General features: G+C 40.4%; 1 long non-coding RNA gene across 1 annotated transcript; it reads left to right on the top strand.

Annotated features, from left to right (window-relative positions):
* The first annotated feature begins 29,097 nt into the window (after window positions 1-29,097).
* LOC140466880 (uncharacterized) lies at window positions 29,098-116,502 on the top strand. The gene is made up of 3 exons (XR_011955302.1): window positions 29,098-31,729; window positions 33,105-33,237; window positions 115,976-116,502. It is a non-coding gene; the product is annotated as an uncharacterized lncRNA (long non-coding RNA).
* The last annotated feature ends 27,677 nt before the right edge of the window (window positions 116,503-144,179 follow it).

Genomic DNA, 144,179 nt, shown 5'->3' with positions numbered 1-144,179 from the left:
AGAGGGAGTCGAAGGGTGAGTCAGTACATTTGCAGACGATACGAAGATTGGTGGAATTGTGGATAGTGAGGAGGGCTGTTGTTGGCTGCGAAGGGACTTAGATATGATGCAGAGCTGGGCTGAGGAGTGGCAGATGGAGTTCAACCCTGTCAAGTGTGAGGTTGTCCATTTTGGAAGGACAAATAAGAATGCGGAATACAGGGTTAACGGCAGGGTTCTTAGTAAGGTGGAGGAGCAAAGGGATCTTGGGGTCTATGTTCATAGCTCTTTGAAAGTTGCCACTCAGGTGGATAGAGCTTGTAAGAAGGCCTATAATGTATTAGCGTTCATTAACAGAGGGATTGAATTCAAGAGTCGTGAAGTGATGTTGCAGCTGTACAGGACCTTGGTAAGGCCACATTTGGAGTACTGTGTGCAGTTCTGGTCGCCTCACTTTAAGAAAGATGTGGAAGCTTTGGAGAGGGTGCAGAGGAGATTTACCAGGATGTTGCCTGGAATGGAGAATAGGTTGTACGAGGATAGGTTGAGAGTGCTAGGCCTTTTCTCATTGGAATGGCGAAGGATGAGGGGTGACTTGATAGAGGTTTATAAGATGATCAGGGGAATAGATAGAATAGACAGTCAGAGACTTTTTCCCCGGATACAACAGAGTGTTACAAGAGGACATAAATTTAAGGTGAAGGGTGGAAGGTATATGGGGGATGTCAGGGGTGGGTTCTTTACCCAGAGAGTGGTGGGGGCATGGAATGCGCTGCCTGTGGGAGTGGCAGAGTCAGAATTATTGGTGACCTTTAAGCGGCAATTGGATAGGTACATGGATAGTTGCTTAAGCTAGGACAAATGTTCGGCACAACATCATGGGCCGAAGGGCCTGTTCTGTGCTGTATTGTTCTATGTTCAATGTTCTAACTGCCGCTGTGACCGCTACAAGATCCACCAAAACCAAAGTGAGGCCGAACCAGAATGTCACTTCCCTGTTGTTGCACCGCCGCAGTCCCTTCCACCCCCACTGACCCCACTGATACCACTCATCTGAACACCGCTGTCAGAATTGCCTCTAACATGCGTTTCACCCCTACGGATCCCACACTCACCACTTCCGACACCCGGGGTGAGGGTCACGTTCATAAATGATGTCACCCTTGGTCTCTCTCCTACCACGCCCACTCCAGTTACAGTCTCTCTACCCCCACACCTAGCTCCAGCCCTACACCGGGTCCTAGCTCCCAACCTTGTGGAGTTCAACCCCCCCCCCCCCCCCCCCCGCCCCATCCTCCGGCCTCCCCCTCACTGAAGACAAACGATCAGTCCTCAGTAAAGGCCTCACCTTCATCCCCTTCTGCTCCCGGATCAACAAATTCAACACATGTTGCAACATCGAATGCTTCTTCTGCTGCCTCTGCCCCCAAGCTTACTTTTGCCACCAAGAATCCTGCCCACCCTTAGAGGACCCCTTCTCCCACCTCCAACACACCCCATCCACCTGGACACCCTGTGCTGGTCTGTTACCCGCCCTTGATCTCTTTATTTCGAACTGCTGCTGGAACATTGACCTCCTCAAAGTGTCTACGCACTTCAACCTCTCACCCTCGCTAAGCACAGCCCTCCGCTGCAACCCCAGCCTCACCATCAACCAACAGACAATGGTAGTTTGGCGCACTGACCTCTACACCGCTGAAGCCAGGCACCAACTTGAAGACACCTCCTCCTCCTGCCCCCTTGACCATGACCTCACTTCCCATCACCAAACAATCATCTCCCAGACTGTACACAACCTCGTCACCTCAGGGGATCTCTCACCGATAGCTTCCAACTTCATAGTTTGGGAACCCCGCATCGCCCAGTTCTATCTTCTACCCAAGATCCACAAGCCTGACTACCCCGGACGACCTATCATCTTGGCCTGCCCCTGCCCCACTGGACATATCTCCACATACCTTGACACTGTTCTATCCCCCAGTCCAGGAACTCCCCACATGCATTCAGGATACCACCCACGCCCTTCACCTCCTCCAAGTCTTTTGTTTCCCTGACCAACGCCTCATCTTCACCATGGATATCCAGACCCGGTACACGTCTAGCCACCATAACGAAAGTCTCTAAGCCCTCTGTTTCTTCCTCTCCTGGCGTCCCGACCAGGACACCTCCGATGACACTGTCATTCATTTGGCTGAACAGGGCCTCACCCTCAATAATTTCTCCTTTGAATCCTCCCACTTCCTCCAGACCAAAGGGGTAGCCATGGGCACTGCATGGGCCCAGCTATGCTTGTCTCTTTGTCGATTATGTGGAACAGTCCATCTTCCACAGTTACACCGGCACCATTCCCCACCTTTTCCTCCACTACATTGATGACTGTATTGGCACCACTTCATGCTCCCACAAGGAGGTTGAACAGTTCATCAACTTCGCCAACACATTTCACCCCAATCTTAAGTTCACCTGGACCATATCGGACACCTCGCTCCCCTTCCTGGACCTTTCCATCAATGGTGACCGACACAACAGGACATCTTCTACAAACCCACCACTCTCACAGCTACCTGGACTATACCTCCTCCCACCCTGACTCCTGTAAAAATGCTATCCTTTATTCTCAATTCCTCCACCTCCGCCGCATCTTCTCCCTGGAGGACCAGTTCCACCACAAAACACACACGATGGCCTCCTTCTTCAAAAACCACAATTTCCCTTCCCATGTGGCCGATGATGCCCTCCAGCGCATTTCATCCACTTCCCGCACCTCCACCATCAAACCTCACCCCTCCAACCGCAACAAGGACAGAACCCCCCGGTCCTCACCTTCCACCCAACCAACCTTACATCATCCTCTGCCATTTCCGCCACCTACAAATGGACCCCACCAGAGATATGTTTCCCTCCTCACCCCTTTATTCCGTAAAGACCATTCCCTCTTCTACTCTCTTGGCAGGTCTACGCCCCCTACCAACCCTCATTTCTCCTCCTCCCACTTTATTCCAGATCCAACCTTCCAACCCAGCACCACCCTCATGACCTGTTTTATTTGTCCATCTTCCTTCCCACCTATCCACCCACCCTCCTCTCCGAGCTGTCACCTTCACCCCCACTTCCATCCACCTATTGCATTCTCAGTTACCTTCCCCCCCAGCCCCACCTCGCTCCCATTTATCTCTTCACTCCCTTGGCTCACAAGCATCATTCTTGATGAAGGGCCTTTGCCTGAAATGTCAATTCTCCTGCTCCTTGGACATTGCCTGACCGGCTGTGCTTTACTAGCAGTACACTCTCAACTCTGATCTCCAGCATTTTCAGTCCTCACTTTCTCCTATTTTTGATTTAGCTAAGGCTTTTGTTTCTCTCTGAGCTTAGATTTGACAGAACTTCAGATGTTTTGGTGGTGTTGTGCCCGGATAGTGATGCCTTATTATTGAAGTAAACCTACAGAGCCAATGTTTCTCTTCCAATTATTTCTGGCCTATATGTTTTAATAGAAAAAAAACTCAATAATTTTGATAGAGAGAGCCAAGAGTTGGTACACTATATCTTTGAAGTTCCCTTATTATCCACAATCCAGTGACATCACTTTTTTTCTGTACGAAGGTGACTCTTACGTTTCTTTGAGAGAGACTTATTCATGATTGCCTGTTTGAACCTTGAGATGTTGAGATGCTTCTTGAGAGGCATGGCCCGGCAAGGTCAAAGGAGATCAATCGGTCAGCACCACATTTTATTTATTTTTTCTTTTTTTTTTAACCCCCACACTACCGCCTAACTGCGGTAGTGCTTATTTTCCCCCCGAGCACCCATGGTGTGTGTGTGCAGGTGTGAGACACAGTGAAAGACACAAGGTGCACGAATCTTTATTCATATTTAGCCCCACATTTTATTTTTGTTCTCAATGATTAGAACCAAGTGGACTTTGTTGACTATGAGGTCCTTGATTGGGCCAGGTTAACAACACCAATCAGGAAAGCCCTGGCTGACCAATATAATCATGAGATTTAGAATCTCCTCTGTTCAAAGGACTGGCTCCTAGCTAGCTGGCTGGCCATAGCCAGTGTACCATGCACAGGTAAATAAAGTGTGACCAAGTATCTGGATACCAACCGCTGTGAAGTTATTTCATAAACACACTCTCCTTGTTCCTCTGTTTATTAATGATGTGGTCAATTTGATGCCACTTACAAAGAACTGGAGTGCCTTCAAGATATTTTGCTGCAATTTGGGATACAGCAATCGATGTTGGTGCTTAAGAGCTCATGTTCAGCACAGGTCTTCAGCAAGAGGAAGCCAATGCTATTAAAACTGCCAACTTCAGTTGTTCCAATGACCTCCTTCCAGTAGCAGCCAAGTTCAGTGAGTAATAGAAAAGGCAATTAGAATGTTGGCTTTTACTTAGAAGGGATTGGATTGTAAAAGTATGGTGGTTTTGCTTAAACTATGCAAGGCATTAACCAGATCACAGCTGGAATACTGTGAACAGTTTTGGTCTCTTATTTCAAGAAAGATAAACTTGTACTGGCGGTAGTCTAGAGAAGGGCAACTAGGCTGATATGAGGCATGGAGAAACAATCTTATGAGGAGAGATTAATAAGTTGTGCATATGTTCACTGGAATTGAGAAGAATGAACAGTGACTTTATTGAAACATACCAGACCTTTAGTGGATTTGACATGGAAGGTGTGGAAAAGTTATTTCTCCTTGGAGTGTCCAGAATCAAAAGGCATAATCTCAAAATAAAGGGTTGCACATTAAAGTCAGAGATGAAGAGGAATTTCTTTCTCTCAGAGGATAGCAAATCTGTGGCGGACTATTGACATTGGGTCACTAAGTGCATTCATGACAGAGACAGAGATTTTTAGACAGTAAAGGAGTCAAGAGTGATAGGGAAAAGGTTGAAAAGTGAGTTTGAGGATTATCTGACCAGCAATGACTTCATTGAAATGTAGAGCAGACACTATGGACTGCTACTGCTCCTACATCTCATGGTCTTATGATCCTGACCTACCTGAATCCAGTGTCAAGCCAAATGTAAATGGTTGAAGGTAGATCCAGGTGCAACGGGTAGCCAGAACATCATCTGGGTCTTGCTAGGTTCTACATTTTCCATATTACAGGGTTGACATGCCCCTGAGCCAGTCTTAAGATTGGTCCCATCCACCCAATTCATTGGAAATAATCTTCATATGCTAGGATAGACCAATCCACCAGTCAGATGTTAAGAGACTCAATGATTACTTTCATTCTGTCAGGTTCTCTGGTATAAGTGATTTGCTGGGTCTGGTCACTGCTAGCAATTACTCAGAGTTACATTTATGTAGGTGAAGTTCGGTGAAATTGAAGCCCACTACATGGTGAACCACTGTCAATGAGAGTTCCCACCCTTTCCTCATTCACATCCCTATTTTTGGGAACACAAATCAAACGTATCCTTCATCAACACTCCCTCTCTTTTAGTGTACTGCATGTTATGACACGAGGCAAATGCCCCTGCTATTTTAAAGCAACAACACAGAAAAGATTTAAACTATGTGGTAATCTGTGAAAATTCAAGAGGCCAGGAACTATCCAAAAGGTCACAATTTAAAGTAAAAATTAACTTTATTTCTTAAAGTATAACAGAATAATTAACTAACAACTATCTACTACTCCTTTCTCTTTTACCTTCCCCTTCTACAATACTAGTCCAATAAAATGCCCGATTAAGATTTACCAAAAATTCAAAGTTCAAAACCAGCCAGCTGTTTATAGCTTCCTCTGTCTTCTTTTCTTCTTTGGGATTTCTGTTTCACAGGGCATTGATAGATAAAGGTACCTTTGAGAGCTATTCTATGGGCAGTCTGCATCCGTTAGTGGTTTGGCAGTTCTCCCCCAACTGTTCAATTTCTCCTGGTTTTAAACCCCAAAGCATTAGATGGTGTCTTTGGTTTTTAATATGGCCAATATACTAAATTCAAACTTGATTGGAGTTTGGATTTTTGGGGTGGTAGTATAATTTAAATTGATTGGCCTAATTCAAATTTGTTTTTGTTATCTCCAGGCAACCAGCCACACTAGCTGCTGGACCAAAAGGTTACATTGTACCATGTTGAGAACACTTGGTGCTGTCAGGTAGTTCTGCTAGCTTTTAACTTTCTTAAAGGTACAGTACACCCACATCTTCATAACACCTCCCCCTTAAGAAAAAAATGAACCATCATAATGAAAAGATGGCTTCCTGTTTTTCTATTCTTTAAACGCATTACCCTAACATACAGATAACTTTAACATAAGTTCATATAAAAAATGCAAATCTCATCTAAACTTTATCAGTTAAAATCTGCAATAACACATCTGCAATTATATTCTTACGACCCGCAACATGCGCAATTTTTAAATTAAAAATCTGTGACATAAGACTCCAACGAAATAGTCTCATAACCTTGTCTTTAAAATGTTCTAAGAATGTAAGAGAATATTGATCCATGTACACCACTGTTTCCGACACATTGTTCGTGACATACACATTAAAATGTTGTAAGGCCAGTGTCAAACTCAATAGTTTTTTGTTCAGTCATGAAGTATACCCTCTGGTGGATGTTGACCTTCTTTGAAAAGTAACCAACTGGCAGTTCAACCTCATCCTCATCTTCCTGTCGGAGTACAGCTGTAACTCTTATGTCACTAGCATCGATGGCAACTTTAAAAGGTTTTGAAAAGTTTGGTGTAGGTGAAACTGGTTTGGTGGTTAATATTGATTTCAAATGGGTGTAGGTGAAACTGGTTTGGTAGTTAATATTGATTTCTAAATAGATTAAAAAATGAAGAAGTCCTTGAGGAGTGGGATAAGTTAGTAAGCTATCTGTCTCAGGAGCGTAGAATGCAGTTCTGTCCACCAAAACTTTGTGTTGTACTTCAGCAAATCGGTTAACAGTGCCACTACACAGCTGAGGTTTGGAACAAACTTCCAATAGAATCCGCTGAGTCCAAAGAATTGAAGCACCTCTTTCTTCAAGGTTGGTCATGGAAATTCCTCAATGGCCTTAGTTTTTGCATTCCGTGGGGTCAACCTTCCATGACCGATGTTATGTCCCAAGAACGTTACCGCTGCTTTTGTGAATTCACTTTTATTTAAGTTGATCACCAGTTTTGCTTCTCGTAGTCATTCAAAGAGCTCTGCCAACTGTACCAGTTCCACCGCTGAAAACATCAGATGGCCTCCTTCTTTAAAGGCCACAATTTCCCCTCCCACGTGGTGGAAGATGCCCTCCAAAGCATCTCATCTACACCCCGCACCTCCGACCTCAAACCCCACCCCTCCAACCACAACAAGGACAGAACCCCCTGGTCCACACCTTCCACCCCAACAACCTCCGTATACATCGTGTTATCCTCTGCCATTTCTGCCACCTATAAATGGACCCCACCACCAGAGTTATCTTTCCTGCCCCACTCCAACTGCTTTCCATAAAGACTGTTCCCTCTGCAACTATCTGGTCAGGTCCACGCCCCTTAACCCTCCCCTCCCAGCACCCTCCTCTGCCACCACAGGAATTGCAAAACCTACGCCCACACCTCCCCCTCACCTCTGTCCATCAAAGCTTCATCTGCACTTACACATGTCATTTACTGTATCCATTGCTCCCGATGTGGTCTCCTCTACACTGGGGAGATGGGCCACCTATTTGCAGAGTGCTTCAGAGAACATCTCTGGGACACCTGCACCAGTCAACTCCACCGCCCTGTGGCCAAACATTTCACCTCCCCCTCCCACTCTGCTGAGGACATGCAGGTCCTGGGCCTCTTCCACCGCCACTCTCTCACCACCCGACGGCTGAAGGAAGAACGCCTCATCTTCCGCCTCAGAAAACTTAAACCCCAGGGCATCAATGTGTACTTCACCAGCTTCCTCATCTTCCCTCCCCACATCTTACCCCAATTCCAACCTGCCAGCTTAGCACTGGCCTCATGACCCATGCCACCTGTCAATCTTCCTTCCCACCTATCCACTCCACCCTCCTCTCTGAACTATCAACTTCACCCCCACCTCCATCCACCTATTGTACTTTCAGCTACCTTCCCCCCTCTCCAGTCCCATGTCCCTCCCATTTATCTCTCCATCCCCAAGGGTCCCAGCCTCATTCCTGATGAAGGGTTTTTGCCCGAAACATCGATTTTACTGGTCTTCGGATGCTGCCTGACCTGCTGTACTTTTCCAGTACCACTCTAATCTTGACTCTAATCGCTAGCATCTGCAGTACCCACTTTCACCTTTGTTTAGCAAAAGTTAACCACATCTTTGTGCATTCCAGGTCAATAAAAATGTTTTTGTACCTTAGCCTGAGTCTTTCATTCCCCTAGGTGACCTCCTACAGGTAGTTCATGTGCTACCCATAACATTTCCTGTCTGTATGCTACCGGCAACACAATCTGGTGCACTTTAACCCATTTCACCTCTGCACTAACCTGCCGTGGTCTCCATTTCCATCTTAGGATTCTATCTTTCAGACAATAACCCTCTGGAATATTCTCTGCCTCCTTTTCGGAGTTCGCATCAACATATATATCTTTTATCATCTTGTCTTGCTGTTCAAGTCTCTTAGTCTTTCAGGAATATATATCACTACCTTCTCTTTTAATCTCCATCATGTTAATTTGACTTTGCTGACTAAGTGGCAACTTCTCAAGTTCAAACTCTCTTTGTCTGCCTGTTCAGGTTTTTCCTGCACCATTACATCAAACAGGGTGTCCGCTAACTGAACCTCAACTCCTTCACCTTTCTCTTTACTTTTTGTTTCATGCTATGAGTTATGATAGTGGGATCTGGTTTCTACACAGTCTGGGAAGATACCAGGATATTTCGGTTTTAACTCCTCAGTTTCTTGGTCTTCTTTGGGCTTCTCCATAACAAGGGATGTCACTCTGACTTGGATCCTGTTAAATTATTCCCAAGAACAAACTGAATTCCTGGAACTGACAGTCAATCACTCCCACTGTAACTTCCCCACTCCAACCTGATCTTATATAGGGTAATGCTAAATTTCTGTCCATCTATCCCACAAATTACCACACTCTCAGGTAACAGATCAGAAAGAGTGCATATTCGCTCATCCCTTACTATCAGTGACTAGCTAGATGCTGTATATCTCAAAATTATAACTTTTGTCATTCTCCCCCTGTTCTTTCTGTGTAAACTTTACTCAGAGGCGAATTCTTTGTTGAGATTAGGTACTAACTCCATACCCAGACCCTGCTTAGGCTGTGCACTCTCCTGCAACTCTTCATGGGGTCTCCTTTACTACTTTCACTAATGCCACTGGCTTAACTCCTTTTACCACATCTTTTCCCACAGTGCCTTTCTTTAACGACCAGCACTGTGACTTTACGTGTCCCACTTTGCCACAGTGGAAAAACCTGAGGCCTTTCACCTCCTTTCCATCCTCTTGGGCTTCTTTTTTATCCTGTTGTAAATTTTTACCAGTGTTCTCTACTCTTGGTTTCGGAGTTTAGGATCTTCCCTTCTCCCAACTCCTATCCCTCACAGGACAAAATTCTAGCCGGAAGTTTGTCTTATGCACCAACATGGATTCATCTGCTAATTTTGCTGCCCTTCTCAATTCCTGAACTTTCTCTTCCCCCATGTGTATTCTTACCATCTCTGGAAGTGAGTTTTTAAACTCCTCCAGTAGAATAATCTCTTGTAGGACCTCAAAGGTCCCACCTATTTTCAAAGCACGCACTCATCGATCAAAATGACTATGTCTAATTCTTTCGAACTCAGCATAAGTCTGATCTGGTTCCTTCTTTGTGTTTCTGAACCGCTGTCTATATGCTCCTGGTACCAATACATAAGCACTTAAAATCGCTTGTCTAACCTCTTCATAAATCTTGACCCCTCATCTGACAGCGCAGCAAATAACTCACTAGCTCTACCTACCAGTTTAGTCTGAACTAGCATTACCTATAAATCCTCAGACCACTCCATCTGCCTAGACAATCTTTCAAATGAAATAATGATGGCTTCAACATCTTTTTCATCAAAATGTGACAGTGTTTTGACGTATTTGTATATATCGCTACCTTTTCTTTTCATCTCCATCCTGTTAACTTGATTTTGCTGACTAAGTCACAACTTCTCAAGTACAAATTCTCTCTTTTTGCTCAACTAAGAACCTTCTCCATTTTTTTCCTCACTCCCCCTCTCTTCTCTCTTTGTCTTTCTTTCTCCCTTTGTTTACCTTCTAACTCCATTTTCCTCAATTGTAATTTCTACCTTTACTGCACTTGTCTGTTTCTCTGACACACCTAAGTGTTTGAGTAATTCCCTTACAATTTCAGTTTTACATTTGACCCTGGTTAAACCCAAATCTAATTTCTTTGCTAATTGTAAAAGTATGGCCTTTTTCTTTCGTTCTAAACTTTCTTGGTAAATTTGCGAATCATCTTCAAAACCCAGAATCTCTTGTGCAATTTTGAGAGCCATTTCTCTCACTTTCAATCAACCACAAGTCACTGTAATTAAACAAATTGTCTCACCTACATTTTATTTAAAAATCTAGGACACTAACTTACAAGTGTTTAAATCTGCTGAGATTTTTCATATCCCAAACCTATTCAAATCTGTTCGGAGAAAGTGAGGACTGCAGATGCTGGAGTACCAGAGTTGAAAAATGTGATGCTGGAAAAACACAACAGGCCAGGCAGCATCCAAGGAGCAGGAGAATTGACATTTTGGGCATAAGCCCTTCTTTTATGCCCGATACGTTGATTCTCCTGTTCCTCAGATGCTGCCTGGCCTGCTGTGTTTTTCCAGCACCACATTTTTCAACTCTATTCAAATCTGTCTAAACCAGTTCAAATCCCAACAACAAACCCCCAAAGTGTTACGATATGAGGTAAACCCCCCTGCAATTTTAAACCAGCAACACAGAAAGGATTTACCTTGTGCAGTAATCTGTGAAAATTCAAGAGGCCAAGAACTATCCAAAAGATCACTATTTAAAATAAAATCTAACATTATTTCTTAAAGTATAACAGAGAATAATTAACTAACAACTATCTAAAACTCCTTCCTCTAACCTATCTTTTACCTTCCCCTTCTACAATACTAGTCCAATAAAAAACCCCAATTAAGGTTTACCAAAAATTCAAATTTGAAAACCAGCCAACTGACAAATCTTCTCTTTATATTTTCCTGTCTTTTTTTCTTCTTCTTCTTCAGGATTTCTGTTTCACAGACCACTGATTGATAAAGATGCTTTTAAGAGGCAGTTTACATGTATTGGTGGCTTAGCAGTTCTCCCCTAGCTGTTCAATTTCTCCTGGTCTTATACTCCGACAGCATCAGACCGTGGTCATTGGCTTTTAGTATTGTCAATATACTAAATTCAAACTTGATTGTTGTTTGTTTTATGGTGGGTGGGGGGTGGGGGGTGCAGGGGGATACTTTAAACTGATTGGCCCAATTTGAACTTGTTTTTGTTGTCTCCAGGCAACCAGCTACCCTATCTGCTGGACCAAAAGGTTACATTGTATCTTGTTCAGAACACTTGGTGCTGTCAGGTAGTTCTGCTAGCTTTTAACTTTCTTAGAGGTACAGTACACCCACATCTGCAAACATTTTTGTTAGCAATGCCATACACAAGGAGTGCTCTAAGGGATAGGGAGAGATGTGAGAAAGATGCCCAAAACGTTGAAGAGTTTTGGTAGATCACACAAGGAGAAACTCATTTTATATGCAGGTTTGTGACTAATTAAAGGACATAGATTGACAAAATTTACAAAATAACAAAGGGGAGCTAAGCATAAATATTTTAATTATAATGAGTTGTTATGTTCTGAAATGCACTGCCTGAAAAGATATCAGAAACTTTAAAAAGGGGATTTGATGTATAATTGAAAGAAAAGTGATGGGGCAAGACTTCAGGAGTAAGATTAACTGTAGAATTCTTTCAATAAATTGGAACACTGCGAGTGAAATGGCCTAGCGTTCAATTCCCGCCTCAGGCGACTGACTGTGTGGAGTTTGCACATTCTCCCCGTGTCTGCGTGGGTTTCCTCCGGGTGCTCCGATTTCCTCCCACAGTCCAAAAATGTGCAGGTTAGGTAAATTGGCCATGCTAAATTGCCCATAGTGTTAGCTAAGGGGTAATTTAGGGGTATGGGTGGGTTGCGCTTCGGCGGGTTGGTGTGGACTTGTTGGGCTGAAGGGCCTGTTTCCACACTGTAAGTAATCTAATATTGTAAGGTTCTGATGTCACTTATCATCCCATAATCCCTTAATAGTACAATAATGCTTGAACATGCAAAGTTGTTTCTAGGAGATACATATTTTAGCACCACTATCTCATAATATCCCCAATGATTGCTAAGTCATTCAGGATAGTGAAGACAAAAATCATTTATACAATGAGGCTGGACTAGTTACAGTGTTCAAGATTCACTAAGACCCTTCCAAGTCTGTAAGAAAACAGAACCAAGTAATTATATAAAATGAATATAAATGCCTTAAAATTCTGAGAATTGAATAGAAATTGAATGTGACCTTGTTCTCTTCTATTATTGAGCACTATTTTAATATAGTCCCATAGTCAGCATGTCTAATACTGATTTTGGTCGTTCACTGCCAATATTCCTCCTTTCTCTGTGGAGTCTAGGTCATGTCTAATTAGAGTAGTAGAGGATAAACCACTGATAACTCTACTCAGTGGAGATATTTGTCTGACAAAACAAGGTAGTGTATCGCATAATGTTAAATAAATAGTTTGCATTAACTTGCTTGGCATAATTACTAAATATTCTTGGAAGATGTACAAAATGTCCTAGATACCCTTCAGGTCTAATGTGACTTCTGGGCAAATTACCTTTGCCAAGAACATATGGTCTGAGTCTTTCCTATATATTAGCTCTTGTAACATATATTACAGATTCTGAGATTTTGTTGGAACAGTTGTCTTGAAGTTTAACAGCACAAAGATCTTAAACTTACATATTGTCTGGGTTTTGTGCTTACTGATTACATAGATAAAAATCACACAACACCAGGTTATAGTTCAACAGGTTTATTTGGAAGCACTAGCTTTCAGAGCACTACTCCTTCATCAGGTAGCTACCCCAGTGTAACACCAGCCTCTCCACATCATGATTACATAGAGTAAGTATACAATAAATTTTGCAAGGAAGCTGTTAATATGTTTACTGTACCTGCTGCTCCTGAAGATAAGGTGGGTACCATACATTGGAACATCAAATGTGTGATGCCACCTATTTGTGTGAGAAGTACAGTGTTTGTTGAACTGGAATCGATAATACACGATTCCCCCCTTTTATCCTGTTAAACATTGGAATTCCTTTCCAATAAATATGTGTAAGGATGCATATGAATAATTCCCCTTGATTTCCAGATGGCCATATAGTCATTTCTGCCACATAAGTAGGAGTTTCATATTGGATCCCTCCCTGCAGAATTCCTGATGTAGCATACTCTGAGAGAATCATCCAGGAATTTGAAGATCCTGATGGCTAATTCCCATGTCTGGAGCCATCTGGAAGAATAAATTTACATTGGAGAAACTGGAGGATTTGCTGCAGATAAATGAATAGTTACCCAAGAAAAGTTAGAGAATCAAAAACCTAGCCTAACTGACACCACAACGTACTACACACATGCCCACCTACACTTCCCTGGATGTCTTACACCCCAGATCCTGTCACAACAACATTACCCTGAGATCTGATACCTCATCACTCACCATTGGATGACCGCACCATCTACACTGAGATCTTGGGAAGAAAAGATCATGACTCCGGCTACCCTGAGTAGCTAACTGAATGAGTCAAAACCCATGAACAGGTACTGGAGGCCACCCTTGATGTACTATGTTGGAATTTCCTGACTGAATCTATCTCCCTTGATGTTACTGAGTACTGCTGGCAACCATGACTGAGTTCCTGGCTATGTGTCTGCACTAAATGGCACAGTAACCCAGCAGTATTTTAAGCCTGGCATCTGTGGCTGAGGGACCAGATGCAAAAAGGCAGGGCAGGGATAGTTTCAGCATTGGGTTAGCATCAAAATGAGTGAGGGCTAGGAGGGCTAAGAGAGCAAATGAAAAGCCCAAGGATGCAGCCTGGTCTGGTTCATGAGCTGAAAGTATATTCCTGAGCACGCAGTGTTCTTTCTGCGACATTGCAATGGTAATTACTATTGTACTTTAAGGTGCAGCATTGAAGTGTAGAAGCATTTTGTCAGTGGTTCAGAGATGTGCATGTGGTCTCTGAGGAGCTGGTGCACATCAAATACCAATGTTTGTGAACATGGGGTGCATGTGGTCAGTGCAGTGGAATGTACCTTCAGTGTTGTGCCTGGTGTCCAACTTGGAGATCCTTTGAAGCAAGTGGCAAGCTGAGGTCACCAGATACCAGCTACGACTCCATGTTGAGAATTACCAGTGTTTAGTTTGCTCAGCAAGGTAGGTAAGATAGGAAGCTGCATATTAATGAGGTGAGATTTGCCAATAATAAGGTTATTAAGAAGCAATAATGCCTCATAATAGGCAACTTTCTACTGCCTTGTGATAATCTCACATGGATGATTGTCAGTTGCATAAAAGAGACAGTAAGTTGCTCCCAACAGTGAGACAGGCCTCACTGGACTTCATGCACAATTCTGCCACATTTCCTAGCATAGCCACATAGGTCAGGCCCTTAAAAGATTCCACCCCTTTTCTTATTTCAGTATGAAAGATACTATTAATTGAATTGTACTTTGCTTTAAAATTTCTTTCATCTTGACGTTTTGCTGAATGGTGTGTAGAATAACCTAGTTAATACTGATAACTCACCATATGATATTAAATTTCAACTCAGGTGCAAAACTTAAACCTGGTCTCCTTGTCTGTGATATAATACATCAGGTTACCTGCATATTTAATGATAAGTTTCTTCTTCTCATTATATTTTGGCACCAGCTAACCTATCAGGTATCTGAAGTGTAATAATAATGTGCCAATCAAAGAAACAAATGATGATTTACATATTACCCATAAGATTTCAAATGTACTTAACTATCAAAAAAGGCAGTTTAAAAAAAAATCCATATTGATCTTAGCATTGTATATAAGACATGAGGTGTATGCAGTGAGCTTGGCTTTATATAAATAAATAAATGCTTAACAGTTCAAATGTGTCAGGAGATTTTTGCTAGAAAAGATATGTTTTGTTGAAGCTTTTTGTCTTGGACTCATTGGGACAGTTTGTAAAATGTACCAAAATGATATACTGCATGAGAGCAGAGTTATGATTGATTGGAAAGGGAACTCTGATTGGTAGAGATGTTGCCATGGAGAATAAATCAGTTAATGGTGACTGATAATTAGCTGACAATATTTGTACAAATTTAAACTAGGCAGTTTGATTCTGGTTGATCAAGGCACCAGTTTGTGTAATGAACCAGAGAATGGCTATTACCTACTTTGTTGCATTTCAGACATAAAGAACATACACAGACATTGTGGCTGTTCCACTACAGTCAAAGAGATTACAGCCACCTTTTGGTTTATTATTCAGGGCAATGACTTGAGCAATCGAGTCAATCTGCCTTTTTTCCAACTTAAACAAATCTTGATTGTTAACTACAAGTCATCAGTAACTCGTGTATTCTCCATGACAATGTCTCTATCAATCAAAGTCCACTCACCAAACAATCAACACAAATGTTGCTTTCTTTTATATTGCCTTTTTTGAAATTCTCCCACCAAGTGCAAGATGAAAAGCTTCAACAAAATGTGTCTTTTTACAGCACTACTCAAGATCTGTACTATCAAACGATTATTTGTCAGCAGATTGTTCTGAATTTCTGGAATCTGAATGTCAATAGATTTGTTTTATATGTTTTGTAAAATATTAAACCTGCTCACTTTTAATCATTTATTATATAAGACAAATTGTTTACTCCTCCTATGTGAATTATTTCCATATGGAAATGAAATGTTACCTAGCACACATCTTATAATTATGAACATACAGCCTGAACGTTTATTTAATTTATTCCTAAGGTAAACGTGTTTAATTCCACTCTCACTTTTCTTTTGATATTCATAGAGTCAGGTAATAAAACTCGTATCGAATGTAATGCAATTTGGAATTAAAGGTGTTTTCTGATATTTGAAAAAATACAACAAGCAAAAAAAAATTTTAATTGTTTTCAGTCATTGTGGTTGAAATTTTCAACTCACAATTTTTACAATAGTATCCACTATTGTGCCAAGGAAAAATTAGCTGCCAAATCACTCCATCAGCCAGAGTGTTGCAATGGAAGGTCATGCTGCTACCATCATGTTCTGCTTCCCAGTGTTGAAGGGTTTACCAGGGGATCCCAGCTGGCCAACAAACTGTTTTCCAACAAATTACAGTGATTGCTGAGGAATATTGCAAATATTGAAGTCAGCGACAAGTGTGGAGAGGGAATTAGATTTGAAGATTTTGTTGCTATAAATCTTGATGTGGAGGCCCAGTGTGGATTTTGAGATGTTTGGAAGTGCATTGGCTGTAATGGCAATATTTCTGGCACTTCACCCAAAGAAGAAGCAGCGCTCCAAAAGTTTGTGATTTCAAATAAATCTGTTGGACTGGAACCTGGTGTCATGTGACTTCTGACTTTGTCCACCCCAATCCAACACCGACGTCCCACTTCATTTCTGGCTGTGGTCAACTAAGAGGCCACCGCTAGGAACATCGATCAATTAAGGACAATAGTTTGCATCTTCCAGTTTCTGACCTATCAGATGAAGAACAGCCAGTTCTTGGAAGTGTGACTAGCAAAGGGGCCCACTACTGAAGCTTCAAGGGAAAAGAAAGAGTCCTTTTATTCAGACAATAGACAGGAAAATAGAAAGGTTTCTTGTGCCTCATGGCCAATCAGAGGTGTAACCCCTCTAGCAAAAGCAATGCTGTCAGGACCCTGGGATATGGAGCCTATTGGATCCCCAGTAGAAAACTGCTCACAAAGTCATGAACCATGTAATCAGCAGGTAGCCCATGTCACCCAGTAACCACTTATCAGTTTGTAGTAGTTGAAACATAGCTGGCACGGAGAAGACTGAAGAATGATTGCATGGAGGCAGCTTGTTAATCTCTAAATCTTATGTTAGTTTAAACATCAACTAACAAACATGTAGAGGACTGCCAGCAGAATGGTGATCTATTCTTCAATCATTTCCAACTGGAAATAATTAATTTTGGCTGAAGTTTTCAGTGAATAAATATATTAAAGTTCAATTAGTACTGGAAAGTTATTAATTTTCAGAAAGGAATTGCGTTGTCAAAAAGATAAATATGTTGTTGCTTCACTGTTTAATTCTGTTTTGTCATTGTGGTGCATTTTAAACTCAGAACAGACAGGCGTCCACTTTTACCCATTACACGACCAATTATTGTTCAATGTAATTTCTTTTAGGGTGTAGTTTTGCTGGCTGAGCTGTAAGTTTGATATCCAGATAGTTCATTTCCTGGCTAGGTAACATCATCAGTGGTGACCTCCAAGTGAAGCGAAGCTGTTGTCTCCTGCTTGCTATTTATATCTTTCTCCTGGATGGGGTTCCTGGGGTTTGTGGTAATGTCATTTCCTGTTCGTTTTCTGAGGGGTTGATAGATAGCATCTAGATCTATGTGTTTGTTTATGGTGTTGTGGTTGGAGTGCCAGGCCTCTAGGAATTCTCTGGCAATTCAAATTCTTTGGAAATTCAAAGAGAAATTTCGCTTAATATGGTCAAGGATACGCGTCAACTATCCAAACACTCTATTCTCATTACCATACATAGACAAATCCTTGTAACAGTAATATTCATTTATTTACCATTGCCTGGAACAATCTTACAATCCTGATAACAGCTAATTCTGTTAATCTATTTAGTAGATTCCTTTATGATTAAACTAACATTGCGAATATGTCTTGTCATAAATTTGAGGTTGAAATCCAAATTCAACAACTCTAAGCATGATGTTTTTGAGTAATTTACATTGTGTCATAATTCAATGTGTTTTATAAAGCTTCATTAGTAGTTATTGCATTTCAATATAAAATACTTTAGCCGTACTTCCAAAATTCCTTCATACTTTTCCACTGAATTAGTGGATAAGTTTCTGGGACTTAAAACACCCTGGACATGATGATTGACATCTGAAATGTTGAATGAGGTGCCTCTAGGTAGTTATCTTACAAAATTTTGTAAGATCTGAAATGTAACCATGCTATTTAAGAAAAGAGAGAAAGAGAGTAAGCAGAAAATTACAGACCTGTCAATCTAACATCAGTAAAAGCAAAAGTATGGGAATTTATAATAAGGGATGTGATAACAGGACTTAGAACATAATCACAAACAGAAATTACTGGAAAAACTCAGCAGGTCTGGCAGCATCTGTGTAGAGAAAGCAGAATTAATGTTTCAACCCCAAACGTCATAAACAGACCACATTATGTCTTTCTCCATTATTCTTACATTATCACCTCCTCTTCTCCCTACAGCCTTGACTTGTTTCTGCCTCAATAACATTGTACTTAGTAAGGAGGACCATTTCTCTCCCTTTCATATGTTCATTAATATCCATTTTACATCTTTTTTTTACTGCTCCACCAATAACAACCCCTTTGCTTTTAATCCTAGGCCTCTGCCTCTTTCAAAAGTATATTAAAACAAAATTTCCAACATCTTTCAGTTCTGAAGAAGAGTCACACCAGACTCAAAATATCAACATTGTTTTCCTTTCCACAGATGCTGCCAGACCCGCTGAGTTTCTTCAACATTTTCTGTGTTTGTTCCTTTATTTTGTGAACTCATGTTGTAATGTGTTCAGTTTAAGATCAAATAGCACCATTACTGACTTCACAAACATTACATTGATTAAGTATGGTAACTTTATTATTTCCCTAGACAGAGCAGATCACTACCATGCTGAGGTTGTCATAGTGTGTAAAATCCTTAAGTTTATTGGAAGCAATCTACAAGCTGATGAGAATTTATTGACTACATTTAGGAAAATTGAAAAGCAAATGGAACATTATTCAGTCTATTCAAATTGATAAGTATTTGAATAAAATGAAACAGGTTTGTGGGTGGAATTGCAAGATTCAGTTCTTGTGCGAATGGATGAAATTGGAAGCTGACCATGTAAAAATGGGATGAGACATTGTACCCACACACATACACTGACTTAGTTGATATTAAGTTAAAAATTATTTATATGCTATTTTATGATTTAATACACACATTTTAATATGAAATATTACTTGGCATACAGCAAAATTTCACCAAATCTGATTGAAATTTTTATTCTGTTAGAGTATATTTGTACAATTTGTGTTTTAATCTTTCTCTATAGCATCAAATGAAAATTGTTGATGAGAAGTTTTTGAACCTGACCTACAAAAGAACATTGTCCAATTAATTAGGAGTTAAATATAAAATTTCAATAAAACTTGTAAAAACCATAGCACATCATAGCGAGGTCTTTTATATATACAAAAGGTGATGAGAAATGTTTCATTTATTGTACGGTGCTATTACCCTCATTTACCTCAGGCACTTAGTTTTACTTTATGCTGCCTATTGGAAGAAATTATCTTTTACATTAACTGTGATCTCCCTCACTACCAACTCAGTAAAGACTTGTTAATCTGGGCCATGCGAATGGAGGAATAGAATATGGTGTAATAGAATTTGGAGAACTAAAGTGAATAAGCAACAGTATAACTGCAACCTATTTATGGTGTTATCACTTTAAGTATTCCCCAAAGGGTAACTTCTCTTGCTCATAATAAATTGCATTTGATTGCATCTTTGAAGCTGAAAATGAAATGTTATGACAGCAACATACCAAATTGTACCAAATGTACACCTCTTGATAGTATGTTAATCAATATCTACTTCAATCAGTACACATTGATGAATTAATACATCACTTACATTCTTCACCTGTTCATTGAAATGAAGAATCAACATTTAGTTTAATCCAAACAACTAAGCCTTGCTTCTAAACCATGGTGAAATATCAAATCAAGTAATTTTTTTTCAAATTACACTTAGAATATTATCACTTGTGATTCCACATCCATTTAATTTTCTTCCTATTTGATATGCAAGCTTATATATAGCTACCTAATAAATGTATTTTTAAATTAATATTCTAGTAATGTATTTCTAACAATTCGAGATAAGAATTGTTCTATAAATGTAGATACAGCTAGAGTATTGTTGCATATGCTTGCCTAATATTATTTTGAATAAAATGAATATGTACACAAGAGGTTTTCAAGAGAAACTGTGTCAAACAATTTTGCTAACAACAGTATCAAGATTCTTTAGAACATACATATCAGGATTCTGCGCTGTTGGGAAGATTTGAATACATGGGTATTCACCCTTTGCTTGAGTTGCCAAATCCATTGTTATTAATTTAACACAACTGCGACTCTAGCTGATACAGAATTCTGACAGATGCTCTGAACTTGTTTGAAATTAAGTGTGATCTTCAATCAGATTCTCACCTGAGAACAAGCATTAATATAGTTGATTTAACTATGCTTAAAATAAGTCAGTGGATAATTATTTTTGCTAATTAATTAACTATATCATGAAGGATGAATGAGATAAAAATGCCTAGCTGTCTGGATATGTGGGTGATTACTCTTCATTGAAAGTTATCTGTTATTTCTTCAAGTCGCAAAAATGTAACCGTGTTCATGGAAGACTTCTTCAGAAATAAAATTCTGTTTATGAAGTAAATTACACAAGTATGGAGTACTTAAGTGCTCTCAGGATTTGAAAATCATAGACTACTGACGCTGTGTTTTGTAAATTATGTGTAACTTAGCTCACTAGAACACATTTACTTACCATAGTATTTTAAGTCCCAAAGAAAATAAATAAATAACATTACTTTTCCAAGCAAAGTTTCTGCAAGCTACTGTCTGAAAATCAAAAGTAACTTGTTCTGTGATGTACCTGTCTCAGAGATCTTGTTTTGCTGTTTATATTAACAGGGATGGTGGTGGCACTGTCAAGATTGAGTTTGAAGTGGAAGCTTTGCCAAATGTTGATCGCATAATTTGCCCTCATGGAGAGAATTTTTGTGAAACTTTTATGGGGATATATTCGGATCATTTGCCCGAAACATCCCAAAAATGAATTTTAAGAACAAACTAACTTTACCTGTGATACTCAAAGTGAATATTTGAACCACATTTTAAAATTGAAATTACATATTTCATAACTGCATAAATTTATCTGCTGAATTTTCTTACGTGTGTTAAAGCTGTCACTTTAAAACTAATGTGTGTTGTCCAAAAGATAGTTCTGGAATTTAAGTTTTGCTAGGCCAATGCTTTAGAGTTGAATTTGAAATGTACAGTTTGAGTGTGTGCATATACTTAATTTTCCAAACTATTTAGTTAGAAAGCCACTTTCAGGAGAAGAAATAGCTTTAAGCATTCTCAGGATTTTTTGATACCAGATTTTGATGATAGATTACTTATTATCTAGAGGAATTGAAGGTGCATGATAAAATTAATTTTAAGAGAAATCTGTCATGAGCATCTCTGATCCTAATTTCCTGTCTCCTACTGTTCTTTTTTACTGTGTCGTCTCATGAGTTATAGGGATTCCTCCGAATTAGGTGAGAAACTCTAGGCTGCTGTGTTCCCCATCTTTAGCTCTTTTCTGATATTCACTGTAGCACTCCTCTTCCTTATGAAGGAAGCATGTAGTTTTGTGCCTACCATCTGAAATATCTCCACAGGGGCTGGCATCCTGTCACTAAGTCATCCTTTATTTACATGTGAAGAGTCCTTGATACTGATACAGCTCCCTCAGAGCCAGCTGTCAGAATGAACAGGATGTCTGACACTCCTGTCCTTATTTGTCAGCCAGAGCTCCCTGATTGGACAAAATTAACAGACCTAATCAGGGAACCCAGATTCTTGTGAGGTCCATCTTGCTGACCTCATTACAATCACTACAACATTATGTGGCACACAGTCCATATGTCTGTAATTCTTCTTCAGAGGATTAATAGTAGGTGTAGGAAATCAGCAAATATGGATCATATAAGGTCTTTATTGCTTGCCTTCATGCAAAACTGAGAGAGGAAAATAATTTCAAGAAAAGAAAGGGAGCCTGTAGGATATAATCATATTTCAGCCTCATTTCCAGTACATTGTAACTAATAATCAGCACATTGATGGTGATATTGTACTGAAACTAAGTGGTTATGCTGGTGAGGCTATGTCCTCCTACTGTGCGTGGAGGATTTCTTTATTTGGTTTCTCTCCCTCCGTCCCAAAATAATACACCCTTCTTTTCTCAAAAATGGTCCAACAAAAGGACTAAGGAGGAGTCTGTAAGCTTGAGCATTCAATAGGCTCTCTGTCAGCATCTGCAGACAAAACCTTGTAGGTACTCTTTGGTCCTAATCTTATAATGTTTCCTTGTAGTTTATGGGGCACAATGGTTGTGTCCCTAATCTTAGACATGGTTTCAAGTCCCATCTGCTCTAGATGTTCACCATCAAAGATTGATTAGAAAGATCTATTATGTTTCCCTTTGCATTTGAGTTACTATAACCAGTTAAAACCTGCCACAGTGCAGTTTTCCTAATCTTCATATGATTGTGTCCCTTTTGGGAGTATTAATAGCATAGCAAGCATATCATTTTAATAATGTTAACCGAGGAGATTTGTGTGATGTAAATGAAATAAAAACAAATATGCACACGAGTTACTTGAATCTAAGCCCGAGTACCATATTTTGAAGATGTCCCTAAGATCTACATTCAGTTTATTATATAATTTCTCATTGTGCGTTGGAGTGCTTTTATCCTGGATCTGTTCTTTCACAACAAAACTAAGTTTTTGCTGCTGTACAAATATAGATAATTTTGTATCGTTGCTTGGTGCAACTTGTATATCATTCTTGAAATAACTCCACAGAGGCTGGTCACCGAATCACCCTTTTTTTACACATGGAGCTTCCTTGACACTCATCCAGTTCCCATACAGTCAGATCTCTGAGTGAACAGGATGTCTGTTACTCCTGTTTATGCCTCGAAGATTGTGATGCTGGAAAAGCACAGTCACTCAGGCAGCATCCGACGAGCAGGAAAATCGATGTTTCATTTAAGCTCTTTATTATGCTCGAAATATCAATTCTCCTGCTCCTCAGATGCTGCCTGACTGCCTGTGCTTTTCCAACACCCACCCTTTGACTCTAATCTCTGGCATCTGCAGTCCTCACTTTCTCTTGTTTATGCAGCTGTCAGCCAAGGCTCCCTGACTGGACCAGATTAACAGCCCTAACCAGGGAACTCATATTCTATGAAGTCCTCTTAAGTGACCTCTTTATAATCACTACAATTCTTATTTTGTGTTTTCTGCAAGCTCTTTATATCCATAGAGAAGATGGTTTCAAAAGCACATCTAGAAACAAATGAAAAGATGGAGTACCAGTGTTTCAGAGCATTTCAAATCAGTTATTTGCACAAAGGACTTGTTCTGACTGTCTTAACCTGTATATGAAGAATCAATAACTCTACTGCATAATAATATATTTCAACTGCATCAAGTTAAAAGCAAATGCAAGCTTGAAAACTACAGCTCAGACGGAGGCCTTTTGGACCATCATGTTCACACCTTCTGAAAGATCCATCCATCTTAATCTCACCTTTCCAGATCTTGGTTCAAACTCTTGTAGATTATGGTACTTGAAATGCAACTGGAAATATCTTTAAAATGTTTAGGAGTTTCTGTTTTCACCATCCTTGAGGTAGTGCATTCTGGAAAAAAAGGTTCCCCTCTACCTCTGGATTCAAATAAATTCTAAACTCATTCCTTTTCTAGAGCTGTGTCCCTGTATGGAACCCTCACTGAAGGATAACATGGGCTTGATAGCTTTGGTATCTAGACCTTTTGTAATTTTATATACTTTCACTATGTTTTCACTCAGCTTCTTCTGTTCTAGAGAAAACAACTTTAGCCTATCCAATATCCTGAAGTTTAAACAGGAACCACAGTGGCACTATGTTGATGGCTGGGAAACTCAGTATGATTTGCTAATAGTAAAACCCTGCACTGTTCTCTTTAGCGTTGTTCATGTCACAAGGTATTTATGCTGTTGTTGAAGTTGCAAGGAATAGTGTTTTCACCTACACGAACAATCTGCAGCTGTTGAAGACTGCACATATAAATGTCTTGAAAAGCAACTGTCATCAAATCACTGCAGCTGCTGATCTAGAAATGGTGCTAGCAGTAGACATCACCATAGTTCCAGATGACCATTAGGCTGCTCTCTCTTTAGAATGAGTTTAACCACACCCCAGGTGAGGGGTGAGGTCAAGAAGGTGGGACCTTCACGTTGACCTCAGTCAATGTGGGAACTGAACTCCACATTTGGCATAATTCTGCATTACAAACCAAATGTCCAGCTAACTGAGTTAACTGACACCCAAAGCTGTTGGTCACCGTGTTATCGAGAGGCTGACGCTTCCATTCTACCAACAGTGTGTCTAATTTTGATACCTAGGCCTGAGTCTCCGAGATCTACTTTCTAGCGAACATTCATTTTCTGCTTTCTCAATTGCTTACAATTTATTGAAATGTATATTGTATAACATTTCTGTATAACTCAAGTCCATGATAAATAGCTTTCATTTTCATAAAGGAAAACTTGAAGAGTTGTTTGAAGAATGCTGATCTGATCATAATATGACACAGAAACATTCCATAGATCTACTAGGCACTTCAAAGTAGCTGAAGTGAGTGCAATTTAGTTTTTTATAGAGATGAAATATGTTACAATTAACTGCACGTTGGATTGTCTTTTGTCAAGTTTCTGATTATTCTTGTAGGTTCAATTCTGTAAAGATATGGTCCAAGGTTAGATGTTAGTAGCATTACAATACAACCAGCAGGCATAATACCAAATAATATTAGCACATCTATTGTTTACATATATTACCTCATTTTGATACTTGTGCTACTTCAGGATCTTGTTTAATATCAGCGCATTTTTCTGCCACTATTTTCGAAAAGGTCTCTTTCATGACCCTCTGTAATTTGATATGAAATGATAAAATCTTATCTATATCTTGATCAATATTTGACATATCAGTATATAAATTACTTTGATTAATTGCATTTTAATTTATGCCTGTAGGGTGAATGCAGCTTAGTTCTGAGCCTACAGTAACTCCAAGTGGCTTAGTTAATCGAATAGTTACAACTCAAAAAGAGGCTCTTTTACCCATTCTGTCACTGCTAGCCTTCTGTAAAAGCAATGTAGCTATTCCCAGTCCCCTTCTTTTCTCTTCATGTATTAAACTATTTGGATAAATGGGTTATTCTTCAAATTTGGCAGAAATTAGGTCACTGTGAATTAAGATGTACTTGTTCATATTTATAATGTTTCTTTTGTCACTTAGGATAGCAAACACAGCATTAAAACTGTTTTGAGCTAACTTTTTTCTAAAAGCCACAAACACAATATGATCTGATATACAACACAAGAGCATAGGGTCCAGTAGCAGAAGTAGGCATTGTGTCCTTGAACCTGCTTTGCCAATCAGTAAGGTCCTGGCAGATCTTGTACCTCAACATCACTAATTGCGTATCTCTGATTTCCTTAGTATGCAAAACATTATTGATCTCAATTTTGAATATACTGGAGAACTAAACATCGTCAGCCCTTTAGGGTTGAAAATTCCAAAGATTTACAACTCTCTGAATGAAGAAATCTATCCTAATTTCAGACCAAAATGGTTGACATATTAATCTGAGACCATGAGCCTTACTTCTAGACTCTGTTTTCTAACTGTTAACCAATCCTCATTGCAAGCTGATTTAGTACTCCAATCCAATAAGCCCCAATTTTGTGTAAAACTTCTTGTACAAATGTTTTTTGAAACTTCAAATGCATTACGTTCACTGGTCTCACTTTATCCACCTGTTAGCTATAAGCACATAAAACCATACCAAATTTTTTAATCCATGTTGACTTCTTCTAATAATGTTGGAATTTTGTAAGTGCTGTATTACCTTGTATCTAATAATATGTGCTGGCATTTTCCCCAGTAATGTTGTCAGGCTACTTGGCACATAGTAACTATTTCCTTTCTCCCTTCTTTCTTGCCTTGTGGAATTACATTTGTTTCCTTCCAATTCATTCAGACCATTCTAAAGTCTAGGGAATTCTAGAAAATGACAGAATACATTATTAGGAATGTAATAACAGGGTACTTACAAAATCATAATATTTTAAAAGAGATTGTTTAAGAAGATAATATCTGTTGAATGCAAAACATAAGTATCAATCTGTTTCGCAGTATTCTGAAAGCTACCAGTAAAATTTTCATATTTTGAACTCAGTACATGATCAAACTAGTTAAAAACTACTTATTTGGTCACACAACATTTAGTACAATCTCCTTAGTAGGACACTGATGTATTCTTATTGAGGTCACAGTGATATCACAGTTTTCCACATTCATTAAACCCTAACATTGCAAGCAGTCTGTACGGGTTATTTAAAAACTCAGCAGGGCTCTTGAGATGCAATGGTGTGGTAGTGTCCCTACCAGTGACCTAGGAAAACCCAGGTTCAAGTATGCTCCTGCTGCAGAGGTGCATCATAACATGCCCAAATAGACTGATTAAAAATATTTACCCTTGGTCAGGTCCTGAGTGTTACATGATTTGGTCACTGAATTCTTTAGGGTACTTGTGGTAAAGTGATAGTGTCCCTACCGCTGACCATGACACCTGGGTTCAAGAATCCACCTGCTCCAGGTGTGTATCATAACATCACTGAATATGTTGATTTAAAAAAATAAAATAAACATCTCCAGTAGGGACCTCGTATGTAAGGCAGCACAACCACCAACAGAACGATCATGGACAGCTTTTTTCTAACATTTTATGATTTATTATGTTAAAAATCACACAGCACCAGGTTACAGTCCAGCAACTTTATTTTGAAGCACTAGCTTTTTGAGTGCTGCTTCTTCATCAGGTGAAGGAGCAGCGCTCCGAAAGCTAGTGCTTCCAAATAAACCTGTTGGTCTATAGCCTGGTGTTGTGAGATTTTTAGCATTGTCCACCCCAGTCCAACAGCGGCACCTCCAAATCATAATTTATTATGTTACTGGTTTTTTTTGTGTAGAATGGAAAATCTGAATAGCACAAAAAACTCCCTCTCCCTTCACATTATTGAACAGATGGAGCCTTGCTGTGCCAACCAGTTTCTGGCTGAAGAGCGGAAAAATTGTTTCTACTTGATGCATCTTTTGGGAGAATCTAAAAATATGACCTTTGGTGCCAACTACTTACATCCAATGTAAACATTGTCATCTTAAATCTCTTATGGAATAATTACAAGTATTTTTGGATAACAATTTGCAATTCTTTATAACTGGAGTTTGAAAAGAATGCTGTGTCCTTTCTGTCTATGTTGTGTGGGTATGCAGCTGTAAACAAGTGTCACACTAATTCCACTGTAATGTATTTTGGAAAATTGTTCTTTACATCATAGGACCGACGCTGTCATAACTTATTAGGCATATGTTGAAATTCAATCAAACAGCTCACTCTTTTTTTTTCCTGGGGGTTTGTCAGGATATTAATAATGGGCATACTGTGTTACCAGCTAATATTGTCATTTAGTTTATCCTCCTCCCGCATACCAGATGAGTTTTGCTTCTGCACAGAAACTGAATAGAGAAATTACATGGTGTCTAAAGTCCTTTCTTTAATGAAAATTCAGGCAATCCTGTTTTTCTGACTTATCAATGACTCATTATATTGATCACAACATTGCTATGTGGCGATTCATTAATTGAGACATTATTAATCATCATGTAATCATGTAAACACTGCTGTGTTTTCAAATGATGATCTGCATTAGTTTACACAATTAATCTGGAATATTAACTGCAAATTAGTTAACATTCACAACTTTAATATTGAGCAGTAATTTTGCATGATTGGTATGTGAATTGAAATTGGAAGCACATGCTTCTTATTTGTACTTACAACGTTACTACTAGTTAGAAATAGAAGCAATACTTTACTGCAACTTCTTATTAAGTTGCCCATTTCCAGTTTGGTATAATTCTGACGCCTGGAAAATATTTCTTAAAATCCCACAAAAACGTGTCTCCACATTTTAAAACGTCAAAAAGGTGTTAAGGCAGTAGCAGGTTTTCACCTACAAGATTATTAACTTCAGTCTATTGAAAGATTTAGTGACTTACACAGTGCTGGGATTTAATTGCCATTCTGCTTAGCTCTGAAATCTCTTCTTAGAATCATACATTACAGAAGTGGCTCTTCAGCCCATCAAGTCTGCACTGATATTATGAACCTATATTATGAACAGTTTAGGTTGACAAATCTTGTACTGACCTCACAGAATACTAACTGTAATTCATTAGGTTCTAAAGTGGACAGACCAGTACTCAGTCAAAATTAAACTGGCATTTATTCTCTTATGACAAAATCTTCACCTTGTATCTATTTTGTACATTGCAAGCCAGAAATCTGTGAATATTGTATCATTTAGGGGATAGGGAGTAGAAAGGAGTTGTTACATTCCACTATTCCAAAATAGTACTCTTATTCTATACAAGCTAGAACAAGGAAAAGCTTGTTGTGAGGTTTTTAATGGTTCACTCAGAACAGTTCAAAGGTAACTGAACAGCTCATTTGGTCAGTTGGATGGAAGCAATAGAAGCAAGGGTTACTATGTTCAGGCTATTAGTCAGATGCTCAGGAGCAGGGAGAAGAGACTACACCCTGACAAAAAGTGTTGCTGTAGAAGACTGTGATATGTTGGAAGTCAGGGGTATTCTGGAGAGCCAGGAGGTGCAGCTAAGTGTTGGAAAAGCCATGGGATCTGAATGCTCATGTACCTTAACAGTTCAGTTAGCTGAGAGTGAGGTAAAGGGAGCTATAAATAGTATTTGCTTTGTGTAGCTGAGAAAGATATGGAGCTCAGATCAATGTGGAGAGAGACGTGAAGAAGGGTTAAACCTGAAGTATCGACTTCTCCACCTCTGATGCTGCCTGGCTTTCTGTGTTCTTTCAGCCTCCTGCCTGTCTACTTCAGAACAATGTGGAGACAGGATGAGCTTGGTGAAACTAGCTGCCTGTGAAAAGCTGAAATTGTGCCTCTGAGTAGGTGCTGAGTGCAAATTCCAGAATCCAGGTGAGTGCAGTCATGAACGGAAGAATTAACTATCAGAATATGATCAATCCTTGAGTGTGGATGAAGTTTTTTTTGAGGAAGTTTTAAAGCTGGAAAAAATTGGAATTCCTATTAATGTTTAATGAAATTTGGTGACCCAAGGTATCATTAATAACTACAGGTTTGCTGAGAAAACTGGGATCTATTTTGATTGCAAATGTTATTTGATGTGTTCTGAGGATGTTTGACTACAGGTTGTCTGTTACACATAGTTTTCTTGGGCTAATTCCAATTGAATGTTAGAATAGAAGTTGGAAAAATATTGTAAATTGTATTATGCTTTTAGTTTATATAGTGAAGTTTAGTATTGTTTATTCAAAACCTTGGAATGTGGGTTTATTCTGTTAGACCCAACCACCTTGGGTCTCACACTTGGTCCATCCTAAAAAAAACTGTCTATAGCCAGAGTGTAATGTAAATTTGGTCCATGAACATAACATTCTGCACTGACTGTGCACGCTTAAAGAAAAAAGCAAAAATTATTTTTCAGTACTTATTGGATGACACAGTGCACTTGGTTTCCTTCCAAGTGACAAAACAGGGCTGTGATACATTTTCTTACCTCAAGTGACATGCAATTAATGTTCAGTTAGTATCAAACAATAATAATATTCAAAGATTTTGGGCCAATAATCTGAAAGTAACAATGCTGTCCTGAACATCTGGCTTACAATTTATGGAAGTCCTAATAAAAATAACTTATTGATATCAGTTTTCAATATTTACTGTAGGATACAGGTCAAATATCCTTTATCTGTATGTTCAAAAACTGAAAAGATCTAAAACAAAGGTCTCTTTAGAATCAGACATGAATGGACATGTAAACACATAATTTGGACCCTTTTGGAAAAAAATACTTTGCTTGGTCCCAAAAGGGCCTAAATGGATCTAAAAGCGAGGTTTATTTTTTACTCAAAGGGCTGAACTCAGCATGTCTGCAGGTCAGTTTGGAACCTTTGGAAAAAAGTCTTCACTTTTCAGTCCTTTCAGGACTATTAAGGTGAAGCAAAATATTTTTCCAAAGGGTCCAAATGGACACGAACAGATCCCAATGGTTTGCAGTGGACCCGAAAACCGAGAACATCCTACAACTAAAAACCAGTTCGCTCTAATGTTTTCAACCTAAAAAGGATTCCCGACCTCTACTGCAGTCATCTCGCTGCAATTTTCAAAACTAAACTATTTGACAATCAGGTAAATATTTCTATACTGAGGTATTTCATTTCCCAGAGATAAAGAGGATAATTCAGAGTATTCTAAAATGTAATTGTAATCTTTGAAATATTCAGTTTTCTCACAAAGTTGAACAATGTTTCTATTTCACTGTACCTTTGCCTACAAATTATTAGAATAACCCCAAAGCATGTTTTTTTTCTGAGAATTTCCAGTCCAACATATAATTAAAACAATTATTAATAGACTGCATGATTGATTGCTTCCTGAGACAGCCAGTATGGACACGATTGGCTGAAAGTCCTTCTTCTGTATTATTAAAATTCTGTGATTCTTAAATCAGTGATTCTGTTTTCCCAATTATGCAAAGATCCTTGTTAACAAAAACATCTTCATTCAATTATGTGCAACAATCATTGTTACAAAACAAGGATCTTTCAGCTCTCCCAGCTGACAGTATTGTTTTGACAACAGCCAATTCATTTATTTTTTATTTGATACAGAGTGAACATTTTGCAGTACTTGCTGTTTGCTGGCGCAAATAGTAACTGATTGTTTTCAATTTAGTCACTGAATTCTGACTCTATGTTGGCGTTTATTCGAAGAGAATGTGACTGATTCTGTGGGACCCTGTCCAGCATTCCTTTTTCAACTAATATGATGAAAGTTTATGATCTTTTTATTCTAATGCTGTTAAAAAGTAAGGAGATTATCTTAAATTGAAAATTGTCATACCATTTTGTTTTCTCCAGTGTTGAAGTTACCGCTCCAAATGATTGCTTTCTGTCTACACAGTTTACAATGAATGTGTGGATTATGCTTGGTCTACAAGGAAAGTTAAAGAGAATAATAAAATCAAGATCAATGGAGTGGGTGATAAGCAGATATGAACAGCAGAAAACGTTACTTTGATTTTCAGATATAAGTTCTGTTTAGTTTTCTTGGAGCTGCATGCTGAGCTAGAAACCATTGTTTATGAAAAACTCTTGCTTTGAACTTTGGGACAAGACAACGAGGGTTGGTGTTAGAGCATTACAGTTGGATGTACATTTATAGTTGTAGTTGGTGTAAGGGCAACTGTCCATAGTTTCAGTCAGGTATATTGCATAAATGGTACATCTCTATATAAATAGTGGATTTCAACTGTACACATACAATACTGTAAGTACCTGGCATCTGACCTTCAATTTTGTTTTACTACATGCCATGCCATGAGTCTCTTTACGTTGCAAAGTTCAAGTAGACTGCGGCAAGCCCTCTGCTCCTTCTGAGATTCCAGGCTGTGGCTTGGGTTGTGTGTCTGCATAGAGGTAAGATTCAAATAAGATTTTAATGTTTTGATGTTTCTCATTCCTTTTGGCTTTGTTTCCTTCCTTCCTGTTTTTTCTTCATTCCAGTTTTTAAATAAAGTATACTTGAGTACATGTGACAATAAAAATCTAATTCTAATTCATAAACCCTAAACTAATTTATTGAAACATAAAAGGAGAATCTTGCGCAGAGTTAGCCACATTGCAAATCAGACCACTTTCCATGCTGGAAGCAATTTTGCCAATACAGAAAACTAAGCTTGAAGCAGCAGCCTCTGCTAGGATATAATGAGCCAAATAAAGACTTCTGCTTCCTTGCACTATTGCACATGTTATGGAAGCTACAAAATCATGAACCTGAAACACACACAGCTGGATCCTCTCAGGGCTCAGAATCATAAAAATTAAGGTTATTTTTCTTTATTTAGGCAGTAAGAGGATGTGAATGTCGTTGTCAAAGCAAGTATTTATTGCCCATCCCGACGGGCCTTTGAGAAGATAGTGAATTATCCTTTTGAAGTTCTGCATTTTGAAGGCTAAATCTTCCCATATTTAGCTGTGCCATTTAACTAAGTTTCGTGGAGGGTTTCTCTCCATGATGTCCAGCAAACTTTCTGGCATGATCATTCCAAACTAGCCTCATTAACTACCTACCACGCCCATATAATGTCCCAATTCTCCCAGATGCTTGGCTGCCTTGGCTGCCTGTGTTGTAACAGTCCAACAATCTTTGTGTTGTCCAGAAGCACTCACCACTGCTAGGATATCACAGGATGTACTGGCATGCCTTGTACTGTCATGGTTCTTAAAAGGCTTTTGTGCATCCAGTCAGGTGCTGTCAGTCCTGCACAGTTGCAGACAATCACTGCAGACTTGGCAGACAAGAGGAAATAAGCAGCAGGCTTAGTAGACTTAGCAGGTTTAGTTGAAGATGTGGTGGGGAGGAAGGGACAATTTGTTCCCTCAGCACCAACAGAGCAGGCAACAATGAAAGATCCTGCCAGCCTATCCGTGATTGGTACCTGGGTCACTGTGGTCTACATGGACTGATGAAATGCCCAACAATGTAGGTAGAATGTCAATGACCTTCTTTATCTATGAGGGTAAATGCCACCATTTGTGATGCCACAGTCAATCTCTGCTACTGCACACACCTCCCACCAAGGTTTATGCTTTAACACTCTATTCCATGCAACATCTTCCCTCACTTATTCTCACCCACTCCAACATCCTCCAGCACAACTAACTCTGCTTGCCCTTTGCACTGCCTTCTCACTCACTCGGGACACCTCACCATCTTTCCTCTCACCTGCAACAACATGCCATAACCTCTAATCCCTGATCACAATGCATTCTCTCTTTTTGCCTCCTGCAGGCACCAGCAGGATGTTCACAGTGGCCGGGTTTGAGACATGCCTCACCAAATCAGGCGTTCCTCCAACTCTGAGCCATGGATGCTTCGGGGGTGTTCCAGCAAAGCTGCCTGCTGCACCTTCCCACCTCCTCAGGTACCGGCACCTCGGGAGATATTTTAACCATATTAGATTTGGGAACTTCTGCATGTGAGTACATCACTACTACATCTGAGCAGCTATTCAAGAAAGGTATGACCCAGTTGGGAGAGGAGCCGATGGTGTTGATAATTAGTGACTTCATATGTATGCACTCGCAGACGTTTGGGGGGGAGGGGTGGAATATTGGGCAACCTCTTACAATGGTTGCTGGACTGTTACACTGCAGCTGGAATCCTGCTGCCCCATGCATCCTCGATCTTTGTGGACAGATTGGTGGCTGCCAGGTATAGCAGTTTCAGAGTCTGCTGGATGTATGCACAGACCATAATTCCATCTCTCTAGCCATGGGTGCTCAGCAGGTAACAAGAGATGATGCACTTTGAGGCTCATAAGGAGATGGGCCAGTAAGCACCAAGCCAGATGAGGAAAGACACACAAGCTCTCATAAATCTCAGGACCCTCCCTAAGTGACTGGGGTTTCCACCCAGAGTGAGGCCTGAGACATTGGTGCTGGTTGTCCAAGATGGAGGTCTGGAGGAGCAAGGTGGAGATGCCAGATCTGACTTTCATTTTAGGAATTCTCAGCATTTAGTTTGTATTTAGTAGGTGGGAGAAGGGAAGCTTGCATGTTCACAAAGTGAAATTAAGAAGCAATGAGGGTGATAATGGGCATGATAACATCCGAAAATAAGTTTCTAACCATTTATAAGTGTGACTTTTGTCTCAATTTCTGACACTTGGTTGGAAAATGCAGTTTGCTTGTCTTGATATTGAGAAAGGCCTCGTTTGATATGTCACACAATTCTCCCAAATTCATTACCATAGCCTAACATTTATCAAGGCCTGGGAACATTCCACCCTTTTCTTTCCTGGGATATGGGTGTCATTGGTAATATGAGCATTTGGTGTTCATCCATAATTGACATTTATCTGAGGGGCTTGCTTAAGGGCTCCCATTTTAGGGGACAATTAAGAATTATAATGCTGTGGCTGAAAGGCAAATGGAGGTCAGACTAGGTAAGAATGGTTGATTTCTCATGAGTAAGGGTACTGTCACAATACCCAATAATGCATTCCATGATTTAACCAAATGGCTATGAAGCAATGTCAAGTTGTTATCTGACTTGAAGAAGAACTTACGGAAACTTGTTGAATTTCAACTGCTTAAAATATTGGAATTCATGTGGTGTAACTAGAGTCACAGTATCATTAGGGAGGGACTCAGGATTTTGACACAGTGACACTGAAGTTACTGTGGTCAGAATGTACTTGGAGGAACTTGCAGATCGTGGTGTTCTCATGCATCTGTTACTCTACTTCTAAATAGTACAGGTAAATGTTTGGGAGGTTCTGTCAAAGGAGTCTTGGCCAGTTGCTGCACTGTAATTTGTAGATGGTATACATTGAAATATGTTTTCCTGCTCATCAAAACAGTGAACATTTAAGATCATGCATGTGGTGGTACTGATCAAGATGGCTGCTTTGTTGTATGTGGCAGGGAACTTCCCAGAAAATAGACAGTATTTCATCTCACTCGTGTCTGTCACGTGGTAAAAAGAAGTTTTGGGGAAATAGGAAGTGAGTTACTTTCCATATAACACCCAGTTTGTGACCTGTTCTTGGAGCCACCACATTTACATGGCGAGCCCAGTTAAGCTTCTGGTCATTAGTCATAGATTTCCTACAGCACAGAGAGAGAACCTTCAGTCCATCATGTCTACCTGGTCATCAAGCATTTATCAATTCCAATCCCATTTTCCAGCACTTTGCTGGCATGCTATATGTCAAGTGTTCATCGAAACAGTTCTTAAATCTTTTGAGAATTTCCACCTCTACCATCTTTCAACCAAGGGGTTCCATATACTCACAACTCTGGGTGAACATTTATTTTCCTTCAGGCCCCTCTGAAGCACCTCCTCCTTTTCTTAAACCTACATCCTTAGTTTTTAACTGTATCCATTTGGATACAGAACTGGCTCAAAGGTAGAAGACAGAGGGTGGTGGAGGAGGGTTGTTTTTCAGACTGGAGGCTGTGACCAGTGGAGTGCCATAAGGATCGGTGCTGGGTCCTCTACTTTTTGTCATTTACATAAATGATTTGGATACGAGCATAAGAGGTACAGTTGGTAAGTTTGGAGATGACACCAAAATTGGAGGGCAGTGGACAGCGAAGAGGGTTACCTTAGATTACAACAGGATCTGGACCAGATGGGCCAATGGGCTGAGAAGTGGCAGATGGAGTTTAATTCAGATAAATGCGAGGTGCTGCATTTCTGGAAAGCAAATCTTAGCGGGACTTGTACATTTAATGGTAAGGTCCTAGGGAGTATTTCTGAACAAAGAGACTTTGGAGTGCAGGTTCATAGCTCCTTGAAAGTGGAGTCGCAAGTAGATAGGATAGTGAAGAAGGCGTTTGGTATGCTTTCCTTTATTGGTCAGAGTATGGAGTACAGGAGTTGGGAGGTCATGTTGAGGCTGTACAGGACATTGGTTAGGCCACTGTTGGAATATTGCGTGCAATTCTGGTCTCCTTCCTATTGGAAAGATGTTATGAAACTTGAAAGGGTTCAGAAAAGATTTACAAGGATGTTGCCAGGGTTGGAGGATCTGAGCTATAGGGAGAGACTGAACAGGCTGGGGCTGTTTTCCCTGGAGTGTCAGAGGCTGAGGGGTGACCTTATAGAGGTTTACAAAATTATGAGGTGCATGGATAGGATGAATAGACAAAGTCTTTTCCCTGGAATCGGGGAGTCCAGAACTAGAGGGCATAGGTTTAGGGTGAAAGGGGAAAGATATAAAAGAGACCTAAGGGGCAACCTTTTCACACAGAGGGTGGTACGTGTATGGAATGAGCTGCCAGAGGATGTGGTGGAGGCTGGTACAATTGCAACATTTAAGAGGCATTTAGACGGGTACACGAATAGGAAGGGTTTGGAGGGATATGGGCCAGGTGCTGGCAGGTGGGACTAGATTGGGTTCGGATATCTAGTCGGCGCGGACAGGTTGGACCGAAGGGTCTGTTTACATTCTGTACATCTCTATGACTCTATGAACTCCTCTATTGAGGGGAAATGTTTCTTCCTATCTCACCTATCTGTGCCCTCAGAACTTTGTACCTGAGTCATATCCCCCCTCAGCCTTCTCTGCTATAAAATAAACTCAGTCTGTATGGCCTTTCTTTCTAGTTGAATTACTCCAAATTAAGCAACATTCTGGTGATTCTCTTCTGCACATTCTGGAGTGCAATCGCATCTTTTCTAGAGTGCAGTGACCAGAACTACTCACAGTACTCCAGCTATTGCTTAACAATGTTACATACAGCTCCATCATAACCTGTTTGCTCTTATTTTCAATGCATTGACTAAAGAAGGCAAGTGTCTATCTGCCTTCTTCAACCACTTGTCCTGATTCCTTCAAGGATTTATGGACATGCACACTGAAATAACTCCATGGAGACCAATATGTATCACTAATTCACCCTTCATTTACATATGTACAGTCCTTCACTATAATACTGCCTCATCCTGACACTCATCCTTTTTCTACGTCAGCCAGTGTTCCCTTATTGGATCGGATATACAGGCCCAACCAGGGACCTCGTATAGTATGAAGTCCAGCTGGCTGACCTTATTACAATCATTACATACACCAAGATCCCTCTGACTTTCTGTACTTTCTGGGGCCCGACAATTTAACATGAACACCTTTGCCATGTTGATCCTCCCAAAATACATCACCTCACATTTCTTAGGATTAAATCTCATTTGCCACTGTGTAGTTCATCCGACCAGCCTGTCTACGTCATTCCGTAGTCTAAAGCTTTTCTCTATGCCATATACACCCCAAGAATTACCCCCAGACTGTTGAATGGGACCCATTGCCTTCTTCCTTCTTCCAATTAGTATCCAATGTGGAGATTTTAAAAAATTCACAGAAGGTGCTCAGTGAAAATCATCAGGAGATTTTTTTCACGGTATGTTTGATTTGATGCCATAAGACTTGATTTCAGATTCAGAGTGAGAACTCCCAGAATCATTCTCTTTTGCCTTTACATGTCTCTCCATCTATTTCTGCCATTTAGTAAAAGCACTAAAATAGAGTCCAGGACTTTATCTAATGTGTATATAATTATGTTCAGATGTGACTTGCTCACAGGATATTTCCCTCAAATTCTCAATGTTAGAAAAGAGGGCATTGCAAGGTCAACTAAGCTGAAGATGAATTTGTTAGATCCATTTGTTTTTTTTATCGCACTTCTTTTGTTATCAGTTACTCGCTTGCCAGGTAATCAAACAGATTACTATGTTTCTGGGGCTTACATAGGCCAGTGTGGATAAGGATGATTGTTACCTTTCATACAGGACATCCATAAACTATTTGTGTTTTTGCAACAACTCACTAATTTCAAGGTCATTCACACTGAGATTAACATTTTTTCCCCAGATTTTTCAGTTTAATTCAAACTGTTGTTGTGTGATTTAAACTCTGATTATTGGTCAAGTAATATAACTATTATCCTATGCACATAATGACGTAATCATTTATTACGCCTTAAACATACTCTGGTCTGGCATTTCTGTTGGAATTTTAATTGGACTATAATTGGGACAGCATTATGCTGAGCCATGTGCCAAATCTTGCTTGTCAAATTTGTGGATTAAGCATTCCCACAGTCACATGAATGAAGCTTCAGTTGATGAATATTTGTGTCAACAAGAGAGTCTTGGATGTCACAACAACCTTATTTTTGCAATGCAGCCAGATTAAGTATATTTTGCAAAGTTACTTGCTTTGCATGATTCTTTCAATTCTAATAATTTGTAATTATAGCTGTGCTCATAAACTTGTGCATCAGATTATTGATACAGCTCGTACTGCTAAAATGTGGCAGTGTTGTTCCTCTGCTATGGAAAATTGCTATAGAAAATCAGGCTGTGAAAGATCGCTACACCCGTTCAGTAGTAAGTTCACATTAATGAACACTGTCCACAATTTGTCAATCAAATTATAGACAGTTTACGTAGACGAAATGTACATAATACCAGAATGCCCTGTATCTGTAAATATTCATCAATTCCAAAATATAGCTGCATGGAATTTCTGAGTTTGTTCACCAGCAAGAGGATTGGTGGATGTATTGTGATGATGCTGTCACTTTAACAGATCATTTTGTCCTTTTTTTGATGGGAGATTGTAAGGTTGAGGCACTGAACTGCCTCTGAAGATGGCTTAAGTAAACAGTGTGTAAGTTCTTTAGGTTTTTTAAAGAAGTTGCAACAATGGAAGTAGCTTGAACAGGAGTAGCCAGCACTTACCGACCAGATTTTCTAGTTTTGTTTAGCTTTAGCATCAGAACCTGTTGGAGTCTCAGAAGAGTTGGAAGCTTTAATGAAGGATTCCTAACTGCTACTTTCTCTGAAATCTCTTTTGATGTAGTTTCCTCCTGGATTGGGGAACTTCATGTAAGAATGTGTGTGTGAATTTGCCTTTTCTCAAGGGGTGTGCCTATTTGGTATTATTATATTGGAGCAGTTAATTAGTGATGGGTACTGTGTCTATTACTTGGTTAAGTTTTCCAGCTGTTCAGCTATTCTAAATTCCTCTTTCTTTTGTTTGCATTTAACTATAGTTTTTAAAAAATTGTGTTTTGCTTGATATCAAGTAGTTTGATCAGTCACATCACATCTGGAACATGGCACTTCACATCCAGTTTTAAAATAAGTAAAAGTTAGGGTCTGAGCTACCCTTTTAACACATTTTGAGGGGGCCTGGTCTGGTCCATAACAGTGTGCTGGGAAATGTCATTCCATCCAAACATGGAGGTACAGGAGTATTTTTTTCTGTAATGGTTTGTGATGACATGGATTGTGAATGTGGAAACCAAGTTAGTACTAATGGAATTTCAAAGCTATGATATCGCAGAAGAACAGGTCAAAGAGGCTACTGAGTGGATAGAAGGATTATTTGAACAGTTTCTGGAGTAAGTGGGATCTGCACAAGCTGGACAGGTTGCACCTGAACTGGAATGGGTTCAATATCCTCGCTGGGAGGTTTGCTTTGGGAGCTTTAAAATTAATTTGGCTGGGGGATGGGGCATGGAGTTGATATAAAGTTGGGAGCAAGGTCCAATCAGATACAGAGAGAATGCAATGTCAGTTCAGTAAGTGAAGAAGACTGGACCGGATAAGATGCATACGGGGTCCAGAAAGCTAAATTTAATCTGTGTCAGTGCTTGGAACTTGACTCTGGTAGGTTGATAAACTTAGAGCATTGATCAGCATGTGGGAATATGATATTGTTATGATCACTGAGACATGGCTCAGTGAAGGACTGGATTGGCTGTTCAACATTCTAGGGTATAGACATTTCTGGCATGACATTATAAATAAAAGAGGCAGTTACATAGCTAGGGTTATACTATGGACCTCCCAACAGTCAAAGTGAGACAGAGGAGTAGATATGTAGGCAAATCACAGAAAGGTGTGAAAGAAACAGGGTTATAGTTGTAGGGAATTTCAGTTTTGCAAACATCAACTGGGATCATTTTAGTGCGAAAGGATTAGATAGAGAGATTTTTTACGTGTATTTAGGAAAGCATTTTGTACCAATAAGTAAGCAGCCTTACTAGAGGTGGAACAGTGCTAGACTTAATCCGAGGGAATGAAGCCAGTCAAGTGCTTGAAGTTTCACTGGGTGAGCATTTTGGGGATAGTGGCCATAACTCTACAAGTTTCAAAGTTATTATGGAAAGGGATAGGATAGTGCAGGGCCTATGTAGCTATTTTGGATGAAGGCAATTTCAATATCATTCAATAGGATCGAGAAACATTCATTGGGAGCAGCCACTTGCAGTTAAGTCTAAATTTGGAAAGGAGTATTGTGCGAGTTCAGGGCCAGTATGTCTTTCTAAGAGTGAAGTGCAAGGCAGAAGTCCAGGGAACCCTGGATTTTGAGGGTTTTTGTGATTGAAAAAGAAGGAAGCATATGTCAAATACAGCGCATTAAAAATAATGAAGAATCTTCAAAAATATAGAGTGTGGAGGCTTGCTTAAGAAAGAAATTAGGAGGACAAAGAGGGACCGTGCAATACCTTTGATAGATAGGATCAAGGAAACCCCAAGGCTCTTAAAAAGAATACTAAGAGTAAGAGGATTACCAGGGAAAGAGTGGGATCTATTAGAGGCCAAAGGGGCAAGCTATGCATGGAGCCTGAGGATATGGGTGAGGTCTTAAATGAATGTTTCTCACCTGTATTCACACAAGAGAAAGACATTGTAACAGGGTATTTAAATTGGGATGGTGAGGTTCTAGAGTGTATGAAAGATTAATAAGCAGGATGTATGGATGTTTTAGTAGGCATAAATGTGCAAAATTCCCAGGGCCTGCGAAGATGTATTCCAGGCTGTTGTGGAAGGAAGGGGAGGAGATTACTGGTGGAGCTATTAATATTTCACTGGCCACAGAAGTGTCAGATGACTAGAAGATAGCTGATATGGTTCCTTTGTTCAAGAAGGTAACAGGGATAGATAATTACAGACCAGTAGTCTGATATTAGTGATGTGGAAATGATTGGAAACAATTCTGAGGGACAGGATTAATCAACACTTGGTAAGGCAGTTATTGTTCATGGATAGTTAGCACAGATTTATTAAAGGGAGATCGTGTCTGACAAATTTAATTGAGATATTTGAAAAGGCACCTAAATATATTGATGAGGGTAGTGAAGTTAATGTGCCCTACATGGAAAGCTGGTCCAAAAGGTTCCATGAGGACCGTAGCATTGTATCAAGGAAGACAATGAAAACATTTTTCAGAAGGAACAATCCCTTCAAGCATCTGACAGCATAGCTGTCTCAGCCAAAGCAGTGCATACAGGACATCTTTGTGAATCTCGTTCAATGGAACCAAGTTGCATTCACTGATTGTAAATGTTTTGATGCTGCTGAGGCCAGCATCCATTGTGTAATTCCAACACCACAACTGTAGCTTAACACTTTGATCCTTCTATGCTTTTCCTGTTGTTTAATTGCAGCTAAGGTCACACACTGATGGAAACCTTCAAAACATCTGATGTTTCTTCACTTAATCATGGCAAATCTCATGCTAGGTTGGGTGTTATTGAAAGGATAACTATTGTTCGGACCGTGTTGGAGCATTGTGTGATGATGAGGATGACTAGTTTTTCCAGCTTTATTTAATAATGTTGGCAGCCTTTCTGCAACAATGAGATTGTAGATGGAGTCTATGGATGGAAGGTTTAGTTGCAGTTAAAATGAAATTGCTCACAGAGCCGATAATGAAAAGTGATCATATATGTACACATTGGATAATGTAACTACAATGAATTTTCACCCATGTGATTGTAGGATGCTTTCTTTTCTTTCCAACTATATCTAGTAGTACCAAGGCTCACAGCTGTGGTGGGGAATACTGCCCTATAGTGAAGCTTATTGACCTTGGAATTTTGGATGATCAACCATGAAGTCAGTTGCACATGGAGGGCCCATGTTGAGAATTTCCTGCTAAATGTAGGCACATGCTGCACATCTTGAACGTCCACAGGGTTGGACATTGAAGAGAGGGTGGATGTGGAGAGGCCTGGCACCTCTGAGTGCGCTAACAGCAGACTCCTTGGTGGGAGTGGAAGGCTTGTATGTGTTTCCACCACTCACTGAGTGCCTTCAGGCACCACCTGGTCGCCATATGAGGAAGGGGCACTTGGAGTAAAGTCACGGTTGGAGTGAGAATAGAATAACGCAGCATGCAAGGTTGTCATTCACTCCATGAAATATATTCCAAAGAGAAATCCAGTCAGTTCTACTATCTTCAACTTACACCCACCCTTACAGTTCTTGCTTTTTATTCAAATGAATACTAATATAATTTGAAACTGTAAGGAGTTCTGTGCCTCACTAGTTTTACAGATGCATCAGAGAAAGCATTTTATCTGATGGTTAATGACTTGGTATGGACTCCTCTGCCCACAACCATACGAAACTACAGAAAGCTGTGAACACAGCCCAGGCCATCATGCAAGACAGCCTTCCATCCATGGTCTCCATCTACACTCTCGTTGCTGCAGAAAGGCTGCCAACATCATTAAAGACCCCTCCCACCACAGTAATACACCCTCCCAACCTCTGCTATCAGGCAGAAGATACAGAAACTTAAGACCAAAAGGTTCAAGAACATTTTCGTTCCTGCTGTTATTAGACTGCAAAATGGACCTCACTAATTTCAAATCTAATGCTGATCTTGCTTTTGTGCACCTCCTGTGCAGCCATAACCCTGTATGCCTTGCTCTGTCTAAACACTGTATGATCTGTATGACCTTATATGTATGATCTGCCTGTGCTGCAAGCAACACAAAGCTTTTCACTGTACTCAGATACATGTGACAACAATAAATCAAATCAAATCAGGTGACCATTATGACTATCAAATATCTATCTATTCTAATCCCACTTTCACACTTGACCTGTAGCCTTGTATGTTATAGTGATTCAAGTACTCGGATAAAGAGTTCTTACATTTTTTGAGAGATTCTACCTCTGCCATCCTTTCAAGCAACAAGCTTGAGATACCCACAACCGTCCGGATGAATTCAATTTTTCACAAATCTGCTCTAAACCACTTGCTTCTTACCCTAAATCTGTACCACCTGGATACTAACCCCTATACTAAGGGGAAATGTTTCTTCTATCTCCGCTATCTGTGTCCCTGTGGTGGAGCCCTTCAACATTTAAGTCAGTTACCTGAGTGCTTCTGACAAACCTGTCTGCTGTTTCTGTGTTGGCTTGTGCATTTAGACAATGTTATGAGGTTCTCTCCTGCTTGTGGCTGACTAAGTACTTGGTTTCTGGCAGTCCAAAGAGTGCCAGCAACCTGGGATATTTTTTCCTTGGTCAGTTGTAGAGATGGGGCAATGATGTGCTCACCAGAACATGCTAAACATTCTAATCTAGCTATCATACCCAGAGACGTAACTGTATCTGAGCTTGTGGAGGGTTCAGGAATCAGTCTTGCAACTGGTCTTCTGAGGGATGAATTGCCCTTACACACTAGTGTTTGAGAAATGTATTTTCAACTACCATGTATGCCAGCACTGCACCAGTTAATATCTGGTTCAAAAGCTCAGCAGAAGGCCCTTGGGGCTAAGCTAACAGAATGACTTCTATTGAATGCCAAACAAAGGAATAGAAAGTCTAAATATCAACTCCAAAGCAGAGATGTAAAGGCCCTACACAACTTTGAGTGGATCTTCAAACTCACGCGTCAAGCTGAAGGTCATACTTACCAAGGTCATGTTCCTTCCAGATAGCAGCAGAAATTGACAGCCTCGGTGTACCAGGCAAGACCAGAGAGAGTATACATGGGCCCTCATCTGACTGGGCTTTTTATTAAATGCTCTCTCCCCACTCCCTACTCCACTTTTAACCTTTGACAGTTTCTGATGACTGCTTTGGCAATGTGCTTTAGAACAGAATAATGCAGCATGTAAGGTTGTCATTCAGTCCATCAAATATGTTCCAAAGAGAAATCCAGTCAGACCTACTACCTTCAACTTTCACCCACCCTTACAGTTCTTGCTTTTTATTCAAATGAATTTGAATATAATTTGAAACTGTATGCACCACAATATCAGGAAGGGAGGGCATTCCAAATCCCAATACACTTTACTAGTCAAATGAAGATTAAATGAAGTTAAATCTGGGACATTTACTTATTGATCCTTCAGTCACGGCAAATGATTTCTATTTATTTTGTTGAAGTCCTTCATCATTTTATATCGATCTATCAAATTGCCTCAGGCTGTTTTGGATCAAAGGAGAATCATCCCAGTTTCTCTGTATTCATCAGCCCTCGAGCCATTCCAGTTAATCTCATTTGAGCACTCTACAAAGCCTTCACATCCTTCTGATATCAGGATTGAAAACCATTGTCACAATGTGTTTAACTTTGTTATAACAGTTCAGTAAAACTTCTTCACTTTAAATCTCTGTGCCCCTATTTATAAATGCCTCTATCAAAAGTTCAAGTCTCAGTTTGAACCATTTTGCAATCAAAGCTTTGTCAGACAATAGCACGCAACTTGGGTGTTCATATTGTGAAAACAGCTCTGGTTCTTGAATCTAATCCTATTTTAAAATAATTTTCTCAAGGGTTCTTCATAAAATTTGTTTCAGAGCAAATATTGATTTTTAGAGGTTACGTTTTGGTTTCTGGGACTTCTATTTCATTTGCACTAATTCATTTATTAGGTGATGCAGTCACATAGTAATACTAAGTATTTAAACTTATACAGAAAAGAGAATTGGAAGAATTCATCAGTATCCTCAATTATGAACCCTCCGTTAAAAATAAGGCCACAATATTCAATAACATAATTGAATTCCTACATAATACAGTATTTAAAGTGGCACAAGACAACAGGCATAAGTTAGCAAAAAAAAAAATTCCAGGCACTTCGATGCAAAAAAATCCTGAATTCTGAACATATCTTAGACAGACTGGTGAAGACCCCACAACAAATGCTTTTCTATCACATATGCATAAGTCTGGAAAATTATAACCTACATATTTAATACATCTCAGATCTCATTCACTGATATAAATTTAACAGTTGACTGTGTTTATTTCAATAGAATCCATTACATTTTCCCCATTTAGCAGCTCCTTAGCTAGCCTTAAGCTTGAGATTCCATATTCATTTTCAAGGAATTTATTACCTCAGTATCTTCAGTTTTTCCTGCCTACTGATTATTTGAATAATCTCTTATTGACAGGATTAAAATTGTTTTCTTTCCCTTTCAACCTCCTCCTTCTACGCTCCCTCCCTGGGCTTGCAGCCTCTTTTTTTTCTCCTTCCACCCCAGCCTTGTAATCCTCTCCTTTCCCACCCCACCCCCATCCTTGGAGCATTCTCCTTTTACTCAACCCACCCCACCAGCTTCACAAAGGCAGGTGACACACCCTAGATCCAGGCAGCAGCAATCCAGAGATTTGGAAAGGGTATCCTTGAGGCCTGGGTTTGATTCTCAGTAATCTTCCCCAAGGCTGAAACATGGCCAACAACAATCCCTGTAACTCTGTCACTGTATTCAGGATCCAGGACAGGGAAGAACAGTTTCCAAGAACAGGGGCCTAAGGCTAGGAGCAGCAACAGGCCCTCGGTTAAACATAAAGTTTGCAAATGTCATGGTTCTAAGACTATAATTAATACAAGGAAGCTACATTTTCTTCTGTTCACTTTAACAGCTAGGAAACCATGAAAATGAAGAAACAATTGACTAATGTGCTGATCTTAGAACAGAGCTCCAGAATTCCTCTTTCCCATTTCATACTTTTCATCATATGAAGCTAAACAGTATAAAAGAAAATCAGAATAGGAAATTGTGCAAGATTGCGTAATTAGAACATGCAGCATAATTTCTTGGCTTTTAAATTTTATTCCTCTTTTTATAAATCTAAGTCATTCATTTTTAAACCCTTTTTCAACCTGCCATGGTACACTTAAGCATATGTCTGTGTAGGGAACAAGGCCACTCTGCTAATCTAGATTTTTCAAATGTTCCCATAACTCGTATCTGACTATCTGTATTCATCCTCTTAAAGTGCATTATTTCAAGTTTCTCAACATTAAGCTCCATCTGCCAAACTTCTATTTCAACATCCTACTAAAGTCATCCTGAAACCCATGATTAATCTCATTACTATTGACTACCTTGTCAGATATTCCATTATCTGAGGACCGTTCCATGGACAGGTCATTCTCGACAAACTATACGATCATGATAAAAGAATCAGTGACTATGTTAAATGCAGAAACATGTAAATTTCCCAAAAAATAAGTGCTAGGTGCAGACTTTCAATCTAACAGCTCCAAGTCAATTGTCAAAACTTCTGCACAGGCATACTGAGAAAAAAAAGCGTTCAGATCTCTGGAGTCTGATTGTCATACTTCCATTCATATTGAAACAGGAGGAGATCAACAAAAATTACGGTGAACAGATCTGATTCTGGTTTCCTGCCTCCATTATTGTTGTTGGCAATTTTCAAGGATTCTGCTAGGGTGTCCACCTATCAACCTCTTTGCTGGATTAGCCATTCTGATGCACGACAGTATTGAAGGAATTGGACCAGGTTCTGAAGGTGATGAGATTCGTACTAGCTCAGGTGTCGTGAACAATGGGGAACTCTGGTCTGGTGTCAGAAACTTTTGACAGTTCAGTTCAAAAGGTGTTGCAATGAAGTCCTTGTATAATAAAAACATAAAAACTAAGAGCTCGTATAGGTAACTCAGTCACTCGAGCCTGCTCTGCTATTTAATATAATTATAGCTGATATAATCTTGGCCTCAACTCCTTTTTCCTGCCCATTCTCCATAACCCTGTAACCCATTGTTAATTAATATCTATTTGTCTTTCTTACATTTATTCAATGTCTTGGCATCCACCGCACTCTGGAATAATGAATTCCACAGATTCCTGGCCGTTTGAGTAAAGTAATTCCTCCTCATTTCTATTTTAAATTTGACACCCCTGACCCTAAAATTATAACCCCTCATTCTAGATTGTTCCACAGGAGGAATGATCCTTTCTGCATCTACTTTGTCAATTGCTTTTAAGATTTTATATACCTCAATTAGATGTCCTCTCAGCCTCCCAAATTCTAGTGGGTCTAGGCCTAAATTGCTCAATCTCTGCTCATAAGACAAACCTTTTGTGTCTGGAGTTCATCTAGTGAATTTTCATGGAACTGCCTGCAATGCAATTGCATCTATCCTCAGGTAAAGGGAGAAAAACTATTTCATAAAAGTCCCGATCAGTCTCACAATTGCAACAACACTTCCCTACGTTTATACTCCATACTAATAAGTTAATAGAATCATAGAGTCATAGAGATGTACAGCACAGTAACAGACCCTTCGGTCCAACTCGTCCATGCTGACCAGTTATGCCAACCCAATCTAGTTCCACCTGCCAGCACCCAGTCCATATCCCTCCAAACCCTTCCTATTCATTTACCCATCCAACTGCCTTTTAAATGTTACAATTGTACCAGCCTCTATCACTTCCTCTGGCAGCTCATTCCATACACGTACCACCCTCTGCATGAAAAAGCTGCCCCTTAGGTCCCTTTTATATCTTTCCCCTCTCACCTTAAACCTATGCCCTCTACTTCTGGACTCTCCCAACCCAGGGAAAAGACTTTGTCTATTTACCCTATCCATGCCCCTCATAATTTTGTAAACCTCTATAAGGTCACCCCTCAGTCTCCAATGCTCCAGGGAAAACAGCCCCAGCCTGTTCAGCCTCTCTCTATAGCTCAAATCCTCCAACCCTGGCAACATCCTTGTAAATCTTTTCTGAACCCTTTCAAGTTTCACAACATCTTTCTGATAGGAAGGAGACCAGAATTGCTCGCAATATTCCAACAGTGGCCTAACCAATGTCCTGTGCAGCTGCAACATGACCTCCCAACTCCTGTACTCAATACTCTGACCAATAAAGGAAAACATACCCAATGCCTTCTTCACTATCCTATCGACCTGCGACTCCACTTTCAAGAAGCTATCAATCTGTACTCCAAAGTCTTTTTGTTCAGTAACATTCCCTAGGACCTTACCATTAAGTGTGTAAGTCCTGCTAAGGTTTGCTTTCCCAAAGTGCAGCACCTCACATTTATCTGAATTAAACTCCATCTGCCACTTCTCAGCCCATTGGCCCATCTGATCAAGATCCTGTTGTAATCTGAGGTAACCTTCTTTGCTGTCCACTACACCTCCAATTTTGGTGTCATCTGCAAACTTACTAATTCTATCTCTTATGCTCACATCCAAATCATTTATATAAATGACGAAAAGTAGACGACCCAGCACTGATCCTTGTGGTACTCCACTGGTCACAGGCCTCCAGTCTGAAAAATAACCCTCCAACACCACACTCTGTCTTGTACCTTTGAGCCAGTTCTGTATCCAATTGGCTAGTTCTCCCTGTATTCTGTGAGATCTAACCGTGCTGACCAGTCTCCCATGGGGAACATTGACGAATGCCTTACTGAAGTCCATACAGATCATATCTCCTGCTCTGCAATCATCAGTCCTCTTTGTTACTTCTTCAAAATATTGTGATTAAAGATAGGGCTTTGTAGTTAATTGCCAAAGGACCAATAATTGACCAGCGTTGTGAAAGTGGAAAAGCCTTCAGATGGCTGAGAGTACGTGTTCTTTGATAAAGTATTCTTCTATACAGGTAGTTCTCCTTTAACAGGAGAAAGTGAGGACTGCAGATGCTGGAGATCAGAGCTGAAAATGTGTTGCTGGAAAAGCGCAGCAGGTCAGGCAGCATCCAAGGAGCAGGCGAATTGACATTTCGGGCATGAGCCCTTCTTCAGGAATGAGGAAGGGCTGAAGAAGGGCTCATGCCCGAAACGTCGGTTCTCCTGCTCCTTGGATGCTGCCTGACCTGCTGTGCTTTTCCAGCAACACATTTTCAGTTCTCCTTTAACACCATAGTTGTGATCCAGCGAAACCTCGCTTAAATTGCTTAATACAAATAATGCGGCCTATGGAAAAAGGAGTTTGGGGGAGCTCCAGCAAAAACTATCACTCACAATCGCTCAAAAATCACCTAGAATTGTAACACAAAGTATAGTACAGCCTGAATGAAGGTATAAATCACATTTATCAATAAAACAACAGTAAATTTAACACAGTATATTTAAAAGTTATTGTTAATGCAAGGACGGATGGTCATCATGGTGTGAAAGGTAGACTCCCTTATTCCTGTTAAGAGAGCTATATCACACATTCTCTCCCGACACTCAAAATGCATTATAATATCTAGTTTCTCTTCCAGTGTTATAGCCTTTCTTTTGCATTCACCACCTGCAATATTAGTTTCTTGCTAACATTCCTGAGACTAGGTCCTTCCATTTTTTCAGAAAAAGGATAACCGAAGAGTAGTGTACCTTTCACAGGAAGCTGCTCAATGTATCTCTCTCAGTACAGTACTTATCACAGAGAGCTGCTCCGTTGGCAGGCTGATATCAGTGCATGCACAGAACAACACAAAGACTGGCACACACGTAGAATGAAGCGCGTGTGAACTGATCACAGCTGGAATTGCGCTATTGTGAACAGAGGTAAGCATTCTCGAAACTCCCGTTCCTTTATTCCTCAATGATGTTATAAGTAAATTGTGCTGCCGGAATGCGTGTTATCTGAGAAGTATCTGTGCTCAATAATATTGACATTCAGATTTACCAGCCAGCAATTACAGGATTTTCCTCAGTGAAGTAAAAATATCATTAGTTACTACTAACCCCGAGAAAAGAAAATTATTAAGATGTGATGTCAGGTATACAAACTCAAGTACAAAGATAAAAAGAAATAATATCCAATACAAAAGAAGATGAAAGAAGTATACAGGTTAAAGTCCTTCTGGTGGATTTGAGATTCTAGGTTTTAACTTAAGACCATGGTTGTTTAGTTGGTGTCTTGAATCATTAAAAATAATGAACCTTTCAGTTATGCTTTGAGTTCTTGGTATCCCAAAGTTTTCCTTTCAATCAGTATTGTCACTAGATGGTTTTACTCCTTAAGACAGAGAGAGAAAGCTTTGACCAGCTGGTTTCAGTTTTATAGTTAAAAATCCTTCTTTTCCCTTTTACCACAAACAGATCCATGTTTGTGTACTTCTGTGTTTGACTTTACTGTCTCCAAGTTTAGTAATTGCAGATGACAATTACACTTGAACATTTGAAAACTTTCATACAGGTGTAAATACAGTAGGACAGGAGGGCCTTTTATTTGGGCAGGGTGCAGGGGAAGCCTTGTTAGCTGGTTTCAGTGCCTTTAGATGAAATGATTTGTCTCATCCATGATGAAATGAGGCCAACCTATCATCAAGAAATACATGTGGCCATTCAAGTCAGTGGTTAATACCCTTGTCAAACGCCCATATCAAAATCCACCCCCCCCTTTCCTCCTTCACTCTCTCCATACATTACATTTGATCAAGAAATGTTTGTTCATTAACGTGGTTAAGAGGTGCATTTCCAGTTTGACAGAGAGTGAAAAAAAATTGAGCTTTGTAAAATGTTCTACTTACAAGAATAGCATTCTCATTAGATCCCTAATGGCCAACATTTGGACTATTAATGTATCATAATTTCATAACCTTTTACATCCAATAATGGTAAATGAAAATTTGGTTCCTTTTAAAAACCATTTCAATCCAAGTAAGTCTCAGATGTTAACTTGATTGATGTATAATGTACATTTTAAATCATCATGGCAAATGATAGTTTAGGTTTGTGTTTCTATGCTTCAATGCTTGAACAGATGGCTGGTCTGTCTTAATAATTTCAAATGCCTTATTGTATTCAGCTCTGGAGGTTTTGTTGATATGGCCATTCAATCTCATTTAGCAAGGTTTGTCTAAGCTCCAAACCCCACTAATGATTTCAGCTTTGAGGATTTTTGAAATACCTAACAAGGGATCTGTGATTTTTAAAAATTTTGATAGTTAAATGATCATTTAATAAAACAATGTTGTTCGACGTGGTCTTTGTGACCGCTTGTTTATCTTTACAGTTTTATAAAGACTTCCCAATGTTATTATAGGATGCAACTGTTTGTACAGTGAGTGGGCAAAGGGTTGGGGCAAGGAGTAGGTGATTGTGCGTGGGTGAGTTAGGAATCTAGGATATGTAATGTATGGAGACAGTGAGGGAGAATAAGGGGCCACGTTGGTATGGGCATTTGACAAAGATATTGACAGCATGGAGAGATGAGAGAGGTTAGGGTACATGAGAATGTACAGGGAATGAGAGTGAGGGGATAGCTATGAGGGTTAAGGGGCCTCACACTGACCTACAGCACCCAGGATGGTGCCAGACCTTCTAAGTTGCCCGCCTCTACATTCATTTGCCTCTGTCTCCATCATGGACTTACTTCTAGAAACTCCAACACACCTTGTCAGCCCTCTATGAAGTAAATAGTGTGGGTGGGCCCTGCAGGCAGTGACAGAATCATGCAACAAAATTGGCTCTACTTATTTTTCTCACATTGAGGACAAAATCCAGCCCAAGCCATCAATGTCCCAACAGCGTAAGATTCAGGGTCATTTCTATGTCAAGGCAGAAGAGTTTAAGCAGCAAACCTTATTTACATTTGCCAGACAATTTGGCGAGCAATCTTGTACTGAGATCTCTTTCAAGTTATCTGATTGCAATCAGTAGCGACTAATGAGCGAAGTCTAAATCACTGAAACTTAAAAGTATTTAAGAATGAGCTACATTTTCTGACAATCTGTATCTCACATAAGTTATTCAAGAAGCTTAATAATCAGAATATGAAAATAGCTTCAAGGATGAATCCTGAGGTCACAGTGGAGTGTAATATTGCAGCCATTTTTATTGCTCTGATAATATAATGTCCTGAAATTAAACAATTTTATGTCAAAATTAATGTTCTTAAATTTTCATTTACCATTATTAGATGTAAAAGGTTAAGAAATTATGATACTTTAATAGTCCTGATGTTGGTCATTAGGGATCTGATGAGAATATTATTCTTGTAAGGAGAACATTTTACAAAGCTCCGTCTTTTTTCATTCTGTCAATCTGCAAATGTACCTCTTAATCACATGAATGAATAAACATTTCTTGATCAAATATAATGTATGGAGAGAGTGAGGGAGGATGGGGGGCATGTTGGTTTGGGCGTTTGACAAGGATATTGACAACATGGAGAGATGAGAGAAGTTAGGGTACATGAGAATGTACAGGGAATGAGGGTGAGGGGATAGGTATGAGGGTTAAGGGGCCTCACACTGATCTACAGCACCCAGGATGGTGCCAGACCTTTTAAGTTGCCCGCCTCTGCATATGCAAGACTCTGCCTTCAGAGTCAAGATTGAAAAAAAAACTTTTCAAAGAACACAGCTTCTCTGACATCAAGGTGTTTATTATTGTGAAAGAGTTGGCAATTAAGAAGGCCAAATATAAATTTGGGTGGCAAACTCCTAAATCACATGAATAGTTGAGTGGCGAATTTTGGAGAGTATGATTGAGATATGGAAACACTGAGGTTCAAGTGGCTGAAGTGGGCATGAGTGTGAAGACTCCATATGAGTTTAAGGGGATATTAGCATAGATCTAACTATTGTGAGTAATGGTGACATTGTACTGCCAGAGTGGAGAGGGGGAGCTGATCCCACTATAGACAGCAATGGAACCCAGAATATTGCCTTTAGTGACCAATTGAGGACTGCTGCTGGAACCAATGTCTAAATAAGGATGCTGGTCCATCACTAATAGCAAAAAGGTATAAGGCAAGAAGACATCCCGACACCTGCCCTGGCCATTTTGCCAGACCTGCAATCTTCTCTCACGTGGTGAACTTGGAGTTGGGAAGGTGGAATATCTGAACCTCATGCTGTCCTGTCTCTGGATTTATGGCCTATTAATGGGCCAATTAATAACCATTTAAGGGCCTCCTCCTGCCACTGCTGGGATTAGTTTTTTTGCAAGAAAGTCACCGATTGGCCTGAATGCCACTTCTGACAGCTGAGGTGGTGGAGACTGTTCCTTGTTAAAGAGAGGGGCAGGACAATGGGAAAGGGGGGGGGGGGGCACTGAAAACAAATCCCTGCTTTTGCTATCGACACCTCTGTCCCTCTCTCTACTTGACCCCCACCCTGCACGACACCATTACACATGTGAGTTGTGGGTCCCTTGTGAACCTGGAACTCTGCTAGTTGTCCACCTGACAGCAGCCACAGTCTATCTTGTGGCATAGTTCAGACCAACAGTGAGGAAGAAATAGTTAAAACCAGTAGTACTTGCAGTGGTCATACTGGACCTACATTTTGAGTTATACCAGTTGAACCAGTTTATGTCATTCACAAGTTTTACTGTCACGGAGGTGCTGGCGTTTGACTGCAAACTCAGTAGGTACAACTTCCATCTTTAGGCTATTGTTTCCCAGTGAAAACCTGACACTGATGGGCTGATAGTTTGATGGGCTTTCTGTAAAGAGACAGCATGTATTTCTCACCAGCTCTGCAGCTGCCAGACAAGACCCCCGGGGCCTGAGCAAGGTTCTGCTCACTGCTTTTGTTCTTTTTCTGGAAAACATTACACTTGAAAGCAAGTTCATGTGAGAGAAATGGTGCAAATGTAGCAAAAAGAAGGAAGCTTTAGGGCTGCTAACTTGTGTTCAACATCCACATTTATAAAATGGTAGCTTTCATGATTATATTATGACAAACTTGAAAAAAATAGTGGTATTATATCGCATCTTTTACAAACTCAGGATGTTTCAAAGCACTTTACAGTGAATTAAGTCCTTCTGAAGTTGTAGGCATCGTTGTGACATTATTACAAATTTATGTCTGTGAAGGTGTGGGTGGAACTTCCTGATTCCAAACATGACGCCAAACCTTCCTTCTCTATCTGGGCATATTTACACTCTACATTAGCGAAAGTCTTGGATGCATACATTACTCATCATTCCTCTCATATGAACTAATACTACCCCAATGACATTCCATGTCAACAGCAGACCTTGCTTGGGATCAAAGTGTGCCAACACCTTAGAGGATGATAACTGTTTCTTCACTTCCCTGAAAGCTATGGCTTGGCTATGTGACCATTTTCAAGGCCCAATACAGCGTATGCATTCAGGACTTGGCTAATGCAAAGCATGAATATACCCAAGTAGAGATGGAAGGTTTGGCGATCATCGAACATAAAATATTACAGCGCGGTACGGGCCCTTCAGCCCTCGATGTTATGCCAACCTGTGAAAACAATCTGAAGCCCATCTAACCGACACTATTCCATTATCATCCATATATTTATCCAATGACCATTTAAAACCCCTTAAAGTTGGCGAGTCTACCACTGTTGCAGGCAAGGTATTCCACGCCCTTTCTACTCTCTGAGTAAACAATCTACTTCTGACATCTGTCCTATGCCTATTACCCCTCAATTTAAAACTATGTCCCCTCATACTAGCCATCACCATCGATATAGAGTCATAGAAATGTACAGCATGGAGACAGACCCTTCGGTCCAACTCGTCCATGCCGACCAGTTATCCCAACCTAATCTAATCCCACCTGCCAACACCCGGCCCATATCCCTCAAACCCTTCGTATTCATATACCCATCCAAATGCTTCTTAACTGTTGCAATTGTACCAGCCTCCACTACTTCCTCTGGCAGCTCATTCCCTACACGTACCACCCTCTGCATGAAAACGTTGCCCCTTAGGTCTCTTTTATATCTTTCCCCTCTCACCCAAAACCTATGCCCTCTAGTTCTGAACTCCCCGACCCCAGGGAAAAGACTTTGCCTATTTACCCTATCCATGCCCCTCTTAATTTTGTAAACCTCTATAAGGTCACCCCTCAGCCTCCGAAGCTCCAGGGAACACAGTCCCAGCCTGTTCAGCCTCTCCCTATAGCTCAAATCTTCCAACCCTGGCAATATCCTTGTAAATCTTTTCTGAACCTTTTCAAGTTTCACAACATCTTTCCGATAGGAAGGAGACCAGAATTGCATGCAATATTCCAACAGTGGAGGCTCTTACTGTCCACCCTATCTAATCCTCTGATCATCTTGCATGTCTCTATTAAGTCATCTCTTAACCTTCTTCGATCTAATGAAAACAGCCTCAAGTCCCTCAACCTTTCCTCATGAGACCTTCCCTCCACGAAGGCAACATCTCCTCTGCACCCTTTCCAATGCTTCTACATCCTCCCTATAATGCGGCAACCAGACTGTATGCAATATCCCGAATGCGGTAGCACCAGGGTTTTGTACAGCTGCAACATGATCTCATGGCTCCAAAACTCAATCTCTCCACCAATAAAAGCTAACACAACATACTCTTTCTTAACAACCCTATCAGCCTGGGTGGCAACTTTCAGGGATCTGTGCACATGGAGACCGAGATCTCTTTGCTCATCTACACTACCAAGAATCTTACCATTAGCCCAGTGCTCTGTATTCCTGTTACTCCTTCCAAAGTGAATCACCTCACACTTTCCCACATTAAACTCCATTTGCCACCTCTCAGCCCAGCTCTGCAGCTTATCTATGTCCCTCTGTAACCTGCAACGTTGTCCACAACTCCACCAACTTTTAATGTCATCCTCAAATTTACTAATTCATCCTTCTATGCCCTCATCCAGGTCATTTATAAAAATGACAAACAGCTGTGGACCCAAAACAGATCCTTGCATACACCACTAGTAACTGAACTCCCGGGTGTTTCCAGCATCTGCAGTCATTGTTCTTACCTCGTTGATTTTAACCCTACTGCGAATCCTCTTGCAAGGATGCCTGCCTTGAAGAAGTTTTCCTCCTCTCTCTACAAGAATTTCAGGGAGTCCCTCTCCCACTGCAACTCCCAGGTATGCTACTTTCTCCCCACCCCCACCCTCCTCTAGCTTATCTCTCCACGCTTCAGGCTCACTGCCTTTATTCCTGATGAAGGGCTTTTGCCCGAAACGTCGATTTCAAAGCTACTTGGATGCTGCCTGAACTGCTGTGCTCTCCCAGCACCACTAATCCAGAATCTGGTTTCCAGCATCTGCAGTTATTGTTTTTACCTCCTTATTTCACATCAACCACCACCCTCTGCTTTTTTCAGCTAGCCAATTTCTGATCTAGACTGCTGAATCACGCTCAATCCCATGCCTCAGTATTTTCTGCAATAGCCTACTATGGGGAACCTGATCAAATGGTTTACTGAAATCCATATACACCATATCAATGGCTTTACTCTCATCCACCTGTTTGGTCATCTTCTCAAAGAACTCAATAAGGTTTGTGAGGCATGACCACCTTTACAAACCGTGTTGACTATTCCTAATCAAATTATTCCTTTCTTGGTGATTAAAAATGCTATCTCTTATAATCCTTTCCAACACTTTGCCGATAACCAATGTAAGGCTCACTGGTCTATAATTACCAGGGTTGTCTTTACTCCCCTTCTTGAACAAGGGGACAACATTGACTATCCTCCAGTTGTCTGGCACTATTCCTACAGACAACGACAATCAGAGCCAAAGGTTCTGCAATCTCCTCCCTAGCCTCCCAGTGGATCCTAGGATAAATCCCATCCGGCTCAGGGAACTTATCTATTTTCACACTTTCCAGAATTGCTAACACCTCCTCCTTATGGACCTCAATCCTGTCTAGTCTAATAGCCTGTATCTCAGTATTCTCCTTGACAACATTGTCCTTTCCTGTGTGAATACTGATGAAAAATATTCATTTAGCACCTCTTTTATCTCTTCGGATTCTATGCACAACTTCCTACTACTGTCCTTGACAGGGCCTACTCTTACTCTAGTAATTCTTTTATTCCTGACATACAGAAAGCTTCAGGTTTTCCTTGATTCTACCTGCCAAAGACTTTTCATGACCCCTCCTGGTTCTTCTTAGCTCTCCCTTTAGGTCCTTCCTGGCACTCAAGCGTGCTAACTGAGCCTTCACGTCTCATCTTTACATAAGTCTCCTTCTTCCTCTTGACAAGAGATTCAACATTTTCAGTAAACCACGGTCCCCTCCCTCGACCACTTTCTCCCTGCCTGACAGGTACATACTTATCAAGGACACACAGTAGCTGTTCCATGGATAAGCTCCACATTTCAAGTGTGCCCATCCCCTGCAGTTTCTTTTCCCATCCTATGCATCCTAAATCTTGCCTAATCACACCATAATTGCCTTTCTGCCAGCTATAGCTCTTGCCTTGCAGTATATACCTATCCATTTCCATCACTAAAATAAATGTAACTGAATTATGGTCACTATCACCAAAGTGCTCACCTACCTCCAAATCTAATACCTAGCCTGGTTCATTACTCAGTACCACATCCATTGTGGCCTCATCCCTTGTTGGCCTGTCTACATACAGTGTCAGGAAACCCTCCTGGGCATACTGGACAAAAACCAACCAACCTAAGGTACTCAAACTATAGCATTTCCAGACAATATTTGTAAAGTTAAAGTCTCCCATAACAACCACCCTGTTACTCCTATCCAGAATCATCTTTGCAATCCTTTCCTCTACATGTCTGGAACTTTTCGGAGGCCTATAGAAAACTCCCAATAGGGGGACCTCTCCTTTCCCGTTTCTAACCTCAGGCCATACTATCTCAGTAAATGAGTCCTCACCAATTGTCCTTTCTGCCACCATAATACTATCCTTGACTAACAATGCCACCTTCCCCCCTCTTTTACCAACTTCCCTGTTCTTACTGAAACATCTAAACTCTGGAACCTGCAACAACCATTCCTGTCCCTGATCTATCCATATCTCCGAAATGGCCACAACATTGAAGTCCCAGGTCCCAACCCATGCTGTAAGTGCAACCACCTTATTCTGGATGCTTCTGGCATTGAAGTTGACACACTTCAAACCATCTTCCTGCCTGCTGGTACACGTCTGCCATCTTGAAACCTTACTCATGACCTTACTACTGTCAACCTCCTCTACACTGGAGCTACAGTTTAGGTTTCCATCCCCTTCCAAATTAGTTTAAATCCTCCTGAAGAGCATTAGCAAACCTCCCCTCAGGATATTAGTACCCCTCTAGCTCAGGTGTTGACCATCCCGTTTCTAGAGGCCTATCTTCCCCAGAATGAGCCCCAATTATCCAGATATCCAAATTCCTCCCTCTTGCACCATCCCAGTAGTCACATGTTCAACTGCTCTCTCTCCATATTCCTTGCCTCGCTAGCATGTGGCATGGGTAACAAACCAGGGATAACAACTCTGTTTGTTCTAGCTCTAAGCTTCCATCTTAGTTCCTTGAATTTCTGTCTTATATCACCATCCCATTTCCTACTTATTTCGTTGGTGCCTGTGTGGACCACAACTTGAGGCTGCTCCCCCTCCCCCTTGAGGATCCTGAAAACACGATCCATAATATCACGGACCCTGGGCCTGGGAGGCAACATACCAACTGTAAGTCTCTCTCATTCCCACAGAATCTCCCATTTGTCCCCTAACTATGGAGTCCCCAATGACTAATGCTTTTCTCCTCTCCCCACCTCCCTTGTGAGCAACAGGGACAGACTCTGTGCCAGAGACCTGTACGCCATGACTTACCCCTGGTAAGTCGTCCCCCTCAACAGTATCCAAAATGGCATACTTGTTATTGAGGGGAATGGCCACAGGGGATCCTTGCACTGTCTGCCTGTTCCCTTTCTGTCCTCTGACTGTAACCCATTTACCTTTCTCCTGGACCTGAGGTGTGACTACCTCCTTGTAATTCATCTCAATTACCCCCTCAGCCTCCCGAATAATGCAAAGTCCATCCAACTCCAGATCCAGCTCCCCAACGCAGTTTCTAAGGAATTGCAGTTGGGTGCACTTCCCACAGATGAAGTCACTGGGGACATTAGTGGTGACCGTTACCTCCCACATTCTACAGGAGGAGTATTCAACTGCTCTAACATCCATACCCACTGTTCCGAATTCCCAAAGAGACTACTGAAAAAAAAAGTAACCTTACTGAACTGGTGCACAGAATTTTTTGGTTTTGTTTGAAAGAGGAGGGATGTGGGAGACACTACCTAATTAGTTTTTCAGTTAAAGCAACCACCCAAATATATTTCTTCACTTACCCAGCTGTCCCGTATCTGTTCCTGCTCAGTGTGCAGTCTGCCTATTCACTATGTAAGTTTTTATCGGATTAATTTACCTTCCCAGCTGCTCCCTGATCCTTGTTCTCACCGCTTCCACTGCAAAAATGGAGGCCGCTGACTCACAAGATCCCTGAAAGATATGGCTTGGCTATATCGCCATTTCCAAGGCTGATCCTTTTCTTAAAGAGTTAATGCAAAGGTGCCAGGATGGAGGCCAAGTTATTTATGAACTTTGCATAATAATTCACCAGACCAAGGAAAGACCTGAGCTCCAGTACAGACGTGGAAACCTGAGCACCTTTGGTTCCCTCACTTTACCATCCAAAGGGTATAAACCAGTCTTGTCGACTCTGCAGCCCGAGTAGATCATTTGCCTGGAATATACATTTTTTCCTTCTTAGGCGTACACCCAAATGGGAGAAACATCTGAGGACTATGTGTAAGTTCTCTAAGTGCTCCTTATTGGTCTTCCCTGTTATTTGCATGTTATCTAGATAAATGGTGACCCGAGTAGACCTTGTAAAATGTTCTCCACCATCCACTGAAAAATTGCACAAGCTGATGATACCCCAAATAGCAGTCTCATATATTTGTACAAATGAGATATTAATAGCAGCATACTTCTGGTATCTAATTGCAATTGCAAATACATATGGCTATGTCCACTTTTGTGAAGGATAGCCCCCCTGTCAGCTTTGTCTATAAATCTTCTGTGTAAGGAATTGGGTATTTATCCAGCTGTGAAAAATAATTTAGCATTTGTTTAAAATCCCCACAAAGGCAAACTGACCCATCCTGCTTCCCCGATCAGGGTGACCTCATTACAATCACCACAATACTGTAGGAAGGATTTTCTTACACTTGAAGAGGTTCAGAAAAGATTTACAAGGATGTTGTCAGAACTGGAGGATTGGAATTATAGGGAGAAGCTGAATAGGCAGGGGCTATCTTCCCTAGAGTGTTGGAGGCTAAGAGGTGACCTTATCAAGGCTGAAAAATCATGAGGGGCATAGATAGGGCAGATAGCCAGGGTCTTTTTACCAGGGTAGGCGAGTCCAAACCAGAGGGATAGGCTAAGGTGAGAGGAGAACGATTTAAAAGGGACTTGAGGGGCACCTTTTTCACACAGAGGGTGGTGTGTGTATGGGACAAGCTGCCAGAGGAAGTGGTGGAGGCTGATACAGTTACAACATTTAAAAGACATCCAGATGGGGCCATGAATAGGAGGGGTTCAGACAGATATGGGCCAAGTGCTGGCAAATGGGAATAGATTTGGACACCTGATCGCCACGGATGAGTTGGATCAGTGGTTCTGTTTCTGTGCTGTATAACTGTATGACTGTGAGCTTGCTTGTACTCTGGGCATCTCTTTGATGATTCGGAATGAGCAGCAAATGTGGAGGATTGTTTCTGACTTGTAGCATTTGGAGCGGTGAGCAGCTGGGCATTAAGTATGGCATGTGAGCTGTTTAAGCTGAGATCCCTGTAGCAATGAGATTCCCTGAGATGAGATTCCACGTCTGCATAATTAATGAGGTGGAAAATGAAAGTTAAGATAAGAGAATTCACCCTGAACCCGACGGAAGAGTAGATATCATGAACTCATTCAGCATCATGTCTTACAGTGAGTGTGAAAACTGACCAAAATATTTTTTCTTACTTACTGCTTAACGTTGATCATTACTGAATGTGTAAACAGGATCTGTTTGATGGCTCAGGCTTACAAAACTGAAAAACTTCTCTTAGTTGTTTTGTATTTATTCTGCAATGTTTGTGTAATGAGAAAATATACACTGCGACCTACGAAAATAAATGCAGTGTCAAAGTATTCACAAGGGTCAAAAGATTAGACCTGCAAGAAACGTTAGTCTATTATAGCTCTGAACAAAATCAAATTGTTTATGCTCCCTGCTTCAAAGCAGGATCCCAGGATCATGCCCCTTTTAAAGTAAGTGATTATTACCTGCTATTTTTTTGACACGTCTGACTGTGTAACATTGAAAAATGCTTGTCCATTTTTGCTGAGTTGAGGTCAAATTTGCAACAGTGATACTATATCAGCCCAGGTTTCTATTATTAATCAGACTATTCTTTTTGGAGCTAAGTGGGAAATTAGAGACCTAGTTTTCTGTCTGTGCCATGCAGTTATTATCTGTCTTCATTTCATTAGGCCCTACTGATGTTACTGGCATAATATTGTTGTAACAACATGTGATATACTAAACCAGCTTGATTTTATGGGATGGAAATGGAGCTAGTAAATCAGGTAGAAGCCTGCAAAACTGGCTAAAATAAAAGAATCTCTATTTATGTCAGGATAATAGATTGACAACCTCAGTCAATAACAAGAGCTGGGAGTGAAATCTATGTGGACCTATGACAACGGGGCTTGGGTGTGGGGATGTTGGAGTGGTGCAGCAGGAAAACAGGAGAAAGTGTATTGGGATGGCTCATAGACGGATTCCCATAGGGTTATTTTCCATGGATGGGCTAGGAAGTGAATTGACTGTCCATCAAGGTGGACTGTCAACTTGCAAGTTCTGGGCCTCCTCCACTGCTAAATCCAAGACACCTAACAAGTGGAGGAAGAACACCTCATCTTTAGCCTTGGGATCTTTCAACCAAACGGCATCAGCATCGACTTCACTAGTTTCCAAATCTCCCCTCCCCCACCTCATCCCAGACCCAACCCTCCAACTCGGCATCGTCCTCTTGACCTACCCTACTTGTCCATCTTCCTTCCCACCTATCTGTTCCACCCTCCTAACAATTACCTCTTGTCTATCACCTATCACCTTCTCAGCTCATCACACTTTTTAAATCTTTTTTGGGAGGTTACATAATAAAAAAATTTAAACTGTTTTACTGAAATAAACACTAATTAAATATCATATTTTGTTTCTAATTTTCATGCTTACAAACTGAGACCATCATATTGATATTTTGTGATCCATTATACTTAATGTTCATTCTTTAACCTCTACACCTCCCCCACCTGATAACAGAGTAACTGGTTAGAAGGATATGCCAATTTATTTTCTGCCTTCATCTTGCCAGTTGTACTTTTAAATTACAGGCAACAAAAAGACTCACCCAAGCTGATAGGTTCCTCTGTACAAATACAGATTGGATTCTGATATTATCATTGGAGCTCAATCTGCTGCTTTTAATTTGTGTCCTCCGTTAGGGAACAATGGAATAGTAGGAGGAAGGTAGAACCATAGAGTCATAGAGATGTACAGCACAGAAGACGATCCTTTGGTCCAAGTTGTCCATGCCGACCAGATATCTTAAATTAATCTAGTCCCATTTGCCAGCATTTGATCCACATCCCTCAAAACCTTTCCTAGTCACATACCAATCCAGATGTCTTTTAAATATTGTTATCGTACTAGCCTCCATCTAGCAGCTCATTCCATACACATATTACCCTCTGCATGAAAAAAAAAGTTGCCTCATAGGTCACTTTCACCCTAAACCTATGTCCACTAGTTCTGGACTCCTCCACCCCAGGTAAAGACTTTGTCTATTTACCCTATCCATGGCCCTCATGATTTTATTAACCTCTATAAGGTTATCCCTCAGCCTCCGACTCTCCAGGCAAAACAGCCCCAGCCTATTCAGCCTCCCCCTATAGTTAAGACCCTCCAACCCTGGCAACACCCTTGTAAATCATTTCTGAACCCTTTCAGGTTTAACAAAATCCTTCCGATAGGAGGGAGAACAGAATTGCACTCAATACTCCAAAAGTGGCTGAAACAGTGTCCTGCACAGCCATAACATGACTTCCCAACTCCTATACTCAATGCACTCACTAATAAAGGCAAGCATGCCAAACACCTTCTTCACTATCCTATCTACCTGCGACACCATTTCCAAGGAAATATGAGCCTGCATTCCAAGGTCTCTTTATTCAGCAACACTCCCCAGGACCTTACTGTGTATACATGTACAAGTGTATATGTCCTGCCTTGATTTGCCTTTCCAAAATGCAGCACCTCATGTTTATCTAAATTAAACTCCACCTGCACTCCTCAACCCCTTGGCCCATCTAATCAAGATCCTGTTGTACTCTGAGACAGCCTTCACTGTCCACTACACCTCCAATTTTAGTGCCATCTGCAAACTCCTTATACCTTCTGTGTTCACAGCCAAATCATTTTTATAAATGACAAAAAGCAGTGGACCCAGCACCAACCCTTCTAAACCCTTCCTGTTCATATATTAATCCAGATGCCTTTTAAATGTTGTAATTGTACCAGACTCCACCACTTTCTCTTCCTCTGGCAGCTCATTCCATGCATGAAAAAGTTGCCCCTTAGGTCCGTTTTAAGTCTTTCCCCTCTCACTTTAAACCTATGACATCTGGTTTTGGAATCCTCGACCCTGGAGAAAAGACTTTGTTTACCCTATCCATGCCCCTCATGATTTTATAAACCTCTATTAGGTCACCCATTAACCTTCGAAGCTCCAGGGAAAACAGCCTCAGTGAATTCATCCTCTTCCTAAAGGTCAAACCTTCCAATCCTGGCAACATCGTTCTAAATCTTTTCTGAACCCTTTTAAGTTTCACAACGTCCTTCCTATAGCAGGGAGACCAGAAGTGCGCTTTAAAAAGCCGCTTAGCTGCTCCCGACTGTGAGCTCCCACACATAGCTTTCTCCAAGGTCAGCTGTGAATTTCACTGTTCATTTATTTTTCTTAGAACAAGCTCTGATGTCCACAGATATTTGCAACCAGGCAGGAAAGGCAGCAGTTGTGCAGGTTACTGCTGAGTCAGACAGCAGAGTAAGTTTCTTTCTCATTTTGAATCACTGCCCATGTGGTCACTGCCTTTGTCTGATTTTTTTTAAAGTGCCATTGTTTTGATTTCTTTCCCCTAAAGTTCCAGAACAATGCAACTTATGAAACAGTAATTACTGCTTCTGGAATTTGACAAAATCACCTCCAGCCCTGAAAATTTATCTCCAACTTTTTCCTGTCGTCCATCTTGCACTACCCAGAATCCTTTGCAAAATCTTTCTGTTTATTATGTATTCACTAGCTTTGTTTACCTTCCCCAAATGCATAACCTTTTACTTCTCCAGCTTAAAAACCATTTGCCACTTTTCCACCCACTCATCCAATCCATTGATTCAACTCTGCAATTGAAAGCCATCCTCTTCACTAATAATGCTGGAAAAAAGCCTTTTAATAATGGTTTTGCAGAATATTGTTTTGCAGCAACAAACGTATTTCTAATGCATATTTCAATAATTGTCCCTTTGTTGTTAAATCACACAGGACATATCAGAACTCCACCATGACATATAAGGATATAATGTAAAATGATTCTTGATTTTGTAAGGATTTGGTATGACGCTTTCTTTTAAAGAAAATTGATGTTGCATTCATTGGATAATGGAATGTGTTGACTGTTTAGTGTTTAGCCATTAAGTTTTAAGGATTTTTGAAAACAAATCCATAAATTATGCATTATATTTGACATGCAGAAAGTGGTTGATCATATTTAAATAATGTCAACAAAATAATGTGAATTATTCACTGAACTAGACCAGCTTTTGCTTGAGGCATACAACAGTTTTTCTAACTGCACATAAAGTACTGGAAATTAAAAGTAATTATAGATCTGTTGGAAACTGGTGACAGAGCTTTTGTAAGCACAAGCTGGGTATGAATATGTAACATGATGTTTTATTTTTCCCTGTTGACTCCATTGAGAATACTTAACAGGGAGCATAAATTGCGTTGTACATATTTCGAGTCACAAAGCCAAGGTGAATTATGGTCAATAGCATAAGAGGATATTGTTTATGACCAATGTGTTTATTTAGATCTTAAGTGAATTAAGTGCTTCAAAATAAAATGTTGATAAAAAGATTTAAGTTAAACCAATGGATCTCTTCATGCGATGTCTGTCTTAAACAGTGCTGTCAAAATATAGAAGATGACTTGGAATGCATTTATGGTGATTAACAAAGAAACAAATGTCATTGAAGATCTGTAAATGAGGCATGGTAAAGTAATATTATGCACAGTTCTAATCCATATTGAAGCTGTTGGAAATTAGAATTGTTCTCTTCAAGATTTTTTTGTGATAGATTGCTTTAAATGTTTTAATGGTGTTTATTCTCTCTATATAAATATCTTTTACCTGTAGTTGTGCTATTACTGTATTTTTAGCTGTGATCAAACCATGTTGTTGCTAAGTCTGCTGAAAAATTGGGACCAACAATTCTAATGGGTTGAAATCAGAACCCTGCTCGGGGGGCTCTCCTCTCAGCAAATCTCAATCTTAAAAAAAAAAGATTTGCTGAAGGATGTGGACTTTGCTGGCTGGGCCAGCATTTATTGCCTATCCCTGACTGTTCTTGAAAAGCTGGTGGTGAGTTGCCTTCTTGAACTGCTTCTGTCCCTTTGGTGTAGGTAGATGCACAATGCTGTCAGGGAACGAGTTCCACAATTTTAACCTCGCGAGGCCGAAGTCAGTTTGGTGAGTGGCTTGCAAGGGAATTTGCAGGTAATGGTATTTCTGTGTATTTACTGTCCTTGTCTCTCCAAATAGAATTGCTTATGAGTTTGGAAGTTGTTACTTAAGGATCCTTTGTGAATGTTTGCAGTGCATAATATAGATGGTCCAAATACTGTAACTGAGTATTGGTGATGAAGGGAATCAACCTTTGTGGATGTGGTGCTAATGAAGCAGTCTGCTTTGTCCTGGATGATGTCTAACTTCTTGAGTGCTTTTGGAGCAGCACTCGTTCAGGTAAATAAGGAATATTCCATTGCACTCCTGATTTGTGTCTTGTAGATAGTGGGTACACTTTGTGGAATTAAGACCTAAGTTATACACTGCAGGATTTTCATGGCTATGTCCAGTTCAATTTCTGATCAATGGTAACCTACAGGATGCTGATAGTTGAGGATTCTGCAATGCAAGTGCCATGCATTCCAAGGAATGATGGTTTGACTCCCTTGTTGGTCATGATTTGACACTTGTATGGTATGAACGTTACCTGACATTTGTCAATTCAGACAATCACTTTACTGGTGATTGTGAGTAGATTGACAAGGCAGAAATTGGCCAGGTTGGATTTTTATCTCCTTTTATATACAACACAACATTTTTGGGCAATTTTCCACATTTGTGGCTAGCTGCCAGTATTGCAGCTGCATTGAAACAGTTTGGCTAGAGGTGTAGTAAATTCTGGAGACATGTGTTCAGTACTATTGGTGGAATGTTATCAAGTCCATAGCCTTTACATTATTTCTTAATATCACATGGAGTGAATCGAATTGCCTGAAGACTGACATCTGTGATACTAGGGACTTCTGGAGGAAGCCAAGTATGGAAATTGTTGGCTTTTATTAGCTATTGCCAACTTTGTTTCCATATGAATCTTTTTATTTCCTTTTTCTTGGGGGTTCTTTATGTTCAAACAGTGACTACATTTAAGTAGCAATTTATTGATCATAAAATGGCTTGGAACATGCTGAGGCAATGAAAGGTTCTATTCAAATGCAAGTTATTTCTTTCTTCTTTCTTTGACCATCTTCCATCGTTTATTCACATCAACCTGTCTCTCCACACTGTAAAATTTCTGTTCAAATTATTGGCTTTTGCTATGAAGATCAGTAAGCATTAAGTCAAATGAGAAATTCTTAACTGTTTCTATTATTTGGTTGTATTCCCAAATGCTTGTATATGTTTTGTAAATCATATTTATTTACCAGAACTTTACCAGAACTGGTAGTGTGGAGATACAACAGGAATATATAATCTAATAAGATACTTTGAGGTCTTTGTAAATGTTACAGATTAAGTAGAAGCTCTTCTTGCACAATTTATCTCGAATTTTTGGAAACTTTTAATGATTTATCACATGAAAGACTGGTCTTTCAAAACAAGATAATTGTAAAATAAAATAGTCAACTGGACCAAACATTAGTTACTAAAAAGAAAAGGAAATATTCATTTTTGGAGTATTGCCAGAATAGCAAAGATGTAAGGGTAGGCCCATCAGGAGTTTCTTCAATCCCGGATTTTTCACTCCTTAATCTGTCGTGTAAGAAACCTAGGTCCTGAAAGGGTTAAGTGACATCATGAAATAAGCTCTCTTCATCAGGATATCAAGAACTTTTTCGTGTCCCTACCTTTGAATCAGGAAGGCAGGGTCCAAATCTTACCTGGTCTGGAAGTGCAAATAACATCTCTGAGAGTGTTGTTTGGAAAACACCTGTCAAGAACTCTCCTTGGGAGGACCTACCCAGTACTGGGACAGATTTATGTTTGTTTCCAAAGCTGTACGAGAACGTTTCAATCATAGTAACAGCAAATTATTCTAAGTTAAGTCTGATACAAGAGACTATCATATTCAGATGCAGTATAACTAGCTATGAAGTAATATATGATAAATTTGTTTACTGTTTCTCAAGGTAGAGCCTCCATCTGTTGAAGATGTCTTGTGTGCTCTCTTCCCCACTTCCATATATCAAAATGAATGTAAGCTTGCCAACTTTATTAACCATTATATCATAAGGGAAAGTGGTATGGAAATAAGAAATAGCAATCGATTTGAGTAATGAGGTTAAAATGAAATTGAAACTGTACAGCTCAGAAGGGAGGATAAGAAGGGAACAAACCTTATTAAAGGTCTTTTTCTGTATTTTTTTGCTCTCATGTGATACTACTGTCACTGAGAAGGCCTGCGTATCTTATCTATTCATAGCTGTCTTTAAAAAGGAAGTGGTAAGCCAACTTCTTAGAATCATAGATTCCCTACAGTGTGGAAACAAGCCATTTTGCCCATCAACTCCACATCAACTGTCTGAGGAGCATCCCACCCCATAAGCCTGCATTGCCCATGGCTAACCCATCTAGCCTGCACATCCCTGGACACTATGGGCAATTTAACATGGCCAATTCACCCAACCCTGCACATCTTTGGACAGTGGGAGGAAAATCATGCAGATACAGGGAGAATGTGCAAACTCCATAAAGACAACAACCCAAGGGTGCAATCAATCCTGGGTCAAGATAACGAGAGTCCAAATGATAGGTATAGAGAATGTTGGATGACTAAAGAAATTGAGTGTTTGGTTAAGAAAAAGTAGGAAGAATATGTCAGGTATAGGCAGGATAGATTGAGTGTATCTTTAGAAGAGTATAAAGGCAGTAGAATGGACTTAAGGGAAATCAGGAGGGCAAAAAGTGGACATAAGATATCTTTGGCAAATAGAGTTAAGGAGAATCCAAATGGTTTTTACAAATACATGAAGGACAAAAGGGTAACGAGGGGAGAATAGGGCCCGTCAAAGATCAGCAAGGCAGCCCTTGTGTGGAGCCGCAGGAGATACTAAACAAGTATTTTGCATCAGTGTTTACTGTGGAAAACGACATGGAAGATATAGAATGTAGGGAAAGTAGGGAATGTAGGGATTAGATTAGATTAGATTCCCTACAGTGTGGAAACAGGCACTTCGGCCCAACACATCCACACTGACCCTCTGAAGAGTAACCCACCCTGACCCATTTCCCTCTGACTAATGCACCTAACACTATGGGCAATTTAGCATGGCCAATTCACCTGACCTGCACATCTTTGGGAGGAAACAGGAGCACCCAGAGGAGCACCCATACAGACATGGGGAGAATGTGCAAACTTCACACAGACAGTTGCCCAAGGCTGGAATCAAACCTGGGTTCCTGGCACTGTGAGGCAGCAATGCTAACCACTGAGCCACCATGCCACCCATGAATAGATCATAGAATCTCTACAGTATGGAAGCAGGCCACTTGACCCAACAAGTCCACACTAACCCCCCCGAAGAGTAACTCACCCAGACCCATTCCCCTACATTTCCCCCTGATTAATGCACCAAACCTACACATCCTGAACACTGTGGGCAATTCACCTAACCTGCACATCTTTGGACTGTGGGAGGAAAGTGGACCACCCAGAAGAAACCCCCTCACACATGGGGAGATGAGGCTGGAATCAAACCCAGGTCCCTGCCATTGTAAGGCAGCAGTGTGAACCACTGAGCCACCGTGCTACCCCAATGTGTAGTGGTTATGTTGCTTGACTAACAATTTAATTAATGGTATTTCATACCCCACTGCAGTCAATTTAAGAACCTGAATTCTGTTTAGTTCTGAAAACAGATTTGGGACAAGTTAATATTACCACGAAGTTGTTAACTGTCAGAAATAATCCAGCTGCTTCATTAAAGTCCCTTAGCAAAGGAAGCCATCTTTACTCAGCATGGACAGACTAAATGCACACTGTAACTCCATTTGTTTGACTCATTTGTCTCCATAGCAAATACCACCACTTCATAGTTATGAAGTAGGCTGAAATATTAAAGAGACAATAATTGCGCTACACTGCATATGTGCACAATCTTCCAGAGCTATAAAATCTACTACAGACATGAAGGTTTAATTACAGCATGACCTGTTTACACAGGTATTTACATTGCACAAGGAAACAGAGAGATTCCATACAAAGAGTTGGAAGTACTCGCAGGTTTCAACAAATAAAGATTAAAATGAGATGCACCCTGGACATGTTCGATGGGTGAGAGTTAAGTTCATTCAAAAGCACCACCCTTCAAAAACACACAGACACAAACAAGATATTAACTTGAGGATCTTTATAAACATAGAAATACTTTTCATTTGTAAGTTTAAGCAAAACGTATTACCAACATCAGAGATTATAGTGATTTTACCGTTCAACTATTTAACAGCAGAAACAATGTAGAGAGCTTGGGGTAAGGAGTCTACAGCAGAAGAAAAGGGCAAGGCACTCAGACCCCACGGGGAAGCACCCAGACCCGGGGGAAGGTGGGGGAGAGTGCCCAGATTCCAGGCCTCAGGCTGAGACCTGGCGGTGAGGAGTGGCCGGCGCTTAAGATGGTGGTGGTGCTGATGTGGGTAGGGGTGAGTGGGGTGTGGAGGCAGGGTTATGGGCCCTGGTACCTGGTCAGCGATGTCCTTCACCACGTCCATGATATTGCTATGACCCATTTTGCCTTCCCGCCGCCCAGTCGCCAGAACTGTGGGCCACATGCCTGCTCACACCGTTTTGAGAAATATCCATATTACAGAGGAGGAAGTGCTAAATGTCTTGAAATGCATCAAAGTGGATAACTCCCCACGACCTGATCAGGTGTACTCTAGAACTCTGTGGGAAGCTAGGAAAGTGATTGCTGGGCCCCTTACTGAGATATTTGCATCATCAATAGTCGCAGGTGAAATGCCGGAAGACTGGAGGTTGGCTGACGTGGTGCCACTGTTTAAGAAAAGTGGTAAGGACAAGCCAGGGAACTATAAACCAGTGAGCCTGACTTCAGTGGTGGGCAAGTTGTTGGATGGAATCCTGAGAGACAGGATGTACATGTATTTGGAAAGGCAAGGACTGATTAGGTATAGTCACCATGACTTTGTGCATGGGAAATCATGTCTCACAAACTTGATTGAGTTTTTTGAAGAAGAAACAAAGAGGATTGATGAGGTCAGGGCGGTAGACGTGATCGATATGGACTTCAGTAAGGCGTTCGACAAGGTTCCCCGTGAGAATCTGGTTAGTCAGGTTAGATCTCATGGAATCCAGGGAGAACTTGCCATTTGGATACAGAACTGGCTCAAAGGTAGAAGATAGAGGGTGGTGGTGGAGGGTTGTTTTTCAGATTGGAGGCCTGTGACCAGTGGAGTGCCACAAAGTTCGATGCTGGGTCCACTACTTTTCATTATTTATATAAATGATTTGAATGTGAGCATAAGAGGTATAGTTAGTAGGTTTGCAGATGACACCAAAATTGGAGGCTTAGTGGACAGCAAAGAAGGTTACATCAGATTTCAATGGGATCTTGATCAGATGAGCCAATAGGCTGAAGAGTGGCAGATGGAGGTTAGTTTAGATAAAAGTGAGGTGCTGCATTTTGGGAAAGCAAATCTTAGCAAGACTTATACACTTAATGGTAAGGTCCTAGGGAGTGTTGCTGAACAAAGAATTTTCGGAGTGCAGGTTCATAGCTCCTTGAAAGTAGAGTTGCAGGTTGATAGGATAGTGAAGAAGGCATTTAGTAGGCTTGCCTTTATTGGTCAGATTATTAAGCACAGGATTTTGGAGGTCATGTTGCAGCTGTATAGGAAATTGGTTAGGTCACTGTTGGACTATTGCGTGCAATTCTGCTCTCCTTCCTATCGGAAAGATGTTGTGAAACTTGAAAGGGTTCAGAAAAGGTTTACAAGGATGTTGCCAGGGTTGGAGGATTTGAGCTATAGGGAGAGGTTGAATAGGTTAGGGCTGTTTTCTCTGGAAGCTGAGGGGTGACCTTATAGAGGTTTATAAAATCATGAGGAGCATGGATAGGGTAAATAGACAAGGCCTTTTCCCTGACATGGGGGAGTCCAGAACTCGAGGGCATAGGTTTAGGGTGAGAGAGGAAAGATATAAAAGAGACCTAAGGGGCAACGTTTTTTACACAGAGGGTGGTGCATGTGTGAAATGGGCTGCCAGAGGAAGTGGTGGGGCCTGGTACAATTGCAACATTTAAAAGGCATTTGGATGAGTATATAAATAGGAAGGGTTTGGAGGGATATGGGCCAGGTGCTGGCGGGTGGGACTAGATTAAGTTGGGATACCTGGTCTGCATGGACGAGTTGGACCGAAGGGTCTGTTTCCATGCTGTACATCTCTATGATTCTATGACTCTGGCACTGTGAGGCAGCAGTGCTAACCACTGAGCCACTGTGTTGCCTGTGAACTGCTATAAGGTGTCTAATGTAGGTACAGACATAATGATGTTCAGGAGAGGATTCTGGGATTTTGACACAACAGGATTAAAGGATTACAGTTCGAAATCAGGATGGTGTTTGGATTGGAGAAGAACTTGCTGCTGCTTTGCTGCCTTTGTCTAGGCTGTAGATGTTGTAGGCTTGGAAGGCACTGTTAATCGAGGGCTAGCTCGATCATTTATCTGCAGTAGCAAAGGCAGAAGCATTGGGGCACTTCAAAAAGATAAATGCAATAATGGAAGAAGTACAGTACCATAGTAATTAGCTCCTATAGTTAATTAGTTTATACTCTTGCTGGAGTATTTTGTCTGTGCCATGTCACGATGGTCATAATTTCAGTCTGCTGAAAATATGGATTTATTTGAATATGCGTCCATCTGTGGAGAGCAGGTTAAGGTAGATTAATACAAATTTCTTTCCACATAAACGAAGCACGCATTTGCCAACAAACTGCTGACTTTGGAGAATCTGGCAGGAAAATGAATTATAGCTAACGAGGAAGATGTATTGCTGGATAAATCATTACTGTGCAGGATATGCATCGGCCTACAGCTTTTTTTAAAAAGAAAGTCTAAGTGGGATTATTGACTTTAAATTGATTTGTCAAGTCAAATTTCTTCAAAGTGAAATAAAGTACAAGACTGTCAAACTCAATTTTCCCATCTTAGCACTGAAGGCGAAAGGGATTTGACTGAGAAATTGTGTTATGAAATTAAATTGAAACATTTGTGATGATATATTTTGATACATGTACAATCATATGAATTGTAAAGCAAACCAAATTCTAATTATTAAATTTTGCTGCATTCAAAATAAAACTATGCCCTGAATTCTCCTTAATTGTTTATAATTTTGACTGTCCTTAAATGCAAATAGGTTTTTAAAGGCTCTGGATGCAGAATTTGGCTTTGTAGCATCCGGGGTTTGGTACTACAGATGCTGGTTTACCTGTAAAATGGCATCTGTACCATTTCCATGTACACCCAGTATTGCTTGTGCTGAATACCATCTTGACTAAAGCAATAACATGATCATTATGTGTGTATACTGTAAGTATACAGAAAAGGCAGTGTCATCAATCTGTGTTTAATATTGATTTGACACTAGACCTGCCATTTTGGATGTTGCTTCTGCAGTTCCACATGCATAGACAGATGCGTGCAGCACAAAGGATCTTGTGTCAGCCCTATTTGGAGATGACAAAACAAATTACTTTTTACTGGCTGTGTTTGAGTCTGTGAAAGGGCTGTGCAGTTGCAGGAATTGATAGCAGTTGTAAAGTGCATAGGGCATGGCGCTGCAGTGGGGGGAGATGATGCTTGTGACTTCAAAGGCTCTCAGTTCGCCGCTAACTCCTCTAGTCTGAGGCTATAACAGTTGTCTCCATCATCTGAGGGAGGTGAAGAATCAGAGGAAAGTAGAGGAGAGGGAAAGTGATTAGATTAGATTCCCTACAGTGTGGAAACAGGCCCTTTGGCCCAACAAGTCCACACCGACCCTCCGAAGAGCAACCCACCCATTCCCCTACATTTACCCATGACTAATCCACCTAACACTATGAACAATTTAGCATGGCCAATGCACCTGACCTACACATCTTTGGACTGTGGGAGGAAACCGGAGCACCTGGAGGAAACCCACGCAGATGTGGGGAGAATGGTGGACAGTGTCATCCAGCTCAGATCTCCCAGTAGACCTTTCTGACTTCCTCCTATGCCAGAGTTAGCATAATTAACATTCCTGTTCAAGAACTCTGCCACCTTAGAACCAGGCCTATACCCTCAGAATAGGGTGATACTGGCACTGTCAGTCACTGTGAAGTTGACCGCGGTTCCTGATTTCGGAAAGTGGCCTTTGTTATGGACTAGACCAGATCACTCAAAACATTCTTAAACAGGAGCTCAGACCATAACTTTGCCATTTGCTTTGGCAAGTGTACAGTGAAAATTACCCGGAATACGTTAGCTAGGTTGACTATCAGGTTTTAAAACAGACAGAAGTTTATTCACAATGAAACACAAAGAACAGAATGAAGAAACCCTACAGAACTCAGTCTATCCAAACTAGACTTGATTATGCTGTTCCAAATATACACAACAGTTCTAATAAACAAACCCATTAAACACAGTAAAAATGAAATAAGTACTTACAGATCGAAGTTAGAAGGGCAGAAAGAGAGAGAGTTTAGCAGCCTGTTTTCACATAGCTCCACTGATGAACTCCCACTAGCTCTGGACTAAGCTACTCAGCTAGAGAGCTGGCCATGCCCCCTTGACTTATACAGCTTACCTCTGAAAACATAACAGCTTTGGCCTAAAGACTCATTTGTTTGCATATAAACAAAAAGGCATCTCTGTACCTTCAAAACCCAGCCATTTTGAAGCCCAGCCTGTTTACAACCTTCTGGAAAAAAAACAAGGACACAGTATCCTTAAGGAAAGGAACAGCTTTTAGAGAAAAAGGACTAGCTTTGTGACAACTTTTCCAGGTTGGTTTAAGTGGCACAACTAATATCTCACAGTCAACCACTTGTTACTGCCAAGAGCTGATGGAGGCTCTATATGCTAGAATAGCATACCTTCTTCTGAACAGAGAGAAGCAGAACGGACTTGGCTTTGTCAGTTATTGTACTTCCTCATGGTGCAGGGTGCTATCATGGCTTTGTGATCATTACATTTCAATGGCAAGGTATATTGAAACTGCAAAGATTGTTGCTTACTCAGTATTTAGATGATACATGACCAGGTCTAGTTCCACATACTGGAAAATGCCAGTTATCCTGACAACAATCATATTGGTATATCCACTACCAGCTTTTGTTTCAGAGATCTTTCAACCACCTTTTCAAACCAGAGAGTAGTTGCTGAGAGACAAGCACCTTACACTTGATGAAGGTGAAGAATGAGTAATGGCAATTGACATTGTTAATGGATGATTAAAGAAGGTGAGGTGAATAGAGCAGTGTGTGTGGCTGGTGTGCAGTTGATAAGGCATGGCATCTGAGAATTACTGAACCTTGTCTGTGTTAGGTAATTAAACAATTTTTGGCACTGCATCCAAGGCCTCGGAGATAGACTGCTGGCATTGCCTGTAAAGCTAACAACTCCCACTGCTTTCTTGGCATGTGTCTTGAGGCTGCCCTAAACCCCAGGAGAAGAAAACCTCTCTCCACCTGCTTCAATCAGAATGCACCTAGTTTTAAGCAATACTGGCTGACTTTATAAGTGGAGCTATCCTCAAGGCCCCTGCTGGGACGTGCAGTCATTCTCAATGCATTCAGAGCAGTCTACACACCACAATCATTATAATTAGTTGACAGCACACATTTGAATGTGCAGATTAATTGTGCAATGTAATTTTCATGCCTGATTTTTCCTTGATCAACCTAAAATCTGTCGCTATAAAACTGCACTGGAATAATTCGGTCAAGAAAAAACAAATCCCTTCATATGTCTGCTCTGTTGTATTGGGCATAAGGTTAGTCTCCAACATTTGGCTTCTTAAATAATGACAGGCACCATATCAGCTGCATTTTGAGCAGTGGAATATTCTTGAGAATATTCAGTGATCATTTCATTTTATTGGCCCTGATGGGTTAACTGCACAGATCATGCATGTTACTGCTCAGTTTGAAGGGATGGAGCAAGCCAGCAGTTTAAACAGGGACGCTATATTTCACAATTCAGTTTGACCAAACACTGATTATTGTGCTATTGTGAGCCTGATTAAATATATGCAAATAAGAATTCATTGCTGCACATGAGACTCTTGCTGAATTTGGAAATAGTTCCTACAAACAACAGTTCATTGTTGCTGTCTTTTTCCAGTGCCAGTGGGGATTTCCATGCAAACTTTTCATCATTACTAACTCCAGAAACAGACAAGCATGAATCAACAATTCTGTGCCACTAATGGGAAGGCCAGATTTTAGGCCCTTTTGGAAGCAGGATGAGAGGTTGACAGAAGGTACAACCTAAGCGAAAGTGATGACTGCAGACACTGGAGATCAGAGACAAGATTAGATTGGTGCTGGAAAAGCACAGTAGGTCAGACAGCATCTGAGGAGCAGGAAAATTGAAGTTTCAGGCAGGAGCCTTTCATCAGGAAGGAGGCTGGGAGCCTCTGGGGTGGAGAAATAAATGGGAAGGGATGATGAGGCTCGGGAGAAGGTAGCTAAGAGTGCAATTGGTGGATTCGGGGGGGATTAGAGATGATAGATCGGAGAGGATGGTGGAGCGGATAGGTAGGAAGGAAGATTGGCAGGTAGGACAGGTTATGAGGGTGGTGCTGAGCTGGAAGGTTGGAACTGAGGTAAGGTGGGAGGAGGGGAAATGAGGAAACTGGTAAGGTGCACATCGATGCCCAGGGATTGAAGCGTTCTGAGGCGGAAGGTGAAGCGTTCTACCTTCAGGCGTCAGGTGGTGAGGGAGTGGTGATGGAAGAGCCCCAGGACCTGCATGTACTTGGCAGAGTGGGAGGGGGAGTTGAAATGTTCAGCCACGGGATGGTGGGGTTGATTGGTGCGGGTGTCCTGGAGATGTTCCCTGAAGCTTTCTGCAAGAAGGCGTCCAGTCTCCCCAATGTAAAGGAGAATACATCGGGAGCAACGGATACAATAAATGACATTTGTGGAAGTGCAGGTGAAACTTTCATGGATGTGGAAGGCTCCTTTAGGGCCTTAGATGGAGGTGAGGGGGGAGGTGAGGGTGCAGGTTTTGCAATTCCTGCCGTGGCAGGGGAAGGTGCCAGGAGGAGATGGTGGTTTGTTAGGAGGCTTGGACCTGACCAGGTAGTCACGGAGGGAACGGTCTTTGCAGAAAGTGGACAGGGGTGGGGAGGAAAATATATCCCTGGTGGTGGGATCCGTTTGTAGGTGGCAGAAATGTTGGCGGATGATGCGGTTTATACGGAGGTTGTTGGGGTAGAAGGTGAGGACCGGCGGGTTCTGTCCTTGTTGTGGTTGGAGGGGTGGGGTTTGAAGGCGGAGGTGCAGGATGTAGATTAGATGCGTTGGAGGGCATCTTCAACCACGTGGGAGGGAAAATTATGGTCTTTAAAGAAGGAGGCCATCTGGTGTGTTCTGTGGTGGAACTGGTCCTCCTAGGAGCAGATACGGTGGAGGTGGAGGAATTGGGAATATGGGACAGCATTTTTGCAAGAGTTAGGGTGGGAAGAGGTGTAATCTGGGTAGCCGTGGGAGTTGGTGGATTTGTAAAAAATGTCAGTGTTAAGTTGGTCGTCATTGATGGAGATGGAGAGGTCCAGGAAGGGGAGGGAGGAGTCAGAGATAGTCCATGTGAATTTAAGGTCAGAGTGGAACGTGTTGGTGAAGTTGATGAACTGCTCAACCTCCTTGTGGGAGCACGAGATGGTACCGATGCAGTCATCAATGTAGCGGCGGAAAAAGTGGGGAGTGGTGCCAGTGTAACTATGGAAGATAGACTGTTCTATGTAGCCAACAAAGAGTTAGGCATAGCTGGGGTCCATGCGGGCACTCATGGCTACCCCTATTGTCTGGAGGGAGTGGGAGGATTCGAAGGAGAAGTTGTTGGGGGTGAGGACCAGCTCAGCCAAACAAATGAGAGTGTCAGTGGAAGGGTACTGGTGGGGACATCGGGAGAGGAAGAAACGGAGGGCTTGGAGGCCCTGGTCATGGTGAATTGAGGTGTAGAGGGACTGGATGTCCATGGTCAAGATGAGGCATTGGGGGCCGGGGGAATCTGCCAACTACAACCTGTCTGCTGGTTTCCCAGCTCCAACCCACTTTGGGATCAGTGTCTTGGGCTGTTGGTACCCCATCAGACTCCAATAAAAACAGAAAAGTGTTGGAGAAACTCTGTGGAGAGAGAAATAGATACTGCCAGACCTGCCAAATTTCTCCAACACTTTCTGATTTTAATTTTGGCCCCGAGCATCTGTAATAATTTGGTTTTATAGCTCAATCAAAGGAGGTCAACTAGAAAATTCCTATTACCCTCCAGAGGTAAGGCACTTTAAGAATGAGTTGCCATCTCTCCAATTTAACAATAAATCCAACATGAGTGAGTGGTTTTTGGCCACTAATTTGAGTGGGTGAGTGGGGAACACCTCTAAGCATGGCCTGCATAGCTCCTACAGCATCTGTAGGCTCGCAGGGATCTGATCTTCCCTGAGCATTACTTGCCTTCCATTGCAGCCTTCTGTTCCTCATAAAGCTGTAAGACCTTAATGCTAATTGGTTCTAAGTGGATCTCCAGTTATGAAAGCCCACGCACTGTTCTTAAACAGATGATAAACTGAGTTCCAGTTTAATTAATCCCAGTGTATGACTATTGGAGGCAAGTTTGCAACCAGGAACAACACGGTCCTCTGTTTTCCAGCCCCACAGAAAGAAAAACATCCAGAAATTGCTCGAAAACCTCAGCAGGTCTGGCAGCATTTGTGGAGGGAGATCAGGTTAATGTTTCTGGTCCAGTGACCCTTCTTCAGAAATTCTTCAGAACTAGTTCTGAAGATGAGTCACTGGACCCAAAACATCAATTCTGATTTCTCTCCGTAGATGCAGCCAGATCTGCTGAGATTTTCGAGTGATTTCTGTTTTTATTTCTGATTTCCAGTATCCGCAGTTCTTTCAGTTCTGTATTTGAAAAAAAAATCCAGACTGAGAATGCTGCTTATTGCTGCCAGCCTTCCTCCTGGATTTAAAACACAATTGTTAACCTGTCTGCAAAATTGGATACATCATTCTGCAGTTTCAGAATTATAGTAATTTAGAGAAAAATTGCTTCTAATTGGTCTGAACCAATTTTCCTTTAACACAATCTCATGTCTCTTTGAAGTTGCAGAAACATTAGTAACTCTTCTGTAACAATATTTCCTTTTATTTTTGCAGAACTCATCTGTTGTTGCTAAGCGTCAATTATAAAATCCTGATAACATACACAAATTGTGAAAAAAGCTTTAGGTGGCTTTATTTGACATTTCATGCTTAGTACAATCATGCAGATCAGAACATTTTAAAATATTCTTGTTGAATTATGCTTTATTCCCACATCATCTAGATAGGAGTTTAGATATCAAATGTAAAATAAGATTGTATTTGCCAAGGTGTCCATGGAAGAGTTCCATAAGGGACAGTTTCTGTATGCTAGTTGTAGCATATCATAGAATCTATACAGTGTGGAAGCAGACCATTTGGCTCATTGAGTTCACACTGACCCTCCAAAGAGCATCCCAGACAGACCCACCCACCCTCTCCCTGCAACCCTGCATTTCCCATGGCGAATCTACCTAGCCTGCACTTTCCTAGATACTATGGGCAATGTAGCATGGCCAATTCACCTAATTTACACACCTTTGGACTGTGGGAGGAAAAATGTGGTGCTGGAAAAACACAGCCAGTCAGGCAGCATCTGAGGAGCGGGAGGATCAACATTTCGAGCATAAGCTCTTCATGGGATGAATCGAAACGTCGATTCTCCTGCTCCTCGGATACTGCCTGACCTGCTGTGCTTTTCCAACACCACACTTTTTGACTCTGATCTCCCGCATCAGCAGTCCTCACTTTCTTCACTGAAGGAGGAAACCAGAGCACCTGGAGGAAACCCACACAGATATAAAGAAAACGGGCAAACTGCACACAAACAGTTGCCCAAGGCTGGAATCGAACCTGGTCCTTGACACTGTGAGGTGACAATGCTAACCACTGAGACACCATTCTGCTCCATCATGCATAGATTCTTAATTAATCTGTGAACCAAGTGCATTGACCAAGCTTTTAAAAATTTATTTGGGGGATGTGGGCTTTGCCAACTAACCTAACATTCACTGTCCATCCTAGTTGCTGTTGAGAATATGGTGGTGAGCTGCCTTCTTGAATCACTACAGTCCATTTATAGCTAGACCCACAATGCTGCTGGGGAGGATTTTCCAGGATTTTAGAACATAGAACAGAACTGTACAGCACTGGAATGGGCCTTTCAGTACACAATGTTGTGCCAAATATGATGCCAAATTAAACCAACGCTCTGCTTGCCCTTGTTTTGTATCCCTCTATTCCTTGCATATTCATGTGTTTATCAAAAGTCTCTTAAATGCCCCTATCATATCTGCCTCCAGTACTACCTCTGGCAATGCATATACACACTCCTATCACTCTCTGTGTAAAACATTTGTCCCTTACATCCCCTTTGAACTTGCCCCCTTTCGCCTTAAATGTTGAACTTGCCCCTTTGTTTTAGACATTTCAACTCTGGGAAAAAGATTCCGACTGTTAACCATATCTATGCATCTAAAATTTTAAAGACTTCGAGTCTCCCCTCAGCTTCCACTGCTCCAGAGAATACAACCTGAGTTTTTCTAGCCTCTCCTTAAAGCTCATACCCTCTAATCCAGCAGCAACCTCTTCTGCACTCTCTCCAAAACCTCCACATACATCTTGTAATGTGATGACTAGAACTGAACACAATGCTCTAACTGTGTCCTAACTAAAGTCTTATAAAGCTGCAACATGACGTCCTGACTCTTGTACTCAGTTCCCTGACCAATAAAGGTAAACATGCCATATGCCTTCTTTACCACCCTATCTATTTGTGTGGCCACTTTTAGGGAGCTTTGGATTTGAACCCCAAGATCCCTCTGTACACCAATGTTGTTCAGGGTCATTCCGTTAACTGTATACTTTTCCTTAACACTTGATCTCCTGAAGTGCAGCACCTCACACTTACACAGATTAACTTCCATCTGTCATTTCTCCGCCCATATCTGCTACTGATCTATTTACTGCTGTATCCTTTGATAACCTTCTACACTATCCACAACTTCACCGATCTTTCTATCATCTGTAAGCTTATTAACCCACCCATCTACATTTTCATCCAAGTCATTTAGAGGTCCCAGTACAGATCCCTATGGAACATCACTAGACATAGACCTCCAGCCTGAAAAACAACCTTCCACCACTACCCACTGCCTTCTTTGGGCAAGCCAGTTCAGAAGTCACCATGGAACCCATGCATCTCAATCTTCTGGATAAGCCTACCATGAGGGACCTTGTATAAAGCCTTACTGAAATCCATGTAGACAACATCCAATACTCTACCCTCATTGATCACCTTCATCACTTCCTTGAAAAATTCAATCAAGTTAATAAGACATGTCCTGCCCTGCACAAAGCCATACTGACTGTCCCTAATTAGGCCATGCTTTTCCAAATGTGCATAAATCCTATCCCTAAGAATTTTGTCCAATAGCTTCCCAACCAACATTGTGAGACTCACCAGTCTACAGTTTCTTGGATTATCCCTATTTCCCTTCCTGAACAGAGGAACAACATTAGCTACTCACTAGTCCTCCAGGATCTCTCCAGTGGCTAGCAAGGATACACAAATCTTGGTCAAGGCCTTGGTCAATCTCCTCTCTCGCCTTGCTCAATAACCTGGGGTAGATACCATCAGGCCCTGGGCACATCCACCATAAAAGACCTAACACCACTTCTTTTTTGATCTCAAAATGCCCTAGCATATTAGTATGCTCCACACAAATCTCACTATCCTCCATATCCTTCTCCTTGACTCAAACTACTCATTTAGGATTTCATCCACATCCTTAGCCTCCAAGCACAAGTTCACTTCTTTATACTTGAGTTGTCGGGCTTATGTCCTAAAAGTAGACTGTCCTGCTCCTTGGATGCTGCCTGACCTGCTGTGCTTTTCCAGCGCCACACTTTTCAACTCTGGTCCTACCTTCTCTCTCATTGTCCTACTATTTTTAATATATGTATAGAATGCCTTGGGATTCTCTTTAACCCTACTTGCCAAGGTCATTGAATGCCCCTTCTTACTCACCTAATTCTCTGCTTGAATTCTTTCCTGATTTCTTTATATTCCTCATGGACATTGCCCGATTTTAGCTTCCTAAACCTTACATGTGTTTCCTTTTACCTTCTGACTGAATTCATAACCTCCCTCATTATTCAAGGGTCCCTTACCTTGCCATCCTTGTCCTTCCTCCCTACTAGAACTCGCCGGTCCTGAACTTTCATCAGTAGGCCTTGAAACAACTCCCACATTCCAAATGTGGACTTGCCTGATAACAGCTCCTCTCAATTAACACTTCCTAGCTGCTGCAAATACTGATGTAATTTGCCTTCCCCCAACTTAGTACCTTATAACTTATTCCTATTCATAGCTATCTTAAAACGTAAGGAGCTGTGATCACTGTTTCCAAAATGGTCTATCACTGGAAGGTCAGTCACTTGGCCAAACTCATTAGCCAGTACAAGATCCAGTACGACCCATCCTAAGAAACCCTCTTGGGTGCACTTAACAAATTCTGCCGCATCTAAGCTTCTTTCTCTAAATGAAGCCCAGGCAATTTTGGAGAAGTTAAAGCCATCCCCTATGATGATTTAGATCCAGCAACACTGAAGGAATGACAATATATTTCCAAAAAGAGGTGATAAATGGCATGAAGGGGAACTTGCATGTGGTGGTGTTCTTATATATCTGCTCCCCTTATCCTTCCAGATGGTAGTTGTTGTGGGTATGGAAGATGGTGTGTAAGGAGCTTTGATGAATTTCTGCAATGAATCTTGAAAATGATACACACTGATGTTATTGTGTGTTTCTGGTGGAGGAAATAAATATTTGTTGATGTGATGCTGATCAAATAGATTGCTTTGCCTTGGTTGGTATCAAGTTGTTTAGTATAGTTGGAGCTGCATACATTCAGGCAAGTGAGAAATATTCCATTGTGCTCCTGATTTGTGCTTTCCAGATGGTGCACATACTTAGTGGAATAAGAAGGTGAGTTACTCACTGCAGGATTCTTAATGTCTGATCAATGTTTGTAGCCACAGCATTTATGTGGCTAGCCTAGATCAGTTTTGGTCGATATTCACATCCAGACTGGGTTCATTCAGGATGGAGGATCCTGATCCTCCCAGTGAGTATCAAGGAGCAATGGTTAGATCCTCACTTGTTGAAGATGATCGTTGCCTGGGAACACTTGTGGTGTTCACATTACTTGCCACTTGTCAGCCCAAACCTGGATATTTTCCAGATCTTGCTGCATTTGAACATGGAATGCTTCAGTACCTGAAGAGTCATGAAAGTTACTGAATGTTGTGCAATCATCAGCAAATATCCCCACTTCTGACCTTATGTTGGTGGGAAGCAACTGAGAACAGTTACACTGGGAATTGTCCTACAGTTGAGATGATTAGCCTCCAACAATTACAACCATCTCCCTTTGTCCTAGCTCAGGCTCTAACTAGCAGAAAGTTTCCCCGGCTAATTCCCAAAGACTGTATTAATTTTAATGATCCTTGGTGCCACACTCGGTCAAATGTTTGATGTTAAGGACGGTCTCTCTCACTTTGTCTCTGGAGTTCAGCTTTTTTGCCCATGTTTGAACCAAGGATGTAATTGGATAAGGAACTGAGTGGCCCTGGCAAAACTCAATCTGAGTGTCATTGATCAGGTTATTGCGAAGCAACTGCTACTTGGCAGTACTGTCGGTGGTCCATTCCCTCACTTTACTAATGATTGACATTGATTGATTGGGCAGCAATTGGCTAGATTGCATTTGTTCTTTTTAGTAAAGAAAATATCTGGACAATTTTCCACTTTGTTAGGCAGTTACCAGTGTTGTTACTGGAAATAAACAGTTTGCCTAAGGGCATGGAAAGTTTTGGAGCACAAGTCTTCAGTCTATTGCCAGAATGCCGTCAGGACCCATAGCCTACACTGTGACCAGTGTCTTCCAGCCCTTTCATGTGATATCACATGTTGTGAATCAAATTGCATGAAGACTGACATCTGTTACTGGGGACAACTTGAAGAAGTCATGATGGATCGTCCATCAGCACTTCTAGCTAAAAAATAGTTGAAAATGCTTCAACCTTATCTTTTACATTGATGTGCTAGATTCCTGCTTCATTGATGATGGGAATATTTGTGGAGGTTCTTCCTGTTCTTCTAGGGAGTGATTTAATTGTCCAACACCATTTACAATTGGATGTGGTAGGACTGTAGAGCTTGGATCTGAGCCATTGGTGGAATTTATTCCACCTATCTATGGGCAGCATGGTGGCACAGTGGTTAGCACTGCTGCCTCACAGCACCAGAGACCTGGGTTCAATTCCCGCCTCAGGCAACTGTCTTTGTGGAGTTTGCACATTCTCCCCGTATCTGCATGGGTTTCCTCTGGGTGCTCCGGTTTCCTCCCACAGTCCAAAAACGTACAGGTCAGGTGAATTGGCCATGCTAGATTGCTCGTAGTGTTAGGTGTAGGGGAATGGGTCTGGGTGGGTTATTCTTTAAAGGGTCGGTGTGGACTTGTTGGGCCGAAGGGCCTGTTTCCACATGTAAGTAATCTAATCTAATCTCTTGATGCTTATACAGTTTGACACACAAGAAGTCATGTATTATAGCATCAACAGGTTGTCACTCCGTTTATTTTGAGGTATGCCTGCTTTGCTTTTGGCATGCCCTCTTGTACTTTCAATTCAACCAGGGTTGGTCCCTTGGCTTGATCAGAAGTCATGTGACTCTAGGTTATAGTCCAACAGGTTTATTTGAGATCACAAACTTTCGGTGTTCTGCTCCCTCATTAGGTGACTTCTGACTTTGTCCACCCCAGTCCACCACCAGCACTTCGACACTCTGGCTTGATGGCAATAGTAGGGTTGGTGCTATGCCAGGCCATATGTTTGATTACAAATTTGCCTTTCCTGATCATGCCTCACGGAAGCTTTGTCTTGAGTTGATACATCTGTTCAAACTCTACCCCATTTCGCAGGTTTGTACCACTCAATGCTGCAAGGTATCGTGAATGTGAAGACAGGACATTGTTTCCACAAGGACAATGTGGCGATCACTTCTACCAATACTGTCATGGACTGATGGCATGCAGGTTGTTGAGGATGAGATCAAGTATATTTTTCTCTCATTTAGTTCCTTTAACACTGGCCTCTCACATAGTCTAGCAGCTATGTCCTTTCAGACTCAACCAGCTCAGTCAGTAGTGCTACTGCCAAACCACACTTGGTGTGAACATTGAGTCCCCCCTTCACCACCCAAGGAGGGGAGGGGTAGTATGGAAATTTCCATGCCCATGTTTTAAGTGGCACATGATACTTCACAGAGTCCAGAAATAATACTGGGGACTTCCAGAACACCTGGCCAATCTTTCCAGTTTTGATTCAAGTTAACTTCTTACTATTTGAAGTGTATTTTGTTATGCAACTTGAATTGACTGATGGGATATTAAAAACAAATGAGCTGTCAAGGAGTCCATTTCTAACTTTTAAACATTAAATATCAACTACAATTTGGTAATTAGGAAATAGTTCAACATGCAGAATGTATTACTCTGCAAAGAGAACATAACATTGATACAGTGGTGAATAGAATGATTTGTCGTTGAATTGCTTTAGTTGGTAATCCTTGTTCTATTTCATTAGATCAAAATTATTTCATAGCAACTTTGTCAAGATCTGAAACAGAAGGAAAAATAGTCTCATTATATCTTGCTTCCTTTGAATATGTGTCATGTTTCCAGTTACAATGCTAGTGTATTCTTTTCAAAGCGTAGGAACTATTGAAGCAAAGGAGATTTGTCTCAGAGAATCTTTTGATTGAGAGGGTCTTATTGCACAGATCTTCTAGATAGCATTTTGGCTGGGCACCATAAAACTCTACATTGAACTTGTATGGTTTTCGGAGTGGTGCTGGCTTTACTAATTGATCTGTTCCTAATTACTGCCCGGATGATGCACTAATGAAGTGGAAAAAGAGCTCCACTTCAACACATTGTCTCTGTTATTAATTCAATGTATAATTCAAGCCATGTATCTTTATTTAGCAAATTAATGCAGTTATTTGCTACTCCAGTATCTTTGCAGCAAGTATTAAATGTGCGTTCCTTCAGAGTTTTAGTGTTCTGTTTGCAATTGCGAACCTTGCTGTATTTTGTCCTCACATACCCAGCATATTTGTTTGACTATGTAGCAATGAGGTTTGACAGCCAGATCAACTGGCAAGCTGCCTTGGATTAAGAAGTTCAGCTATCTGACACTACTGCATCTCCCATTGTTAGGAATGCTGTGGTCATTAATGGTTCACTCCCGAGACAACATCAGCAGCTATTGGTGCTGAGTCTCATGATTTTCATTTCAGCTACATTCCTTATAAATCTCTATTAATGCTCTACATTGTTTTATGAAAATAGAAGAACTGTAGCAGTTTAGAACTGAACTTGTCTGAACATTTCCAAATAGTTATCTTCAAACTTTGTTGAAGTAACTTGGCTGATCAGTTTTGATGGGTGTGAAGTGTATATTTGCAGTATTACTGAAAACTGCTGAAGTCTAATGTAAATACTAAATTGAGTACTGTAATGAACTGAAATAAAAACACAAATTTCTACAGAAACTCAGCAAGTCTGGCAGCATCTGTGGAGAGAATCCAGAGTTAATGTTTTGGGTTCAGTGATCTTTCTTTAGAACTGAAAGCATTTGGGAAAAGCTTGTATTTATCTTGATGACAAAAGGTTTGTAGGAAAGGAGTGAACTGTTAGGTGGAGTCAGAGCCCAGTGAGACAGAAGAAAAATGGGTTGTTAAGAGTAAGCCAGAGAAGGGGAAAAGCTAGATAGGTGATAATTGGGACTATTAATGAGTGAAAATGGGTTGGCTGTGCTGAAGGCACCCCATTTTATGACAGAGCCTGTGGTGTGGGGGTGAGTAAACAACATGGAGGGAGGTGTTCAAACTTTTAAATTATTGAACTTAACATTGAGTCCTGAAAGCTGCAGGGTCTCCAAGTGGGAAAGGAGATGTTTTTTCTTCAATTGTGCTGAACCTCGCTGGAGCACTGCAACAGACCCGAGATAGAATTGTTGGTGTGGGAACATGATGGTGTGCTGAAGTGGCAGGCAACTGGAAGCTTGGGGTCATTTTTAGTGGTTATCTACTCTGAGTTTTGTATTTATTTTCATTCATATTTTAAAAGCTAGCATAAGCTTTCGCATAAGAATCATGCTTTTATATGTATATTATATATGATTCCCAAAGGAAAAAGAACACTCAGGAGATCAAAAAAACATCCGGCACATTTAATATATCATAAACTATTTTCCAAAGTACATAAAGCAAAGTACTGCAGATACTGGAAATCCAAAATAAAAACAGAATGTGCTGGAGAAACTCATCAGATTTGGCTGCATCTGTGCAAAGAGGAACAGAGTTAATGTTTTGAGTCCAATGACTAATCCAAACTGCAAATATGAGAGTGACTGTCTGAGAAACAATGTCTTGGAAGACTGTGCTTCTGTAGATAAATTGCATGTTGTGTGTTTCAAAATGAACCCCAGTCATGTCCTTCCACAGGCATGGCACAATCAGGTGAAGAAATCCATGCATATACAAGACAAAAAGTTATTCATATCTCACAGGTTATAGCTAAAATCCAAGAAGGAACATCTAATTTTCTAGGACTCCTTCAATTTCAGCTTTATCCTATTGTTAATTCAGTTTGATGCATTTTGCACCAGCCTTGCTGTGAAGTAAAATGTTTGCTGATCTAATCTCAAAATCTAAAGAAATAATCCAGAGCAGTACTGGAGAAATGCAATGTTGTTAAAGGTTCCTCATGTTTGCCTGCTCACTTGTGCGTAAGGGATGCTGTGGTACTATTGGAAGAAAAACAGACAGAGATGACATGTCTTGGATAGCCTTCCTTCTCCATCAATGTCACAAATATAGTTTGGTTATTACTACATGTTCTTTTGGAAACTTTTGTCTGATGCATTGTCAATGGAAACCCAATTGCAAAAAAAAAGTAGTCCATTTGTTGTGGCTTGATTTGGAACATTCTAAAGATGTGTTCAGTGATGTATAAATGCAAGACTGACAAATCCACCAGAACAACAATTGGAACACATTTTCTTCCCCTGGGCAACATGAGTTGTTGGCTGTTTTAATCTGTTACAAACATAAGAGCTCAAAGATACCACTAACCTTTAAGAGTCCTTGTGAGAGCTTTTGGCTGGATGAGTGTAAATCTTATAAGAAATATCTCGTTAAGCTTGAGGTCTTGAATAACTGCCTGTAGAATGATTATAAAGTACTTGCTTAATATTGCCAGTGTGCTGTTGATCAACTCCTTTAAGTGCTTAGTGTTGACGCTAAGTACAAAAGAGAGAATTTCCACTCTGGAGCTGTGTGAAGCTTTGCTCTAACAAACATCCTTCAGAATCATTGAAGCATCAATCTAGCTGAGAATTCTTTCAAATATGCAAAATGTTCTCCTAGAAACAATATTTTAATGTCTTGTATCCAATAAAAATCCATTTTTACAAAATATCCTGTGGCCTAATGCAATAAAATTTACATTTATAATAATGATAGTTATTGAAAAAGTGCTTTTGGTAATGAAGATTTAATTATCTAGATAATTGCTGCAGATTAAAAGCAACCACTGGTCGTGATGCTGTAAAACAATTAGTGATCATTTTTATTTAAAATTACATTGGAAGTGCTGACTGAAGTTTGGTTGATTACACAGACAGTAGAGCTCATCTTACTTTACAAGATCTAGTTTGATTGAAAAATTTGTATTTCTTATTTCCATCTTTTGGTATTGTATATTTTTATTTACCTGAGTTATTTACAAAGGTTTACAAAGCTTCTCAAAATCAAGTAATAATTCAAAACGAGAGTTTATTAAATATTTAGTAGATAATGGTCCTTAATTTAGTAATTTTGAGTGACTTTCCAAAGGCTCCAACAGAAGTATGCCCTTTAAGGAAATATATTGCACCATTTCTCTATTTTAGCATGGTATCACCTACATAAAGACCTAATGGCTTCTCTTACATCATTTTCAATCAATTACCTATCTCAGACATATAGCTTAACTAAATACTTTTCATCTGTAGAGAGAGAAAAAGAGCTAATGTTTTGAGTCAAATATACTTCTTCTTCTAGTTCTGTAAAAGTCATACACAACTCAAAACATCAGTCATTTGTCTCTGACGCTGCCAGAAATACTACTGCACAAGCTGTTAGCCACTTTTTCTTCTTTATACAACTTGCTCCAGTAAATCAATGCTAACCTTCAACTTGTAGGAAATTGGAGAGAGAAATGGTTAATGTTTGGAGTTGAACATGATTTCTTCAGAACTGGTAGAAGAGTCATATTTGACTTGGAATTTTACCTTTCTTTTTCTCTGTCTATAAATGGTGCTAGACTTACTGAGTACTTCCAAAAGATTCTGCTTTTATTTTGTAGGAGTAGGAAAGGAATAGAATTTAACTCAGGCAGAATTCCATTCTGATAAATTGATAACCTGTCTGGTAAAAGTAACTTGGCCTTCATCGAAATCCCAACAGTCCAGTTACTCAAAATTACTAAATTAGTTAGTGTAATTTTCTAAATAATGCTCACCGTGGGCACAAAACAAAATTGACCAGCTTTTGCTTTTGAAAAGAGGCAGATTTTATTCCCTAACAATTTATGGAGGAAGACCTCAAGGGAGGGGAAGATCTTTATGTTACTTGGGCCTGATTTTCCACCACTTATGTGCCTGCTCTATGCAAGGTTTTGAATATATCAAATCACATACTAAAAGCATTGGCTGATAAGACTGTTTCATAATTCCTCATCACTGTTCTGTTCTTCAACAAGAAAGATTATATAAAAGCAGCAAACAATCTTCAGCAGTGTATTCTCTTTTTTCAAGGAAATGCTATCAGTAAAGAAAATGACTGTTTATAACTGGAAGCATAAATACACTGGGTCACACAAAAGCTTAAGAATTACCTTTAAAAAGTTTTGAAGATAAATGGATGTTGTTTGTGAGGAAGCTCACAGCATTTCAATAAGGGCACTGAGCAGGTAGGGACATTGAGAATGACAAATGTCACTGCAAGTGTTTTGCTTGTGATTACTGAAGTGTGCATTTTGTTAAATTGATACAATCCTCCGGTCCACTTACTGCTGAAGAAGAGCTCAATCAAGCCACTATCAGTAATCAGTAGCTGTGGAAGGAAACAAGCATTAAAGAGCAAGACAAAAGAAACGATCAGCAAGCCTAAAAACGATTGATTTTGCAACTGTTTGATACTGTCCAGAACAATAATCATTTTAAAAACTTTTAGTTATGGCTTTTCAGGTACTGAGGAAAATGTTGCCTCAACATGATTTAGCTTACACTCTAAATGTTCTTATATGAACAGGTAAACAAACCCATACAATTTTCTTTTGAACAACAGATAAATCACAGAATGCACCTCATACAGTATTTTGCTGATTCAAATTGGGTCTTTTTTTATTTAAGGTGTTGATGTTGCACTTGTCCATTTATTCCTCGACAGAGACAAGACATAAAATAGAGGTCGCATATAATTTTGACAAATTTCAATGTGCAGAACTTAGGATTTTATTTAATGTTTTATGATCCATATAATTATCTGCTCATTTTGCTGACATAAAATGCACATTAAGATTTTTGTTATTTTAATTCCAATGCCTTGATCTCAGCTTCATTTTTTTGTATCTACATGTCTGCTTTGCTAGCTAGGCCGAATTGCCTTGAACAAGATGGTGATGAGCTGCCTTCTTGTATTGCTGCAGTCTTTGGGGTTTAGTGATACCTACAGTGTTGAAAGGCAAAGAGTTCCATGACTTTGACCCACCAACAATAAAGGCCTGGCAATATAGTTCCAAATCAGGTGGTGTGTGGCTTAGATGGGAGCTTGCAGGTGCTGGTGTTCTCACGAATGTACTGCCTTATCCTTCTAGATTTTGGATGACATGGGTTTGGAAGGTGTTATTGAAGAAGCCTCGTTGAGTTCGTGGAATGAATCTTGTAGATGGTACACACTGCTGCCACTATGCATGAGTGATGAAAGGAGTGAATGTTGAAGGTAATGGTTGGGAAGCCAATTAAATGGATTGCTTTGCAGTGGAGGTTGTCAAGCTTTTTGTGTGTTGTTGAAGGTGCAAGTGGAGAATGTTTTACCACACTACTGACGTGTGCCTTATAGATGGTGGACAGATATTGCGGTGACAGATGAATTACTTGCAGCAGAATTCCTAGTCTCTGATCTGCTCTTGTAACCATGGCATTTAAAAGGCTGCTGCAGGTCACTGGTAACTAGGATTTAGGTTGTGGGGAATTCAGCAAAGGTAATTCCATTGGAAGTCACAGGGCGATGGTTAGATTCACTCTTGTTGGAAATGGTTATTACCTAGCGCTTGTGTAGAATGAACATCACATGTTATCCAGTTTCTGTGACATATGGATACAGACTAAATTAGTGTCTGAGGTGTTACAAATAGTCATGATTGTTGTGCAGTGATCAGCAAACATCCCAATTTCTGGTGTTATGATGGAGGAAACATCATTAATGAAAAAAACTAAAGATGATTGGGCCTAGATCATTACCTTGAGGAATTCCTGCAGAGAAGTCCTGGAGCTAAGATTATTGACCTCCAACAATCACAACCACTTTCTTTTGTACCAATGCATTCCTAGCCAGTGGAGAGTTTTCCTCTGATTCCCACTAACTCCAATTTTATTAGGGCTCCTTGATGCCACACTTTGTTAAATATGGCCTTGATGTCAAGGGTTGTCACTCTCACCTCACCACTGGAAATGAACTCTTTTGTTTATGTTTGAAGGCTGTAATGAGGTCAGGGGCAGAGTTGTTTTGGTGTCCCCAGGCAGGTTGTTGCTAAGCTTCACAGTGCTGCTGATGACCCCTTCCATCAGCTTATTGACGATCAAGAACAGTTTGATAGATTGGTAATTGGTTGGATTGTAAATTTTCTACTGTTTTCCTCATTGTCAGATAGCTGGCAGTTATATAACAACTGGCCAGAAGTGTGGCAAGCTCTGGAACATGTTATTTAGAATATAGCTAACCCTGAACAATACAATGAGCCTTTGTAAGGTGTAAAACATTGTTTCCAGCCTCAACAAACACGAACATGGGATCTCTTTGAACACATAACTATGGCATTTGAAAAGCTGATTGCCTCAATTGAAAGATAATACTTGATCTTAACCTAAAACTTTAGATTAATCAGCATTCACAGTTTGTCATGTTAATGTGGAACAGACACTTTTACAAATTCAAACCATGTAAAACTCTGTGTCTTAGGATGCTGAAGCTGGCTTTGAGGGAAAGTATCCTCAGATGGGAATTTTGACCAAGGGGAGGACAAAATGAAATGATACACAGAAAACCAAATATTGTTCTGTTGAAGGAAATCCAAGGAGAATGTGCTGAAATCATTACGTTGTTTGTATAACTCTATGACTCTAAAATGAAGAACGAGAAGCTGTCTTTCCCTCCCTCAGAAATTTTCAGTAACAACTTGTAATTAATTAACCTTTAACCCATTTAAATGAACGCTTAACTGCTGATGCACTTCAACTGTAATTATTGAGATTTAAAAAGGGGGCTACATGAGCTACATTAATCTACAGTTCACTGACCATGTAGCAGATCCATCCAGTGGTTATTGCACTTTTCGTCAGAACCCAAGATTATTGACCTGAAATATTAACTCTTATTAGCCTTTTCACAGCTGCTGCCTAACGTTTCAGCATCTGCTGCATTTTCTGATTTTATTTCAGATTTCTAGCATCTATAAGGTTTTGCTCTTGTGTCTGTTTTATAAATAGTCAAATTTCCATTTAAACCTCTTCATGGCCTTTCTCTGCCTTATCTGTATAACTTCTTTCTTAACCTGTATTCCATTTGAACTGCTGGGGCAGAATTTTCCCAGCCTCTGAACCAAGTGGATAATCATAGAGTCAAACAGTTATGCAGAATGAAAACAGACCCTTCGTTCCAAGTCGTCCATGCTGACCAGATATCCTAAACTGATCTAGTCCCATTTGCCAATATTTGGCCCATATCTCTCTAAACCCTTCCTATTCATGCACCCATCCACATGCCATTTAAATGTTGTAATTGTACCAGCCTCCACCACTTCCTCTGGCAGCTTATTCCATTGACACACCACCCCCTGAGTGAAAATATTGCCCCTTAAGTCCCTTTTAAGTCTTTCCCTCTCACCTTAAACCTACACCCTCTAATTTTGGTCTCCACTACCCTGCGGAAAAAAACTTTGGCTATTCACCTTATCCATGCCCCTCATGATTTTATAAACCTCTATAAGGTCACCCCTCAGCCTCTGACATTTCAGTGAAAATAACCCCAACCTATTCAACCTCTCCCTGTAGCTCAAACAGTCCAATCCTGGCAACATCCTTTTAAATCTTTTCTGAACCCTTTCAAGTGTTACAACATCTTTCCGATAACAGAAAGACCAGAATTGCATGCAGTACTCTAAAGGTGGTTTAACCGATGTCCTGTACAACCACAACATGGCCTCGCAACTCCTATACACAATACATTGACCAATTGAGGCAAGTGTGTCAAGCACTTTCTTCACCATTCTATCTACCTGTGACTCCTCTTTCAAGGAAAAAGGGCCCCTGCTTATCTAGGTCCCTTTGTTTGGTTACACTGCCCATTGCCCTAACTTTAATTGTATAAGTCCTGCCCTGAATTGCCTTATCAAAATGCAACACTTCACATTTATCTAAATTAAACTCCATTTGCCACTCCTTGGCCCATTGGCCCATCTGATCAAAGTCCTGGTATACTCTGAATAATCTTCTTCACTGTCTACTACACCATTAATTTTGGTGTCATCTATGAATTTACTAACCATGCCTCCTATGTTCACATCCAAATCATTTATATAAATAATGAAAAGCAATGGACCCAGCACGGATCCTTGAGCACACTGCTGGGCATAGGTTTCCATTCTGAAAAATAACCTTCCACCACCACTCTCTGTTTCCTCTTCTCACAGTAAATGCTGATGTGAAATACTTGTTTAGTCTCTTAACTATCTCCTGTGGTTAAATACACAGACGGCCTTGTTGATCTTTAAAGTGTCCTATTCTCTCCATAGTTATTCTTTTCCTGTTAATGTATTCGTAGAATCTCTATGGATTCTCCTTAACACTGTTTGCCAAAGATATCTTATGTCCCTTTTTGCCCTCCTGATTGCTCTCATAAGTATACTCGTACTGCCTTTATATTTCTCTTGGGATTCACTCAATTCCAGCTGACTTTACCTGACATATACCTCCTTTTTATTGACCAGAGTCTCAGTTTCTCTAGTCATCCAGCACTCCCTACGCATACCAGCCTTGTCCTTCACATTACAGGAACATACTGTCTCTGAACTTTTGTTTTTTGCATTTTTAAAGACCTACCACTTTCCAACCATCCCTTTACTTACGAATAGCCTCTCCCACTCAACATTTGAAAGTTCTTGCCTAATACTGTCAAAATTGGCCTTACTCCAATTTAAAACTTCAACTTTAGATCAAGCCTATCTTTTCTATAACTATTTTAAAACTAATAGAATTATGGTCGCTTGGCCCAAAGTGCTCCCCCCCCGACACCTCAGTAACCTGCCTGCCCTTATTTCTCAAGAGAATGTCAAGTTTTGCTCCTTCTCTAGTAGGTATATACACAATAAGAAAATTTCCTGTACATACTTAACAAAATCCTCTCCATCAGGCCCTTAACACTTTGACAATCCCAGTGTATGTTGGAACGTTAAAATCCCCTACATTACAACCTTATTGTTTTACAGATTTGTGAAACAATTGGGAAGATATGATGGGAATAGAAAGTTGAGTTTTGGCATTGAGAAAAATGTCCGATTTTCTGCATAAGCTTTTAACATCTGGATGAAAACCTCATTAGTGGCCTGTTTTCATTCTTTAGCATCTCATTATTACATCACGTTACCTCATTTGGGGGTAGCACAAGGGCTCAGTGGTTAGCACTGTTGCCTCACAGCACCAGGGACCCGGGTTCAATTCCAGCCTCGTGCGACTGTCTGTGTGGAGTTTGCACATTTTCTGCATGTCTGAGTGGGTTTCCTCTGGGTGCTCCGGTTTCCTCCCACAGTCCAAAGATGTGCAGTTTAGGTGAATTGGCCATGCTAAATTGCCCATAGTGTTCAGGGATGTGTAGGTTAGATGCATTAGTTGGGGTAAGTATAGAGTAGAGGAGTGGGTCTGGATGGGTTACTCTTCGGAGGGTTGGTATGGACTCTTTGGGCCAAAGGGCCTGTTTCCACACTGTAGGGTTTCTAAATTTGAAAGTAAGTTATGTGCAGGTTGTATTTTCCCCGATAGTGGAGAGAAACTAGTGGCACCAATTCCCAACTTGAAAGGCAGAGCAGTAACCTAGTGATTGCAACTCCCTGGCATCTTCACTGGGCATCCATCTTGGTCCATCTTCATCAACATCTCATGATACACGATATGGGCAATAACCACTTGTACACTCTGCCCACAGAAGTTCGTGTTGGCACAGCATATTATCATGATACATCTTGGGTTCACTTATAATACAGTTGAACACGTCAACATTGCACTTCTTGACTCACATTTTCCAATGCTGTTGCCAGGTCACTCTGTGTCCAGGGCGAGACACCTATCTTGCATATTGGAACAGGGATGCATCTTAGGGACTTTAGCTTAATTTCATCTTCTTCATTCATTTTGTGCAACTTGGAAGCTCACAATGTCTCTGCCTTGCTTTGCAGTGCAGACAGAAAGCCAGGCAGCATGTCATGTTTGCCAGCCGTGACCAGTCAAGGGAGTGGATGTGTGGCACTGTGCTGTGTTGCTGTCACACCAACAGTCATTAACATGGCAAGCACCAAACTTGTTTCAACCAAATGACCACATCTGAAAGTTTAAGAGTAACAGTCCTTAGTCTAGTCAAGGACGACTACAGTCAGACATGGGAATCACATCTTCGAAAGAAAAATGGTGAGGTGCCCAGAGCATATGAAGAGAAAGCAAAAAAGCAGGAAAGCTTAGACGTTTAGGGGGTATGGAGTAGGTGAGAGCCTTTGAGGGAAAATGCTGCAAGAATATTGAGAATGGTTGACTTTGAGACTCAATGAAAGGTGAGTTCAGTGGCAGAGTTAGGCTGAATGTGATGTAGCATTGAGTAGAGGATGGGACTTAGTTTGTCAGAGGCCAGAAGGTAATTTACTGCATGTTGTCTGCACTGCAGGCACCACATTGACCTGTAGCTACTTCAGAGCAGACTGGCATTATTTGAAATAGTGTGTAGCTGAGGTTTAAATATGTCGCTTATGTTGTGAATGCCATAAGATCGTAGTACCAGAATACCTCTGCCACTGCTGAGTGCAAGGTTGAGTGAGAGTGATGCTGTGAAGGCAAGATACAAACCTAATGAGGTGAGAATCTTAAAACTGTGCAAGAAAACTTGATGATGCTCATTGAGAGGAACCCTCCATGAAACTCCGTGAAATCGACACTCGGCCCATTATTTTAAAAACCAGGCCTTTGGTTCAGGATTCATGTGCATTCTTCCTTCTCTTCACCTTACCATTTAGAACGATTTCTTCAGTTACTAGGCCTGACTGTCTGACAATCTCTTTCTAACATTATCTTCCTACCCTCTCATCTTGAAGATTCCTCTCAAGAGTTTGAACAATATTTTGATTGCTCCTCTTACAATCTCTTTTAACTTCATATTTGTGGAGCACCATATGCCTTTTTGTTTGTTTAATACACGTATACATGTAAATTATCATGGATATTCCATTTCAAGAGATTTTGTTTTCCTTCCTGAGCAGTTCTCTAGCTTCCCATGAATGACACCAGAAACATTGCAGGTCTTTTTTTCAGTCTCCTTATCAATCATTTTCAGGAGCCTGTCATCAGATGACAGGATTTGTTAGATCACTAGCCACAAAACTTGTGAATTCTTGAATCAATTATTAAAGTAACAGATCTAGGTGTATGACACAAATGATAACTAGATTAATTCTGACATCAATCTTCCCTACATCCATTTTGAGAATAAAGTAATGATATTACTTGTAGGATGTGATACAGAACTAATGTGAAACAAAGTGCCGAGGCTCTAGTCCCCAAGTGAAACGCCAACCAAATGTACATTACATTTTAAAAATCTGTGAGACCAAATATTGAGAACTAGATCGATCAGAACTGTAGTCTCAATATTTTACTGGAGTCTGAATCTCAATCAGAGTAATTGTGAAACAAAATAAATAAATGCTGTAATTCATTGCTTATGTTCTGTCTGAAATGTAGCAGTTGATTTCTTTGCATTTACAGTCACATGAAATAGAAATATATTTCACCCAGTTTCCATTGTTATCTAGCTTCACTTCACAAGATGAATGTCATGGAAAAGGCTAGTGTTAGGTTTTAACAATATACATTCATTCACGAGAATAGTTCAAGTTTCAAGAGATTAAAAAATGCTTCAGTTTCCATATCAAAATTGAAATTAAATATTATTCAATGCTTCAGACTTATTATTATAAAAGTCTGAAGCATTGAATAATATTTAATTTCAATTTTTTTATTCTGCCTCTCAATGTATCATGCTTTTCAAATGTTAATACTTTCCCAGTACCAATGTGTGAGCAGCATACACATAGAATTATAAGTCAAGTGTGAGACCACAATTGCTGTGACCTAAGACTTATCTCCTGTGGCCAAGAAATTACATTGTGGGATATTTTAAATGAGTTGAAGCCTCCACTAAAATGCACAGAGCCAAATTTCAGATCCACATAACACTTGTATACTGATATCCCATTGCATTATACAAGAGTCTAGAATGTTGCTGAAAATTCATAACATAGTTGACAGTACCAGGAGTGATGTGTTGTCATGGTAGTAAGTCTTTTCCATGTAGATTTAACATCAATGCTCATTTTTCTCATGATTTTTCTCATTTTCAGAAATAATATTAGGCTCCCACATAGAAGTATATATGTGATTGTTATAATCCCATAAAGACTAACAACATTTAAAAAGAGATAAACTTCCTCAAATGACCAACCAAAATAACCAAAGGACAGGGCCTCGGATGTTGAGATATTTACTGTAAAGAAAAGCAAACTAAAATCAACATAGATCAAACATTATGCAACAGAAAACTAATGCATCAAACAAAATAAAAGGTTAATTCACACTGACTCATGAAATAGAGATACATCTTACAAGTTCTTTTTGTGTAGATCACATGTTTGGAATATGTAAAGCTTTACAAAAACAAATCCAAATTTACTTCTTACTTTCGAGTGGAACATAAACTCTAGCAAGCATCCTAATTTTCCACATAATACCTTGTTCGTTTGTAGAGCAGTATGTCAATTAATTCTTTCTCTGTTTCCAGAACCATCTTTCCCTTTTCTCATATTACTGTGTGTAGGTGTGAAACTATCACATGACTTCAGTTTAAGTAGGTTTTTGTTTAAGTTTCCTTCTCATGGTAACCAGACTACAGAGGCACATGTCTGAACTGGGCTATTTTTGGAAAGACTAATTTTCATTTAAGTTAAAAGAGACATTTTGAAATGTAACTGTCTTGTAAGATCCAGCATTTGTGACAGTGAACAAAAGATCAAAAGATCCTGAGAGTTATCTTAATACCTCTTATCTTAGGGTTTGTATCTAATGTTCGCATGTTCAAAATGCTTACTAATCTTATCATACATTACGTGCACATAGCTGACTGACTAAAGTCTGAGGTTCGGGCATGAGCCCTTCTTCAGGAATGGTTCACGCGCGAAACGTCGATTCTCCTGCTCGTTGGATGCTGCCTGGCCTGCTGCGCTTTTCCAGCAACACATTTTCAGCTCTGATCTCCAGCATCTGCAGTCCTCACTTTCTCCTAAAGTCTGATAGTGTCTAAAAGTAGGTCAGTACCTTTAGACCAGAATGTCATATGTCATGATGCCATAACTGTTTTAAAGGTACAGGTTTGTCTGGTCTAGAATCTATATTATAATACAACAGGCTCCACGGGCTGCAAGACCTACTCCTGATCCTATGACCTTCGTAATACTGACCTGCTTTTCTTCTCTTTGATTCAGTGTGGAAAGGTGAATCTGGCATAGAGCAGCATCCATCTGTCCATAAGGGACCAATGTGGAAAACTGGACAGAAAATCTGGTCGACTTTCAAATAGGGTGAGCAATAAATGCTCACTTCTCATGGAAGAATTATAATAAAAGCAAATTTAGTATATCCAATGTTCCTATCCAGAGACAGCAAATTTTTTTTTCATAATCATGTATCATTCATATTAAAATATTAGTTAACTTAAAAACAAATAGAAAATGCCTTGGTTTTACTTTGGCGTCAAGACTGTAATCATCTTAGATTAAACAGAGTTTCAGGCTCAATTAAAACTTTCAGCACAAGGGAATTGTACAAAACCTTTCTGAACTTTGTACCTTCAGTACTAAATTAAATTCATTTTGTTCTCTTATTTGAAGTACAAATGCACAATTTGCAATTATCTGAAATCTTTTTTAAAATCTTCAAAGTAATTGGAGAGGGGCAGAAATTATTCATTATTATATTAGAAAAGTTTTTAGTTGATGCTGCTTAGACTTTTCCAGTAATAATCAAAACAATGTATTGAAGTATTTGGTTACACATGCCTTGTCTCAGCATTAATGGTTCTACTGTGCCCTTAATCAGTTAACTTGCTGATGTATTTTAACATGAAGGTTATTGGTAAATTGAATTGTGCTATTGAATTGAGCTCTAAGGCAAAGTTAATGTAATTCACCTGAATAAACTCAAAATGTTTTTTAAAAGTGGCCTTTGCTGTTTAATTTAAATTCAAACTTCAGTTCTGGCTTTTAGACTTGTCCTATATTTGAGTCAATTGGTTTTTCCATTTTTTGATGAATGATGCACAACAAGAGCTTTCCTGGGGCAACAGGGAGAAATTTATTTCAGTCACAGTGCAATGCTTCAGGATTTTCTCTGGTTATTTGATTTGATACAACTTTCCTGGTCTACTGTACCATTTTGATGTCCTTAGGTCCATTGCAAAGAGGATTCCAAATAAATGGTGCCAGGATCCTGGGGTGAGCCAATGATTGGAAACATGTAACAAGTTGTGTTTAAATGTAGAACAATTTGAAGGCACAGAGACACAATCAGAGTCAATTTTACAGGTTTTTCCACATTTTCAGTTGCTCTGCCAATGTGTTCAGATCTTGATTGTAACTACTATGACTTGGTGGTATTTGCCACCTTTGTCAGTGTGTGCTTCAAAGAAAGGGTTGTTTGAGGTAGTTCTTTGCCACTGACCCTCCTTTGTCTGTGCTTTGTCTCGTGCCTGCATCGTGATCAGTTATGGAGATAGCCACTGTCCAGTCTTACCAGAAGCGGCTCTGTTTTTAGTTAACAAGATAGGTCATTGCATGATAGCAGTATGTACATGCAAGGTTTGTGAAGGTTTGTAGCTCAGGTTGAGGTTTAGGGTGTAGGTTTGCTCGCTGAGCTGTAGAAAGCTCCTGCTTTCTATTTATATGTTTGTCCTGGATGTTTCAGAAAGAAGCTTCAGAAATGACAGCCAGACTACTAAGACCCCTTGGAATCCTAGTAGCACACAAACCCGCCAACACTCTCAAACAAAAACTAACAAACTTAAAAGACCCAGTACAACCCATGGACAAAACCAACATCATCTACAAAATTCCATGCAAGGACTGTCACAAACACTACGTAGGACAAACAGGAAGAAAGTTAGCCACCAGGATACATGAACACCAGCTAGCCACAAAAAGACACAACCCTCTCTCCCTCGTAGCCCTACACCTGGATGAAAAAAAACACCATTTTGACTGGGACAACACATCTATCCTGGGACAGGCTAAGCAAAGACATGCCAGAGAATTCCTAGAGGCCTGGCACTCCAACCACAATGCCATAAACAAACACGTAGATCTAGATACCATCTATCAACCCCTCAGAAAAATGAACAAGAAATGACATCACCACAAACCCCAGGAACCCCATCGAGGACAAACATATAAATAGAAAGCAGGAGACAACAGCTTCGCTTCACTTGGAGGTCGCCACTGATGATGTTACCTAGCCAGATAATGAAACGTCTGGACATCAAACCTACACCCTACCAGTATGTACAGCTACCTACCAGTCAGACACAATTACCAGGACTCTTGGGAGCTGTATATCAGCTCCTTATGAAGGCTAATGTTTCCACACATAGATTGTCAGTAATATCAACAGAATGGATGAGTTTTGTGTTGTATGAACATCAACCTCTTCATCTAGTCTATGTCTAGATCATGCACTAACTTAAAGCAGAAAGATTGCATTTAACTGTTATGAAAGGTCTAGTGTGTCTGAGATGCACTGTTACAGTCAGGTGCCCTCAGAAGACTTAGCCTCTCTACTTTTACTTCCTTTCTGTAGCCTATTCATTCAGGCACCCCTTTTAATATAAATTCCAGACATCTGATCTGAGCCAGTCGTCATCTCACTCAGTTACAATGCAGAGTGATGTCAACAGCAAAGGTTCAATTCTTGTACAGACTGTGGTTATCTTGAGGTCACTGACTTCTCAACCATGCTCATTGCTTGAGGCTTAGTGACCCTCAGGTAAGGTGTACGACTCATTATCTCTCTCTAATAAGAGAATGGCCTATCACATCAGCAATTACCAATCGTTAATGAAACAGCTGAATTCTTAATTTGTGAACCATGAATCATTGTTGCTGATTACAATGTTGTGAATGCAGTAGAGGCTAAAGTGTGCTTTTAGGCATTTGACAATCTCAGTGGGAGTCATCAAAGTCAGCCAAATCACCTCTCAGAAGTTAGAAGAGTATTCTACAATAAGAAAATATTCATTCCCTGCTAGAGTAAAGAGGACTACTTCCAACTTTATTCATGATCTACGATTTATTGGGTCATTGGCAGCTATTGCTTAGTTTGCAACTCATTACAAGCACTGCATTGGATGATTTGGTCCTTCATATTGTGAACTGAGGGCCATTGTTGTTCATTACTGCTTGAACAAACAGCAGTATAAACAGTGAGAGAGGTTACTACAGATGAATTGGAGCTGGGATGTGTGTACAGTTGGAGAATTGGCTAGCAACAAGTAGCTGATTGGTCTGTGAAGTGGTGATTAGTTGTTGAGGGCAAAGGCCTTCTGCCTGTCAACAGCTACATGATTGGTTCCCAGGTAACTGAACAGGTGCTTCCCTCTGTAGTTAAAAATACCTCAAGTCTGAAGAAAGCCATTTTTTTCTCCTCATCAGATGCTGTATACAGTGGCTTTTAACCAATAAGTAAAAGACTTTATAAATGTGAACCACTGGTTCTGTGCCTCATGCCAGCAACTGAAATTACCTGGCAAAGAGTGATCAAGGAGCACTAAGTCCTGACAAGCCAAAAGGATCACCTCAGCAAATCCTATGGATAAGGACCATTGATTTGTCTTCCTCATCTTTCCCTCTGACCATAACACCCATGCTTTGCATGGATGTGTAGGGCGAGTCTTATAAGAGGTTTAAATTCTAACTGGCAGGCGTATATGTTGACTATTCATCATTGTTTAGCTCAAAGCTATTTAGATGTAATTAGTAATAATTCTTGCTTTCACATGACAGCAAGTCAGGAGCAATCAGTACAGATTTAATTTCTGATTCAAGCACGTTTTGAATCTGATAAATCTTTTCTTCGAAACCAAGGTAGTTTTAAAACTGAAGAAGACTGTTCTTTCAAATCGAAGAACTGAAGTGCTTTCTGATATCTTTGCTCAGTGTATTTTTCAATAAACTGCATTTATCACATCTGGTCCTAATTTCTCCATATACTTGTGAAATATTGAGTTAGATTCATATTATTTGAATATATTATTGTGTACTTCCATGATATTTCCTTATTCTTCATTCTTGTAGATCTTTTTTGTAACCTTTTGAATATAAGTATAACATTTCTGTGTGAAAAATGGATTGGAATATTATAAAATTTAGAAGGTTTAGTTGTAAAGTATCATGCTTAAACATCTTAACTTGGTTTTGTACAAACAAAAAATTGTGTTTGACTGGATTGCATCATAACTGCAAAGGTAAAGTAGTCTCTGTACATACTTATACTCCATTGTTCTGATCACGTATTCTAGTTTTGTGGGTTTTATTTTCAAAGAATGATTTGTTGCATTGTCTGGACAGTCAATGATATGTCCATTATTTTATGCAGGCCTTTCCATCATTGTGCACCTGTGTCCAATAGGTTTTTGATTCATCTATAGGATATGGCCATTTCTAATTGCCCTTGAGAAGGTGTCAGTCAGCTTCTTTTTTAAAAATATGGCATTCTGCTTGGTAAAAGCAATTCTATTCTGCTTTAAGGGATGGAATTCTAATATTTTGACTTAGTGACAGTGAAGAATTGGCAATTTTTTCACCAAATACAGATGATAAATGATCTCGAGGTGGTAGAGATTGGTGCAGAAGGAACATTAGCAGGTTGTTTTACTGTCTGCTGTTTATGATACATAATGAACCGCTGTGCACAAATGGTGGAGATGATGAATGTTTAAGTTGATGATTGGGGTGCCATTAAAAAGATTGCTTTGCCATGGATGGGGTTGAAGTACATGAGTTTTGTGGAGCATCACTCATCCAGACAAGTGGACAGTGTTCTTCACATTCCAGAATTGGGCTGTGTACATGGTGGTCAGGCTTGGACAGTTAGGAAATGGATCATTTCTCACAGATTGCCCAGCATTTGACATGCTCTTCTAGCCATAGTATCTATGCGGCTGATCCAGTTAATTTACTGACCAAAATGTAATATTTTGTTTATCTGTAAATGGAAAACTTCACTTGCTGTCAACATAACCGTTGAAAATTCTTCTGAGCAAATGTGTATCTGCAACAGTGAAGCTAATTCTTTGCTGTTCTGCCTAGGGGATCATCTGGTGGTTAGGATGGGGGGTGCAAAATTCAACCTTGGTGAAAGTTAATCACCTGTCCACTACAAACCCCATCATAATTTGTTCCCCATTAAAGTCAATAGGAAAGGAAATTGCCAAGAATTTATCCCACGTAGTGCCGTGATTGTTTTGCACCCCTTCTCAAACTTCACTCCCTTTTTTTTATTTTTTTTTATTCCTGATGAAGGGCTTTTGCCCGAAACGTCGATTTTACTGCTCATTGGATGCTGCCTGAACTGCTGTGCTCTTCCAGCACCACTAATCCAGTATTTGGTTTTCAGCATCTGCAGTCATTGTTTTTACCTTCACTCCCATTGAGTCAAGGCATAAGATGCTGTACAGAATAAATGGAAATTTTATACAAAACAAAACATTTCAATTTATTAGAAAGAGTATTGAAACTTTAGCTCAGAATCCAGGTGTCAGTTGAACTCTACGCTAGCCAATTTGTATGTATATATTTTAATGGTTATATATGTGTTTGAGTTAATATAAATATTTATGTATGTGAAAATATGCATCTTTTATCAGAAATATAATTTTCATGAGAAAATTGCAATGGAAATTATTATATTCAGTTTCTAAAGAAAATTAATTTATGAAGCAATAATATCCATTCAGAGACATTCAAAGTATTAACTATTGAATATACTCCATGACAACATCTCTGAGAAATGTTTTACTAAGAGTTACGTATCTAGTAAACCCAACGCCCAATGCATGATAAACAGAAATATTCACATTGGCTGAACCATATCTCTGATCATGCACATATACATTTGAAGTGGAACAATTATGCCCTTAGAGGAGAAAAGAGCTCTGACAGTGAATGAGAACAGAAAACAAGCGAATGCTTATAATGGGAACACTGGACACATCTTTTGACACATATTTGAACCATTTGGGTGTTGAAAAAATATAACATTTCAAAAATAATTAAGTTCTTACCCAGCCTGCCAGGCTGTCATCACCCTGAAGTGGGCTGGCTGGTGCTGAACGTTTAAACATGAAGACTTGAATAGAAATCTAACTGTAAGTGATGCAGAAAAGACAGTGCATGTCTTCTAGTGTCTCTCTTCTGTGTAATTTTTATATCCTGCATAGGGCATGCTATCAACTCAACCTTTTGCTATTGAACGATTCAAATCTACTCTTTCTTGTCAAAATAATAATTCACAAAATGAAAATTACCACTTTCAATTAAAAAAGGCTAAATTTCAGTGATACTTTGTCTTCACAATTCTTTATTCTTATAAAGGATGGGACAATTTTGCAAAATGACAAGATCTGGAAAGTGGAAAGTTCAAGGCCAGTTTGCCTACCAGGGATAAGACAATGTAATAATAAATTAAATGGCCATAGAAAAAGCAGAAATGTTTAGAGAGCTGATGGAGTTTGCTCACTTGGTTTGCTGGTACAGGAATGCTCATCTCTCTCTAATCCTGCAGTAAACAATACAATAGAATTCTGCACTATCAAATATGAATGTGAAGTTAATCAATCTGTTAAGCTGATATTGTCTGAGTTAACTGGAAGACCAGAACTGTCTGGTTGTCTATTAAAACCTACTATGGAATCTTTTACACCGACCTGAACTAGTAGGTATGGTTTTGGTTTAAAGTCTGAATCAGAAGACAGCAGTATTCCATCAGTTCTGTACTGGAGTGTCAGTTAAAGTGTTCAAATCCTGAAGAGTGGTTTCAACCTATAATTTCTGACTTGGAAGTGAGAGCGTCACAATTGAGCTGAGGCTGACTCCTATCCAAGACAACCAACATTTACTCAGCAGGCCCCCAAACATTGATAATGTCAGTGCTGGGAAATAGATTTTTATTTAAAGCGGTTTGTAGAATGAGATTCATGATGCCCTGTTTGCCAGGGCTTGGAGCTACTTTTCTCATGCAATCTTCTGCTCTACACCTTCTTCATCATGTAGCTGGGCTCCTCGGTCAGTTTCAGGGGGATTGTGCGGCCAGAGAGGAGGAAATACTCTCTACTGCTAAGACCTACTGGCTTTCACACTATCATTATTATATTTAAAGACTAACAGCACACCAACTCAAATGCTGCAGGTTAGGACTGAGCTCTCATATTGTGGTGCTTGACCATTATCACTGAGGACGTGACCCATAGGAAAGGAAAGCTTGCTCCTCTCTTCACAGACAAGGACTTGGATGTGTTGATGGAAGGGGCTGTTGAGAGACAGCAGTCGATCATCACAGGAGGCAGAGTCCATTGGAACCTAAATTACTCAGTACTGAGTCCCAGATGAAGCAGGATACCCAGAAGTTCAGGAAGCTGGTCTGTGATCTTGTTCACTCTGCAAATGTAAGTCTTCATCAAATTCTCTCTGCTGCTCACATTCACAGTCACCACTCAGTGTAATTTTGCCACTGCATACACATTTCAGAAGGCAAATGGGCTGTAACTCTCACTGACCGTGCATCATGTCTACACAACATCCCTCCCTTTGTCTCATTGCAGAAAAGACTGCCCACTATGGCCAATACCTAAACTGTAATTGGATGAGTGCCTTGACGGACTTTGACAAAACTCAAGATTGATTCTAGTTCTCTTTTAACCCACTAAGGACTGATCCCCTTTGACTTTCACAATAGCAGTATCTTTCCCACATAAACTGTTGGTGCATGCTGCTGATGTGATGTTGATTCTGCATGATGTCAGATAGCAAACTATCCGCTCCCTTGACTGTTCAGTGCTTCCACAGTCACAGGCTGCCTCCATATTGCTCTACTCTTAAAAAAAAAATGCAAGCCATAGCAGATGGCTAAGCATAAAGTCCTCTGTGCTTAAAAAGCAATCTGACCCACACAAGTGGTAGGTCTGTGCTGAAGTCAGTGAGTGTGCCCTAATAAGGTAATACAAAGAAGATAGAGGTTAGCTGCCACCAACAGCAAAGTGAAGAAGTGCTAAGAAAGCAAGCTAAAAGTCATATGATGCATGAGATTCGTGTGTGTCCCTTTGTGCAAAAGTGGTTCACTGACAGTGATGCAGACTTGCTTGAATCAGCAATTGGGAAGGATGGGGCCATGGAGCATGCAGGAACGTTATTGTATACAAGCATTTGCATGATGGCTGCAGCAAATATTTGGTACTAGGTATCCTCTCTGATTTACATGTCAAGAATCTGAGCTGTATGGGTTCTCAGGGAAAGGGAGAAGAATTGGAAGTAGCATAGAAATAAGGAGAATTGGGACTTCAGTCAAATGCAAATGAATGGAAATGAGGTAATTGCTGCTCAATGGTAAGGTTTTGCAATCACCCTGACAGGCATGCGGAAAAAATTTCAACAGCTTTTCTTGATGTCGAGATTCAAACATGTTTAATGCTCTTTGCATTTTCCCATCATTCTCGTTATTTCTCAAATTCCACCCATTGTTTCATATTTTTGTATCTGATGTTAAGGCATGATTTGGAGGTGTTGGTGTTGGACTAGGGTGGACAAGATTAAAAATCACACAACACCAGGTTTACTTGGAATCACCAGCTTTCACTAGTTGTCACCTGATGAAGGAGCAGCACTTCGAAAGCTAGTGATGCCAAATAAACCTGCTGGACTATAACCTGGTGTTGTGTGCTTTTTAACAATGTTAACATAGCTGAGTTACCTTCCTATAGTAAAGGTGCCCCATATGTATTTAAGCAGGTCAGAACATTTCATTGATAGGTCTCCAATGCAGCTCTGAGAATATAGATATGTTTGGTTATAATCAGATACATTGTTGGTACAAAGTTGGAATCAAAAATGACCAGAAGACAGGAAACAGAAAGTCTGGTTAAGGAGCAGGAGAGGTGTGATGGGATGCAGTTTCAAAGGATTCAGTGCTGGAACAGTCACTCTTCAACATTTTCATAAATTGCCTGCAATAGGATACTAGAGGCTATGTCTCAAAATAAATGAATGACTTAAATAGCGGGTACAATTGATACAGTTCAGTAATGTGGAAAAAAACTGCAAAAAAGGTTCACAAAGCTTGGCTAAATGGAAAGTCAACTGCAAGAGGGTGTTTAATGTAGATAGTAAAATACTTTGGGATATATAACAGGCATTAGGATTACAGGATTAATGGGAAACCACTTGTCCCTTTTGGATCAAGAATGGGAACCTTGGGTTATAAACTTCCCAAGATATTCAAGCAACCCTTGGCCAACTGAATGTTGGATATAACAGAACTGAAGAGGATATCGAAGAATGTCATTCGACTGATGCTTCATGGGCTGCATCCTTTTGTTAATGGTTGTTGATGAAATCAGCATAGGGAGCTATTGCCAATCCAAGTTGTCTAGGAAACTTCACAAATAAATTTTGTGTAAGCACAGACCCAAGATCAAACATCTCCTTCGCTGATTCACAATCCATGGCAATTTTAGATCATTCACATATTTGCTTGGCTGGGACCTCACTAAAAAATTATTTTAATAATTTGAAAAATAGGAAGACACCAACAGAAAATGCCTCTCAACTGTATCAGAAAAATAGAATGAGCAGGCCAGATGGTTTTTGCACCAGTGCCTGACATTCTGCGTGGCAATTTTCTCTGGTGCTGTCTGATATTTCAGTTAGCAAATTTTTTTGTCTGTTCTTACCATACAATTCCCACCAAATTTGCCATTGCGAGGTAGTTGGGTTTACACCTGCAACCAATCAGAATTTCTTGATTTTAGTGAAGTATAATTGTGGTTTTAAAAATAGGCTATTCTCATTAAAGCTTAGCACATCATAAATTACATTTACATTTCATCAAACAACAGAGGGAATGTTATTAAATATACAGTGCAAAGTATGTTTTCAGATTTTTTAGATAGGAAGACCTGTGCCAAAGGTAACACTCTACAATTGCCTCAGTCCTCCATTTCAATGGCATAAATTGTTGATTGTGTGAAGGCAGAAACATTATCTCTAAAAATGTCTCAATTGCATTTCATAACCAGTATACATTTCTTTATCTGAAACAAGAATCCAGTGTCTAACTATATCCAAAGCCTCAATAATCAGAAATTCTTTTGATGTTTTACACATGAGAATCTCAGTAACTTCTAATGACTGTTTTGGATGGATGGACCAAGTGCATTGATGGGTTAAATGTTAAGCTACAATGATTTAACATGCTGTCTGCTCAAGTGAGGATACTGAGTAGATTTCTGTTATCAATGCTATTACTATGTAGCCAGGGTGAATACGCCTTTGCCCATGAAATGCCTTGCAGTTGTTTCAATCAGCAGGAAGTGCCTAAAAGCCATTGTTCAAATTCTAAACTACAGTGCAATTTGTATCACTGTAATGTAATCCTCTGGCGTGATATTCAACCGAATGTTGCTGTTTATTCAAAATGCTAGCTGCACATCATCAAAACCTAGTGTCGTATTTTCAAGCAAATAATAATCATGAAACCCAAGTTTATGCCATAAAGTGCAATTAATGTGATCTTTGTTTATGGTCATTTTGTTTCTGAGGTTAATAAGGTCAGAGAAAATAATTCAATAGACTCTCTAGATAAATTAGGATACAGAACTAATTGAAGCATGAGTTGAGAACGAAGTGCTTTGATTAGCTTGAAAGCCTCAATTTTAGCATAATTCTGTTGAATAATGCATGTTATGATGAATCTAATTTTGTGATAAACTATCTTTTCTATTTATTTTAATGTTTCATTTTTGTATTAAAATTTAAGAAGTTTGAAGATCTAGAAAATATTGTTCTTGTTTAATTTTATTGATTATTACTAATTACTATCTAACTATTGAAAAATTCCCTTTCATTCAACTAAATGTCAAATGCCATCAATATTTTTGCTGTGATTTCTATCCCCATCTTGATCAAACCTTGCTAAGCAAGTTCATTTCAATTTAGAAATGCTGCTGACAATTTTGTTTTGCGCAGATTGTTGTCATTTCATTTAAAAGATAATGAAGCTATTTTAATAAAACAAAGTACATCAATCCAGGCATACAAGGCTATGAAACCCTCTAGGATTGTGAGGTGGAGATTAAAGATAAACACATTGGGATTTGAACTCTGCAAAGTTCATTGAATTTAATAAATCACAGCCAGCTTCACAACATTCCTCACAGATGAGACCTATGTGAAATAAAACAATAGAACATGTGGGAAATGCGATCTCTCTTCTCCCAAATATGATAGTCTGTTTAACAACAAGACTTTTTTAAACCATTGTGAAAAGCTGCGTAATAGATATGTATTTACTGTTGTGTTCAAGGAATGTGCCACTGCAGAATGTAGTTATTCCTTTCATTTTAACCCATTGTCATTCTTTATTGTAAAAAAAAGACGGACACAATTTTCTCCACTCCCTTAATGCAGTTTCAAATACCTTTAAGCAAGCAGCACATCCTCAAAATACATCCATTTAGTTTCTGGCTAATTTCCCAATACTTGCCTATTAGATTTTGACAAATGGAAGCTTGCTGTCTGCTAAAAATATAGGAAACTGAGTAGGGAAAAATGCCTTGCCCATAACAAAATGGTAAATGGAAGAGAATACCTTTAGAATATTGGTACACACAAACTATCTTCTTATTGTAATAACAATGTTATATAGAAACTGGAAGAAAATTTTGCCCCAGAGGTATTTTATGTGGGAACAGTCAGCACTAGCGAGAACAATTGGCATTCAGTCAGTTCCTTGTACTGATGTGATAATATACAGGCAGAAATAGATGAATCGGTAGAGTGGCACAAAAGGATCTTTAATCTATTTATAAATGGACAGTTCTTTACTGCAGTCCTCTTCAATATATTCATGATTAATGATACACCGAAGAGAGGTAGACTTAGATGGATATTGGCTTATAAATTACTGTTGTCTGTGTTAGAACAAGAACACTAGGGTTGGATTTTGTCCCAGGCTTCAGGATTCTGCCCCAAGCACCAAAAAAGGACCGCTAAAGCTTCAGCTCAATCATAGGGCTATTGACTCTGGAGTCTTGACTCTGTATTAGGTAAGATCAGAGTGGTGCTGGAAAAGCACAGCAGGTCAGGCAGCATCTGAGGAGCAGGAAAATCGACGTTTCGGGCAAAAGCCCTTCATCAGGGAGCCTCCAGGGTGGAAAGATAAATGGGCGGGGGGGGGGGGGGTGGCGCTGGGGAGAAGGTAACAAAGAGTACAATAGGTGAATGGGGGTGGGGATGGAGATGATAGGTCTGTACTAGGTAAGCTCATTGCTGCTAATGCAGACTGGAGACCACAAAAGCACCTCAACATGAGGTATCCAAGTCAGCTTGCAGATCAGAATTCCAGGAAGGAGGATAAATTAACTAGACATGGATGGAAAGAAAACTACACTGTTAGATTGGTCTGTGTAGTGATTTATCATCTTTCATTATTCCCAGCTCCTCTTCATAGTATCGAGCTGCTGCCTTCAATTGCCTCCTGGCCTATTGCAGGGAAGTCTATTTAACTGGTGACCTCATGTCAGCTGAAGCCTAATAGCTTTTACCTGTAAACGAGAAGATTGTGAGTTCAAGTCTCACTCCCTCAGTTCTGCATCAGGTCTCTCTGGAATGTTGCAGCATTGGAAGTTCTGTCTTTCACATAAGAATTAAATCAGAATTCCATTCGCTCTGTCAGCTGGATATAAAAGACCCCAATATATGATATTGAGGTAAAGCAAGGGAGTTACTCTTGTCAAAATTTATTCCACATTCAAACTCACAAAACACAGATTTTCTTCTTATTTTCACAATTCAGTTTGTGGAACTTTCTCACTGATGCCCATGTTGTTCAACAGCTGGAAGATTCTGCCCAGTAAATTCCTACAAACGCATCAATGAAGCAGAAGATGTAAGAGATCATCCACATCTCAAGGAGTGAGAGATATGCTGTACAGAATCATTATCCAACCTTACTTTGATCCCACCATCAATTGTATTGTCATCTGATGTCTCCTGATCATGTACATTCCCATGATTCAATATCAGTGAAGGTGTAAACTGAGTTAGACATAGACTATGAGATCATATGTTTTAAATTTTAAGACTGGCCAGATGGTTCTCAAAGTAGTTACTGGTTCATTACTTTCTCGTACTGAAACAAATGACCCCAAAAATATTCAACCCTTCTGCATTCATTGATTCGGCATTTCTGTTATTATATTCTTAATTGATAATGAAGAATTTAATTAAATTAATTTAATTCTACCAAGTTCAGACAGAAGTGAATAATAAAGGATGTCTTCAGGGTAATTTTGTGTGTACTGTATACATTTGCATATATGTCTGAATAGGGGGCAGTCTTAACATGTAGAAAAAAGTGTAATGCAGCCACCAAAGTGTGAAAATAATTGGAATAATGAGTTTCTGGGTGTTGACATTGATATCATTGTTGCTACATAAGACCATAAGACGTAGGAGCGGAATTAAGGCCATTCGGCCCATCGAGTCCACTCCACCATTCAATCATGGATAATGGACATTTCAATTCCACTTACCCGCACGCTCCCCGTAGCCCTTAATTCCTTGCGACATCATTAATTTATCAATCTCTGCCTTAAAGACATTTAACGTCCTGGCCTCCACTACACTCTGTGGCAAAGAATTTCACAGCCACACCACTGAAGAAATGTCTCCTCATTTCAGGTCTAAATCGATCCCCTCTAATTCTAAGGCCCTAGTCTCCCCGCTTAATGGAAACAAATTCCCAGCATCCACCCTCTCTAAGCAATGGGCGCTTTAAAAAATATTTAAGCCATTTGGCTTGAAACCAACTTCCTTTCACAAATATGTTGGAGAAATTAATTGAGAGTAGAAGACCAAGGGATGGTTTAAGATTATGAAGTGATTTTACAGTAAATGATAAACTATTTCCTCCTGGACAGGAGCCTGTTTGAGGGTGTGTGTGTGCGGATGGGAGGAGCAACTTAAAATAAGTGACAGTGGGAAGCAATTATTCATCAAATGACAATGGAAATCTGCAACTTTCTCCACAAAAAAAAAGCAGCTAAGGTTAGATAAATTGAAATTTGCAAAACTAAGATTGATAGATGTTTGTTGGGTAAAGATATTAAAGGATATGAAACAGAGGTGCATATTTGGAATTTGCTCCAAATCAGTCATGATCTTGAGTGAATGGCTCAATGAGCTGAGTGGATTATTCGGTTGCTAGGTTCTTGTTGATTACAAATGTACAGTGTTATTGTAAAATAGGCAAAGTGAGTAATATTTTGTAACATGCAGAGCTCAAAAGGGATTTTCCTTTGTGATGTGTTGGAAATTCCAGATGATCAATAATTAATCAATTCTTATTGTTCATATAGAATTCCAGCATAAATTATATAGCTCAAGAACAACTTACAAATATTTCTCTAGTTTCATCTATTTCATTGCAGCTGAATTGTAATTCTGATGTAACGTTGCATGTAAATATAATGAAACAGTTACATAAACATGATTTAATACTGTGAATTTCCCTCACTGAAACATTCTTCAATTTAACAAAAATTGAAAAGATCAATGTTTTTATCTAATTCACTGCAACAAATCAAACCTAGCACAGTCCCTTTCATATGCATATTTTCGCCTCCATCATACACCTTGCTATGTTTATGACCCAAATTAAAATCACGCTCTGCACAATGTGTATGAATTTTGTGATTTCAACAAATCTCAAATTATTAATAGCATTGACAGACACTTAAAACAAATTCCTCACACCATCAAAACAGAATTTGTCTAAGTGTCTGAAATCATCTAAACAACATCAGTGACTGTGTAAGGACTGTGCCTTTAACTGGGGTTTGACAATGGAGAGAGCTGTTTTAAAACCAATGTTTGAATGAATGGCTGTATTAAATAACCTGATACCTATTGCAAGGACCTTGTAATAATTTTTATGAGCAGGATTAAGGAGAATCCCAAGGCCTTTTGTTCATACATAAGAAGCAAGAGGGTAACTAGAGAAAGGGTTGGTCTACTAAAGGATAAGGAAGGAAAGTTGTGTGTCGAACCTGAGAAAATGGGTGAGATTCTCAATGATTTCTTTGCATCAGTGTTCACTCAGGACAGGGATATGATGAATGTTGAGATTAGAGATAGATGTTTGTTTACTCTGGATCATATTGACATAAGAAGGGAAAATGTGTTGGGGAGGCTAAAGGATATTAAGGCGGACAAATCCCCAGGACTGGATGGGATCTTTCCCAGGTTGCTGAGGAAGGCGAGAGAGGAAATAGCTGGGGCGCTGACAGATATCTTTGTAGCATCGTTAAATACAGGTGAAGAGCCGGAGGACTGCAGGGTTGTTAATGTTGTCCCCCTATACAAGAAGGGTAGTTGGGATATTCCAGGTAAGTACAGACCTGATGTCAGTAGAAAGTTAGGTGGAGAAGGTACTGAGATATAACATTTATTTATATTTGGAAAAGAATGGGCTTATCAGTGATAGGCAACATGGTTTTGTGCCTTACCAACTTAATAGAGTTCTTTGAGGAAGTGACCAAATTGATAGATGAAGGAAGGGCTGTAGATGTCCTATACATGAACTTTAGTTCCCCATGGTAAACTAATGGAGAAAGTGAAGTCACATGGTGTGCAGGGTGTTCTAGCTAGATGGATAAAGAACTGGTTGAGCAACAGGAGACAGAGAGTAGTAGTTGAAGGGAGTTTCTCAAAATGGAATAAGGTGACCAGTGCAGGAATCAGAGCTGGGGCCAATGCTGTTTGCGATATACATGAATGATCTGGAAGAGGGCATTGTTGGTCTAATCAGTAGGTTTGCAGATGACATGAAGATTGATGGAGTAGCAGAAAGCATAGCAGAAAGAATACAAGAGAATATAGATAGACTGGAGAGTTGGGTGGAGAAGTGGCAGATGGAGTTCAATCCAGGCAAATGTGAGGTGATGCATTTTGGCAAATCTAATTCTAGAGCGAACTGTACTGCAAATGGAAGAGCCTCGGGGAAAAAGTTGATGAGTAGAGAGATCTGGGAGTTCAGGTCCATTGTTCCCTGAACGGGCTGCACAGGTGGATAGAGTGGTCAAGAAGGCATATGGTGTGCTTGCCTTCATCAAGCGAGATATTGAGTATAAGAGTTGGCAGGTTGTGTTAAAATTGTACAAGACTTTGGTTCGGCCGCATTTTGAATACTGTGTATAGTTCTGGTTGCCAAAATACCAAAAGGATTTGGATGCTTTGGAGAGGGTGCAGAAAAGGTTTATGAGCATGTTGCCTGGGAGGGAATGTGCTAGCTATGAAGAGAGGTTGGGTAGGTTGGGATTGTTTTCATTAGAAAAAAGGAGATTGAGGGGGGACCTGATTGAAGTCTGCAAAGTCATGAAGGGTATAGACAGGGTAGATAGAGATAAGCTTTTTCCCAGGGTGAGGGTTTCAATAATAAGAGGTCATTCTTTCAAGGTGAGAGGAGAAAAGGTGAAGGGGGATACACGCATAAAGTACTTTACACAGAGGGTGGTAGGTGCCTAGAACGCGTTACCAGCAGAGTTGGTAAAGGCAGGCACGGTAGATTCATTTAAGGTGCAGCTGTTCAGATGCATCAGTAGGTGGGCAGTGGAGGGCTACAGACCCTTAGGAATGGGGCGATAGGCTTAGACAGTGGAATTAGATCGGCTCAGACTTGGAGGGCCAAAGGGCCTGTTCTTGGGCTGTAAATTTTCTTTGTTCTTCTTTGTAAACATGTTTTGAACAACAAGTAATTGTGGGTTCATATTGCAAACAATTTGGTGCCAAGAGACATGCTTTTGCTGGCAACAAGAAATTGTTTAGTGACCAGTTGCCAATGATAGAGACCATTTTGCTTGCCAACAAGTGTGTGATTAATTCCAAGGTAACTGGACCACTTGGAGCTGGGAACAAGTTACTAAGAGAGCGAAAGAGAGAAGTGTTTTGTTGTTCCCCAGCTCAGGAGTGGTTTCCCTTTTGTTTGCATGCAAAACTTTGTGTAATCCTGAAGAAAACCAGTTCATGTTTTCCTGCAACACTTGTTGTATGCTGAGACTTTTAACTGATAAGTCAGAGACCTTTTATAAAAGAACCAGCCACCTTGTGTTTCTCAGCAGCAGCAGTGCAAGAAACTGGAGAAATATAACTGAGGCAATGTGCTGGACAACAGGAGTCATAACAGAACCTGAGAACAAAGATTACCGAACTGTCTTTCCAGTTTTTTCTCCTCTGGCCATAATCTTGTGTGTGTGCGCGCGCATGCGGTTTATAACTGTTTAGCTGTACCTACAGTCCAATTACTTGTGATAAATAGTAATTCTTGTTCAGTACACAAACCTCGTCTGTGCTTTATATTAATCTGGATCTGAAAGTCAAGTAAATTGGAGAACTTATATTGGGTGTACTTAATGAAATTTTCACCTTTTGTGACCACTCTAGGGATCACGGGACTGGATCTGGGGATCCAGTGTGCTATCACAATGAATTGTAACAACTTCAATATAAATGAGACATATTGGCCAAATGGCCACTACCTGGTATGGCAACGGTATCATTCAAGATCAGAAACGGTTACAGAGAGTGGTGAACTCGGCTCGGGCAATCACAAAGGCCAACCTACCATCTATAGAATCCATCTACCAGGCCCATTGTTAAGGAAAGGCCACCAGCATTCTCAAAGATCCACCCCATCCTGGCAATGTTTTTCTACAACCTCTACTATCGGGGAGAAGGTACAGATGCACCAGTTGGTTTTGCAACAGTTTCTACCCTACTGTTAGAGTACTGAATGTACTCACAAACTCTTAACATTCGTCTGTACCTGTGTTTTTGTTTTTGCCGCTGTTTACCTATTATTTACTATTGATGCTATTTAACTCTGTGATCTGCCTGTATTACTCACAAGACAAAGTTTTTCACTGTGCCTCGGTAAATGTGACAATAAATTCAATTCAGTTCAATGTACTCCAAGCAAATAACTCCGCAGACATAAAAATGCCTAACATCTAACGTTTCAAACTTGGTTATCCCATCACGTTGCTTCTTAAACTTCTGAGAATCAGTTTTGCTTTAAAACCTCAGATGCTGCTAGACCTGCTGAACGTTTCAGCAAATACTGTTTTCATTTCTGATTTCCAGCACCCGCATTTCTTTTCATTTTTATTTTGCTTTGAAACCTCCCATTTAAGCGCAATTCTTTTCCAAATCTGTTCAATGAGAAAATGTTTAAAACATCATGAACTCAGGCATAGGTTCATATTGAGCCATTAATTTTATCCCAACTGCAAGAAGGAAATGGAATTGACTGCTGTGAGTACATGTTATGCAAAAATCTAGGAAACAAATCAACAGAGATTCAGTAGGAAGATGCTGAATTAACCTTCAAGAAACAGATGACTCAATCGGAAAACTCTCCAATGTGACATTGCTACACTTGTAAGAGACCTTTGACAAAGTTCTGTTAGAAAGACTTACTCATGTTCAGAACTGTGGGATTCAGGATTAAGTCAGGATAATGGATAAGATATTAAGGTAGAAAATGGGGGCTCTTGTTAAAAGAGATTTATCAGAATTTGAGGGGGGAATGAGGAGGTATTTCATTCAATTCCTGAAGGCACAGTGTTAGACCTACTGTTATTTCAAATTTACATCAATGATGCAAATTCAGAAGCTGAATACAAATTGAAAAAAAGTTGCATCTGATAGTACACTAGTGGAATTGAAGGAGTCACCTTAGAAATCAAAGAATGGGCTCATAAATGATGCATGGAGACAGGAAAGATGTAGATGAAATTCAATGCAGGTGCATATAAAGTGCTGCGCATGAAAAGAGAAAATTCAAATCACACATCTTTTATGAATGGCAATGAAGCCACTAAGAATAAAATTGAAAGAAACCTAGGAGTCCCAATAGATTTGATGTCCTATGTATGCAATCAATGCAATGCAATCATCATCAAAACCAATACAATATTCAAATGTAAAGCCGAAGTAATAGAATATGTCAGATGAACTGGTGAAAAACAGCAAGTGCTTTGGTCAGGCTGCACCTGGGTACTGATAGAATACACCCATAGAATCCCTACAATGCAGGTAGAGGCCATTTGGCCTATCAGGTCTGCATTGGGCCTCTGAAGAGCATCCCACCCAGACTCACCCTATTGCCTGTAATCCAATATTTATTATATCTAACCCACTTGGCCTTCATGTCCCTGGCTACTATGGGTAATTTAGCAGGGCCAATCACCTAACTTGCACATCTTTGGACTGTGGGAGGAAACTGAAGCACCCGGAGGAAACCTACAGAGACACAGGGAGAACTTGCAAACTCCACGTAAGCAGTTGCACAAGGGTTCATGGTGCATGTCAGTGTTGAGTTATAGAGTCACAGAGTCATAGATAGGTACAGAACAGAAACAAACCCTTCAGTCCAACTCGTCCATGCTGACCAGATATCCTAACCCAATCTAGTACCACCTGCCAGCACCCAGCCTATATCCCTCCAAACCCTTCCTATTCATATACCCATCCAAATGCCTCTTAAATCTTGCAATTGTATCAGTCTCCACCACTTCCGCTGGCAGCCTATTCTGCACAAGCACCACCCTTTGCATGAAAATGTTGCCCCTTAGGTCTTTTATATCTTTCCTCTCTCACCCTAAATCTATGCGCTCTAGTTCTGGACTCCCCCAACCCAGGGAAAAGACCTTGTCTATTTACCTATCCATGCACCTTATGATTTTATAAACCTCTATAAGGTCACTCCTCAGCCTAAGACACTCCAGGGAAAACAGCTCTAGCCTTTTCAACCTCTCCCTATAGCTCGAATCCTCCAACCCTGGCAACATCCTTGTAAATCTTTTCTGAATCCTTTCAAGTTTCACAACATCCTTCTGATAGGAAGGAGACCAGAATTGTACGCAATATTCCAAAAATGGCCTAACCAATGTCCTATACAGCTGCAACATAACCTCCCAACTCCTGTGCTCAATACTCTGACCAATAAAGGAAAGTTTATCAAACACCTTCACTATCCTATCTATCTGTGACTCTACTTATAAGGAGCTATGAACCTGCACTCCAAGGTCTCTTTGTTCAGCAACACTCCTTAGGACTTTACCATTAAGTGTATATGTACTGTTAAGATTTCCTTTCCCAAAATGCAGCACCTCACATTTCTCTAAATTAAACTCCATCTGCCACTCCTTAGCCCATTAACCCATCTGATCAAAACCTATTGTAATCTGAGGTAACCTTCACTGTCCACTACACCTCCAATGTTTGTGTCATCTGCAAACTTACTAACTGTACCTGTTACACTCACATCCAAATCACTTATATAAATGACAAAAAGTAGTGGTCCCAACACCGATCCTTGTGGCACTCCATTGGTCACAGGCCTCCAATCTGAAAAACAACCCTCCTCCACCACCCTCTATCTTCTACCTTTGAGCCAGTTCTGTATCCAAATAGCTAGTTCTCCCTGGATTCCATGAGATCTAACCTTGCTAACCAGTCTCCCATGGGGAACCTTGTCGAACGCCTTACTGAAGTCCATATATATCATGTTTACCATTCTGCCCTCATCAATCCTCTTTGTTTCTTCTTCAAAAAACTCAATCAAGTTTGTGAGACATGATTTCCCATGCACAAAGCCATGTTGACTATCCCTCATCAGTCCTTGCCTTTTCAAATATATATACATCCTGTCCCTCAGGATTCCCTCCAACTACTTGCCCACCATTGACGTCAGGCTCACTAGTCTGTAGTTCCCTGGCTTGTCCTTACCACTTTTCTTAAATAGTGACACCATGTTAGCCAACCTCCAGTCTTCCAGCACCTCACCTGTGACACCAAGAGACAAGGGAGACATTCACAAACAACAGACCCCTAACTGTGCTCTGAAATGGCCAAGGAAGCCATTCAATGCTGGGGCAATTAGGGACAGACAATAAAACTTGCTCTTGCCAATGATCTCAAATCCTTTTAAAAAACACAAAGAAAAAAATGTAAGGACTAGAATTACTGCAGCATTTAGCCAAAGGTTTGGTTCCTAATGTGAAGATATCTTGTACTTTTAGAATTAGAATTCTGACAGTGTGGAAACAGGCCCTTCAGCCCAACAAGTCCATACCAACCGTCTGAAAACTAGCCCGCCCAGACCCATTTGCCTAATGCCCTAGCCTGCATATCCTTGTGCATTATGGCCAATTCACCTGGCCTGCAGGGGAAAACCAGAGCAGCTGAAGGAAACCCACGCAGACGCAGGGAGAAGGTACAAACTCCACACAGACAATTGCCTGTGGCAGGAATCAAACCCAGGTCCCTGCTGCTGTGAGGTAGCAGTGCTAACCACTGAGCCACATGACACCCATAGGAGGCAAGGCTAACAAACTTTCATCCTAGAAAGAATATGTTTGAGAGATAATAGTTAGATATGAAACTCGATATCATGTGGAATAGTTGAAGTGAAAACATATATGTTTAAGAGGAAGTTCGATAAGTAAATGAGGGAGACATAAACAATGTCAGGGTGAGATAAAGTATGGTGTAAGGTTTATGAGGAGTATAAATATTGGCATGAACCTTTTGAGCTGAATGCAATGATTTTGTGCTATGAATACAATGTTACAGCATATTACCATGCAAGCCAACCATGGCAGTTTGGGAAATGAGAAAAGGTAAATCAGTCTATTACTTTAAGTAAAATTTTAATGGTAGATGAAGGAGAACTGAGGTTCAGTCGAGTAAAAACCTAACATAAATGGGGGTGTTAGACAGTCTGAACAGCTCGGTTCCTCACCCAAACACAGGCAATATGTTAATTTTCAGCTTCAACTTTGGTTGGAAGGTAGGGGTGCAATTCATCAATTCCAAGAAGGTGGGTTGAAGGAATTTAAAATATGATGATCTGGCTTTGAGCCTTCTTTACATTTGTGTTTGGCACTGATTTGGTAGGATTGACACTGGGGAGAACAATTGCAGAATAGGTGACTGCTTTGAGGAAAACCTACTTTCAGTCTAATACAATCCTGAGCTTCAGTTGCTTTTCAGTTGCTTAATTTTCCAGCTTATTGTCATGCTGAGCTTTTGTCCTTGGCTTTCTGCAGTGTATCAATGAAGCTCAATGGAATATCTTTCCATTAGGCACCTATCAACCTTCTGGGTCCAACACTGATTTCAATAAACTTAGACTCTCTCATCCCATTTTGCTTCCTTTATCTTTGCAGGTTAGAGTGTTACTCTCATTTTTCTCTTCTTTTTGACTTTATGACAGCAGTTCATCATTCTGTCATTACCACTAACTCCAGACTCATCTTTTGTTTCTTTATCCCACTACCGCTTCCTTTGTCCTGCACTCTTTTATCATTTAATCTCTCCTTTCTCCCCCCCTATCATTTGCTGTACATCTCTATGACTCTATTTGGTCTTTCTGCACCCTCCCTCATTCACTTGCTTAAAACAAAAACCTTTCTAACTGCTCCAAGTTCTGATGAACCTGAAATGTTGAGCTGAATTTTCCCAACTCTTGAATGACATGGGAATGGTGAGACATTGGGAAAACATGGCACGATCAGAAAAATTAGTTTCTCGATGTCAAGAAAGAAACAATCAAACTTTTCACTCAAACTTTGAACAGTGAGATGAGAATCTTATGAGTGAGTGGTGAGAGGCTTATTTGCATGTGTTTTATCTAATTATAACCCTTTCTTGCCTTATTTATATGACATTTCCTATACTCCCACAGACTGGAGAGAAACAAGAAGGTGAAGTTTCTGACAGGAAAGTTAGAGCAGGTGCCTGACAGTTACAGCTCGCTGCTGGCTCCTCCAGCCCTTCATCCTAATCAACAGTCCCCACCATTTCAGGTTCCACTCTATGAGCTGTGACCACTTGCATCCTCTGCCCATGAAGGTTGACATTAGGAATGTATCTGCCTCACTTCATCATAACAGACCATCTTTTACTCACTTAGCATACAGTCACCCATCTTAATGGTGCACTTTGGAGCTACTGACACCTTTCATTATCATCCCATGCATCACGGAGACCATCTTATTCATCAGAGCAAGGTGCATCTGAAACTCTTCACTTCTCACCTACTTGAATGTTCTATGCATTTTTGCTTTGGCTTCTCTTCTGTGTTTTGCTGCCTCATTTAGACCTTACAAGCTAACCGTATTTCTGTCTTATTTCACCTTTTAGCGCAGGCAAAAAGCCAAAAAGCTTGTTATAGTTGTCAAGAGTGATTAGTCAAAGGGGTCAACATGTTGCAATGTAGCACTGTGCGATGTCAATGTCAAACCTGCAGCAGCTAATGCAGTAAGTACATTGCATGTGTTTCATCCAAATGGCAACATTTAAATATCTAAAGGGAGCAGCCCAAGTACAAGGGGACTGTCGGCAATCATTTAATCAAGGCCAGTGTTTGCTCTCAGACCAGAAGTTGGCAACGGTTGGTTGGGTTGCTAGGGATGATAAGGGTCAGTGATTCCCTATCATTTCAGGTTGGGGATTGGGCCCCAATCAGTCCTGCAGGTCCACAACCACTAGTGCTGGAATTAGCAGCTGGTCAGTTGGAGAGCTGCACAGAAATTAGTCAGGAGTCTGATCACTCAGCAGCTAGGTTGATCATTCCGAGTCAGTCAGGGACATGTAACATGTTCAGTCCTGGGGGGCTCAATTCAAGGAAGTTAAGGGGATGTTATCAGTGGCCAGCGCTGTGGTAGGGTCGAAGCAAGTTTCTGCAGATTTTGGAATCTGCACTGAATACCACAAATGCTGGAGATCACAGCGGTTCAGACAGCATCCATGGATGATTCATGGAAGCTAACATTTTGACTCTAAATGATTCATGAGGAAGCCACTTTTAGGGATTGGAGGCAGCATGCTGGGCCCCAGAGGAGACCATAATTGTGACAGAGAGCACCATAACATATAAAAATGAGAGACATTGTACATTTGAAGACACGGGTTACTGTGGAAGGTGGGGAGTCATTGATTGTAACCACCGTTACCCTGGCCATGACGGTGGGAGTGGAGGGAGAGTTGACATTGCAGCACATAGATTGGTGTGGCTAAGGTGTGGGCTCTAGGCTCAAGAGGTAATGTTGAGAGATGAAGGTTATATATTAAAGAGTTGGGTGGGAACATGGAAGCTCAGGACTGATGGGCTTATCAGGGAATGCAAGGAGAAAAGAAACATGATGTTTTAGTGAGATTACCAGGTTGACTCTGAGTCACTTTGTGAAAGGCAACATTGGCTTCCATCTTCATCCAAATTGAAAATGCGTAAATGAAATTAAAAATGGCAGCCCCCAAACCTGCTGTGTATGAAGTTAGTCTTTTTTTTGTTTGAGCTCCTGGGTCTGTTCATGAGTGTCTTTCAAAGGTCAATTGCATAAGTTAAACATATACAGAGGAAAGGTTAAAGATATTTGTAACTGCAAACGTACATGTAAAACATATGGAGCGTCCAAATGTGAGGGATACAAACAAAAGCAAAACCCTGCAAAATAAAAGCAAAACCCTGCACATACTGGAAAATCTGAAGTACAGACACAGAATGTTGGAGAAACTCAGCAAGTTCACCAGCATCTGTGGACTGAGTTAACATTTTGAGTACAGGATGACTTTTCTTTAGAACAGTATTACCTTTCTGTTTAGCACTGACACAAATTCAGACATCTTGTGATGGTTACTGTAGAAAGCAGTCAACACGGTGGACATATTCCTGTATGGCGTTTTGTTATGTCAATCTGCTCCTGCACTATTTTTCAGCACCTTATGTCCCAAACACAGTGCATGTGCTGCAAACAGTTGAACGAGTCTCAAAGTCTGAGGGAGTAGTCCTCACTTTTGTCCAGGGAGGCACTCATTGGTCACGAGGTTCCAGAGCAATGCATCAAGGACCACCTCCAGTTCAGTGCAGGGATGGGGCCAAGCATCCAGTTGGGGCTTTAACAGTCCAGGGAGTGAGTCACAGTCAGTCTTCTTAGTCCAATGCAGGCAAGCCAGGGAATGCTGGGAGCACTGGTCATGGAGCTGGACAGAAATCAGTCAGGGTTCTGATCATACATTGTTCAGGATTGTCTGGCCAAAGTACTGAAGGGTCACGGACAACTTGAATGGTCTGTCCACTTAACAGCAAGAGGGAAGGGATTATCAGGGTCTGGTGCTGTGGGAGAGAAGCTGGGGTACTTAATGAAATGAAGTGGAGGAGGAATGTTGAGGGAATTACCATAGTGGCAAATCAATATATGAGGCAGCAGATGATGGAGCAGAGGAGAATAAGGTGTTACGTGAGATGGGAGGTCATCAACAGTGAACAGCACCCTGCCTTCCGGGGGAAGTCAATGAGCTACAAGGTGTGACATCTTCACTTCATTTGCCAAAGGCTGGTTGGGCAAAGGTAGCCAGTTGCAGACTCAGACACATGAGTTGGGGGAGTTCTTGAGGAGGTAGGGTACCTATAGGATTGATGGCCAGGGATACCAGCAAGGAAATGTTGATGTTTGGGGTGCAGATGAAAGCAAGGCCTAGAACTCATGGTCTCAGGAGTGGCTGCTGTTGCCTTCTATCCACTTGTAATAAATCACAAATGCACAATGGAAATGAAAATGCCTGTGACCACAACAGCAGTGGGTGGTGTAAGTGCTACCAGTTGGAAGTGAGAAGCCTGCAACCTATAGCCATGTCAGGCCCCAACAAAGAGTGACCTCACTAGACACACACCCATACAGTGAAGGGGCAAGACATGAGCGAGCTCAGCATTACTTATAACCTTTAGGGATTGGCCAACTGTGTGCAGTCTAACTCCTTGAGCTGAGCATTCCTCATCATTTCATGTCGGCTAATGGTTGAAAACCACTAATGCACTGGCAATGCCCCTGGAAAGGTGGAGCCATGTTACTAAAGTTGCAGGCATCAGTGATTTACCCATTGCCTGCTCACATTGCAGCAGCCGTTGACCTCACTTCTTGGTGCATAGTCCAGGGATGAGGATTGGTGACCTCAGTACTTTCAAAGATTAAACTTGCAACTACACAGCCACTCGCGTAAAAAGGGAGGATAATCAGAATTAAACATGCATATTTACAAATAGAACTTCTTTACAATTGAGTGTCACCGGTGCCATCAACATACTTCCAGAAGGTCTTGTCCCTTCTGTTCCCCCCAATATGTCTCAGTCCTGTCCCTTTCCATAGCTGTGGTGGAGGCAGCCTGCTCCACAGTGAAGCCCCCTGGGCTCGGAGCTTTGATCAGCTGACACTGGGGGCACTCATGGCTAGAGGGCCTAGACGTATTGAGGGTGTCTGTGCCAGAGGCATGAGCACTCTCCTTGGCCTGGCCTCACACAGGGCAGCAAGTAGCAGGCAGGGTGGAGGTGAAAGGCCTGGCCATCTCTACAGGGCCCTCAGAGAACTTATTAGGGGATGGCCTGGGGGTTGGGAGGTGTGGAACTGAATGTGGTTCTGTCTCTGCTAGCTGCTGGCTGCTTCCTGGCACCACCCTTTCTCCTTGTGAACAAAAGGCAGCTAGACTGAGGTCAAGATCCTTTGTCCTTATTGCCTTCCTGTTAGTACCAATGGTTTGAACAATGAGGCCAGATCTGTGCAGATATCCAATGGACTGAGAGCTGTGGCAGACACTGATTCATAGCCACTGCCGCCCCACATACCTGCCTATTGCTCCTGCATCTACTTGTGCATTTGCATAAAGTCCCTGATTGCCCCTGCTGTATGGTGGGAGCTGAGCAAGTGCTGCCTTCAGCTGCCCTTCAAATGCCAGTGACGTTTCTTCCTGACCAGCTATGGAGGTGAAGTGCTTTCCAGCAGGTGTTCCCCACTCTGATTGAGATAAAATACCCATCAATGCGTTTGTATCTGAGTTGGTGGGACCAGCCTTGTTAGTACTTTCTCTGAGATGTCATGCTCCCTTCTCAGAGGTGATGGAGGCACCTTATAGGCAACACTCTTGACCACAACCAATGTGGACATGATGCAAGAAGTACATTGACTGTGGGGTTAATCTGAGAGTTGCATGACAATGAAGAATGACTTTTTAATTAGTTGCTGAGACATGGATGTCTCTGCAGGACCTGTCCCTATCCTTGCCAGTGAGGACCAAGGGTAAGGGGGCAAGTGATGGGCAGCTGTCTTCATCCTTTTGGTTCTATAGAAGGCCCTTTTCCTCCTGTAATGAGAGAACGGGAAGGATTGAGAGAGATGACATTGGATGGCACATTTGTTAGTGTTGGTGTAGGTGGGGGAAAGTGGTGGTGTTCTGAGTAAGTCAGTGGACAGCGCAAAGGCCAAGCACGATTAGTGGTCTGAGGGTGTTGGCTAGGGTTAGAACAAGTGAGGAAAGTTGTCACGTGATGGTGAGAGTGAACTTTGGTGGGAGGTGAGTATAGAGCGAATGTGAGGTGGCAGAGAAAATATGGTGACGCTTAAGTTGGCAGAGCGGAGATGGTCATTGACTTTCTATCTGCCCTGCTGGGCATTTTCCAATCTGTGGAGACATCAATGATCTGGGTGACAACCTCAGGCTGGCAGGGTGTGGTCTCATCTGACAGTCCTGGCAAAAGGGAACATCCCTCCTTTGCACCACTCTAGGCACCAGGTTGCAAAGGTCCCTTTCGATAAAGAATGGCACCGGTTTCCCTTTGTCTGCCATCATATCCACCAAATTGTGTGTAGAGCAGCCACAGAATGCAAGCACTTGTCCAGGTGCATAACAGACGGTTGAAAATGGGATTAGCTGCAAAGAAGTTGGTCTATTGTGCGACATTCAGCCAATGACAAGTTTTTCTGATTCCTGTCAGTGGGAGGTACAGATAAGATTCAGATGTGTGGAGTGCCGTAGGGAGGCAGTAAGTAGTTAATGAGACAGGTTTATGACAATAGTGTGAGAGGAACCCTCCATGAAACCCAACAAAAGTATCACATCACCAAAATATAGTAAGATTTAACCGCCTATGTATTTGTTCCTTCCAAGTAAGTTTAATGCAGTTTTCAAAAGTAAGTAACATGCTTTTGCACAGAATTTTGTGAAAGGTTTTCTTTAACTTCTAAGTACACATTGCAGGCTTTCCTCATGCAGTAAATCAGAGGTTTCCTCATATCAAAAATTTGTTTTCTTTGAGGGGACAACTGTGAGCCATTTCAGTGATGCTTTGAAATGATAATTAAAATAGTTATGTGAATTTTTTTTATTGCATCTGAAATGATGTTGTAAGTGTGGACCTGCCGGTTTGTGTCTTGCTCCCAATTTAGCAAACAGATCTTGCAGAGACTCTACTTCTCCACGTTTTCCAAACTTGCTCACTGGCTTCTTTGCTGTTCTCCACTCTGATGTTGATTTCCAATTTTTTCCTTTCTTCTTTACTAGTGACCCAATCTCTGACACTGAAAATAAACCCCAAATTTCTAAAAAATCCCTGGAAGGGAGTTTTTTTTTGGATTGCGCTCAGAAGAATTGAGTGCCACGCCTTTGAATTTCTCATGAGATCACAGCTGGGTCTGAAATCTTGTTATGTTTTACATTAGGCAGCTGGTCGGTTGTGCCAGATGTGTGGAAATAAGCTTAATTACAAGCATGCTCAGATTGCCTGGATGCTACAGGGACAAAACAGCCCCGAATAAAATACAAAGAAACTTGAATAATTTCACAATTTCCTTGAGCAGGTGCAAGGAAATCTGAAAAAAGTTTCACTCCTACAGATCCATTTAAAAAGACAAACATGGGCCATTGTCAAAGGTTATACAAATAATGTCAAGAAGCGTGAAGAAATATTCACGCCGTAAATCTAAAAAAAAAGTCGTGTCATACAATAATAGATGGCTTCCTGGCATGACTATATCAGCTTTTCATTTTGAAACTATTTGCTGAGATTATTTGCATTGGAGCATCACAGAATTCGAATCACATGAATAATTTCCAGAACAATTGGCTAATGCAACATTTATACATTAACAATCTAGATGAAAGAACTCAAACATTAACGATCTTGATGAAGGAACTGAGGGCATTCTGGCTAGGTTTGCAGATGATACAAAGATAGGTAGAGGAACAGGTAGCACTGAGGAGGCAGGGAGGCTGCAGAAGGATTTGGACAGGTTAGGAGAGTGGGCAAAGAAGTGGAGATGGAATACAACGTGGGAAAATGTAAGGTCATGTACTTTGGTAGGAAGAATAGAGGAATTGACTATTTTCTAAATGGGGAGATAATTCAAAAGTCTGAAGTTCAAAGAGACTTGGGAGTTCTAGTCCAAGATTCTCTCAAGGTTGAGGTTGCAGGTTGAGTCAGTAGTTAGGAAGGCAAATGCATTGATGGCATTTATTTTGCGACAACTTGAAAATAAAAGCAGGGATATATTTCTGATGCTTATAGGGCTCTGGTCAGACCACATCTGTGTGCAGTATTGTGTACAGTTTTGGGTTCCATATCTCAAGAAGATGTATTGGCCCTGGAGCATGTTCAGAGGTGATTCACGGGAATGGTCCCAGGAATGAAAAGCTTAACACATGAGGAATGTTTGAGGACTCTGGGTCTATACTCAATAGAGTTTAGAAGGATGAGGGGATATCTAATTGAAACATACACAATACTGAATATTCCCAGGATGACCTATTCCACCTCAAAGTCCCAGATGGCCTCCTTCTTCCACGATCGCAACTTCCCTTCCCACATGATTGATGATGCCCTCCAGTGCATCGCCTCCACTTCATGCACCATGGGCCTTGAACCCCACCCCTCCCAGTGCAACAAGGATAGAACTCCCTGTTTTCAACTTCCACCCCATCAACCTCCACATACATCACATCATGCTCCTCCACTTCCACCACCTCCAAATGGACCCCACCACCGAAGATATATTTCCGTCCCTAACCCTATCAGCATTCCAGAATGACCATTCCCTCTGTGACTCCCTCGTCAGGTCCACACTTCCCACCAGCCCACACCCCACTCCTGGCACCTTTCCCTGCCACCACAGGAAGTGCAAAGCCTGTACCCACACCACTCCCCTCACCTCCGTCCAAGGCCCCAAGGAGTCCTTCCACATCCGTCAGAAATTTACCTGTACCTCTACCAATGTTATCTACTGCATCCGTTGCACCCAATGTGGTCTCCTCTACAACGGGGAGACAAGACACCTTCTTGTGGATCGTTTCAGAGAACATCTCTGGGATACCTGCACCCACCAACCCAACCGCCCCGTAGCTGAACACTTCAACTCCCCCTCCCACTCTGTCAATGACATGTGGGTCCAGGGCCGCCTCCACCACCAAACCATGACCACCCAACGCCTGGAGTAGGAACGCCTCATATTCCACCTTGAGACCCTGCAACCACATGGGATAAATGTGGATTTCAACAGCTTCCTCATTTCCCCTCCATCCACATTATCCCAGTCCCAAATGTTCAACTTGGCACTGCCCTCTGGACCTGTCCATCACTTCCCCCTCTGACCTATCACTTTCTCCCTCACCTTCATCTACCTATCGATTTCCCAGCTACCTTCCCCCCCAATCCCACCCCTTCCCATTTATCTCTCAGCCCCGACCCACAGTTCTCATTCCTGATGAAGGGCTTATGCCTGAAACATCGATTCTCCTGCTGCTCGGATGCTGCCTACCCTTCTGTGCTTTTCGAGCAATACACTCTCAACTTTGATCTCCAGCATCTGTGGTCCTCATTTTTTCCTAGAATACTGAAAGGCCTGGACAGTGTGGATGTTGGGATGATGTTTCCTTGGAAGGAGAGATGAGGATCCATGGGCACAGCCTGAGAGTAAAGGGAAGACTTTTACAACGGAGATGAGGAGAAACACCTATGGAGGGTGGTGAGCCTATGGAACTCATTGCTGTAGAAGGCTGTGGACGCCAGGTCATTGAGTATATTTAAGACTGAGACGGATAGTTTCTTAAGTATCAAGGAGATCAAAGGTTATGGGGAGAAAGTGAGAGAAACCTATCAGCCGTTATTGAATAGCAGAGCAGATTTGATGGGCTGAATGGACTAAATTCTGCTTCAATGTGTTATGGTCTTATGTCTTGTGGAAACCATGATGCTATGAATGTTCTGTGCTATACAAAGAACGGTTTGCTTACAAAGTAAATATTATGGACGAATTATTAGTTTAACAAATTTTTAAAAAACACACAATAACAGTCCAACAGATTTAATTGGAAGCACTGACTTTCAAAGCATTGCTCCTTCATCAAGTGGTTGCTAGTACTTCCAAATAAACCTGTTGGACGATATCCTGGTGTTGTGGGTTTTTTAACTTTGTACACCCAAGTCCGACACCGGCATCTCCAAATTACAGCTTAATAATAGATACATGTCTCAATGACTACTGCCCAGTGGCCCTAACTTCGGTGGTCATGAAGTGCTTTGAAAGACTGGTCATGGCATTAATCAATTCCGGCCACTCCACTGCTCTTGACCCACTCCAATTTGTCTATCGGACCAACAGATCCAAGTCAGATGCCATATTACTTGCCCTTCACTTCTACCGAGAACATCTTGACACCAAGAATAGCTATGTAAGAATTCTACTCATTAACTACAGTTCAGCCTTCAACACTATTATTCCCTCGAGACTGATTAATAAACTTAGTGATCTCAGACTAAGACCCACTCTCTGCAACTGGATCCTCAGTTTCCTCACCCATAGGCCACAATCAGTGAAGACTAGGGACAATTTTCATCCTCAATAACACTCAACATTGAAGCCCTCCAGGGGTGTGTATTCATTCCTTACTGTACTCACTCTATACCCATGACTGTATCGCCATATACCAGACTAATGCCATTTACAACTTTGCTGATGACACCAGCATAGTCGGTCAAATCTCAGATGGCAATGAAACAGACTACAGATAGGAGGTGGAAGACCTGGAAGAATGGTGCTCTGAGAACAACCTAGATCTCAATGCCAACAAAACCAAGGAACTCCTTATTGACTTCTGGCTCCCCTACTCATGCCCTCCCCCCCCACACACATTAACAGCACAGAAGTAGAATGAGTGGACAGTGTCAAACTTCTGGGAGTGGTCATCCACAACAAGTTTTCTTGGATTCTTCATGTGGACACACTGGTTACAAAGGCCCAACAACATCTCTTCTTCCTCAGGCAGCTGAGGAAATTTGACATGATGACAAATACCTTGCCAACTTTTATGGGTGCGCCATCGAGAGCATTTTGTCTGGATGTATCACTACCTGGTATGGCAACTGTACCATTTAAGATTGGAGGCGGCTACAGAGAGTGGTGAACTCGGCCTGGACAATTACAAAGGCCAACCTCCCATCTATAGAATCCATCTCCCAGGCCCACTGTCAAGGAAAGGTCGCCAGCATTCTTAAAGATCCATCCCACCCTGGCAATGTTTTTCTACAACCTTTATCATTGGAGAGAAGGTACAGAAGCCTGAACACATGCACAAGCTGGTTTTGAAACAGTTTCTACCCTACTGTTGTTAGAATACTGAATGGACTCACAAACTCTTAACATTCGCCTGAATCTGTGTTTTGGTTTTTGCTGTTGCTTACCTATTATTTACTTGTCCATGCTATTTAACTCTGTGATCTGCTTGTATTGTTCGCAAGGCAAAGCTTTTCACTGTAACTCGGTACACATGACAATAAATTCAATTCAATTCAATTCAGTTCAACCTATTATACTTAGTTCAATGTCCTCAAATAAACTTGGTCATTGTAGCTAATTGTTTTCTTAAGGCATTTAATCCAAGCCAATATGGTGAATTGTACAAGATTCTAGAATTGTTATTCAGCCTTGGTGAGCTTAAAAAATTATTGTTTTGTTAAGTTCACTACAATTTTCAGTGCTATAAACTGGAAATATGACAGAGTAAGTTGCATCAGTCTCTAATGACAGAAAGAGCAGTATCCTTTACTATACAGGATAATAAGATGACACAAATGAATTGCATATATTCAGCCAGACTCGTGATTTTCTGAGGCTCTGACTGTGCCTTGGTGACCTGGAGAAGTAAGATGCAATATTTGACAGTACATTTAAGGTATTGTACAACAAACGGGCACTGGTGTGTCATTCAGATGTAAATAATGTTAATAGATTTGAAAATTTTCCTGATTTTTTTCATGGTCCAGACTTCTATTAATTAGGCCTGTGTAAAATGGTGCAGATTCCGTATTTTGGTTTCATGACTTTGGGATAAAGTAATGTCCATCAATGAGTTTTAATTTAAAAAGAGGCAAACTATGCAAGGAGTATCACAATGATAAGGTTACCCATTTAGCAATTCAACCATTATTAAATTTCTAAAATATATCAACATATATTTTTGTTCAGGGCAGATGAGCATTAAATCATTTTTGCTTAAGACATTGTAGATCTTAATGGAAGATTGAGGGATTTTAACCTCGTCTTGCATAATGATTGAGGGAAAGACTAAAATTGGAAATTGTGTAACGTAACTCCTGCCCAGTATTTATAAGCCCACACTAACATCAACATATAAAATTATGAAGTCATTCTTTTGATAAGTTTGTTGGAAATAGTGAACATAGTGCAACATGCTCAATTCTTCAACAAAACCTTCCATACACAAAATATAAATTTTCCTTGTTTTCTGATGCATTTTGTTTGCTTTCTTTCTTGTTCTTTAATAATCCAATTACATTTTTGCCGTACACAGTACTGGATTTGAACACTGCTGTCATCTCATTCATTCAGGCTGCTAAGTGTAGGAGAAAACTGACATCTTTTTCATTTTTCTGCCCTGTACATTCTTTACAAGATAATTATTTGGAAGAACTTAGCCTAACTTATTTCTGGACATTATTAAGAAAATAATAATTCTGTTGTTGAATCAATTAAGTAGAAGTCAGTACTTCCTTAGTTAAACTATCCAGCAAATTGTTAATGATTACCAACTCCCACAGGAAAACAAATGTTGTCAATAGAGCAACATGCTGTCTATTATTTGTTCCAGGCCTATTTGATTGAGTTAACTTTGCCTTGCATCATAAACTTCGGATATAAATAAACCATGAACGTTATCGAACATTTCTTAGATTTCTCAAGGAAGCATCACAACTGCAGAGATCCATAATGGGTTTCAGCCATTTTCTTCGCCACGAAGAATTCACTCAGTTAGATTTTTGACACTCAGCAAATTAAAACAAGGATCCACATATAACTAATATATTGTAAGCGATTTATTTTAGCAAGTTGTTATTGCATTGATTTGAAGTGCTTTCAGCAAATATTGATGTAAACCATGTGATACAAATTAAACACAAAGCCACTTTAATCATACTTAGCCAAAAGTGTGAAACAAACTTGAGAAGGTTGTGTTATTGAAATTAGGATCAACAGTGTCAAAATTGTTTTGCTCCAAGCAGTTATTGTTTGTTTCTTGCTTCAGTTTTGTACCTGTTGATATTCAAGTTCAAAGGATTTGAAATGAAATTTAAAAGCATTCCAGGTCTAACTAGCTGGGAACATTTTAAACATAGTTTTCTGTTCACATTACATGGGTTAAAAACAAACTAGCTTAGGTGCCAATTTGTTTCCTCTCACATCTAACCGTTCTGAGTAATGTTTATGGTTAATTGTCAAGCAGATTTAAGGAACTAACCTCTGCATATGTCAAAACACACTCAGAGAGCTTCATATCTTATGACTAGAACAGTATGGGCTGTCAAAAATATAAATTCAGTTCATGAACATCCTTTTTATTATTCCAAACAGCATTCAATCTCAAACCTGCAGATGCAGGCATAACTTTTGTAAAAAGCTTGAAATCTGCATCCTTTCTCCTCTGTTCAAGCCGCTAAAGCTTCTATTTGTCAATTGTAAGTGAAGTTTGAATATTTTCTAAATCTATCAACAAATAATGCATTACTATATCAAAACAAAACTTAGTCCATGGGAACATTTGCTTTCCTTTGTTGTTTCTATGGAGATCAACTATGCTATTTGGTTATTCATATATTCTGTTCCTTTGTATGGTGGTGGTGTGCTACAGTTCACTCATGGAACTCAAGTGGCAGTGGGCAATGTGTACTTTTTAACATGCAGATGTAATTTGGAGCTATAGATAGTGACAGCAGAGGCTCTACAAGACAAAGCAATTCTTACCATCTGCCTTTTGTGTGTGTTGAAAGGATTTGTCACCTTGATATTTGACCTGTTTGGCCCTGTTATGAACATACCTTCCTTGGCTATCTAGTCCTAGGGTGAAATTCATAATTGGAGCTTCTGTTTCACTCTCACAGAGCTACAAGATTTCCTCTCCCTTTGTGTATATAACATTATAATGCTACAAAATGATTTTATAACAATAATAAATACTACAAATTAAGGGGTGTAGGTTTGCTCGCTGAGCTGTAGGGTTGATATCCAGACGTTTCATTACCTGGCTAGGTAACATCATCAGTGGCGACCTCCAAGTGAAGCAAGGCTGTTGTCTCCTGCTTTCTATTTATATGTTTGTCCTGGATGGGGTTCCTGGGGTTTGTGGTGATGTCATTTCCTGTACTTTTTCTGAGGGGTTGATAGATGGTATCTACATCTATGTGTTTGTTTATGGCGTTGTGGTTGGAGTGCCAGGCCTCTAGGAATTCTCTGGCATGTCTTCAACTGGGACAACACATCTATCCTGGGACAGGCTAAGCAAAGAGTCAAGAATCAAAATTTCAGGCAGGAATCCTGATGAAGGGCTCTTGCCCGAAACGCCGATTTTCCTGCTCCTCGGATGCTGCCTGACTGGCTGTGCTTTTCCAGCACCACACTCTTAACTCACCTGATTAATTACCTAACCCACCCCAATAGCACCTCCTCACCAGATTCTAGCCTCAGTCTCTCTCTGGCTGGACCTGGAAGAGCCTGCCACTCACTGGATATCCCAAGAAAGACCAGCATCCTTAGTGCACTTGCCGTCCTTTAAAAACATCTGTGCACCCAAGCCATCACTGGCATTCCACAGCTGCCCTGATCGTCAAAAGACACTCTTTCTGAAGCAGTCTGAGAAGTGGAAAATAACACCATCATTCTCTGACAGGGACCTGGCCCCTATTTGCCCTATTCATTTGCCCATGATACCTCTCAATCTTTTGTCCCCCTGCACTAGCATTTACAGCTGTGCCACATTGTTTCGTCTCACTCGGTCCCTTCCTATCTCTCATTCCAGGAGATGACATCCTAAAATAGGGCAGAATGAGCAAGGATGGTTGGAAGGGTGCAAATCATCAGGCTCCTCACCCAGTAGGAGGATAGAATCCTGTCCCTTGTAGGGCAAAATCTGAACAGCTTCTGTCAGGAAGCTGAGATATCAATGTCCCACCAACCAAGTAAGTATTTCCTTCCACTGCAATTCTCACAATAACCCTGGTGTCAGTGTCATTCGTTGCACACCACTTCTAAATCTTGACTGTGTTGCCTTCTCGCCCTTGTTTCTTGCAAGTGTCAGCAGGATGTCCACAGCCCCATGGAGAAACAGGCTGCTCTGCCAGAAGACAACTCCTCAACCTTTGAGGGACACAGTTCAGAGGGCTCAGAAGAAGCCTCCTGTCACCCTCCAGCACAGATACTGACAGCTCAGTGGGAATTTTTTTCGAAAGGTTGAGAGCACAAGCTAATGATCTCCTTACTGCGACAGCTCAGCATTCCACTGAGGAAGGAATGCAACAGGCCACTGGCACTTGGAGGACTGCCAGAGGCAAGGCATCTGCTCAGCTCCAGGCGGGAGAGGACCCTGTGGTGTTCGTAATCAAGGACTTCATCCACAAGGAGGAACAGGAGCAACAGACAGGTATGTGAGAAGCAATGGCCTTCATTGCTCAGGAGCTGCAGCAGTATCGCTATGCCCTGGGGATACAACTGCCTCAAGCATACCGTCACTTGGCTGCCTCTATGGACAATTTGGTGGCTGCCATGGAGAAGCAGCTCTAGCACTCTCAATCAACAGGATAGGCACACGAGTCTGCCTTCCGTACTCCAGCCACTATTCCTCATGACCAAAGACATAGTGACGGATGCATGGAGAACCTCCAGGTGCCCTTTCTCACAAGGAAACAGTGCAATGCCAGGGGGCACCCATTAGAAGTCTCCTCTCAAGGCATCCAGAGGTAGCCAGACCCTTCATTTCTGTTCTGCTTGTCCCTGTCCAACTCTTGGAAGTTAAAACTGAGGAGTGTGCGCTTGCCTCTGGCTCCCTCCAGTCCAGCTGTGGAATCTGGAACAACTGTAATATATCATGTGAAGGAAAGAATAAAAAAAAAACCTTTTGAGGACTTATTGTTAGCACGGGTGACAACTTACAGAGCCTCACATGTCCATGAATGTCAATGGTCTTGTAATATATCTGTCTGTCTGAGTCTCTGTCTAGCCCCAAATGTCATTGTGCCACCATGATACCTAACAACTTGTCCAATTAGGATGTACCCATAGATTGATATCTGTGTTGAAAACCTGCTCAGCATGTGCAAGTAAGATCGAAAAGGCATTCGTAGAACAATGGGGTTCTGCTGACACCATTGGCCTTCTTGGTGAAATATCCGTACTGTTTCCCTGGCTTCTGTGTGCCGAAGTGTTGGTGTTGGACCACGTGGTCAGCAATGCCTGGGACAGGGAGCTGTACAGCAGACAGGTAGCCAATGCATTATGATCACCAGGGATTAGGGAGACCCAAGATCTGAACTCTAGGCAGTGCATTCTTGCCCTTTTAAAGACGCCAGATCATTGGGTCTTGGAGCACTGTCTCTCACAGGTCATGTATTATTGCCCCATCCCCCCCTGAAGCCAGGGTGCTCCTCACCATGTACAATTTCCTTTCCTGAAATGCTGAGTTCCCATTCATGCAACTTACAAATACAGTTGCACCCTTGACAATTGTCACACCCATTGGCCCAGCTGGCATCCCCAATCTCACAAATAGATTCCCACATCTCCTTCCCATGACAGTGGCCATCACTGTCTGTCCCCTACTTTCCCTGGAGCGACCTGATGGAATATCTGTGGCCCACTCGCTTGAGACATTTAACTAGCTGCCCCACATGAGGAGTACCAGACTCCTGACTATGCCTCTACATTTACTAGACCCTCGGACTGTTGTCAATGAAGCCACAGGTCTGACTGTCATCCACATCCTGGACTGGAGAGATACAGATCCCTTAAGCAAGAACACATGACCACACAACTGACCATGGCCAGTCCCCTGATCTGGTATCAAAGACTTCCCTTAACTTACTGTGCCACAACCCCCTGATTGATAGGAGCCTCTATGGACTTTGGCAAGGAGTACTGCCTTAAGACTTTGAGGCATAGCTGATTGCATATTCAGTTTGTTTGCCAATAATTGACATTTCCTACAAAATGATTCCTGCCTATTTGCTCAGGTTTATTTCTTCAAAGAACATTTTATGCACTTCAGACAAATCAAACTGCCTCAAATCTAAAATCAATTTGTGAGTTCACACCTTTAAGAAGGCCAATTATTTTAATTTTAAAAATGTCATGAGCAGTGTCCTTTTTGTAGAAGTATTATTACAACAAAAATGAATCCGATGTAACAAATATGGCTCATATAAAATCTAGTTGGAATGTTTGTAGGGAAAATATGAATAGCATGTAGGTTACAATGAAAATAATAAAGTTTTAAACTATTCCTAATTAGTTATACCATTACATTCTTTTAAGTTTCAGTTTGCCCCAGTTGTAGAAGTGGTGCTTTGCTATTAAGGATAAATCAAACAGTCAGTATCAAAACCTGCATGTGCGTGGTCAAATGTGGAGATTAGGAGATAGAGTCCAAGATGTCTTGCCCTTCACAAACTTAATTTAATCAGTATGTCTTGAAAAGGCATTCACATAGAAGCTGAGTAATTAGTGGTTGTAATGTGATAGAAAACAACACTTTCGAAAATGGTTGACTGTCTTGCTCCTTCAAATGTAAGTGAACATTAAAGGGCATGGTAAACTCTTAATTACTGTCGAGAATGTGGGGCTGGAAAAGCACAGCAGGTCAGGCAGCATTTGAGGAGCAGGAGATTCGACGTTTTGGGCATAAGCCCTTCATTACTCTTAATTATTGCTTAACAACCTCTCTTACAATGGAAATGTACTTCTAAAAACGTGAAATTTCAAACTTTAAACATTTTATTTATTATTGGATATTTTAAAAAGAATCAAAATATACCTTTGAAAACTTTCTTTCTCTATCACCATTCTTTAAATCCCAAGTTTCTTATAAATGTATATTGCATCAAATGTGTTACATAAATATTACTTGTTGTAACTTTCTTTATGTGTCTTTATTGCACTTGCTGTATCTGATTTTTAACTTATTGTTCTACCTTATAAATATCAAGTTTAGACTCGGTGTAGCTCAGAAAGAAGCCAGACCAGTGCTTGCTCTGTTTACACAGATCCCAGTTCCGAGAAGGAACTGCATTATGTTGGCACTTAAATAACCACAAATCCCAGCACAAAAGTGCAAATAAAATGAATGGATAGGACCATTTTCTTGTTACCAATCTTAAAAAAAAAACTGGGCCTTATTATCTACGAAAATGTATACAGGTCCAACAAGAGTACAACCCTTTTGCTGTTGCATTCGGAGAGTCAGGCTCACTGAGACAGTTTTAGGAGGACCAAATTCAGTTGGGGATACAGAATGATTATTGAAATCTTGTCTTAATTGAACTCATTAACTATAAGGGGCCTAACTTTGAGCTCCATTCTTTATGGTTGTACAGTGCCAACTGCATCCCTTTGCAGGAGAGTACACAGCTGTGTCTACAAATCCATTTAATGCTTGAGGAAGGTGGAGCATCATTTATTAAAAATATATAGATTATTTTTTCCCCTTGCTATTCTGTTGGGTACAATAAAATCAAATGTTGAGAAAATTATTCTTGGCTCAGGTGCATTCAATTTGCTTTTTCAAGATTTAGAAGCTGCAGTGTCTCATTTATCCTTTGTTAAATAATCTGGATGGAGTTCAGATTTCCCATGGAAATCGGCCAGTTTTTCCTCTATCTGTCATTGTAGCTTTCATAACTAGCACCTACCTGGGCCAAACACAGCTTATATCTGTTCCAGAATTCGAAGAAAGCACCAGAGAGAATCTGTCTCAAGATACATCACATTTTTAAAAAAATTACATGTCAAAACTATCTTCACAATTTTGAAACCTGCCTTTAGTAGGCATGTTAAAATAAATTGTTACATATTTCTAGATTTTCAGTTCGTTTTAGTTTCTAATGGAATGTATTTGAATTCAATCACCTAATCTAAGTGAGATCTGGATTACACCTATCTATTTTTATTTAATATACAACATAAACTTCTATCAAAAGCCATCTAAATAATCAATCAATGTGATGAATTGGCTAAAATATGTCCTGGTGTGGTTATGATCCAGGCCTAGATTTATTTTAAATGGTAGGAAAAGCAATGACTGTCAAACAGAAATATAAATGCCTTTTTTATGTAAAGATCATTGGCAACAATTTCAAAAATGGTTGTATGTCATTCCTGCATGTAACCAACTCTGCATGAGGTTAGAACATGAACTCTTTTCACAAAATTACTTTGGCTTGGTATTTCCTTGGAGCTGTTATGTTTTTACTGCTTTAGCGAAATTGTGGTGAGAATGCCTCTTCTGATGTGTGCAAATGGATTTTTGCATGCAAATTTATGGCAGCTGGGCCTTTATCAGTTTTATTATTGGAAGTGTTAACTCAGTTATTTTTTAGTGGATTAGTACCTACCTTGAAACCAACATCTCCAGGAGGGTGATATAGAGATCAACAACTACAAGTTTTGACAATGCAGCATTGGTCTGGGCATCCAACACTTGTCAACATGGCTATGAAGCTGTGACTCTACATGTCCATTGTAGAACCAACTGGAATCCTATGCCGGCAAAATATGGAAAAAGGACGGCAAGGGTGTCATATAGGTTTGAGTATTTATTTAATATCCTGTGCATCAGATGGACAAAGCAACCATATTGGCAGCAAAGATGTGCTACAATGGACTGGTAGGAGGAGTCTGCTAGACATCGTGGCAGAACGGTGACTGAAACTGGCAAGACAAGTATGTCACTTGCCAGACCCATGTTCTGTCAAAGAGGTAGCAGAATGGATACCATCCCAGATGGTAAAAGAGGGTGGGACCAGCCACATAGGACCTGGCAATAGTATTTGCAGGAAAACCTTCAAGATCAGAGCGCCATCCAGGTTGGATTGAAAGAGATTGTGATGGTACTAAATCAGCCACAGAGTCTTGCTGTCCATTGTCCTGCAGAAGGATGCCATCTAATTTGCTCAGTTATTTTTAGTGGCTTGACACTAGTTAAAACATGGAAAAACTTTATCAGAAAGTCTGAACATTCAAATGCTTACATTGCATAGTTAATTTACATAATTGATGGAGATTTTGAAGCTGAATGTAGAGACACTGTAAGCTGAATGGCCTACTTCTGAGCTGAATGATTATATGATTTTGAATTTTAAACTGTGATTTGAAGCTAAGAGAGTCAGTCAAATTGCACGAGACAACTCAGTGATTCTAGATAGAGTTATGCAAATTATCTGAGCGGATAGATGAAATTTGATGCAGCAAAATGGAAAGTTTGGTGTCAGAAGGAAAAATAGACAAAATGTATAGTCAATGTCGTACATTGAAAAAACTGTGCCCAAAATTGAAGAAAACTTCAGAATATTCAAAGATTCAATAGTAAACACACCTAACCAGTGCAGAGGAACAATCAGTAAAGCCATTGAGTTATATATCCAAACAAATCAGAAAAAGCAAAACATACTTCCAAATGCTCTATCCTTACCTGACCTTCAGGTCCAGTTTTTCTAAGTGAGACATGAGGGAAGTGATATCCCCACTTGTTGCCAGGATGATGTGCTTTGTGTGGCATTCTGTATGTTAGTCCATGTAACATATACAGCAAAGAGTTGGGTTTATTACCAACTAAGTACACTAAATGACATCTCAGATATATATATATGTGTGTGTGTGTGTGTATGTGTGTATATATAATACAATTCTCACACACACAGACTGAGCTATATGCATAATTCGATAACCATTACACACTCTCTCTCTATATATTTTATATATATAAACTGAATGACTATTGACTAACTCGCTGTTAGTTGTTAGTACAGTAACTGTTGACAAATTGAATGAAGATTAAGATGGAGACCTCTTACATTAGAATGTCACATTGTGATTCCATCTAACTGTCTTAAAGGGGTAATTCCTTTCTAAGATCTGTGCAAAAATATCCTTTGCCCCCCTTGAAGAATAGGAAACTGTGGGTTCCGATAAATATATATAACAATGCAAACCTTTACTTTTTTTTACATTAAGAAAATGTTTTAGCGGATGTATAATACAACTAGATTACCTTGACTCATGAGTGTAGCTTCACTCTGTAGTGTGTTGTGGATGAATGTGTATCATGTATTATGGATGTCTGGTTACTGTCTGACATGATATTTTTAGTATCAAAGTCATTGTCTTTTATGATGCACAGTTGATCTTGCACAACTGAGATGTTGTCTGTTCATAGATTTGATCATTGTTTGTGATATTGTTGTATGACCAGGACTGGACAGAAAGTAGTAGGATCTTCTGACAAACACATGTATTTGTGTGAAAATCTCAAATTGCTGATTTTGTTTTTGTTCTGATTGAAGTTGGGATAACTATTTGCATGGTAATTGATCATGCCCTTATTCCATTTTCTTCCTTCTTTCTGACATTGCATCATGTATATTTGTTTAGGTAGTAAAATGGAAGAACTGTATAAATCTGTATTCCAAACTTGAGAGCTGTCAGTAAAAGGAAACTGTTGCCTTGAGGAGAAGCTTGAAGATTTACTATGGCTATCTGTGTCTAACATTGCACATAATGATTGTAAACTTCACCGTATGAACAATGAATTCTGTGAGACCATTAGATTGAGGATAGTGAGTTGATGAAATAATGTATTTAAAATACTACTTCTTACACATGCCTTAGAAAAGTGAACTGTTGTTCAATGAAATATATTGAGGAATACCAAATATGTTGAATATGTCATGTGGTCATGGATGTTTACTTGTGAGAGTTTTAACTAATTATTTCCAAGAGTTTATGATCAGTTTGAATAATGGAATGATTGCTGAACATATATGTATTAAATCTTTTTATTCCTTAAACTAAAGTGAGAATTTTCATTTCTATGTTGGAATTGTTTGCCTGAGCTCTCAGAAGGACTTTAGAACCAAACAACAGGCTTACATCCTGTAACTGACATGTTCTTGTGCCTTTCAGGAATGCATCTGCTTCCAACATGGTAAGCTTGGTGAGATCACAATGTTGATGAATGCACCTACAGGGAAAAAAAGATTTAAGAGATTTAAAGATATGTTGATGACATTCCTGCCACACATATGGTGCGTCAACATGGAGCAATACTTGAAAAAGAGATAAATTGGTCAGAAAATTCAGACTATATGAGGACAATAAAGTTGAAGAAACAGAAAAATCTTTGAAGTCACCTTTGTCTTCCAAACTGTTGCCTTGAGGAGAAGCTTGAAGATTTAATATGGCTATCTGTGTAGGCATTTTACGTATATCTTCCAGTTTGATAGCACTTGAAGAACATATTAATCTGAGCAAGTTGATTTAGTTCAGGGTATTTTGATATTTTTTGCTGTTGAAACTAATCCTCATTTTCTTGCATCTTCCATGAACTGATAAATATTTGTGTCATACTCAAGTTTAGATTTTCCACGAACTACGATATCACCAGCTGTTACAGCGATAACTTGGTAGCTTTTATTTGGTATAAAACAGATCTTGTTGGTTGATGGACAATTCAAATGAGAATCTGAGAAAACAGTATCCACTATTCTAAACGTTGTCAGTTCCAGTGACTCTGGGGAAAGTGTATGGAGCAATACTTTTGGCATCATGCTTGGAAAAATACTTGATTCCTGAAGATTTGGGTATTCCAAGCTAGGAATCCTGTGTGGACATGTTTTTGTGCATTTTTAGTCAACTTGGATCAGAACATACACATTAAGTGCCATCTTTCTTCGAAATTCATCAATGTGAAGCTTAACTTTATGAACAATGTTGTTTTGTAGCATGGGACGCACCTTCAGTTTTAGTTTATCCTGAGCATAAATATGGCACTTGGATGGAGGGTCAGTGTTGGGTTGGGCATCTCTTCCAGATACAATAATGCACTGCCTTCAAAGTTACCAATAAAATTAAATCAGTCTGTGTCGAGGTTAGTCAGATCATGCATAAAGTCAATGTTGCATTCAGAATTTTTGATGTTTGAATTAACTAATGAAACATGATGATAAGTAGATCTGTGCATATATTTAGAAAATGGTAGAGGGTTCTTCTGTAAAATGTAAAAGGCTTCAGTATCCATTCCAATACATCGGCATGAAAGATGAGTAATGCCAATGCTTTGGATGCCAGACCCATGGTAAACAGTTAGCTTATCATGTGTGGTCTATGTAACGTTCTGCTATTTTGTTTAGTACAACATATGAAAAGAGATCAAATTTGCATTCACATCTGTGTCTACTTTTTCATATAATGTGTGTTGTCCGTTTTATTGGGGTTAGATTACTTGGATAGAATTAAGGTTTCACCTTTGCTGCTGGTGCCCATGTGGTGTATCAAATTGACTATATGTACTGTCTGACTGTATACTACAGGTTGTAACACTGCACTTACCTCTTGGACTTTGTTGACATGCTTGCAATAAACAAATGAAAGGTACATTGTAATTAAGAATCACACAAAAGCAAATTTTAGGCATTGATGGGTAATGGTGATATGCTTATGGGCCAGCCAATGAGACAAAATAATAAAAAAAAGCACTGATTCATTGTTCATTGCTTTCCATATGAAGAAAGTTTAATTACTTAGGTAGTCATTGAGCTCTCTGTATTTCCTCCTGGCAAAGCAATTTGTGTTCAATTATTTAAGCCAATTGGATTTCCATGACATTGTATAGATAAATGATGAGCCATATTAATGAGACACTCAGTTCATGCCTAACCACATTGCTCTTGACTTGCATAATTTAATGTGAAAGAAGTCATGGGACAAACGTTATCTAGATGTGATCATTCAATTCAGCAATGATTCTTGCCAAGAAAAGGATGATAGTGGATCCTAACTAGATGAAAGTTAGTGAGTCTGCTTTTTAAAATTTTTTTTCTGGATCTGGTTTGCAAGTTGCAGGCTTGTGCCTATAGGTTGCAATGACAACAAAAAAGAGAATTGTAATATGGCACTTCCATGCCAATTTCAGGAAGCAACATGGTATAATTAACTGACCTCTGGACATAGATTAGGTGTTTTTCATATTAAAATTGTATTGATTCTGAATTTTCCATTATTTGAGGAAGCTTTTAAAAAGTTAGAGCTGCACTATCGACAACTTTTAAAAGTCCTCAGGCCAGCATTAAAACAAGACCCACTTGTTTTAAGTGAGACAGTATACTCACAAGTGTTTCCTGTTTAAGTCTTGGCTGTAGAACTTTAGTTGTTGGATGTAAGTTTGCTCCCTGAGGTGGAAGGTTCATTTTCAGACATTTCATGACCAT

This window comes from Chiloscyllium punctatum, chromosome 44 (assembly GCF_047496795.1).
Source record: "Chiloscyllium punctatum isolate Juve2018m chromosome 44, sChiPun1.3, whole genome shotgun sequence".
Classification (NCBI taxonomy): Eukaryota; Metazoa; Chordata; class Chondrichthyes; order Orectolobiformes; family Hemiscylliidae; genus Chiloscyllium; species Chiloscyllium punctatum.
Note: the sequence above shows the minus strand (reverse complement) of the source record. Positions and strands in the feature narration are given on the sequence as shown.